At 43.6% G+C, this 115,787-nt stretch overlaps 2 protein-coding genes, 1 non-coding gene and 2 pseudogenes across 4 annotated transcripts; all 5 read left to right on the top strand.

Moving 5' to 3' along the window:
- Positions 1-218: 218 nt before the first annotated feature.
- Positions 219-12,151, top strand: KLRG1 (killer cell lectin like receptor G1). The gene is made up of 5 exons (XM_008259801.5): positions 219-419; positions 4,382-4,483; positions 6,922-7,091; positions 10,946-11,046; positions 11,386-12,151. Exons 1-5 carry the CDS (start codon positions 332-334, stop codon positions 11,495-11,497), a joined length of 573 nt encoding a protein of 190 aa, XP_008258023.4. The 5' UTR covers positions 219-331; the 3' UTR covers positions 11,498-12,151.
- A 9,631-nt stretch (positions 12,152-21,782) lies between these two features.
- LOC149124686 (Krueppel-like factor 4) lies at positions 21,783-68,212 on the top strand (annotated as a pseudogene). The gene is made up of 2 exons (XR_016212637.1): positions 21,783-23,304; positions 68,007-68,212. The product of XR_016212637.1 is annotated as a Krueppel-like factor 4 (transcript).
- A 146-nt stretch (positions 68,213-68,358) lies between these two features.
- LOC100348315 (early activation antigen CD69) lies at positions 68,359-79,621 on the top strand. The gene is made up of 6 exons (XM_089303747.1): positions 68,359-68,489; positions 71,407-71,800; positions 75,771-75,893; positions 76,848-77,047; positions 77,397-77,500; positions 78,523-79,621. Exons 2-6 carry the CDS (start codon positions 71,731-71,733, stop codon positions 78,629-78,631), a joined length of 606 nt encoding a protein of 201 aa, XP_089159873.1. The 5' UTR covers positions 68,359-68,489; positions 71,407-71,730; the 3' UTR covers positions 78,632-79,621.
- A 17,075-nt stretch (positions 79,622-96,696) lies between these two features.
- LOC127492211 (small nucleolar RNA SNORA70) lies at positions 96,697-96,830 on the top strand. The gene has a single exon (XR_007921371.1). It is a non-coding gene; the product is annotated as a small nucleolar RNA SNORA70 (small nucleolar RNA).
- Positions 96,749-97,191, top strand: LOC149124685 (large ribosomal subunit protein uL16-like; annotated as a pseudogene).
- Positions 97,192-115,787: the final 18,596 nt, after the last annotated feature.

The following is a 115,787-nucleotide window of genomic DNA, read 5'->3' as shown; positions in this document are numbered from 1 at the left end:
ACAATGGACAGAGGATTAATAGTCAGGAACCACTTTCATTTTTATTTAGTTTTCTTAATGAAAATTGCAGAACTTGAGAGCAATTTTTGTTTGCTAAATACAATTAGATGGGGGTGAGGATTCAGTTTAATATCAATTGCGTGAGTAGCTAGAGACTCTGGTGGAACCAAAAAAAATTAACAATATAGAATATGGACAGCCCCACAATTTGAATCATTTCCGGAAAAATGACTTCTGCCTTTGTCAAGTTTCCTGCTAGCAGTTCAGTGATGGGACTGTTTCTTCACACTTCTGTAATTTAACTCTGTCCACTGAATGTGAAAGAGGCTGCATGGAGATGGCTGACAGTGTCATTTATTCCATATTAGAGCTGTCTACTGGAACTCAAGCCCAGAGTGGCGACAGACCGCAGCAAAAAGGTGAGTCAACCAAGTTATTATGGAAAACTAGGGTTACGGATGAATGGGGAGCTGAGTAAGTTTGGGATAGAGGGTACAGAAGCAGTGAGGATGATTTGAAGAAATATTTTTTGTCAAGTTTGAAGTCAAGAATTACAATATGAAAACCAGGTGTATGGTACAGGATCTGATCAGAGGTCTCGGGGAAATTCTTTCCTAAACGTTGCTTTCTTTGATCTCACTTAAGAAAGCCAAGCTAGAGCAATGCTGTTGTTTATTGTTACTGAACTGATATAAGAACTTGCTTGGGATGACTTTATTAATCTCTTTAGTCATGTTCGCAGTAATCTTTGGCTGTTTAAATTCAAGTTATTTACTTTTTTCTGACTATGAAGTGAGGGGAATGCCAACAATTTTGCTAATGGATAATGGTAGGCTTTTGTCAGGAAAGAGACTAATTCACATATCTGGGAGTTTTAACCTCCAGTGTTGAGTCGAGGAAGAAAATACATGAAGAACACTACACATAAGTTGTCCCTGAGGCTCTTTTGAGATTTGAAGACAAAAAAACAAAAACAAAAACAAAAGCTATTTTTACACAGAGCCTTGAGAGAATGCTATCTCAGAGAGGTACATAATAGTGTAAATGGGAAAATTAATACTTGATTTTGTATTTGAGACAGTAAACTCCCAGAAGGTCCCTCCATAAGCCTTCCCCCCCCCCCCCTCTCTCTTTTTCTTTTTTTGCTACGTAGTCTTATTATAGTTTCTAATGGTTTTATGGCTACATAGTCTATTAATATAGTTTCTAATGGTTTCTTTTTTGGCTACATAGTCTATTAATATAGTTTCTAATGGTTTCTTTTTCTTTTTGGCTACATAGTCTTATTAATATGGTTTCTAATTTCCATAGTTGGCTAAATCATTCCAGTATACTTGAGCATTTAGATTTATTTTTGTTACTATAAATTATAAAGCATTGAAAATCTTTACTTGTATAATTTTTTTTCTTTTCTATTGAATCTGTGCTAATTTCTAAGGAATAGAAACATTACATCAACAGCAATGTACGTCTTAAAGCATCAAGTGAGAGTCACACAACGGGTGATAAGTCGGAACTTGATAGTTCAAGTGCAAAAATAACTTTACTCACTTTCTTGAACTGGGTAGTGGTTAAACAGATATCATTATATTTTGATACCATTCTTTCCTTTAGCATAATATTGGAAATAACATACCTATTTAATTAAATGGTCTTTCACAGTGCAATTATATTTTTTTATGTCACTAGAAATCTTTTTATATTCATTAGTTCAAATATTTGTCATGCAGAACTCTCTTCTCATAAAGACATCTCTCATGATAAATTTCTTTTTTTTTTAAAGATTTATTTATTTTACTTGAAAGTCAGAGTTACACAAAGCGACGAGAGGCAGAGAGAGAGAGAGATAGAGAGAGAGAGAGAGAGGTCCTCCATCCGCTGGTTCACTCCCCAATTGGCCGCAATGGCCAGAGCTGCGCCGATCTGAAGCCAGGAGCCAGGAGCTTCCTTTGGGCCTCCCACGTAGGGGCAGAGGCCCAAGGACCTGGGCCATCCTCCACTGCTTTCCCAGGCCACAGCAGAGAGCTGGATCAGAAGAGGAACAGCTGGATCTCGAACCGGTGCCCATATGGGATGCTGGCGCTTCAGGCCAGGGCATTAACCTGCTGTGCCACAGTGCCGGCTCCAGTATAAATTTCTTTTAAGAAGTTCAGACTATGTCACAAATACACACATATTTACAGAATAATTTATCTAAAATTTAAATAGGAAAATGAGGCCCAAGTAGGCAAAATTAATTTCCTAGCTAAAGTGTGCCAAACAAAGGAATCAAAATCTGGATTTAAATCTTATTTTATAGGTTTTTTTGTTTGTTTTATTATTTCTATATTATCAGATTGTGAGACATCTATGATTTTGAAATAAAAGTTTGGGGAAAATACTACCATTTTCAACTGTAAAAATCAGCATTCTTAGATATAGGTTGTATACAACATAGTTAAGTTGAAGATTCATGTATTTATTTGAAAGGCAGAGTTACAGAGAGGCAGAGGCAGCAAAAGAGAGAGAGAGGTCTTCCATCCACTGGTTCACGCCCCAATTGACTGCAATGGCCGGAGCTGAGTCGATCTGAAGTCGGGAGCTAGGAGCTGCTTCTGGGTCTCCCACATGGGTGCAGGGGCCCGGACACTTTGGCCATCTCCTGCTGCTTTCCCAGGCGCATCACAGGGAGCTGGATTGGAAATGGAGCAGCCGGGACTCAAACTGGTGCCCATTGTTGGCTTTACCTGCTATGCCACAGTGCAGGCCCCACAACATAGTTAATTTGAAATAACATTCCATCCATAAACATGACCTTAACCTAAACTCATTCTTCTTCCAAAAACAAAGCAAAAAGAATCTTCTAATCTATTTAAGATATAGGCTACTTTATTTTCATTTAAATTTTATTATCTACTTTAAGTAGGTAATATATTCCCATCACTCAAATTCTAAATGTAGAGAAAAAAACACAAACAGTAAAATTATCCCCCTTCGGGGCCAGTGCTGTGGCGTAGCGGTTAAAGCCTACGCCTGATCCAGCTCTCTGGTATGGCCTGGGAAAGCAGTAGAAGATGGCCCATGTCCTTGGGCTCCTGCACCTGCGTGGGAGACTTGGAAGAAGCTTCTTGCTCCTGGCTTTGGATCGGCCCAGCTGCAGCCATAGTGGCTATTTGGGGAGTGAACCAGCAGATGGAAGACCTCTCTCTCTCTCTGCAACTCTGCCTTTCAAATAAACAAATAAATCTTTAAAAAAAAAAAAGAATCCCCCCCCATCCCTGTCTCCAGTGACTCATTTCCCCACTCCAGAGGCAAAAACATCACGAGATTCTTGAGTGTGCTTAGAGAGATATTGATACACCCGTTCTGCAGGGTGTTTTCATTCCCTTAACTATATATTTTAAAAATCACTCCATATCAATAAATAAAAGCATGTCTCTATTTTTCTGTTAGACATTGAATATTCACTTTATGGATATATCAGAATGACTGATATAATTGACTGATCTTTTACTGACAGTTATTTGGGTTGTAATTCAATCTTTTCTTTCTACAAATATTTCTGCCATAAATAGCCATATATATTTATATATATAACATTCTGCACATGTGTGCCTATCTGTAGGAAAAATTTCTTAAAAAAGCAATTGCTGGGCCAAAGAATTAAATGCCTTTGCAATTTTGGCAGACATTGCTACAAAGTTACCTTCCAAGGAAGCTGTCCCAATTTATGTTTTTCTGCCAAAGTGTGAGACCACGCAGCTGCAATTTCAAAGGAAAAAATATTCTTTTTTTTAAAGACCTATTTTTTTTATTTGAAAGGCAGAGTTACATGGAGGCAGAGGCAGAGAGAGAGAGAGGGAGAGAGAGAGGGAGCAAGCGAGTGAGCGAGAGAGCTCCATCCACTGGTTCACCCCCCTGAGCAAGAGAGCTCCATCCACTGGTTCACCCCCCTGATGGCTGCAATAGCTTGGGCTGGGCCAGGCTGAAGCCAGGAACCAGGTTCATCCAAGTCTCTCACGTGAGTGCAGGTGCACAACCACTTGGGCCATCCTCTGCTGCTTTCCCAGGCGTGTTAGCAGGAAGCTAGATAGGAAATAGAGCAGCCAGAACTTGAACCTGTGCTCATTTGGGAAGCCGGCACTGCAGATGGCAGCTTTACCTGCTACACCACAGTGCCGGCCCCAGAAAAAAGTATTCTTTAACTTGATAAATATTTCATGCTTCTTGATGTAAATTTCAGTGGTTATCTTGGACCTTAGGGCAATATCCTGGCAGATCTCGGAAAGAATTTGTGGTCTAAGTTCAGTTCCCACCAGGCCAAACTGGCATACTTTCCTGACCCTCTCTGCTCCTTTGACCTTTTTTCTGACTTGAGATTTTGCTTTGGATTCTGTTGCAGCTTCTTCCAGGCCTTCTCTTTCTTCCCTTGTGGCAATAGCTTTGGGGCTTCTGGCAGCAGTTCTTGCAAGTGTGCTGCTGTACCAGTGGATTTCGTGCCAAGGTAAGCGCTACCTAAAGCAAGTTTAATCTTTTATGTATCCATTTTAGATTATGCAATCAATATGACATAGGAGAAAATTTGAAAAATATAAAATAATCAAACAAAATAAATTACCAGCTGTATGCAGTTCTTTCGTAAGAAAAGTCTTTTCATCTTCAACTGCTTGGATTTGCATAAGGATTTATTTCCCATACAGAATTGTAATCAAGTTCTCTTAAAATCTCTCCCATCCTTTTTTACCCAAGCAAGATGGGAAGGAATTCTGATCACAGTATTCTTATAATTTTGCATATTGCTTTTTAATTTTATATTGTTTTATAAGCAGTTCCTACTTGCTACCATATTTATTGTGATAATTAAATTATAAAATAATGAGTTTTGACTTTTCACATAATATGTCATAATTTAATTAAGCATATTCTGACTTTTTAAATTGCCGTTTAGATGCATTGACGTTTTCTAGAACTCACTTTTCTAGGTTTAGCTTCTGCAAGTTCTTAAATCTGGTGATCTGGAGGACTCTTAAGTTTGTTTCTCAATCTAGGGTCCTAATTTAGGTTTACTTTATTGAGGGAGGATCGTTAGTGACAGGTTACACAGAAATGTTTTCTTAAGATTCTGAGGGTTCAGCCTCAGAACCGACAATAGAGCCAAGTTGTACCCTGGGCAGAAGGAGATTCACAGGGAAGTTGGGAATTGCTGACATAAGGTGGGTATGGAAAAATTACAAAGCTATAAGGTGCTAACCCAATCCAGCCTCCAGAAGCCTACACTGGTGCCACAGCAGGTCTCCCACGGAAGGTTATCTTATCTTTACATTAAGAGTATTGCTTGGCTGGCGCCGCAGCTCACTTGGCTAATCCTCTGCCTGTGGTGCTGGCACCCTGGATTCTAGTCCCAGTTGGGGTGCCAGATCTGTCCTGGTTGCTCCTCTTCCCGTCCAGCTCTCTGCTGTGGCCTGGGAATGCAGTGGAGGATGGCCCAAGCGCATGGGCCTTGCACCCGCATGGGAGATCAGGAGGAAGTACCTGGCTCCTGGCTTCAGATCGGCGCAGCGCTGGCCATAGCGGCCATTTGGGGGGTGAACCAATGGAAGGAAGACCTTACTCTCTGTCTCTCTCTCACTGTCTAATTCTGCCTGTCAAAAAAAAAAAAAAAAAAAAAAAAAAGGATTGCTTTCCCCACCTTCCAACTCCCAAATCTACGGTAGATATGTAATCTCTCCTGCAGTTGTATATCTGCACATGCGCTGGCATGGTGTAATGGCTCTTAGTTGCTCCTATAAAACTGTGCTCACTGGGGAAGTTTCTGCAAATGTGTTTCATTGAAGTAGGAAATCAATAGAGTTGTGGAATCTTGGGTAGAAATGACCTCAAAAGCTAATTGATTCCCCTTCATTTTGACAGAACGGTAATGCAGAATTTTTAGAAAAAGTCAATTCGTATGAGTTACATTATTTATTTGTTTATTTTAAAGATTTTATTTATGAGAGAGAGAAAGAGGGAGAGATAGAGAGATAGCTCTCTTTCATCTGCTGTTTCATTCCCCAGATTCCATTTGGGTCTTCCACATGGGTGCAGGGGCCCAAGCACTTGGGCCATCTTCTGCTGCTTTCCAAGGCACATGAGCAAGGGGCTGCATGAGAAGTGAAGCAGCCAGGACTTGAACTGGCACCTGTAGGGGATGCCGGTGTCACAGGCTCTACTTGCTACATCACAATGCCAGCCCCGTAATACAACCACTTTAAAGAAAAGAGGTTCTTTTCTGTTTAAAAGAGCTTAGTAAGGAGAATTCTATCACTTTGCATGTAGCATCTGATATATTTGTCTTTCAGATTAAAAAAAAATCTAAACTAAATTCTTTTTGTTGAAATATAAGTATTTTTATTCAATGCCCATGTGATAATCACATCTGTGATAACAAAAAGGTATAAGCTTCCACTCTAGTGAAGTTTGTTCTTTCTAGTTTTCTTCCTTTTCTTGTCCACCATTGAGGGGTATGAGGCTGAGGTTGGCATTCTGAATGATTCTGCCTGATTTAAGCAGTGTACGTCATGAAGCTACACATTGTATGTGCTGAACGTATATGGACAGGACACGGGTATGTATCCTGCGAAGGCAGTTACTTTATCTGGTATGTATATGCCGCATGGGCATAGAAGTCTCTAGCACAGTGATGTGCTCCATAGCCTGCAGGCAGATTGTACATTGTTTTCCTGGCTCCCTTGGTCATGGTCACATCCTTGCTTTGTGGAATGCACATTAGTTGGGATGGAGTTGGATGTTATGAGGAATTCAGTTTGCATTACTCTGAGCCTTAATCTGAAAGGTGATGGAGCAGGGAAGATGCTGGGACTACCATATTCCCTTTCATGTGCCGTATAACTTCCAAGACCAAGTTGTGCATAAAGATGTGAACCAAGTCCTCTTCCTTTCTAGGCTCCAATCCCTCCACTTGTGTCAGCTGCTCTGGCTGCCCAGACCTCTGGATGGGATATGGGAACCACTGTTACTATTTCTCGGTGGAGAAAAAAGACTGGAATTCTAGTCTGAGATTCTGCTTGGCTGAAGACTCACATCTCATTATGTTTGCAGACGACCAGGAAATGGTAAATGCAAGCATTGAGAAATTGTAGCTGTGTGTGTGTGTGTGTGTGTGTGTGTGTGTGTGTGTGAATGCTGTTCAAACCTATCATGTGGCCTCCTTTGAGGAACAAAAAGGATCCTGGGGGAAGCTGTCCCCCTCCCTCTCTTCTTTCCTCTTTTTTCCCCTCATCATCCACCCTGCCTTCTTCTCCTTTCTCCACTATTTACTCTTACACTGACCAACCTAAGAATTCTCAGTTAGAGCAAGCCAGAAGCTTGCACAGCTCTGTGTGTGTGTGTGTGTGTGTGTGCCCATGTACATGCGCACATGTGTATATTGGAGGTGGGAGAATGACGAGTATAACAGGGAGGACTTAGACCTAAAATACAGATCTAACTAAATGAAGCCTTGAGTCCAGAAACATCCAGGTTCAACGAGGAGGAAGCAGATTTCTATACATGAGCCATAGAACTTGAGAAAGAGAGGAAAATGATCATAGGGACAGAGACTGTGATCATTCATTGGAATTAAATAAGTTCCAGATTGAGAAACAATGTGCAGAAAGTTGGGATGGAAGGAAGGAGACTGTGTGTGTGTGTTCTTAAATATCACACAAATCTCACCGGGTGGGGTTTCACCTCCTGCAGGCTCTCAGATCCCTGCCCACAGTGGGCTCTTGGAGAACTCTGTTAGTTCTAGGGCATCTCAAGGTCATACAAGGAATTGATATTCTGGGGACACTTAGAACAAAAGTCAATCAGATTTTCATTTGTCAAAGTAAATAACACATATGAAGAAAGCAAGAAATTCTAGTTTGGTTTTTAGTGCAAATTTCATACATTTGGTGTTTTGATATCGGTATTTCTATTGGGTGGAATCAGCTCATGGAGAAGAGTTGATTAAGAATTCAGCCCTACAAACATCCCTTGGGAAAATGCAGAGAGGTAATTACTCTAAAGCAGTTGGTGAGAATATATAATCCTTAAGTGCTAAAACTTCTTATTTTAAGAAAAGATTAAAGCATCTAGATTCTTGTTTTCTGGCAAAACAACACTCATCATTTGAAATTATGGGTAGAATCTAAACTCCAAATATTTCCACCTCTGTGACTTCTTTTCTTTTATGCTCTTCCTCAGCTGGGTGGCAGCATGCCATGGGGCCTATTGCTTAGACACAAAATCGTAGTGTTATGGCCTGCGGTAGTAATCGCCTGCTTTCTGCACCTTCTTGTGGAAACTATATTCATTCTGACATAGCTGCTTTGGAGGACTTGAGCTGACTGAAGTCAATAGCAGAAGTGGGCAACATTGCTTGGCAAGTACTGACACCCCGGAGTAGCGAGTCATTATGCGAGACATTGCCACAGTAGACTGTGTAACGAGTCGAGTGTGGAAAGGATTAAGGTGCGGATTTTCTGGGGATTGCAGTATTTCTGCTTCTCTGAGGTACCCAGAGGCAGTGAAGGGTGTTAGAGGAGTTTTGTCCTTTTCTCTCCTTCTGTTTCCTGGCTTTTGCATCTACTGTTGTGTAAACTGAACAGAGTTAGATTGGTTGAATTTCCACAGTGGGTTCATTTTCTCTTAAGACTCCTTGGTTTAAGTCAGTACTGGAGAAAGCAGAATAATCAGATAGTTTTTTTTTTTTTTTTTTTTTTTTTTTTTTTTTTTTTTTTGACAGGCAGAGTGGGCAGTGAGAGAGAGAGACAGAGAGAAAGGTCTTCCTTTGCCATTGGTTCACCCTCCAATGGCCGCCGCGGCCGGCGCACTGCGCTGATCCGATGGCAGGAGCCAGGTGCTTCTCCTGGTCTCCCATGGGGTGCAGGGCCCAAGCACTTGGGCCATCCTCCACTGCACTCCCTGGCCACAGCAGAGAGCTGGCCTGGAAGAGGGGCAACTGGGACAGAATCTGGCGCCCTGACCGGAACTAGAACCCTGTGTGCCGGCGCCGCTAGGTGGAGGATTAGCCTATTGAGCCATGGCGCCGGCCAATCAGAGAGTTTTAATAGCATCCACAAGTAAGTTTATTTCTTTTAAAAAATCTTTCTTTATTTGCATTTTATCTGAAAAGAGGTAGGGAGGGAGGCAGGGAGGGGGAGAGAGAGAGAGAGAGAATGAGAATGAGGCAGAGAGATCATCCGTTCACTTATTCACTCTCCAAATGCATACAACAACCAGGGATGGGTCAGGCTACAGCTAGGAGCCCAGGACTTCATCTGGTCTCCCATGTGTGTGGCAGGGACCCAAGTACTTAAGCCATAACTGCTGCCTTCCAGAGTGCACATTAGTAGGAAACTACATGGGAAGTGGAGGAGCCGAGTTGAACAGGCACTCCCATGTGAGATGTGGGTGTCCCAAGTGGCAGTTTAATCACTGAACCAAATATTTACCTCAGGTTTTACCACGCATATTCCTGTGAGATTGTGCTTGTTTCTCTCGTTTTATTTTTTTTTCCTTGCTCCAGCTTTTGTCAACTTCTATAGAAGCAAATTGACTTATATCTGATCTGCTGAGTCTCTTGACCTAGTATTGTTATTCTTTTGTTCCCAAGGTAAATTTTATACAATATTTTGATTTATGTGTGATATTCTCGGTATCATGCTTGAGTCTGAATGAAAAGAGGATATAAAAAATTTAAGTGTTAAATGGACCTAAATAACTGGAGTTATTAAAACTGGTATTCTATTATTGGAAAATATCACTAGAGAATTAGGTTATTAATTCTCTAGCAGTTCATGGAAAAATGGAATTAAAAGATAAATTTTGGTCTAAAAAATTAGAAATCCATGCAATTTTTTTTATAATATGCATTTTCCATGAAATTTCTGAAGACCTCTAGTAAATGCTAGAGGCTACAAGCCTATAAAATATTAATTATAGGGACTGGTGCTGTGGCGCAGGGGGTTAAAACCGTGGCCTGCAGCACTGGCATCCCATATGGGCACTGGTTCAAGTCCCAGCTACTCCACTTCCAATCCAGCTCTCTGCTATGGCCTGGGAAAGCAGTGGAAGATGGCCAAGTCCTTGGGCCCCTACACCCACGTGGGAGACCAGGAAGAAGCTTCACTCCTGGCTTCGGATCGGCTCAGCTCTGGCCATTGCGGTCATTTGGAGAGTGAACCATTGGATGGAAGACCTCTCTCTGCCTCTCCTTCTTTGTGTAACTCTGACTTTCAAATAAATAAAATAAATCTTAAAAAATTAATTTATTTTCAAGTAATGTGTGCTTTTATTCAATTTCTAGACATGTTTTCAGTTGAAATACCTCTAAATTGAAATCAGGAGATCAAATTGTTTTTAGACTTATGAATACTCTGTATTGTACTTTTTTTTTTTCATTTGACAGGTAGAATTAGACAGTGAGAGAGAGAGACAGAGAGAAAGGTCTTCCTTCCGTTCCCAGTTTGTGTGTGTGTGTGCTAACTGTTGAAATCTTTACTTAGTATAGAGTCTTCTGTGTATAAAGTTAATTGAAAATGAATCTTAAAAGAGAATGGGACTGGGAATGAGAGGGAGGGAAGCGGTGAGGTGGCAATGAGGATGGAAGGGTGGATATGATGGAAAGAATCACTATATTCCTAAAGTTGTACTTATGAAATTTGTACTCATTAAATAAACGGTTTCTTTGGGGGAAAAAACCCTAATTTCTTCTTTGTGACTTAATCTAAACTGGATTGTCTCCTTGAGGATTCCTCCAGATACCATCACACTGGGGGTTAGGGCTTCAACTTACACATTCTGAGGAGGAGACACAACCTTTCAGTCCTTAACCTTGGTGATCAGAGAGGGAGTAAGGAACCATTGTTTGGCTATGACACTGGAACTCGTTGGTTTTCTCATCTTCCTTACCCTTCTTCGTCATGTTCAATCTCTCCCTTAGCAACTACTCAACAGGTTCCTCAATCAGGACTTCCATTGGATTGGTCTGCGGAAAAATGACAGCTGGAGGTGGGAAGATGGGTCAGTTCTAAACTTTTCAAGGTGAGGGGCTTCAAAGGGATGCACACAAAAATGAGAAATAAGGAAAAGGGAAGAAAAATCATGTGGCTTGGGAAATAAGTTGAGGAGAATACATGGGGAGGAAAGAGGGATAAGGAGAAGAAGGAGGAAAGAAGGGGAGGAATGCACAGTGGGCGGGGAAAATAAAAGAAATGGTGGCATTTTCAAGAGAGCTAATGGGCAATTTTGGTTTTGCTGCTGCTTTGGGAGTGGAAAGGCCTGGAAAGGGAGAAAGATTTTCTCAACTTTTATCCCTTCATGCCTTTGACTCCTTTCCAGTGCATGTCACCTCTGATGACTGACTTTTCTGATTTCTTGCAGGATTATTTCTAGTAGCTCAGTACAGAAATGTGGTTCTGTCAACATGTATGGTCTCCAAGCCTCTAGCTGTGAAGTTCTCTTACGGTGGATCTGTAGGAAGGTCAGACTTTGATGACAACCACCCTGCCCTGACCCTCAGATCCACCACATCTCCCTGCGAAGAGAGAACTGGCTGCTGCCATAATGTGTCCTCTGGGAGTGCTGAAGCTACTCAGATACGGTATTAGATGCAAGGTTAATGCAGCTTCTGGGGATCGGTGATTTACTGCTGAGTTTCCTTTGAGATTCCTTAGATATGAGCAAGTTAAAGACCAGATCTAGGCAAATTTGTGAAATAGATTGACATTTGTATTAGTAATTCTTGTGCTAGAGATGGATGCTGTTTCCCTCATCACTGCCCCCACTATCTCTGTAAAAAATATACCTTTTTCTGTTATGTTCTAAGCCAAGCCAATGCAGCATGTGAAAGTATTCACTCTTGCTAATGAACTAGAGGAATTTTATGTGTACTGATGCGTTGGCATGTTACTTCTTGATCTTGTATTTTTATTCTAACCATGACCCTTTCCAGTTAATGCTTTATTCCAAAGAATAGTGCTCATGTGGAGAACATAGATTGCTGAGAGCGTGAGAAGACAGTGGCGCTTCTGCTTCTCAGAGCTTCACACTTACATGAAGACTTGCTTCACTGATTTTGGCTTTTCTGAGCATGCAAAGGTGTGGCTGAATAAACCAATGTGTGATGGCATCTTTGCTATGCTCTGAATGTGTGATTTGTGTATTAATTTCGCGACAGTGGTCAATCTGTTAAGGCATTTTCATAGATGAAGTTTATAGAACTAGATTATGTGGTTGAGTCCCCCAAATTCTTTTAGACACTAATGCCTCAAAACAAGATAAATTTTATTACTTCTTCTTTGTAGAATTTGGACAGATGTAAGGAGATAAAGTGCAGTTTAACTTTTTTTTTATTATTATTTGAAGGCAGAAATATATATAGAGAGAAAGAGAGAAAGAGAGAGAGAGAGAGAGAGTGCAAATGCTCTCATCTCCTTGTTCACTCCCTCAAATGTCAGAAAGGGCCAGGCTGGGTCAGGCCAAAACTGAGAGCTGGGAACTCAATATAGATCTTCCACATGGGTATCAGGGACCCAACCACTTGAGCCATCACTGCTGCTTCTGTGACTGCATTTGCAAGAAGCTGGAATCAGGAGTGGAGCTGAGAGTCAAAGTCACACCCTCTGATGTGGGACACGGTGTCATTTTTTTTTTTTTTAATCAGAACTACAGAAAGAATGGGAGAGACACACAGAGAGATTTTCCACCCACTGGTTCACTCCCAAGATGGCCACAATTTTTGGAGCTGGGCCAGGCTGAACCCAGGAAGCAAGGGCTTCCTCTGGGTCTCCCACATGGGTAGCTGGGACCCCAGCACTTGGGCCGACTTCCTTTACTTTTCCCAGGCCATTAGCAGAGACTGGATTAGAAGTGGAGCAGCTGGTACATGAATCAGTGCCCATATGGGGTGCCAGAAATGCAGGTGGTGGCTTTACCTGCTATGCCACAATGCCAGCCCTAGGACACAATGTCTTAATGGCTATGCCAAATGCCCACCCCAGGAAGTTTTGTTCAAAGGTATAACAGGCATATTGAAGGAGACCATAATTCTGTAGATTTGATGACACTGGATAGTAATCTATTTACCCTTGTCTTTCAAGTTTTTTCTTTTTAAATTTATTTGAAAGGCAGAGTTATAGAGAGAGGAGAGAAGAGGGAGAAGGAGAGAGAGGGAGATCTTCCATCTGCTGATTCATTCCCCAAACAACCACAGCAGCCAGGCTGGGCCAGGCCAGAGCCAGGATCCAGGAGCTTCTTTGGGGTCTCCCATGTGAGTGCAGAACCCAGGCACTTGAGTCATCTTCTGCTCTTTTCCCAGGCGCATTAGTAGGGAGCTGGATTGGAAATGGAGCATCAAGGTATTGAACTGGTACCCATATGGGATGCCGGGGTCACAGGCAGAGGCTTAATCTGCTACGCCACAATGCCGGCCCCTCAGATGTTTTTAAGACATAGACTACTATGTCTATCTACCACTGTAACCCAAACACTTAAGACAGTACTTACCTTAGTGGAAATTAGATAAATGTATGAATACAAAACAAGAATTTACAAAGATTTGTTCTAGTTTTTCCTATTAGCTCATAAATTAGAGGGATTAAAACAGGAAAAAGTTTATCCTAATTCTCTCTAATCCACTCATAAGAGCACTTAAGAGTTGACTATAAAATGCAAAGGCCCAGTTTAATCTGAAATTAGGCTCACAGAAGGAAGTGGTGGAAACAAAATCTCTGCTCATGTTCTCTCTCTCCCTCTCTCTTAAACATTTATTTATTTATTTATTTGAAAGGCAAAGTTAGAGAGAGAGAGGGAGAGAGAGAAAGAGAGAGAGAGAGAACGAGCCTCAACAACTGGGGGCTGAGGCAGGCTGAAGCCAGGAACCCAGAACTTCATGTAGGTCTTCCATGTGGGTGGCAGGAGCCCAAGTACTTGGGTCACCCTCAACTACCTTCCCAGGTGCATTAGCAGGGAGCTGGGTCAGAAGTGGAGTAGCTGGGACTGGAACTATTGCTCAGATGGGACGTCAGCATTGCAGGCAATGGCTTAATCTGCTGTGCCCCTCTTGTTCTGGGGCAGGAATATTCCTTAGTTATGGATATGATGCTAGTGACTCCCAGTTTGTTAGGAATGAAATAATAGTGACTCCGGGTCTCCCTCCCTTGGGACCCACCTCTTTGGCCCTTGGGCAGGAGGTTTCCAACTTGAATAAATCCCATTTTTCTTTAAAACAAAAAATAATAGTGACTCCACTTGGGCAATGGCTTGGTTTCTGTGGGGTAAATGATTTCATTTATTTATTCAAAGACAGATGGAGTGGGCCCTTTAATTCTCGCCCAAGCAGGCAAGGTGTGCTCAGCTGTCCTCTGTGGACAGAGTTCAGTTCTCCTGACTTGATTTATTTTTCTGTCATCAGAATTGGATCTAGTTCACTGCTTTGTCTCCCATAAGGATGTTAGAACAGAAGTAACTGCTTATTTCTCATTTATTTATTCCTCTGGTTTATTTACTAGTGGTTAGGACTAGTTGACGCAAATTTTCTATCTTGCCTGGTGAAGTAGAGTTTGAATAAGCAGTTAATTTTTTTCCTTGAGCTTTGCTGATTCCTTTGATGAGCATTATAAAAAATAAAAGACATTAAAGATAAAAGCTTGACAAAACAAAAATAAAAAAATTCAGAGAGGGAAAATCCTCTGTCAAGGTCACAGCTTGCTTTCTGTCTCTAAATATATATATCTGAGGGCTCAGTAAGAAAAGTAAAAATGAGATTGCATAATCTTTTTAAAAAAATATATTTGTTTGGAGTTGGCACTATGGCGTAGTGGGTAGGACCGTCGTCTGCAGTGCCGGTGTCCCATATGGGCACCGGTTCGAGTCCTGGCTGCTCCACTTCTGATCCGGCTCCTTGCTATGGCCTGGGAAAGCAGTGGAGGATGTGGTCCAGGTACTTGGGCCCCTGCATTCCCGTGGAAGACCTGGAAGAAGCTTCTGGCTCCTGGCTTTGGATCAGCACAGCTCCGGCCATTGCAGCCATTTGGGGAGTGAACCAGTGAATGGAAGGCCTCTCCTTCTCTCTCTGTGTAACTCTGACTTTAAAGTAAATAAATAAATCTTTGAAAAGCAGAGTGAGAGAGAGAGAAAGAGGGAGAGACAGAAAGATAGACACAGATTTCCATGTGCTGATTCACTCCCCGAATGGCTGCAAAAGCCAGGGCTGGGCCAGGCTGAAGCCAGAAGCCAGGAACTCTGTCGTAGGTAGCAGAGGCCCAAACCACCCAGACCATGCTTTGATGCCTTCCAAGGCACATTAGCAGGAAGCAGAGCAGAAGCAGAGCAGCCAAGACTTGAACATGCTCTAATATGACATGCCAGCATCACGAGCAGCATCTTTTTTTTTTTTTTTTTTTTTTTTTGACAGGCAGAGTGGACAGTGAGAGAGAGAGACAGAGAGAAAGGTCTTCCTTTGCCGTTGGTTCACCCTCCAATGGCCGCCGCGGCCGGCGCGCTGCGGCCAGCACACCGCGCTGATCCGATGGCAGGAGCCAGGAGCCAGGTGCTTTTCCTGGTCTCCCATGGGGTGCAGGGCCCAAGCACTTGGGCCATCCTCCACTGCACTCCCTGGCCACAGCAGAGAGCTGGCCTGGAAGGGGGGCAACCGGGACAGAATCCGGCGCCCCGACCGGGACTAGAACCCGGTGTGCCGGCGCCGCTAGGCGGAGGATTAGCCTAGTGAGCCGCGGCGCCGGCCTACGAGCAGCATCTTAACCTGCTGTGACACAGTGCTGGCCCCAATCTTCGAAATGTAGCAAAAACTTAAACTCTTATCCATTTTGTGTTTAATTATCTCCTCGTACTTTAAAAAGCACTTTTTTGGAGGTTAGGTATAAAGATTAATCAAATGCCTCAGTTTGTGGAGTCAACATCTGGAACAGTCCATTATGTCTGTCTCACATTTTGTTTACTTGTGTTCTCCTTCCTGTATGCCCCCTTATCTTCCTCTTTCCTTCACAGGAACATACTTGTTTGCATTCCTATAAAACTTGTAGCTTTCTTATTTGCCTCACATTTAATGAAATAGTTTAAAAACAGTTCTTACTGTTCTGCTTTTTTTTCCACTAGCATCATCTTCTTGAGGTCTAGACATGTGGTTCTCTGCCACGTGTGTAAGTCATACTTTCTGCTGCCGCAGTCTCCGCTTTATGTACTCGCTCTCTCTCTCTTTTTTTTTTTTTTAATATTTATTTATTTATTTGAAAGTCAGTTACACACAGAGAGAGAGGTAGAGAGAGAGAGGGGTCTTCCAACCGATGGTTCACTCCCCAATTGGCAGCAATGGCCGGAGCTGGGCTGATCCAAAGCCAGGAGCCAGGAGCCTCCTCTAGGTCTCTCTTGTGGGTGCAGGAGCCCAAGGACTTGGGCCATCTTCCACTGCTTTCCCAGGTCATAGCAGAGAGCTGGATTGGAAGAGGAGCAGCCGGGACTAGAACCGGTACCCATATGGGATGCCAGTGCTTCAGGCCAGGGCGTTAACCTGCTGTGCCACAGCGCCGGCCCCTGTACCCATTCTCTTAATGATGGACACCTAGCTGGCTTCTGAATCCCCAGATCCACAAGCAATACTAGGATAAATATTCTCTGCACATTCCTGTTTCCAAGTCTTCTTCATTTCTGGACACAGCACTACTCTGCTCCACTTGTTTAAGACTCCAACCAAAGAGCTTTCTGATTTCTTTCTTTCTTTTTCCCTCTTGATTGTGGCACAATGGATGTCCAACAACTGGGAAGAATTTACAGAGTAAAGTTTGATACATTTTGATGTGCATGCAGCTGTGAAACCATCACCATAACCAAGACAGAGAGTGTGCCAAAGGCTCCTATGCTCTACTTCCTGTCACTGCAGATTAGACTGCATCTTCAACAGTTCTAGAGTACATAGAGGTTTTTTTTTTTTTTTTTAGATTCATTTTATTTATTTGAAAGGCAGAGTTAGAGGAGAGAGAGAGAGAGAGAGAGAGAGAGAGAGAGAGAGAGATCCTCCATTTGCAGGTTCACTCCCCAAATGGCCACAACACTCATGGCTGGGCCAGGCCAAAGCTGGGAGCCTGTAACTCCACCTGGGTCTCCCACATGGGTCACAGGAGCCCAAGGACTTGGGCCATCTTCCCCTATCTTCCCAGGAGCATTAGCAGGGAGCTGGATGGGAAAGTGGAGCATTTGGGACCCAACCTGATGTGCTGCAAGTCAAAGCCCTCGTACATAGAGTTTTACAGAATCTTAAAGTGTGCACACTTCCTCTCGCCAAGGCCTGGCTCCTTTCACTGAGATTCTTCCATGTTGTGGTATCAACACTCCTTTTTGTTGCTAAAATTCCACTATATGACTTTATCACCTTGTGTTTAGCCATTCATTTTTTGATGGACATTGAGATTGTTTCTAGTTTTTGGTTATTAAAAATAAAGCTGTCGTGATTTTCAAGGTGAAGCGAGCACTCGTTAGCATGAAATACCACAGAGCTGGAAAGCCAGTAAAGAAAGAGGGGAGCAGGCCGGCACCGCGGCTCACTAGGCTAATCCTCCGCCTTGCGGCGCCAGCACACCGGGTTCTAGTCCTGGTCGGGGCGCTGGATTCTGTCCCGGTTGCCCCTCTTCCAGGCCAGCTCTCTGCTGTGGCCAGGGAGTGCAGTGGAGGATGGCCCAAGTGCTTGGGCCCTGCACCCCATGGGAGACCAGGATAAGTACCTGGCTCCTGCCATCGGATCAGCGCGGTGCGCCGGCCGCAGCGGCCATTGGAGGGTGAACCAACGGCAAAGGAAGACCTTTCTTTCTGTCTCTCTCTCTCACTGTCCACTCTGCCTGTCAGGAAAAAAAAAAAAAAAAAAAAAAAAAAAAAAAAAAAAAAAGAGGGGAGCATTCAATCAAAATGACAATATAGAGATCATTGTTCATCATTCTTCACTGGTATGATGTTGGTAGGTGAAATTTCAGTGAGCTGACAAATGAATAGAAGATAAGGAAGTGGAAACATTGAGTTTAGAAAATTCTTTTGAGAAGTTTGGTTATGGCAGGAAGTAACGAGATAATATCTCAACAAGGAGTTCTATGTTGGGTCACCATATTTTAAAATGTAGGTGGGAAAGAGTGTCACATATTTATAACTAGAAGTAAAAGGGAGAGTTGAAAGGGAGAGACTCAAAATCACGCAAGAGACAGGATGTTTAATAGACAGTAAATGCATGTGAGACCCAGTGTGCATCTGGAAGGAGTGAACTTGAATGCAGAGGACCCCCTTCCCCCTGGAAGGAGGAAGGCTGGGTGAGGATTGGTGAGCTTCATTGTCTCAGTGAAATGAAAGACAAGATCATGTGCTAAGAATGAGGGAGGAAACGAGGGGTTTGAGGTCATGTGACAGCTGAATTTTGGGATAATCATCAAAAGAAAAGAGGACCCTCTGCCTTGAGACACAACATTGCTGGGAGCCACCTAGCGCCCAGGAGAGGAAGGAGGCTGCACATTGCTAGCAATTTTGATATTGGACTGTGCTTTTCTCAGGTCTGATGGTCCCTTTATTCCCCCTGGCGCTCTAAACTCAAACACCTCTTGCTGTGTTTACTCACTCTTTTCTTACAGGTTTCCTCACACTGTGCGTTAACAATGGATCTAATCATACACATATTTTTAAGTTCCTGCCTTCTTAGGAGAGCTACGACAAACACCATTGCACTGTGCTGGCTGATACCAAGTCCTTCCAATGAGAAATTGCCATGCCCAGATTTTGCCTACCAGCTGCCCCTTGCCTAATCCATGGCAATTTTCCCCAGACCCCTGCTCAGGGAGTCAGATCTGAGCATCACTCCTGACTTTGTACTTGGCGACCTTGTAATAACCTTGCTCTCTGCAAAAGATCATGGCTTCTGTATTTTGGCCTTTTGATGCATGTGGGCAAACGGATTCATCTGGGTTTGGTAACAGCTGCGGTCTGTTGCTATGGCGTGATTCTTGGCCACAGCCTGTATCCAATTAGCTGTAGTTACTTCTACGAGGTCAAAAGGTAAGAACAATGAGGAGTGGGGATTTGGTAGGACTTTTCAGGGAAAGGAAACACATGTAAGAAATAGACGTAGCCAGAAGTAGACAAGAAACCCAAATAGTAGGCGCCCTGAAATGAGGAACATGTTGGATAGGAAAAGATTTGGGAGTCATTGTGTAGGAGATGAAATAAAATGCTTTAGTTAACATTTTTGTACATGTGCCTGATTTCTCTAAGATTCCTAAAAGTAGAATGGATGCCAAATTAAGAATTTTTAAAAGCACTGCCAAGTTATTATTATTATTTTTTGGCAGGTAGAGTTAGACAGTGAGAGAGGGAGAGAGAGAGACAGAGAGAAAGGTCTTCCTTTTTCCGTTGGTCCACCCCCCAAATGAGTGCAATGGCTGGCACACTGCGCCAATCTGAAGCCAGGAGCCAGGTGCTTCCTCCTGGTCTCCCATGTGGGTGCAGGGCCCAAGCACTTGGGCCATCCTCCATTGCCTTCCTGGCCCACAGCAGAGAGCTGGACTGGAAGAGGAGCAACCGGGACAGAATCTGGCGCCCCAACTGGGACTAGAACCCAGAGTTCCGGCGCCGCAGGCAGAGGATTAGCCTAGTGAGCTGCAGTGCCAGCTTGCCAAGTTATTTTTTAAAAAAGCTGAAGTGATTTTACTTCCAGTAGCAATGGAGGAGGGTACAGGCGGTCCTCCCCCTTCTCAGCGCCTCAAGCTCCGAATGGCCTACATTTTGGGTTTTTATCGTTTGCAGGGAGGAGGAGTGACATATTTTCGTTCTAGTTTCTGCTTTTCTGGCTTCTGTTATCTTTGAGCATCTTCTCAAGTGAGTTATTTGTATTTCCTCTGAGTCACGTATTCTTATCTTGTGGCCATTTATTGTCAGGTTTTTAACTGTTTTTTTTTTTCTTTTTCTTATCAATCTGTAGGCACTTTTTGCACATCAGTGATAATAACTCCTTGTTAATATGTGTTACAAATGTTTTCTGTTATTTTTTCATTTAAACCTTATGAAAGGTTTTTTGTTTATATTCATATACTTTAAATAAAGAGTTATGTATTTTTAAATTGACAGGTAAGAATTGGATATACCTATTGTGTACATGTTTTGAAATATGTGTATGTTGTGGAATAACTAAATTGGACTAATTAACATGCATCATCTCACATATTTATCATTTCTTTGTGATGAGAACACTTAAAAATCCACTCATTTAGCAATAGTTATAAGTAGTTTTTAAAAAAGATTTATTTATCTATTTGAAAGTCAGAGTTACACAGAAAGGGACAGAGAGATCTTCCATTGGCCTGGTTCACTCCCCCAGATGTCTGCTATGGCTGGGGCTGAGCCAGGCCAAAGCCAGGAGCCAGGAACTCCAACCCAATCTCCCATGTGGGTGGCAGGGATCCAAACACCTGGGCCGTTTTCTGCTGCTTTCCCAGGTTCATTAGCAGGGAGCTAGATCAGAAGTGGAGCAGCCAGGACTGGAACCAGCAGCCATATCAGAGGTGGGGTGGCAGGTGGTGCCTTTACCTGCTATGCCAGGATGCCAGCCCCTGTTCAGCACTTTTTAAGAATACTATTCACTGTTATTCGTTATAGCCACCATGTTGTCCAGAAGCCTCTTAAACTTATTTTTCTTATCTAACTGAAGATTTCTATTCATTGACCAATTTCTCCTCCAGACATTGCCCTACCCTACTACTTTGAAGTCAGAACTCATTTCCCCTACCCCCATGGTTAGATTCTAGAGTTCCACCCAAAATCGCTTGCCTGGAAGTATACATAAATTATTCCAAAATGCTTTCGTGTAAGTTTATATATTTTATTTTACTTAAAAAAAAATTTTTTACTTTTATTTTACTTTCAACCCTTAACTCATTCTTGCTGTTGTGAGTACTGTTACAACTCAAGGGTGGAGAATCTGGTGACTACGTGGTGGGCGGAAGTGCTGGATCCCTGTTAGGGAGAAGACTGAGACAAGGAGGAGGAAGAGAAGGTGGGTGGCCAGATGGCAGATGCTGGGATGAAGCCATTCCCCCCACCCCCAACTTGAGATGAAATGCAGTCCTGTGCCTCTTACTAGTGTCCCTGTCCACTAGGACCTCATGGGTGACAGCGGCCTCAGGCGGAAGCTGAAAAATCCCTATTGACTGGTGACGTTTCCAACACATTACTTACCTGTGTATAATGGCGCTGGCGTGAACATAACTGCTGCTCTGCCAGTTGTACCCGAGTGTAGCAGTCGGGCAGCTCCAGGGCCTTGAGAGGAGCCGCCGAGTCGCCCCTTGCCCACCCTCCGGCCCTCACTCACCCCGACCCGCGGCCGTGGCCCCGCGCAGCCCCCAGGACTCCGCACCGCCGCCGCCGCCCTCTCCGCGCCGCGCCGCCCGCCACCGCCTCTCCGGCCACAGAGACCGCGATCGCGGCCGGGGACGCCGCCCAGAGGGCAGCGTGGCCACCGGACCTACGTACCCGCCTTGCTCACTATTTTTATGAGTGTATAACTAATAACTTTTTGTCTATAAAAGAATTTTAAAGAGACGTCTTCAATTTGTATTTAATCGAAAGCAGCCGCATCTCGGGCCACTAAGGTTGTGACTTCGTTTCTAAGCCCCGCCCCCCTCCTTCGCTGACTTTGGGGTTTTCGGGGTCCCTGGCTGCTTCGGGCTCCTGAGGACCGCCCGGGCCCCCACATTCGTGAGGCGGCCCCCGGGCGAGTGTGACGTGGCTGTCCGCGGTGCTCCGCTCCCGCGCTTCCCCGCGTTCACGTGCGGCGCGGCGAGAGGGCGGAAGACACTGCGCCCCGCGGGAGCCCCATAACAGCTGGCGGGAGGAGCTCTCCCGCACGAAGCGACCTCCCCCGGCCGCCCCTACGCCCTGGCGGCGGAAGACTCGGGCCGCCGCCTCCGCGTCCTCCTCGGCGTCTGCCTCTGCATCGTCCTCCCCGCCATGCAGCGGTCTCGCTGGTGCGCGCTCCGCCTTGCCAGCTTCAGCCACCGGATCCGCGCGACCCGGGGGCGACCCGGGCGGCGGCCAAGCTCCCTGGCCTGGAGCCTGCGCCCCCTCCCACGGCTCCCTTCCAAGCTGGCGGACAGCCACGACTTGAGCCCGCCGGGCGGATTCCTGCGGCCGGGATTGGACCCCGTGTCCGTCCCGCTGCAGAGACCGCTACCGCCAGGTGTAAGGCTGAAGGCAGTGAGCGCCCCCGGCCGCGAGTACGGCAACCCCGCGTGTTCGTCCGTGTTAGCAGGGGCGGCTCTGGGGGCAACCGCCGGGCGTTGGCGGCGCCCCACAGCTCCCTAAAGCTAGCCGGAGGCCGTCAGTCGGCCCCTAGAGGCCCACTTGCGCAGTGGGCCCCTGGATCTCAGCCACGGCCAGCGGCCGACTGCACACGACTTCCCCCTGGGGCGACAGCTCTCCAGGAGGACTACCCCGGGCCCCCGGTCCCCGAGGAACTGCGGAGCAGCGGGCACTGTCACCCCGCCCTGTCGCTTCCTCCGGGCTTCCAGCCCCACCTCGGGCTCAACCATTCGCCCTTCCTGCCCGACCAGATGCAGCCGCAGGGACAGCCGCTCCGTCACCAAGAGCTCGTGGCATCCGGTTCCTGCCTGGCGGAGGAGTCCAAGCCAAAGAGGTGAAGGAGGTGGTGGCCGCGAAAAGGGATGGCCACCCACACTTCCGATTGCGCGGGCCAAAGTCCACGCAAAAACGTTCTCGTCTTCAGGCACACCTGCGAACCCACACAGGTGGGGGACAGTGCCGCTGTCACCGGCATGGCTTGTAGGTGGAAGTTGCTCCGATGACCCCACCGGGCATCGGCCGTTCCAGTGCCAGAGGTGCGCTCCGGCGTTTTTCGGGTCGGAGTGCTTCGCCTTACTCAAGAAGAGGCACTTTGAAATCCCAGCCAGTGGCCAGGACCCACGCTGCTGGAAGAGAATTCAGTATTTTTAGCCTTTGACACTGTTTTCCTGACGCGAGGGAAGCGCAGCCAGAAAGCACTACACTTTCAAGTTCCCAAGGAGTCAACTCCTGAATGGATAATCAGGAGAAAGGAGGAATCCAGAAGACAAAAATCTAAGGGCACGTGGGGTCTGCGGCCGGATCTTCTATCATTCCAATTCTAATTCAACTTGAGTATTTCTGGACTTAGACGGACTGCCTAGGGACTGACTGGAAGTTGTGGATATTAGGGTATCAAGAAGAGCCAAGCCTTGGGGCGAGGGAAGACCAGAATTGTCATGAATTGAGCTTTGGTGCAATGTAAGTACAAAGATCACCTTGTGTTCTCTTTGCCTTCTAAAAGCCATTGTTCCCATGTTAGACGAGGTAGAAATTCAGTTACAGAAAATGTGTGTGCATAGCAAGAATGAGGGTGCTTGGTGAGTCTTGGTGGTACAGGTGCCCAGTGAGGAAGCCTAAGTTCTTAAACTGCTGCCTGCTTTGACAAGGACAGTGTGTTGTCTTCTGATCTACATGTACGACCTAGCTCAGGTAAATACACCTACTTTAACTTCTTTAACATTTTGATGCACTGTAGCTTTAGATGTGCAATAATTTGTACAATGGTTTATTCCCAAGGATGACTTAAGCAGAACAAATGTTTTTATTATGTAGTTTCTTGCCTTGATAAATATGTAGTACAAAGTTAAGTAAACTTCTATTTTGTATGTTTGTAAGCTACGGTTAAAAAATGGAACATTTTGGATACACAAGGTGAGAATTAAGTTTTAAATAAACCTATAATATTTTGTCTGAAAAAAGTGCAGCAATGCAATGATAGCATATAATTCTTTATAATGATAATAAATGTGTCACTGGTTTATATATACTGTATTTTAATCATTGTTTTAGAGATGCTTTCTGCTTCTATAGAAATGACATGCTGTGAAACAGTATATCGTATGACACTGACAGCAGCCTCATACACCTTGTACTTGCCTTGTGTCATAGTTGAATCAAGGGGCCAGGTTGGGTACTGTACCATCCAGCTACACTCTGATGTGAAAACAGTGACAAAATTACCTCTGGTGTACTTCCTTGAACACATCTCTGTTCTTAAATGAAGTGTGACACTCTATAAAAATTTCTTTCTTTCTTTTTAAAAGTCTGTTTCCAAAGTGTCTTATCCCTACTTGAGAGCGATAGGAACACTGGGAAGAGCACCCATGAGTCAATAGACAAACTTGCATTTGAATTCTTTCTTCTAATACTTGCTGTGTGGCACCGGGCGAAATGCTTCCCAGCTCTGAGCCTGTGTTTAATCGTCCACTTGCTTGGTTCCTGGAAAGCTCTTTTCACAGTCTGTGACTGTTCCCTGTATGTTTATTTTGGAATAACCTGGTGTGTAAGAACTGGCCACCAAAGGCAGGTGTTGTGAGACCAAAGAAAGAGGACAGATCCAAGATGACATGGGCTTTCATTTACTGGGGGGACTCATGGACGGAAGTGTGGTCTTGGGCAACCACAAGACAATGGATCCTTGCAGTCTTGGTCAGTGTTAATGGGTTTGCATGTTAAGCTGGACAGAGACAGTCCCGGGCTCACCTAGGTGCTCCTGGACTTTCTCAAGAAATAGCAACAAACCAGGCATCAGATAAAGCCCTTTCTCAGGGCTTGGGATGACCTCTAGGGACACCTAAAGAGCAAGATGGTGATTATGTCCAAAGTGGCTGAAGTAATGTCAAGCAGAATCCCTACAGTGCTGCGTCCTTACAATCATTACCATGTTTTGAACATAGGCGTGCTCACAGTAGGAAATGAAAACGTTACAGAGGGTTCTATCAGGGAAAACAGAGTCTGCTCCCACCCCTGATGCCCCGCCCATCCACTTTCATTTCCTGGGGAAAAACACTGTTGACTTTTTGTGTGCCTTATCAGATATATTCTGCTTATATAGAATGATGTATAAGTACATTCTTATACAAATACACACATGTATTTAACTCAAGTCATAGTATAGAATAACGTTATTCCTAATATAACTTTTCCTCTGTTAACTATGTTTTGAATTTTCTATTTTTATCCTCATTAAAACTGCCTTTTTTTAAAAAAAAAAAAAAGATTTATTTATTTATTTGAAAGTCAGAGTTACAGAGATTAGAGGCAGAGAGAGAGAATGATCTTCCATTTGTTGGTTCACTTCCCAGACGGCCACAACTGGAGCTGCGCCAATCTGAAGCCAGGAGCCAGGAGCTTCTTCCGGATCTCCCACAAGGGTGCAGGAACCCAAGGGCCGGGGCCATCTTCTACTGCTTTCCCAGGCCTTAGCAGAGAGCTGGATCAGAAGTGGAGCAGCCAGGACTCGAACCGGCACCCATATGGGATGCTAACATTGCAGGTGGTGGCTTTATCCACTATGACACATGCCAGCCCCCATTTTTCATTTCTATATAAGATTTCATTGGATCAAATATTCCAGAGTTTCAAAAGAGTATGACAACCATTTATTTAGGAGCCCAGCTCCCATTTTACAGATGAGGTAATGGGATTCTAGTAGTGACTGCTGTATGACAGTTTGTGACAAAGCCAAGACAGAGGCCAAGCAGCCTGATTCCAAGGAGACAGTCTGACCCTGAATCTCTTCAGGCATACCATTATGGACATGCAAATGAGCTGGGTGTGAGTCAGGCAATGAGGGCATACAAACAAAAATGGATGGGAAATGGGAAACAGAATATTCTAGTGCATATCACTGCAACATCCACACCCGTGTTCCACCTTCCCTCTTATTGCCCTCTTACTGTCCACTTCCTTGGAGTCCAAGGGCATCAGGAATCGACTGCTTTCTAACTGTCCAGGGCGCTCAGGAGTTGACGCCTTTAATTTCTCCATCAGGCTTACCTAGTAGGGTCACAGTTCTCCTTACTGCCCCAGTCCCCTCTGCTCTGTAAATCACCATCTACATGGGAACTTTCTGTGCCATCACCCAGGATAGGTGACACAGCAAAGCCAGCAGCAGACACCGGAAGAGCTCCCTGTATGGCCTCTTGGCACAGGGGCTCAGATGACATTTCTTTTTTTTTTTTTTTTTTTTTTTTTTACAGGCAGAGTGGACAGTGAGAGAGAGAGACAGAGAGAAAGGTCTTCCTTTGCCCTTTGCCGTTGGTTCACCCTCCAATGGCCGCCGCGGCCGGCGTGCTGCGGCCGGCGCACCGCGCTGATCCGATGGCAGGAGCCAGGAGCCAGGTGCTTTTCCTGGTCTCCCATGGGGTGCAGGGCCCAAGCACCTGGGCCATCCTCCACTGCACTCCCTGGCCACAGCAGAGAGCTGGCCTGGAAGAGGGGCAACCGGGACAGAATCCGGCGCCCCGACCGGGACTAGAACCCGGTGTGCCGGCGCCACAAGGTGGAGGATTAGCCTAGTGAGCCGCGGCGCCGGCCAGATGACATTTCTTATAAGACATGTGTGACCTGGAAGATAGGGAAGCAGAGGTGACCAGGCCTAGGTCACAAACTTTTACCCCAAAAAATCTGGGCTAGAATCTGAGCCTGTTTCCCCTGACCCTGCCCTGTAGGCATAGCTCACTTTGACTCAGGCTTGTAAAACACATCAAAGGGGCTGCCACTGTGGTGCAGAGGGTAAACCCGTCACCTGCAATGCCGCCATCCTATATGGGTGCCAGTTGAGTCCTGGCTGCTCCACTTCCAATACAGCTTCCTCCTAATGTGCCTGTGAAAGCAGTGGAGGATGGCCCAAGCGCTTGGGCCCCTATACCCACATGGGAGACCTGAAAGAAGCTTCTGGCTCCTGGCTTTGGCCTGGCCCAGCCCTCGTCATTTTGGTCATTTGGGTAGTGAACTGGTCAATAAAATTTCTCTCTCTGTCTCTCTCTCTGTAACTCTGACTTTCAAATGAATAAATAAATCTTAAAAAAAATCCAAACCAAGTGCTTGGGCCCTGCACCCCATGGGAGACCAGGAAAAGCACCTGGCTCCTGGCTCCTGCCATCGGATCAGCGCGGTGCGCCGGCCGCAGCGCGCCGGCCTTGGCGGCCATTGGAGGGTGAACCAACGGCAAAGGGCAAAGGAAGACCTTTCTCTCTGTCTCTCTCTCTCACTGTCCACTCTGCCTGTCAAAAATAAATAAATAAATAAATAAATAAATAAATAAATAAATAAATAAATAAATAAATCCAAAGACTGAAAACCCACATCTTAGCTGAGAGGTGTGTCGGGAGGCACATATGCAGTCTGCTTTCTCTTCTCCCATGTGCCATTACAATTAGAAGTGGGGCAGTGGGGAGGGGTGTTTGTTCTGGCAGATGCTTACATCCCATTTCTGACAGAGTACCTGAGTTCAAGTCCCTGGCTCCTGATAACAGCTTTCTGTAAAGTGCATCCTGGGAGGCAGCAGGAGATGGCTCAAACAATTGGGTCCCTGCCACTCACATGAGAGACATGGATCAAGTTCCCAACTCCTGGCTTTGGCCTGGCCTGCCCTGGCCATTGCAGGGCATTTGGTGAGTGAACCAGTGGATGGGCATTATTCCTCTGCCCTGTTCTCTGTCTCTGTCTCAAATAAGCTGCAATGTTGCTGGGGAAAAAAAAATGAAAGGGGAACTGACGCAGCAGAAGATGGCCTTTGGTACAGGCTGTCCACCCCAATCCTCCATGCCACCCCCACCCCCACCACCAGGGGCTGTAGCAAAATCATGCCATCCCCGGAATCAGGAGATCCTGCATGTCAATGGCCATGCCCATCAAAGGGATTGATGCTTGTTCCTTCTCCACCTTGTACTTCTTAGAAAAGTACAAAAATGAGGCCAAAGTGCTCATCTTAGGCCCATTTGATCCCCCTGGCCAAACCCTTTGATCTTTATCTCAACCTTCATGTTCCACAAACAGCAGGTCCTAGGCCTCCTTTTGTACTGTGTACTGACCGCCACAGCTCGAAGTCCATCTCCTGAGAGTCCCTTCTGGAATAACTGTTTCCGGGATGTCCATGTGCACCTTCAGGAAGCTGACTGTCCTCTGTCACTGGGTGCCAGATTAGTTTTGCTGGACCTAGGGAGAGCTATGTCACAGACCCTGATGACCATCATCCTAGACTAGTCTGGTCTCAGACCCATGAAGAGCTACTTGTCAGGGGTCAGAGGAAGCAAGACCAAGGAGGAATTGACCAGAGAGCATGGAGATGAGGCTTCACTAGGACCAAAGAGAAAGGAGTGCAAGAGAAAGCCTTGTTAGGCAGTGATTTCATTCTGGATGTGCGATTGGGCAGGGGTGGGTTGCCTGAGCTGCAGAGAGAGTCCCTGGCCATGGGAGAGGCACCAGTCCCAAGGCAGGGGCATGTTGAGCAGCAGAGGCAGCCAGTATGGGTGCAGTTGCCTGGCAGTCAGCACATAGCCTGCATTGTCTCACTCGTGCTGGGCTGCAGCTGTGAGTTGAGCTGTTTGAGGATGCTCTGCCCAAATTTAAAGGGCCTGGCAGCAATCCTGCCAGTGACTTTCAACTCAAGGCAGAGTTCTGGCATGCCTGAGGTCAGACAGTTCAGCAGGGACCATAGAATGAATTCCATAAACTGGGGCCAAGGCCTTCTGTAGCAAGTGCCTGCCTATATCCCCAAAGGCCACTGAGGGCTTCACAGATAACTCAGGAGGGGCAAGACTCTCTGAGGAAGAAGCACCACAGGGTGCTGCCTCCTCCCTTAGATTCCTGGTATGTGGCTCCTAGGAAGCCCATTCCAGTGCAGTACCTCAGAGATGTCACATACATAGGTGGAGTCACTGGGTGTCAGAGGAATCATACAGAGTAAGAGGGCCTGAGAGAGTCCATGTCCCACATAAAATGCACAGTGGGCACTTAGAAACTTCCCCTATGTGACTCCATTTTCAAGTTTTTTTTTTCTGATGAAGTAGGAAATGAAGATTTTTATGTGAAATCTTCCCATTTTTTTATGTTAGCCTAAAAAATGTATACATATTTAAAGGTTAGCGTCTTCTCATGAACTTGTCAGTTTGTAATACAGTCTAAAGCCCTGAAGCCCCAGGCACTGGGATGAATCCCTCCCAATAATGCTTCCTTGTGTTCTGGCAGTTAGGCCCCTGCTGCCTATAGTCCTGCACAAGTTTGTCATTAACTGAGGAACTGGCTCTGAGACAGGAAGCCATTACAAGCTCAGGATTACAAACACAAAGCTCAGGGGGCCCAGAGAAAACTTAGTCCAAGTCTACATAGTACAGGTGAGCCAGTTCAAGCCAGGACAAGGGACTTACCCAAGACCCTCTAGCTGGTTAGTAATAGAGCTGGGTGAGAATGCAAGCCTCCTAATTGCAAGGCAGGTCCCTTGTCACGATTGTCACACAACTATCACCATGTCTCTGCCATGCTGTCTCATGACTGTATTCATCAGCTGGGCTGCGGCCAGGGACACCTCAGCCTGGTTATCCATCTGCCTCTCCATGGCCACAAGCACCAGTTGATGGCGGTGAATCTGGCAATGCCTACAACCAGGGAAATCAGTCTGGGCATGCAGGGGCCTCCTGCTTGAGATGACCTGGGCTGGCCCTCCTGGTTACAGGATGAGGGATCAAGATGCACTTTTGTCCTAGGCCTGTGTTGCCTACTGAGTTTTTAGAGGACACTTTCACTAGGGACAGTATTTGGGGATGGGAGGTGAAAACAGCAACCTCAGGTGCAATCTGTGACTCTGAGGACTGAGGCTGTTGTGGGAGAGGTGGAGTCTAAATTCCTATTCCATGTCCTTGCCTCCTACCTAGATAAGCATTCTAAGTACAGGCACATATATGGTGCATGAAGTGGTAACATTTATTTATAAACATTTATTTATAAAAGGTGAGGAAGTAAACACACACATTACAACATACACACATGTGGGCATGGTTCAGGAGTGGACCAGGAAGGGAAAGGGAGGGAAGTAGAGAGATATTGAGTGCCTCAGCACTCTGTCTCATCCTCTTCTGCAGAGAGGAGATAAAGGAAATGAGAGAGAGAGAGAGAGAGAGAGAGAGAGAGAGAGAGAGACCCTTCCCAGTTGCTGGCCTCTTTTTATGAAGTTGGAAGGACAGTGGTTACATGGCACCTACCTCAGGTCCCAGGTGAAGGAAGATACATCCTGGAAAAGGGGTTGTTTGCTGACAGCTAGGTAGATGGAAGGGGGAGGTGTGTCTTTCAACCTGTGGCCTGAATCTAGCTAGCTACCTTATCTCACAGCAAGGCCACAGAGGCACAGCAGTGGGCAGGAGCTGGTGCTAAGACCCTTAGTGACATCTCTCTGAGGTGTGAGTTGGGTCTATATGTCACTCACAGAGCATCATTAACATGAACCAAATTCTTCTGTGGGACAGTAAAGAAGGACCAAGACCCGTGTGGCTCAAGAGAGAGCCCCTGGAGCATGACTTCCATGGCCTAGGACAGTCTTCCACAAAGACAAAGCCAGGGAGGTGGAAGGCAGATGGGAGGAGAGTCCTTCGCCAGAGATCTGAAACAGTAGGTAAATGAGAGTCCCAGGTGCTCCAACTTTGTCTCTGGCCCTGCCCCCCACTTGGCAATCTCAAAATTGTTTTAGAACAGGATGGCACGGTGGTCTTCATTCTTACTCTCTCCCTGCCGCAGGCCTTGTTTCCTCTTGTCATTTCTGAGCTGAAGAGACACAAGGCCACCCCCTAAATGCTCAGGAGGCTTCTTAGGTTCCCTTTTCCCACTTTTCAGGGTCCCCAGTCAGTCCAAAACACCTACTTGCCGCTCCTCCGCACGCGGAGGAGCCGCACCGGACCAGACGCTTGTTGTTCCCTTTTTTACAAGTCCTTTCTATAGTAAAGTAAGAATAAGTAAACAGCAAACTCCCAAAGCAAGAATGAGTAGAGAGAAATGAGAAAGAACGAAGTAACGAACTTCCCCGTGAACTCTCCAACGCACTCTCCAACCAACCCACACCACCATGCCATCTCTCTCCTCCTATATAGTCCTCTCCACCAATCCGTGCTCTGCTACCCACACGCCAAGCGCGCCGCTCTCCTCCAATCAGGAGCGGCTCTTGCAGCTTGTCAAGTTGGTGAGAGGCAGCTGGGTAGAAGCTGTACGCTCCTCTCCCAGCGCCACATTGTGGGAGAGCAGATGCATAGAATAAGTCTTAATTCCAGTAACAGTATAGTCCGAGTTGCTCCCCACACCTACTGAACAGAGACACTTGTGGGAGATGTAAATCGCAGGGAGCCGGGAGTGCCAGAATGGCATTAAGATAAAGATGCTGAGAGCCAATGTCAAAAGAACCCTCTCTGTGTCTGCTTCAGAGCAGAGACAGATTTGGGTAAGAGCATGAGGTCCAGCCAGGTAGGAAGAAACTGATTTAAAACAACTGATTCCTGAGCAAGTGTTTTGTTCCAAGAATACAGACATCTGTAGTCTGCGGGTAGGGTCCACACTGGGAGAGTGGAACTGGGGTAACATCTCTGCTCTGACCCTTCTGGAATGGAGTGTGTGGGGAGGGCCAGGCCTACGTGGGAGGTTGTGTGGGGGAGTGGTTGGTGACAGAGGTCACTCCATACTCTTCAATACCATTTCACACCTTTTCCCCGGGATGGGTTGGACACTTTCTTTTGCTGCAACATCTTTCAGACCTCAAACCCGATGTCATTCTCTGCTTTCTCCCAAATCTTCTCTTCTAGTCCCAAGCATGTCACCTCTTCCCTCCCCAATACCCTCCCTTCACACCCCTAGGTACACCGTACACCCCGCCTCCTCCTCTTCATATACATTTGCTTCCCTTTCTCCCTCCACAACTACCCCCTCTCTACTACCCCACCCCCTCAGGTCTCCTGCCGGGGACGTTCTTGTCCAGGGCGGCGGGGAATTTGTGCCGAAAGAGGCTTCTTTGTCCTAGTTGGCGCCGGCTGCGAGCTTTCCCGCGGGCTGCCCGGGCGACTGAGGTGCCCGAGCCTTGCTGCTGGTGCCTGACCCGGGCTGCGCTGTGAGCTGTCCGCGGTGCTGAACGCGGGCGGCATCGGACACGATTGGAGCTGTCCGTGGCTCCGAGGCCAGCGACAGAGCCGGCGGAGGGCGGGCTTGCTGCCGCTGCTGTTGCTCTCCCAGGCTAGGGCTCTCCGCGCTCAGCTCGTCCGGTCGCTGCTCCTGCTTGTCAGTTCGCTGACGCTGCGGGTGGGTGAGACTCTGCTGGTTCTGCACGATAGCCGTGAGCTCCTCGAGGCAAAGCAAGACCCGCACAGGGTTCTCCAGCAGGTTCTCCCTGCCGCCTGCAGCCGCCTGCGCCCTGCCTGCCTTCGTCTGCCTGGTCGGGCGGCGGGCAGCGCCGGGTTACTGGGGAGCCTCCTACCCGCCTCAGGCGCCGCGTTGGCGCCACAGAGACTCACACCCGCCGTGAAGGCGAGAACAGGGCGCTGGGGCCTCCCCGTCCTGGCTGCGGGTGGTGGCTCCGCTTCCTGCCGGCAGAGAGAGGGGGCCACAGCCAGGGCACTGTGGCCGAGGCCCTGGCGGAGCAGGGCGTGCGGGCTGACACCGCTAAGTGGGACTGGAGGGGAGGGAGAGCGGCCAAAGGAAGCAGTGGCGCTGGGAAAGGGGAGAAGAAATGCTCAGGAGAGAGGAGAGGGAGAGGCTGGGAGGAAGAAGGAAGATGGAGACTGACAGGGAGAGGAGAGGCAGGCTCTCGGGTCCTGAGTTCTGTTTCCTATGCCCGCACTCCCAAGGGCTGAGGGTCTCTCTCTCTCCCCCTCCCCCTCTCCCTCTCCCTCTCCCTCTCCCTCTCCCTCTCTCTCTCTCTTTTATTTACCCTAGAATCTTTTATTTAATGAATGCAAGCGTCATACATTTCATCATTACAACTTTAGGAACATGGTGATTCGTCCCATCGTGCCCACCGCCCCACCCACACTCCCATCCCCTTCCTCCTCCCTCTCTTATTCTCTTACTTTTGACTAAAATCGATTTTTTTTAAAGATTTATGTATTTATTTGAAAGTCAGAGTTACACACAGAGAGAGAGGAGAGGCAGAGAGAGAGAGAGAGAGGTCTTCCGTCCGATGGTTCATTCCCCAATTGGCTGCAACGGCCGGAGCTGCACCGATCCAAAACCAGGAGCCAGGAGCTTCTTCCGGGTCTCCCACGCGGGTGCAGGGGTCCAAGGACTTGGACCATCTTCTACTGCTTTCCCAGGCCTTAGCAGAGTGTTGCCCAGCCACTTAATGCTCTGTCTCTGATAAAGTGGGGGCTACAGGCTGTACCCTCCATTCCTAGCTCCAGGTCTTACACTACAGCCACTGGCTTAATGCCTGCCCACTGTTGCCACCAGTGCTGCATTCAGGCATCCCATCTCAGTGGGCTGTTATGTGCTCATGTGCAGGCTCCTCTGGTTGTAGTCCTGATTTAAAATGGTATCCACCCATTCTTGGTTGGGTGGTGGGTTTTGTTTTATAGAAATTGGTTTGAATCGGTCGACTCTCTCCACTTCCACTTGGACCTCAGGTGTCCGCCAGCAGCCACCAGTTCCCTGGGTTCATGACCCACGGATTGCTGCCATCCATACTACTCCCTCCCTCTTGTCTCAAAAATGCTGCCAGCTCTGGCTGTCCAAGACTTCGGTTTTCTGAGCTCTTTGGGTTCAGGCAAACACTCACCAAGCTGGTTCAAGCTGATTCTCCTCCACCCATGGGGCTTCCTGGCAGGTTTTCTTTCTCAATCTCTGTAGAGTGTATATTTCCTGTGCTTCTTCTCGCTGTTTCTCCCTAGCCCTGAGAAGCCTGCAGCTCCCTAATTCACCATCTTTACCCCCTCCACATTTTCTTTATCCATTCATCTGATGAAGAACACCTTAGTTGATTCCAAATTTTGGCTATTGTGAACAGTGCTGTTGTAAACATGGTGGTGCAGGCATCTCTTATACAATGTGTTCAAGTCTTTTGGGTGTAGACCCAGTAGTAGGATTACTGGATCATATGGCAAAGCTATTTCTAGTTTTCAAAGAAATCTCCACACTGTTTTCTATAGTGGCTGCAATGATATACATTCCCACCAACAGTGTGTAAGTGTTCCCCTTTCAACCACATCTTCTCCGGCATTTGTTACTCTGTGCATTTTTGATTTTAGCCATTCTGACAGGGATGAGGTGATATCTCAATGTGGTTTTGACTTGAATGTTCTTGATAGCTAGTGATGCTGAGCATTTTTTCATGTTTGTTGGCCATTTGTGTTTCTTCTCTTGAGAACTGTCTATCGAAGTCCTTTGTCCAGTTCTTGACTGGATTGGCTGTTTTTTGTTGTTTAGTTTTTTTGAAGTTGCTGATATATTTGAGATATTAGTCCTTTGTTAGATACATGGTTTACAATTTTTTTCTCCATTCTGTTAGTGTCTCTTTACTCTATTGAGCATTTCCTTTGCTGTGCAAAGCTTCTGAATTTGATATATTCCCGTTTGTTCAGTTTGCTTTTGTTGCCTATGCTTTGTGGGTCTTGTCCAAGAAGTCAGTCCCTACACCAAAGTCTTAGAATGTTTCCCCCATGTTTTCATCCAGCAACTTCATAGCCTCTGGCCTTAAATTTAGGTTTTGATCCATCTTGAGTTGATTTTTGTATATGGTGAGAGGTATGGATCTAATTTAATTATTCTGCGTATATGCAACCAGTTTGCAAGCACCATTTGTTGAAGAGACTATCCTTACTCCACTCTGTGGTCTTAGCACTTTTGTCAAAAATCAGTTGGCTGTATGTATGTGGGTTAATTTCTGGGCTCTCTATTCTGTTCCTTTGATCTATATATCAGTTTTATGCCAGTACCAAGCTATTTGTTTACTGTAGCTTTTTAGTATGCTTTGAAGTAAGGTATTGTGATACTTCCAACTGGATTTTTCCTGTTCAGGATTGCTTTGGATAGTCTGGGTCTTTTGTGATTTTTTGTGAATTTTAGGATTGCTTTTCTAATTCTATAAGGAATGCCATTGGTATTTTGATAGGGATTGTATAGAATCTGTAGATTGCTTTAGGTAGTGTAGGCATTTTTGTTGATATTGATTTTTCTGATCCATGAATGAGGATCATCTTTCTATTTTTTATGTTCATGATGATTTCTTTCATCAGTGTTTGATAATTTTAATTGTAGAGACCTTTCACTTCTTTGGTTAAATTTATTCCCAATATTTGATTTTTAAATGGCTACTGTGAATGGGATTTCTTTTTTGATTTTTCTTTGAGTTCATCATTAGCATAGAAAAAAGCTACTGTTTTTTATATATTTATTTTGTAACCTGCAACTTTACTAAATTGGTTTATCAATTCTGACAGCTTTTTGGTGGAGTGTGTAGGTTTTTCCATATACAACATCATGTTGTCAGCAAACATGGATAATTTGACTTCCTCTTTTCTAATTTTGATGCCCTTTATTTATTTCTCTTCCCTAATTGCTCTTCCTAAAACTTCCAGTACTATATTGAATAAGAATGGTGAAAGTGGATATCCTTGTCTTGTTCTAGATCTGCGGGGAAATGCTCTCAGTTTTTCCCTGTTCAGTATGATATTTGCTATTGGTTTGTGATATATAGCCTTTATAATTTTCGGGAATATTCCTTCTCTACCTACTTTGTGGAAGATTTTTATTGTGAAGGGGTGTTGAATTTATCAAATGCTTTCTCTACATCTATTGAGATGACCATATGGTTTTTGTTCTTCATTCTATTGATATGACTTATGACATTTGTTGATTTGCAAATGTTGAATCACATTTGCATTTCTGGGATAAATCCCACTTGATCATGATGTATGATCTTTTTGATATGGTTTTGTATTCTATTTGCTAGTATTTTATTGAGAATTTTTGCATCTAAGTTCATTATAGGTCTGTAGTTATCTTTTTGTGTCGTGTCTTAATTTGTTTTATTTTATTTTTATTTTTGACAGGCAGAGTTAGACAGAGAGAGAGAGAGAGAGAGAGGTCTTCCTTTTTCCATTGGTTCACCCAAGTGGCCGCTACGGCTGGTGCTCTGTGGCCAGCACACTGTGCCAATCCGAAGCCAGGAGCCATATGCTTCCTCCTGGTCTCCCATGCGGGTGCAGGGCCCAAGGACCTGGGCCATCCTCCACTGCACTCCTGGGCCACAGCAGAGAGCTGGACTGGAAGAGGAGCAACCGGGACAGAACCGGTGCCCCAACTGGGACTAGAACCCGGGGTGCCAGCGCCACAGGTGAGGGATTAACCTAGTGAGCCACAGCGCCGGCCTAATTTGGTTTTGATATCAAAGTGATGCTGGCCTCATAAAAAGAGTTTGACATAGTTCCATCCTACTCAATATTTTGGAATAGTTTGAAGAGTATTGGAGTTACTTCATCTTTGAATGTTTTGTAGAATTCAGTAGTAAAGCCATCAGGTTCCAGACTTTTCCTTGATGGAAGACTTTTGATTACTGCTACAATCTTGTTGCTTGTTATTGGTCTGTCTAGGTTGTCTAATCTTACTGATTTAATCTTAGTTATCTGAATCCAGGAATTTATCCATTTCTTTGAAGCTCTCCAGTTTTTTAGATGGTTCTTCTTAGTAGTTTATGATCCTTTGTATTTCAGTGGTGATGGTTGTAATATCTCCTTTTTCATCTCTAATTTTATTTCTTTGAGTTTTTTCCTTTGTTAGTCTGGTTAGAGGTTTATCTATTTTGTTCATCTTCTCAAAAAACCTACTTTTTGTTTTGTTGATCTTTTGTATTTTTTTCAGTTTCAATTTCATTTGTTTCTTCTCTGAGCCTTATTATTTCTTACCTCCTGCTGATTTTGGGTTTGGTTTGTTCTTGCTTTTCTATGTCTTCAAGATGCATCATTAGATCTTGAAGACATTTCCCTTTTTTAATGTAAGCACTTAATGCTATAAATGTCCCTCTTAATAATGCTACTGCTGTATCCCACAAGTTTTGATATGTTTTGATATGCCGTGTTGTCCTTTTCATTTATCTCAAGAAATTTTTCGATTTCCTTTTTAATTTCTTCAATGACCCCATTGATCATTCAGTAGCATATTGTTTAATTTACAAGTATTTTATGAGTATTCTATTGTTCTTCTTCTTGTTGATTTCTAGTTTTATTCCTTTATGTTTTGAGAAGATACATGGTACAATTTCAATCTTTTTAAATTTGCTGAGACTTGATTTGTGGGCCAGTATGTGGTCTATCCTAGAAAATATTCCATGTGTTGATGAGAAGATCTCTGTGGCATAATAGATAAAGCCACTGCCTGTTGCTCCAGTCCTGACTACTCCACTTCTGATCTGAGTCTCTGTTAATGTATCTAGGAAAACAGTGGAAGATTGCTCAAGTACTTGGGCCTCTGCACCCATGTATGAGACCCACAGGAAGCTCCTAGCTCCTGGCTTTGGATCAATCTAGCTCCTACTGCAATTTAGGGAATGAATTAGTGGATGGAAGATCTCATTCTCTTTCTCTCTGTAATTCTGCTTTTCAAATAAATAAATTAATTAAAAAAGAAGAATTTGTGTTTTGTAGCTGCTGGGTGAAGTGTCTTGTAAATGTCTGTTAGGTCCATTTTCTGTATAGTATGTTTCAACTCTGATGTATCTTTTATTGATTTTTTATCTGAATGATCTATCTATTGATGGCAGTGGGGTGTTGAAGTCACCCAGTATTATTGCATTGGAGTCTCTCACTCCCTTAAGGTCTAATAATATTTTCTGTATCTGGGTGATCTTGTGTTGGATGCATAAATATCTATGATTGTTATGTGTGTATTCTGGCTGAATTGAACCTCTTATCAAAATATAATGTCCTTCTTTGTTTTTACAGTTTTTGATTGAAGTTTATTTTATCTGATACCAGGATAGCTATCCCTACTTGCTTTTGGTTTCCATTTACCTGGTATGTCTTTTTTCATTTTCAACCCTTCACTTTCTTTTCTTTTTTAAAAACTTATTTATTTACTTGAAAGTCAGAGTTACAGAGAGAGAGAGAAAGAGAGAGAGAGATTTTATATCTGCTGGTTCATGCCCCAAATGACCTCAATGGCCCAAACTGGGCTGATCCAAAGCCAGCAGCCAGGAGCTTCTTCCAGGTCTCCCACGTGGGTGCAGGGGCCCAAAGACTTGGGCCATCTTCCAGTGCTTTCTTGGGTGCATTGGCGGGGAGATAGATGAAAAGTGGGGCAGCCGAGACTTGAACTGTCGCCCGTAAGGGATGCTGGTGCTGCAGGCAGTGGCTTTATGCACTATGCTACAGCATCAGCCTCTCAACCTTTCACCTTCAATGTGTATCTTTGTGAAGTGAGTTCCTTATAGGCAGCATATAGTGGGATTTTTAAAATCCATTTAGCCAACCAAAGTCTTTTGGTTGGTGAATTTAATCCTATTACATTCAAGGTTAATACTGATAGGTAAGAACTAAGACTTGTAATTTTGTTGATTGGATAATGATTCTATGTGTTCTTCAGTGAATTTGATGGTGTCATGTGTTTTCAAGTTTACTTTTAATGTAGGGGTGCCCTTCAGAATTTCTTGTAAGGCTGGTCTGATGGTGATGAATTATCTGTTTTTGCTTATCTGGAAAATACTTTATTTCTCCTTCACTTTTAAAGGGTAGCTTTGCTGGATTTAATATTTTTGGCTGGAAGGTTTTTTTTTTTTAAGACTTTGAATATATCATCCCAATGTCTTCTGGCCTGTTGGGTTTCTGCTGAGAAGTCTGATGTTAATCTAATTGGTTTTCCTTTATACGTAACTTGACATTGTTCTCTCACTGTCTTTAGGTTTTTCTCTTTGTCTTTAACTTTTGACAATTTGATTAAGATCTTCTAATTTATCTAACAGGTGCAGTGATAGCAAAATTGAAGTCTGAATACCCTTTGCTGTTCCAGATATTCCCAACAGGATTTATACCAGTTCAGCATCATTGAACAATCTAAGAAATTAGTCATTTGATTAGAAAAGTACAATTTTGAGCAGTATTAGCAACTGTGATGGTAGGATTTTATAGGATCTTTGTTCTGTATTCCAAAGGTTAATGGAAATCAAAAGCCTAAGGGCTAATAGAACAGTATGTACGTTTATTTAATTTAGCAATGATAATACTCTTGGATTGTTGAAAGCTACAATACATATATCAAAACTTGAGAACATGGTAATTTTTGACAGTAGTAACCAGTGGAATATAAAATTTTAATTAACATGAAGGAATTTCATAAAGTTAATGGACATGGAATTAAAAGATAAGCTTGTTTTGGCATGTTCAGGTGGGGAGATTTCACCATTGGCAAAATGATTTTTCTTTTCCAACTCCCATCAGTGTCTGCTCCACTTGTTTGTTCTATGAGTTTTTGGGTAACGATTGTATGGAAAGATAGAATTTGATGTAGGTATCAGATGGGGAAAGCAAAGTGTTTGCAAGTAAGCAATAGGAGAGCCTCGTCCTTCATTGTCCACGTGGACAAGTGTATCCCAGTACAGTAGAAGCAACCTCTTCTTTAAATCATCTTACAACCACTAGAGGGCACCAATTCAACAAATTGGACTGAGTGCAAGCAAGCATTCCACTAAGAAAGTAGAACATGCCCCTTATCTCAAATTAAATAATGAAGTTATCATTACAACTGATCATTTAAAATATTTATTTGAAGGGCCAAGTGACAGAGAGACAGAGAGAGAGAAAGGGAGAAAGGGGGCTACAAAAGGTTAATGGAAAAGGCATATTATAGAAAAACTATGCATGGATTTTTAGATTTTTGCACCCAAGTAAACTAATGCTATTACATGTCTGATTGGGATCTTGCTTGAAATTCTAAGATAGATAAGACATCAATTTAAAAAAAGTCTTAATCAGAACAACATGAATTTTGGTAAAACTGAAGCAAAAACTAATAAATTTATGGTGAAACTTGCATGGAAAACTGGTGAAATCATGATGCTTTATGAAAAGCTCATGAGTGTAATGCACCAAAGAAATCAGTTTACAAATAGATAATTCACTTTAAGCTGAGACAAAACGGTGTTGAAGCTGAAGCTCACAGTGGCACACTAGTCACATTGATTTTTAAGGAAAAAGTTAATTTCATTCATGTTCTAATTGAAATGGACCAATGATTAATAACAGAAAGAATAGCCAACACCATGGAAATAACTGGTTCCATTTAAACAACCCAGAATGAAGAACTGAAGTGGAGAAAACTTTTTGCTCAATGGCTGCAAAAGCTGTTGTGCTCAGATCAACTGCATGCTTGAGCAGAGATTAAAATGGAAAATTTAAATGAATGGGATCAAGAACCTGCCACATTTCTTTGAAAAGTAGCAGGAGCTGAGACCTGGTTTTACCAACATGATCCTGAAGAAAAAGCACAGTCAAAGCACAGGCTACCAAGATGTGGAAGAGATCTAATCAAAGCAAAAATGGAGTAGTTAAGAGCAAAGGTCTTGTGGCGCAGTGGGTTAATGCCCTGGCCTGAAGCGCCAGCATCCCATATGGACGCTGGTTCTAGTCCCGGCTGCTCCTCTTCCAGTCCAACTCTCTGCTGTGGCCTGGGAAAGCAGTGGAGGATGGCCCAAGTCCTTGGGCCCCTACACCCATGTGGGAGATCTGGAGGAAGCTCCTGGATCCTGTCTTCGGATCAGTGCAGCTCCATCCATTGTGGCCATCTAGGGAGTAACCATTGGATGGAGGATCTCTCTCTCTCCCTCTCTCTCTCTCTCTCTGTCTCTCTCTCTCTCTCTCTGTGTAACTGACTTTCAAATAAATAAATAAATCTTTAAAAAAAGGAGCAAAGGTCATGGCAGCAGACTTTTTGGATGGCTCAAGTCATTCCGTTTGTTGATTTTCTGGAGGACCGAGGAAAGATCATTTCTGCTTGTTGTGATGGTGTTTTGAGAAAGTTATCCAAAGCTTTATTGGAAAAAGGCCCTGAAAAGCTTCACTACAGGGTCCTTCTCCACCATACCAATAATCCTATTTATTTCTCACACCAAATGATGACGATTTTATGAGTTTCAATGAGAAATCACAGTACTGATTTGGCTCCTCCTCATTTCTTTCTGTTTTCTAATCTTAAATTCTTTAAACATTTTTCTTCATTTAATAATGTACAAAAAGACTGCCTTGGCAGAGTTAAATTCTCAGAACCCTCTGTTCCCTAGGTGGATGATATGGCTGATAGTCTGGCTTCCAAGAGTGTCTTGAACTTGATGGAGCTTATGTTGAGAAATAACATTTATTTTTATATTTTAATTCCATCTTTTCATGAACTTTTTTTAAAAAAGATTTATTTTATTTATTTGAAAGACAGAGTTACAGAGAGAGGTAGAGACAGAGAGAAAGGTGTTCCATCGCTGGTTCACTCCCCAGATGGCCTCAATGGCTGGAGCTGCGCCAATCCAAAGCCAGGAGCCAGGCACTTCTTCTGGGTCTCCCATGCAGGTGCAGGAGCCCAAGGACTTGGGCCATCTTCTACTGCTATCCCAGGCCATAGCAGAGAGCTGGATGGGAAGAGGAGCAGCCGGGGCTAGAACCAGCGCCCATATGGGATGCCGGCGCTACAGGCCAGGGCATTAACCCACTGTGCCACAGTGCTGGCCCCCTCATGAACTTTTTGAGATCTCTCAAACACAAACATGTACACATACACACTCATAGGAAGAAGTGATCAAAACATACCTAACAAGTGAAGGTAGAATTTCAGCACAGGCTCATGAAAATAATATTCCACATCAGTCCTCCACTGTCAAATCAGATCACATAATGAGCTACATATTGTACTTTCAAATATAACTAATTTAAAGAAATACCCAAGAAAGCTAATAGAAGACAATGAACAAGATTTATGCAAAATCACATGAGAAGAATGATAGTGGTGCCGTCAGTGGGTGTGCTAACAATGGTGAAGCTGGTGATTTTGATATTAATGTTGTTAACAACAGTATTTTTCTATAATTCAAAGGAAGGAAGTATGTAAAGAAAGGGAAGGATAAACTGTGTGAAATTGTTCTGAGATATTCGATGAGAAAAGAGACTCAGACTTGAATGGAAATAAATAGATCAATAATGATCATGACAAAGAGAGAAAAAAAAGATCCTATCATTATTCCAGAAGAATAAGTTATTTCTTTTCCCCCTTAAGAACAACATGGTGGAGTTTTCAACCATCAAATATTAAATAATAGCAACAATAATAATCACAGTGCCCTCCCAAGTGTAAATATAATCACCACCCAGATCTTAGCTTGTTCTTTAATTTTTGAATTGTCAGATTGAATGTGAAGACTGACACTATCAATATGTTGGTCTTGCCTAGAACCTTGCAAAAGCCAATGTGTTTGTCACTACAATTATCCCAGTAGTTTATGTACTGCTTCTTGTTATATTCCTACTGTGCTCCAATGGAGAAGACAGGCAAAGTCTTGAGAACTTAAATCATGATAACTGTTTGGTGGATAACACAATACAAACTGTATGAAAAACTCATTGCTCAGGCAGGCCTCCATGCCAGGATGCAAAATCACCTGCCTGGGGAAAAAAAAGGAAAAATTTCAACAAGGTCAAGCTGGGTATATGTTGGACCATTAGAAATAAAAATTAAAGGCCTACATAGAGTCCTGTACCCTTCCAAGCAGGCCACAACTACAGAGGATGTATGCACTCCAACTTAGACGGTTTCTGCGTCTTAATTCTTGCATTTGCTCTGTTCACATCAGTTCTGCAATATCTGAATCTGTCAAGGGAAATGCTGATAAGGGCTGGACAGGGAGCTAGTTAGTGAACAAAGGAGCAAGGGGGCTGCTAGCTGTCTCCTTGCCAAAGGCCTGCACCACGAAAACATCAACCCCAACTGTGCCAAGTTGTTACAACCACTTTCCCTTGATGCACCTGAGACTCCTCCATCGTGCCGAAGATGCTGTGATGAACACGTGTGTGCTGATTTTCACGTGGAGGTGCCACAAACTCTTTCCAGAGATAACTCTGTGCACCACATCCTGCCCAAGCTCCATCCCCTTTGTGTATTCAGTTAGGGCACCACTCCTTACCTGATGAAAGGGATGAATAAACTGGGGTGGGGGAAATTCTCCCTCACGAAGTTGCCCACACTCCTGAGTGTGTACTATCTATATAATCTCTTTAAATAAACCCTGCTCCCATTCTTGCACTCTAGCTATGTCTCTGCTTTGAATTTTTCTCTCATGCTAAGGACTTGGAATAACTCCATCTGGGAAACTTCCAAACCCCGTCACGACACTATTGTAGCTGCAAAAGAGAAGATTTGAAGAAATGTCCTAAATTAGTCAGAGAAGTCCCCTGTGATCACCTTTACTAATGTGATCCCCTTTGATGTTTCGCTGTGTTGCTCACATTGATTTATTAATGAATCCAACAATTGAGCACTAAACATCCCTTATCTGCCTGGCAATGTTCTAGGCACTGGGGACACAGCAATGAATACAGCAGAATTGATGCCCCCATGCTGCTTTTATTCAGATGGAAGCAAATAAAAAAAATAAGCAACTAAATAATCATTCAGTTCATGGGGAAGTGCCTTGAAGAAAAATAAAGCAAGGTCTGGAATTAAAATGAGTAATATTCACTTTGTATAAGAGCAGAGGCATGAAGACCACAATTAGAACACTTAAATAGCAGACAAAAGCATTTGTTAAATTAAAACAGTGACAGCAGTGAAGGTGTTAGTTGTGTATATACTTTCTTTCTTTAAAGATTTATTTATTTATTTATTTTGACAGGCAGAGTGGACAGTGAGAGAGAGAGACAGAAAGGTCTTCCTTTTTGCCGTTGGTTCACCCCACAATGGCTGCCACGGCTGGCGCGCTGCGGCCGGCGCACTGTGCTGATCCGATGGCAGGAGCCAGGGGCTTATTCTGATCTCCCATGGGGTGCAGGGCCCAAGCACTTGGGCCATCCTCCACTGCACTCCCTGGCCACAGCAGAGAGCTGGCCTGGAAGAGGGGCAACCGGGACAGAATCTGGTGCCCCGACCGGGACTAGAACCCGGTGTGCCGGCGCCGCAAGGCAGAGGATTAGCCTATTGAACTGCGGCGCCAGCCTTAAAGATTTATTTATTTGACAGACAGTTACAGAGAGAGAGAGAGAGAGAGAGAGAGAGAGAGGTCTTCCATCTGCTGGTTCACTCTCCAAATGGCTGCAACGGCTGGAGTTGAGCTGCTCTGAAGCCAGGAGCCAGAAGCTTCTTCCGGGTCTCCCACACGAGTGCAGGGGCCCAAGGACTTGGGCCATCTTCTACTGCTTTCGCAGACCACAGCAGAGAGCTGGATTGGAAGTGGAGCAGCCGGAACTCCAACTGGTGCCCATATGGGATGCCGGCTCTGCAGGCTGGGGTTTTAACCTGCTGCTCCACAGTGCCGGCCCCATAGTTGTATATATACTTTTAAAGAAGAATCAAGGGGTTTTCTGATGAGTTAAATGTAGCATTTAAGAGGCTGGTGCTGTGGCACAGTGGGTTAAAACCCTGGCCTGAAGTGCTGGCATCCTATTTGGGCACCGATTCTATTCCTGGCTGCTCCTCTTCCGATCCAGCTTTCTGCTATGGCCTGGGAAAGCAGTAGAAGATGGCCCAAGTCCTTGGGCCCTTGCATTCACGTGGGAGGCCTGGAAGAAGCTCCTGGCTCCTGGCTTCAGATCGGCGCAGCTCTGGCCATTGAGGCCATCTTGGGAGTGAACCAGTGGGTGGAAGACCTTTGTCTGTCTTACCTCTCTCTGTAACTCTTTCAAATAAAAAAAATCTAAAAAAATATAGCATTTAAGATAAACCAAAATGACTCAGGAATTTTTGGCCTAAGTTATTGTGGTGAAACTACCATAATGGAGATACCAAAAATCGGAGAATAAGCTGATATAGAAAGAATTTTAAGTTTTGAACATTTTAATTTCAAGATGCCCATTTGATATGGACGTAGAGAGGTTAAGCAGTTGATGTTAAAGCCCCTTTCCCCTTAAGTCCTTTGATATTTACTTTACCAAGCCCCCACAACTCTTCCTTAGCTTGTATTTCCTCTGTAGAGATGAACTGATTAAATGATGTAAGGGCAAGAGGCTCTAAATTAAGACTTGAATTGCCCCTCTGGTAGCCTGCTAATATCTCAGTGCTAGCCTCTATTCTGAGATCTTTGTGGGAACTCACAAGACCCAATCAAAAAAACTAATTCCCAGTCTACACCTAGACCAAAAAAGGCTGGAGCCCACCTTTGCTATTCCAAAGGAAACGCGTTGGCCCCTATCACTGACCTTAGCTGAAGATTGGGATCTTCGGCCGGCGCTGCAGCTCACTAGGCTGCCTGCGGCACCGGCACACCAGGTTCTAGTCCTGGTCGGGGCGTGGGATTCTGTCCCGGCTGCCCCTCTTCCAGTCCAGCTCTCTACTGTGGCCCAGGAGTGCAGTGGAGGATGGCCCAAGTGCTTGGGCCCTGCACCGGCATGGGAGACCAGGAGAAGCACCTGGCTCCTGGCTTTGGATCAGTGCGGTGCACCGGCTGCAGCGCGCTGGCCGCAGCGGCCATTGTAGGGTGAACCAACGGCAAAGGAAGACCTTTCTCTCTGTCTCTCTCTCTCACTGTCCACTCTGCCTGTCAAAAAAAAAAAAAAAAAAAAAAAAAAAAAAAAAAAAAAAAAAAAGATTGGGATCTTCAACAGACAAGGAAATGGTAGGGCAATCTTAAAGCAGTGGCTATCTGCTGAGTTACTTCAGAGCATATTCACCTAGGAGAGACCCCAAGAGCCCAAAACATGGGATTATTTCCTATAGCAGGACTTCAAATACTTCTTGTACTTTTTCTGCTTGGGTTTGAAAAGCGTCAGTCTATCCTGCGAAATATCAATGAAGACTAATGGGTATCTGTGACCATTTGCTAGGGGGCATGCCTGTAGTCTATTTGCCAATCTTCACCAAGGTAGGTCCCTTTTCTTGGTAAACAAGTGGGTAAGGGAGGTTATCCGATGTGGCCACCATGGTTATGTTGTAGACAGAAGAGACAGGATGGGGTTACTTTCCCTGTAACAGCATATAGTCCATTCCTTGTAAAGACACAAGTAGCTATCTGCATTGGAGCCCTCCTTCAGATAGATAGAGCCATGCATTTCTTTGGTAATCTTTTCTTTTATTGAGAAGCCATTGGAGCATGAGGTTATGATTTGAAGTCCACCACTCACTGGAATCTTTAGGATAACCTCATTGCTGAGCCTACCTCAGGCATGGTATAGTAGAGCTTTCTAGTTCCCTCTATAGAGTATCATACCATTTCCAAAGCCTCCTGAGTGGAAGCCTTCTTTGCAGCCCTGTATGCTGGAGCAATTCCTTTGGCTCTTCTCCTTTTAGTGTCCCCTGCCATGGACAACAGCCACTTCTAGAGGCTCTAACACTGCCTAGAAGAGGCTAAAATCTCTTGCCCATGTTTAATAGGTGAGTTTTGTAGTCACTAGGCTTTTCTCTCTGCAAAGTGTTTTATGTGTGTATAGCACCAGAAAAACACATTTGGAGTCTGTAAATATTGACCCTGGCCCTTTCCCAGTCAAAGACTCTAGTCAAGGCAATAAGGCCAGCCTTTTGGGATGAAGTTGTTAGGTGCAGTACCTGGGTTTCCACCACTTGAGTAAGATCTATTATGAACTTATTTCATTAGTTCCTTTATGAAACTACTGCTGTCAGTGAACCATTTAACTTCTGGGTTTTCCAGAAGTTCATCTCAGTGATCAAGCCTAGTGGAGTAGAACGGCTCTGTGATTTCTGCAAGAGTGAGATCTCCTTTTCAGTACCTTCAGATGGTGGGAGAGTGTCTGGATTGAGGACTTGGCACACTCTCAGAGTTACTTCAGGTGAGTCCAAAAGAGGAGCCTGGTAGTTAGTGATGCTAATAACTTCTATTAACCGCTGGTGGTCTTTAACCTCTAGAGTGCCTTGTCCCTGGTGTGTGTAGGGTCAGTAGGCAGGCAGCTAGATAGGTCTGAGTGAGCTGGAAAGTCCCTGCAAGCCACCACTCCCCCCACCCCCCAAACCTGGGGTGTAATGCTATCCCTTTACCTGTCAATCAAGATGCCACCTTCCCAATATGTTCCTGCATCTCATCCGGGACCTAGAAGCAGAGTGATGCCATAAACATAGAAACTTAAGCTCCACATGGAACTTATGCAGGTATCATAAAATTCCCAGGTGGCTTCACATATGTAGAGGCACCACTCCTACCTCATAAAAGAGGCTAAAAATAGGAGAGAGCTCTCTCTTCTTCACCATGGACCATGGTTGGTGGTGCTCCTTAGGCGCTCTCTCTCTGTCCTTCCCACTTTGGGCAGAACTCAGGCCCACTCGTAACTGGTATTTCTCCATGAGGGGCAACCCACACTCATGCTAACGTGTATTCACTTTCTTGCCTTTTAAATAAATCTTACCACTTTGTACACCTTCTACATGTCCCAACTTGAAATGCTTATCTTTGGACACTGGCATTGTTCACAGTGGGTTAAGCCATTACCTCATGCTGATATCCTATATGGTCACTGGTTCAAGTCTCCTGCTCTACTTCCAATCCAGCTCCCTGCTAATGCCCCTGGGAAAGCAGTGGAAGCTAGTCCAAGTCCTTGAGTACTTGGGCCTCTGCACGCATGTGAAAGACCCAGATGGAGTTTCAGGCTTTGGCCTGGCCCAGCCCTGGCCATTGCCGCCATTTGGGGAGTGAACCAGCAGATGGGAAATCTCTCTCTCTCTCTCTCTCTCTCTCTCTCTGTAATGATGCCTTTCAAATAAATGAAATCTTAAAAAAAAAAACATGCTTATCTTGGTTGAGAAAAAGACCTGGGAAAACATTAGAACAAATCCATGCCCATACATGGACTCTGAATATCAGAGGACTGGCCCAAAGACAACTTAGTAGTTTTCTTCCACACAAAGTACAGTAGCAACAGCTTCTGTCAAGCATAAAGGCCATCCTGTGGCCACTAAATTCAGTGTTTGGGAAAGTAGTCCACTGGGGAAACACCCAGGACTATTTCTTGCTTTTCTGCTACAGAGTGAAGGGCTTATCTAGATTTAGGGATTCCTAGTGCAGGGGCCTTTGTCAGTATATCCATAATCTTTTGAAAGGCCTCGTTTGTTCTCCTGTCCATTCAGGTGGGTTAGTGTCAGGGCCCTTCAATGTCTCACACAAGGATTTGACCACCAGCCCAAATCCTGGAATCTAGATCCTGCAGAAGCCCGTTATTCTCTGGAATGTCCTTAGCTGTTTCTTTGTGGTGGTCCTATACACAGTATAGCTTCCTTTTCTTTAACTGAGAGAACATGCTTATCTGGGGTCAGATTATATCTTTTTTTTATTTTTATTATTATTTTTTTTGACAGGCAGAGTGGACAGTGAGAGAGAGACAGAGAGAAAGGTCTTCCTTTTACCGTTGGTTCACCCTCCAATGGCCGCTGCGGCCGGCGTGCTGCGGCCGGCGCACCGCGCTGATCCGATGGCAGGAGCCAGGTACTTATCCTGGTCTCCCATGGGGTGCAGGGCCCAAGGCAGATTATATCTTAAGTCACGCTCAGGTGTACATCTTTTTTAAAAGATTTGTTTATTTATTTGAAAGGCAAAATTACTGATAGGGAGAGACAGAGAGAGATCTTTTGTCTGCTGGTTCACTCTGCAAGTGGCCACAATGGCCTGGGCTGGACCAAGTCAAAGCCAGGAGCTAGGAGCTTCTTTCAGGTCTCCCAAGTTGGAGAGCCTGAAAGGCAGGGGTCCAAGCACTCAGGCCATCCTCTGCCCCCTTTCCCAGGCCATTAGCAGGGAGCTGGATGGGAAGTGGAACAGCTGGGACATGAACCAGCGCCAATATGGGATGCTGGCTTTGCAGGAGGAAGGCTTTACCAGCTATGCCACAATACTGGGCCCTAACAATTCTTTTCTTAAACCCTGAATAAAACTTTAAAATTCTACTACTTGCGCCCCAATACCCTTGAAATCTGTAACTTCTTGTTTCTAAGAAGCCAAATTGACTTCCTATAAATGATGTAGCTTTTGTGGTGACAAGGGGATCCGTGTTCAGCAGGCAGATAAATAGGAGTTTCACACTCATTTAGTTGCAAATAAATCTGACATTTTAATGAAAAGGGAAAGGTGAGTTTTTCTGAAAGCAGGATGCCAGGAAAGCCATTCCAACCTTGAAAATGAGATTATCTAGCGTATCACCTACAATTTATCATGCAACCCCTTAGCAAGGTTTTCTATTAACTTTTCCCTTTTACCACTTTGTGTAGTTATATCATTTCATAATTGTTTTTTTATAAGTCAAATGATTTATTTATGAGATTATATCTAAAATTAGACTGCAGACAGAGAGCAGGAAGTATGCTATTCATCAGTTACCTCTCATAGTGTTGTGGGCTAGGTGGGGTCTGAATTCCTGCTTCAGGCTTTTGCATCTTACTTGGAGAAGTAGTCTGAGTACAGGCACAAATACAACATATAAAGTGATAAAGTTTATTTAAAAGGTGAGAAACACACACACACTCACACATACACACACACATATACGTGGGCTTGTTCAGGAAGAATGGGCCAGGAAAGGAAAGATGGGAGATTTCAGTACCCTGCTTCCTCTGGGTCCATGGGTAGAGGGAGAGCCCATCCCTGTTGCTGGGCTTCTTTTGAGCTTGGAAAGGGGGCGTGGTTACATTTGATTGATAGGTGGGTGGATAGGATTGCATGGGGCAGGAGAGATGTGGCTTCCAGCTTGTGGCCCTAATTTAGCTACCTGCCTTATCCCATTTCAATAGTTCTTATTTTGGGCCTTTGTGGTGCTGTATCAGATAAAGCCGCCACCTGCAGTGCCAGCATTCCATATGGGCTCTGGTTCGAGTCCCGGCTGCTCCACTTCTGATCCAGCTCTCTGCTGTGGCCTGGGAAAGGAGTGGAAGCTGGACCAAGTGTTTGGGCCCCTGCACCTGCATGGGAGATCAGGAAGATACTCCCGGCTCCAGGCTTTGGATCAGCTCAGCTCTGGCCATTGTGGCCGATTGGGGAGTGAACCAGCTGATGGAAGATCTCTCTTTCTCTCTCTCTTGCTCTCTGCCTCTCCTTCTCTCTCTAACTCTGACGTTCAAATAAATAAATATTTAAAAAATAGTTCTTATTTTTCCAGTATTCATTGTGAAGCTTGAGAAAATTGTGCATTTTGTGTTAAAGTTTGGGTAAAAATATTTCCCATTTTATTCATAACTTTAATTCTGCATATCTAGTTCTGGATACTAGACACATTGACTTTGCCACTCAACCACATTCACCTCAGTGTTACTATCCTTTTGTTAGACATTTTTTTTTCATTTGAAAGATGGAGTGGTGAGGAGGTAGAGGGACTAATAGGCAGTTAGGTTGATCCCAGTTGGAATGAGGAAAGGGCAAATCTCTTTAAGAACGCTTGCTTCTCCCCAAAAGCTTTTATCACAAAAACAACAAGGAAGTACTGATTTTATCTTTAAGAGTTTGTGTTTATCATGAAAACGGCCTCTGATGGCCTTTTGTTTTATCATGAGCAAGCTAGACTGGATAAACAGGACTACAGATTCAGCCTTTTGATGGGTTTTGTCCCACCCCCTGATTGATTGTTAGCTGTTATATTTTTTTCCCCAGAAATTGTGCTTCAAAGACTCCACTTCCACTGGTTTCTTGGGTTTCTCTCTCTTGAAGCCCCCTCCTGGCTGCTGTAGCAGATTTCGGACTTAAATAAATCGTGCTTTGCTCTCTGCCTTGCCCATGTGGAAATTCTTCTTTCATGTGAGACAAGAACTGGGGTTGCCTTTCTTCATTACCATTTTACCCAAAACAGAGTGAGAGCGGAGAGACAGAGAGGAAGCGGGGCGGGGGGGAGATCTCTTCAGTCTGCTGGTTCAATCCCCAAATGGTTGCAAGAATCAGGACCAGGGCAGGTTGAATCCAGGGTAAAGAACTTGTGGCACCTTTCCCCTCTTCCCTTTCTTCCTCCTTCCCCACTCTCTGCCCCACATCCTCCTTTTTGTTGAGACCCTTGGTGCCAAACCAGACCCTTCCATTACTACTTGCAGTGCAAATGGCAAAGCAGATAAGCTGCACAGGGAATCAAGTGAAACAGACAGTGGGAAAGTTCCCTGAGTCTTCAAAGAGCCCCCTACTCCAGGTTCCTTCTGTCCCCCACTCCTGCCTCATGGCAAATTCCCTCCTTAACCAAGAACAGATGGTCACCAATATCTTTGCTTCAAATAAAACAACCTGTCTCTGTTGAGGTCGGTCTCTCTCTCCTTTCTTGGGGTATGAATAGTTCAGAACCCTGAGCTATTCCAAACCAAATCAGGGGCCAGGAACCCTATCTGGGCCTTCCACGTGGGACCCAAGTACTTGAGTCATCACCTGCTGCCTTCTTTGTGCATTAGCCAGAAGCTGGATCAGAAGCAGAACAGCTGGGACTCTAACTGGTGCTCTCATATGAGATGCCAACATTGCAAGAGGCGGCTTAACCTGCTGAGCCATGATGCTGGCCCCAGTACTCCTATCCTTTAAACCAATCTTTTAATCAATTGATACTGCTGCCTTGAACCCCAGGAGCTTGTTCTATCAACAGTGGAGAATGTGGTGGATGAAATGCCAGATGTAAGCTATTTGGCACAGTGGTTAAGATGCTGCTTGTGATGCGCACATTCCGTATCACAGTATGTAGGTTTGAGTCTCCACTCTTCTCCCAGTTCCTGTTATTTATCACTCTGGGGACTGAAGATGATGGCTTGAGCAGCTGAGGTTCTGCTACCTGAGTGGGAAACCTAGATTGAGTTTCTGGCTTCTGACTTTAGACTGGCCCAACTCCAGCTGGTGTCAAAATTTGTGGAGTGAACCAGTGGATGGAAAAGCTCTCGGTTTCTCTCCCTGTCTCTCTGCCTTTCAAATAAATAAAAATTAATGGATTAATTAACCAAAATTTCAAATGCAAGGAATTGTAGAAGCAGATATTTTTGAGATATAGACTGCTGAGAAATTTTACTTTGACTCCTTCCTTTGTAGGACTGACTGATATTGATACAGGTAGATATTACACGTGTCATCCAGAGTACAGAGATCAAGGATGATATTACACTTTTTCCTAGGATGTGTTCCCAGCATTTCATCTGATTGTGTTGTAGATCAGGTTTCTCAGAAAACAGATCTTCAGATGTATGTTCGCATATAGTGTGTTATTTAGGAAGGGAATCTCAAAATTAACACCTATGGGTAAGAAAGAAAGGATTAGACAGAGAAAAATGTTGGACTGTGATGCAGACCCAGCAATGGCTTTAAAAGATGCCACAAGGGGCTCTAGAACTGAGTGGCCCTTCACATTTATCCTAATAGAAGGCAAGAAGTCCAGGCATTGATGGTCCTACACGATGAAGTCATTTGATGTAGCTGGTGCCTGGAAGAGAGTGTGGTTCTGAGATGCAGAACTGCAACAATCCAGCTGAAAAGTTTTTAGTGGTTAAGTGGGTGGGTGCTTCAGTCCAGACTGGGGACATTGCATCCACTGCAAATGGAAAATCACTTTCTACATTAAATGATGAAGAAAACAGGCCAAAGTATGTATAAGGGTACCTCACAAAGTTTGTGGGAAAATGGAATTAAAACAGAAATTTATTTTGGTACATAAATTTTGAAATCCATGCATAGTTTTTTCATGCAATGTATTTCCATAGACTTTTTGAAGATTCTTCATATGTAATGTTCTCTTTATCAGACTCCTTTCCTGAGGGCTGGAACTATATATCCAAATGTCTATTAATAATGCCCAATCGAATCCCCAATGAGTTTCATAAATTGAACTCATCATATGATTTTCTCATAAAGCCAATTATGTACCCTCTTGATTATCATTTAAAGGGCTATCATCCACAGATGTCTGAATCAAAACATGAGAACCATTCCTGACTCTCTCTGCATCATCTCTCCTCAAAGGCCCTCATTCAGTCAATCATAGACTATACTTCCTAATCACGCCTTTATTCCAACCACAGTCCTTCACTGATACAGAGTGTGAAAACCAGCTTCCTCAGAACATGATAAATTAAACAAACACTTGAAAGAATTTGATAAACATTTACAAAAAAAGCCAAAACAGCAACACCAACAAAAACAATACACACACACACACACACACACACACATACGAAATCAAGCCATTTGAACCTGATTAAGAACAGGGAACTTTGTGGAGTTTCTCTTGTTCTGTTCCTATTCCCTTCTTAGCTTCATCACCTTGAAAACCGAAGATCTGACTCTAGCAGCTGTGGGAAACAGCAGATAGGCACTGGAATGGACAGAAATGTTTGAATAGTCTCAGAAGCAGCTGGCATTTTTCTGGAAATTCCCACCCATAGAGTGTGACTTTCTTTGATCTGAAACAGAGCTTGTTCAGTGCAGACAGCTTTCTCTCCTGGGGCATTTGTGACAAAGTACCACCAATTTCTGCTTAAGGTGGCAATAACAGTTGGGGAAAAGGAAAAGCTGAGCAGACAAATTAGGAGGGAAACATAGGGGATGAGCTGCCATTACAGGGAATTTGAAAAGATGCCATGCATCTCTAGGAAGAAAGGATATTATGTGAGTGTGCAGGGCTGTGCACCTGCTCATTCCTCAGACTGCTTAAATTCTCCTTTCTGACTAACCATAAGGCTCTGCCTAAAGCAGGGATGAAGGCAAAGATTTTAAATCAGCTGTTTTAGATCTTTACAAGGAGTAAAGCAAATTATGTATAAAAAAGAGATGTATGATAATGATGTCTCACCAAGTAGAAAATATTATTAAACACCAATTATGAGATAAAAACAAATGAAGATTATGGTGCTGAGAAGTTAAAAAATCACATGGGAAATTAGAAAACACTTTGAGATACATGAGTATAAACAAACATTATACCAAAACTCATGGGATCTAGTGAAAGCAGTACTAAGGGGAAAATGTATTGTTATAAATACCTATATTAAAAGAAAGGAGAGGGAGTGGGGGTTATGGCATAGCAGGTTAAGCCGCTGCTTGTAACACCTGCCTGTACCTGAGTTCCTGGGGTTGAGTCCTGCCTCTGCTTCTAATCTAGGTTTCTGCTAATGCACCTGAGAAGCAGAAGGTGATGGCACAAGTATCTGGGTACCTGCCACTCACATGGGAGACCTGGCTGGAGTTTCAGATCCTGGCTTTAGCCTAGCCCAGCCCTGGCTGTTGAAGGCTTTTGGGGGAGTGAGTCAGTTCAGTCTTGTCTCTGAATTTCAAATAAATAATTGAATAGAGCTTCAAAAAATTAAAAAAAGAGGGAGCAGGCATTTGGTCTAACAGTTAAGATGCTGATTAAGACTTCATGTCTCAAATTAGAGTCCCTGAGTTTGAATCCCAGCTTCACTCCTTGTTCCAGCTTTCCGCTAGTGCAGACCCTGGGAGGTAGCAGGTTAGGACTCAAGTGATTGGGTCCCTGTCACCCATGTGGGAGTTCTGGGTGGTTTTCTCTACTTACTGCAGGCAACTGGGACATGAACCAGCAGATAAGAGCTTTGTTTCTCTCACTTTCTCTCAAATAAAATAATGGTAATAAAGCAAAAAGAAATCTAAAATCAATAAACTAAACTTCCACCTTCAGGAGCCAGAAAAAAAAAAAAAAACAACAACTAAACTCAAAGCAAAAAGAAAGAAAATAATGAAAATTAGAGAGAAAATAAACAAAATGGAGATTAGAAAAGTAATAGAGAAAAACAGAAGTCTAAAAAGTTAATTTTAGCTCATAAATAAGTAAAATCATTATTAATACAAAATTTTAAAAGAGGTTAAAATTACAAAAGAGTTTTTTAAATGTCACTAACACTGATAGGCCTTTGGTTAGAGAGACCAAGAACTTAAGAATGGACTAAATTACTAATTATGTGGCTTACCTGCTAGATGGCAGGCTCCCTAAAAGCAATGGTGTTGGCTTGTACTGGGTCTCCAGAATACGTTTCAGTGTTTAGCACATAGCAGGTGTTCATGAAACACTTGTCCAATGAATGGATGCATAACAGAATAAATGGGTGGGTATGGCTCAGTAAGCTATAGCCACTACATTCTGGCACTAGTAGCTGTCAGTCTTCAAATTGTATTGCTTTGTGGTGTCCAAGCCAGGGCTCAGCCACTTGTATTGTGAGATTGTCTGTTGGCCCTTCTCCACTTCAAGCTTTTACTACTTGTGTTACACAAGTTCTGCTTTGTTCCCTCTTTATCTGATCCTGTTATTCCCCACCCACTTCTTTAAATTGTATACCACAGAAAACATCTTCATGGGGTTTGGACAAGAGCATTTAAAAAAATCAAGTTTCCTGTGGTTTTAAATTTCCTGTTAGAAGATTAAGACAAGTACAAGTTAAGGACAAAAAGTTCCAGAACTTGAATATAAAGATCAGTAAAAAGATTATTCTTTCTTTCTTTCTTTTTTTTTAAATTATTTGAAAGGGAGGGAGGGAGGGAGGGAGAGAGAGAGAAAGAGAAAGAGAGAGAGAGAGAGAGAGAGAGAGTTCATACATCCACTGCTTCACTCCCAAATATCCATGACAACCAGGACTGGATCAGGTCAAACTCATGAACCAGAACTCCATCCATGTCTCCCATTTGAGTGGTAGGTCCCCAAGTACTTGAACTGTTATCTGCTGCTTCCCAGGTGAGCATTAGCAGGAAGCTGGATTGAAAGCTGGGAATTGACCCTAAGCACTGCAATGGAGAATGCAGGATTCCCACACAGCAACTTAACCTGGTGCACCACAACACCACTCCCAAAAGTACATTTTGTCAAATATTTTTCAATAAACAGGGAGCTGGATTGAAAGTAGAGTACCCAGGGCTTGAACTGGCACCCAGGACACCAGCCCTGCAATTGACTCCTTGAGCGTGGTGATTAGAACCTTGTTGGGTCAGCTTTATCACTTTCTCATTTTGATATCCTTTTAATAAAGGACAGGCAAGGACATCCTGGGGTAAAGGAGACAGATGAGAGGCTGGGTCCTGCCTTTACGTTGTAAGTGTTCACTCTCAGTTTGACCATGGTTTGAGTATGTTTCCCAAAGGTCTAGTGTTGGAGGCTTGGTTCTCAGTTTGGTGATATTGGGAAGTGGTGTGGACCTTTAAGAGGTGGGGCTTAGTGGGAGGCCCTTACATAATTAGGGGAGTTGTCCTTGGAAGAGGTGAAGATTGCCATCCTGGGACCCCTGAACATGCAAGGGAATCAGTTTTTTTTTTTTTAAAGACAGAGTTACAGAGAGAGGTAGAGACAGAGAGAGAGGTATTCCATCTGCTGGTTCACTCCCCAGATGGCCGCAACGGCCGGAGCTGTGCCGATCCAAACCCAGGAGCCAGGAGTCTCCTCCGGGCCTCCTATGTGGGTGCAGGGGTCCAAGCACTTGGGCCATCCTTTACTGCTTTCCCAGGCCACAGCAGAGAGCCGGATAGGAAGCGGAGCAGCCGGGACTAGAACCGGTGCCCATATGGGATGCCGGTGCTTCAGGCCGGGGCTTTAACCCGCTGCACTACAGCGCCAGCCCTGGGAATCAGTTGTTTTAAGAGTGAACCTTGAATTATTCTCCAATGACTTCTTGTTTCAAAATGTGATCTGTGTGTGCCACATATTCCAGTCACTGTGACACCATACATTTCATGAGATTCTCACCAGAGCTGAACCAATGCCGGCACCTTGACCGTGAGTCTATAGGACTGTGAGCTAAATAAAACTCTTTATAAAGTTGCCCCAGCTACAACAACAGCAGACTATAAATATATATATATATATATATATATATATATATATATATAACATATTCTCTTAACTGGTTGTTCTTGTAGCTGCGTGTGTTCATTGGAACAAATACAGCTGTTTTGTGACCATTATTGGAAATAATGATAACTAAGAAGCAACAGAAATATGGAAATTTAGATGACTCTTGAACTCCCAAACTGCTGAAATTACCGCCTTGCACCTATGGCTAGAAAGTAATGCTTAAGCCACGTTGAGTCAAATCTGCTGTGTATATCCATGCACATCGTATTGATACAGATGCTTTACTTCTGATTTTCTCTTTTCAAGAGAAAGTGATTCCTTACTGTTTTAGTCAGTTCACACCTCTTCTTTGACATACAGTTTTTAATGAGAGAGAGAGGGAAAGAAAGTGCTTCTATCTGCTAGTTCACTCCCCAAATGTGCCCAGTGACTGTACCTGGGCCAGGGCCAAAGTTGGGAGCTGGGAGCTGAATCCAGGTCTTCTATTTAAGAGTCAAGAACCCAATTGCTTGAGCCGTCACTGCTGCCTCCCAGGGTTTGCATTAGCTGGAAGCTGGAATCAGGATCTGGAATCAGGAGCTGAAGCTGGGTATGAAAGCCAGGTACTCGTATGTGGAATGTGAGGATCTTAACTGCTAGGCCAGATGTCCACCCCTGCACAGGGTTTTCAACTTACTGCCCCTGAAGCAGTTATCGGGAAGCAAGACAAGTTCAAAGATATTAGAGGTGATGAGTAAACACACATGGATCCAGCCTGAAGACACATATCGGTGTGTAGGGAGTAACAGAACATTAAGAAACAATGGAGTAACAGAACATTAAGAAACAATGAATCAATCTTTCTTTCTTTCTTTCTTTCTTTCTTTCTTTCTTTCTTTCTTTCTAGATTTATTTATTTATTTGAAAGAGTAACAGGGGGAAGAGAGAGAGAGAGAGAGAGAGAGAGAGAGAGAGAGAGAGAGATCCTCCATCTGCTGGTTCACTCCTCAAGTGGCTGCAACGGCCTGGACTGGGCCAGGTCAAAGCCAGGAGCTTAACCAGGGTCTCTTAGGTGGATGGCAGGGACCTGAGCACTTGGGCCGTCCCTTCCTAGGCCATTAGCAGGGAGCTGGATTGGAAGTGGGACTTGAACAGGTGCCCATATGGGATAATGGCGCTGTAGACATGCAGCTTAAGCCACTATGCCACAGCACCAGCCTCGATGAATCTGTTTCTACTTCCATTATGTTGGCGTTCCCTACTTCACTGCTACCAGAACATATATACCCTGACTCACACGTGCATTGATTAAAACTGTACAGACTAGATAAAACAGTAATGTAAGCTTCAATAAGAACAATTCATAGCAATCATATTGCAGAAGAGAACTGATATGGGAGACTAAGCAGGAAGATTAGGTAGGAATAAGTGAGCTGGAATTTCTGCCAGTCCTATGCTGTAGTTCTGCCCCTTATCTGTTGATTTTATACGCCCACCTTCCCAGGATGTACCTGTGTTTCAACCAGGACCAGGAAGGAGGAGACACCAAGATGACCATGCCGTTGTTAGACTTCATGGGTCTGGCCCACTCATCATGGGAATCTCCATGTGAGGCAGCCCACACTCATGCATGAATGTACATTCATTCTCTCTCTCTCTCTCTTATTAAATAAATCTTGTCCTCATTTATGCGCCGTATTGAATTCTTACCTCTGGGAGTGAGAACCTGGAATGGGTTACAGAGGCCCATACCAGAACCACAACTTGGAGAAACTACTGGTTTGAAGGTGCATTTTTCATTGTTTTTAAGGGTTTGCTTTGGGACAGACCACAGAGTGGTTGTAAGTGAAATTTTTAATTAGAATCTCTGTAATTTTTTGGATTAGAGAAACCAAGGAAAATGTGTTAGTTTGGGTCTTGTAAGGGGCAGACACCATTAAAGCATTGAATATATAACATATTTTTTAGGACTAGCACGGTCAGGAAGAATCAGGGCAGATGCAGGAAAAGATGACAGAGTCAGTATATGATAGTGTGTGAAAAGAAGGGAGGGTGGAAGATTGGGTGTAGAAACGTTAGAACGTAGTGCAGTTACAAAAATATTTATCAGGCCGGTGCTGCGGCTCACTAGGCTAATCCTCTGCCTTGCGGCGCTGGCACCCTGGGTTCTAGTCCCGGTCGGGGCGCCGGATTCTGTCCCGGTTGCCCCTCTTCCAGGCCAGCTCTCTGCTGTGGCCAGGGAGTGCAGTGGAGGATGGCCCAAGTGCTTGGGCCCTGCACCCCATGGGAAACCAGGAGAAGCACCTGGCTCCTGCCATCGGATCAGCACGGTGCGCCGGCCGCAGCGGCCATTGGAGGGTGAACCAACGGCAAAAGAAGACCTTTCTCTCTGTCTCTCTCTCTTACTGTCCACTCTGCCTGTCAAAAAAATTTTTTTATCAAGGCGGTGATATTAGATATTAAAAACAAAGTTGTCTTTCAAGGGAATCCCACATTTCCTAAGGAACAGACTGACTCAGAGTCCTCCAGAAAAGTCTGAATGCATTGCGGTTGTGTAGCCCCTTCTTTCTGGGAAGTGATTGATTAGGGGTCTCTGATGCATACATCTTCAATGTTTCTGTAAATCGTTCATGTGTGGACCCTCAGTATGTCCTTAACTACTGGAAAGAGAGTCATTAGTGTCTTTCAGTTTTAGCACCTTATCTGGAGCCAACTCTAGAAACCCCATAACCCATTCTTTAAAATTCAATTCTGTGCATGCAATCTTGGTGACAAAATTGGTATTGGACAGTGTTCTTTAGAGAAGTAGTGAGTGCAAGATCCTGACAGGAATGCAAGAAGCAGGTCTATTGAAGCTCATTATGAATCCAGTAAGCATTGCAAATGATTGCAATTTTTTTTTTTTGTTTTGCTTGAAAGTCTGAGTTACACAGAGAGAGGAGAGGCAGAGAGAGAGAGAGAGAGAGAGAGAGAGAGAAAGAGAGAGAGAGAGATCTTCCATCTGCTGGTTCACTCCCCAGAGTGGCTGGAGCTGTGCCAGGAGCCAGGAGCTTCTTCCGGGTCTCCCACACAGGTGCAGGGGCCCAAGGACTTGGGCCATCTTCTACTGCTTCCCCAGGCCATAGCAAAGAGCTGGATTGCAAGTGGAGCAGCCAGGACTTGAACTGGCAACCACATGGGATGCCGGCACTACAGGCGGTGGCTTTACCTGCTACACCACAGCGCTGGCCCCAATTGGTTGCATTTTATAATCACGTAGTAACCTTGGCCCTGTTCTGCTTGAGTCCTACATGTTCCAGTTGGCATTTCCACAGCAGTTTCTTTGAGAGCAGCCTCAAAAATATTACACATTACACCTCATTTTTGGCTTAGTTCTTTTATCTGTAGTGTTTTCAAAACAGTCCATTTTCTTTTCAGATTATACGTTTGTGTATTCATGAATGCCGTATTTCATCTCCACCATCTCAGGGCCAGAAGAAACGCACCAGCTCACACTTTCCAATCTCGTTTTTGTGTTTCAGGAGATGTTCCACTGAAGAGGAAAATAAGAAAGTTCAGAGTTCACTCAAAGAGGAGGTCAGGGTGGAAAGTGTTTAGAAGTGGAAATCCCCCACTTACTCATGCTCACTTTATTGACGCTTTACGGTAACCAATCTGAAACACGCACACACCTGTGATTTAAAAATAAATCTCACTTATTTGCATAATTGTTGTGAATTTAACAGAGGGTGATGGCTTATTTTTTTAAGCTTTGATTGACAAGAAGATTAAGAGCCATTCAGAAACCTGAATCACCCATTGAAAGGAAAAAAAAAAGAGGTGATTTAAAGAAGTGACGAGCAGTTTGTCTCTCCGGAAATTGTCTCGGGTCGGAAGTTTGTGGTTGCTGCGCACATGCAAGGCTACAGCATCCTGCTGCCGCTGCTGTCTGATGTCCTGCCCTTCCTGCCTGCCCTGCTCTGCTCGCATCTCACTCGCATGACTTCATTTCCTTGCTGACACCTTCCCCCGGATTCTTCATATAAGGTCACACATGAAGGACAGATGCATCGCGTTTTGGTGCCTGAGTTGCTTCTTACAAATTTGTCCAGCTGCTGATTTCTTTAAGTCTCAACGTTCTCAACTGAACTATGGAATGTTGATAAACTCTGCCCCACGGATACCAGTTAGTTTTTCAACATACTATTTATGAACTCACCTAAAAAATCTCTAAAAAATAGAAAGCTGTCTAAGATTGTATGTGTATTTGATGTGCAAAGAGTTTCTTTGCACAGGTGTGGTTTCTTTCTGTTTCTTTGCTGTAGAAAATGAAACCCATCAGGGCTGACCACAAAGGAAATCTGCTTCCAAATTTGGATGAATGAGGGGCAAATGCAAAACCCTCTGAGCCCAAAATCTCCTCCACAGTGCCTCTCCTCTCCCATCTTTGCTTTGTCCTAGTTCTTGGAATTTCATAAGCAGGGAGACTTTCCTTTAACAAACATTGACTAGCTCTATGAGCATAATTTATGGGACCTCAGAGGGCACTTTCGCAAGTGACATGATGGTGCTTTTCACCAATGGCACCAGATAACAGGCGTCAGCCAGGACAATGTTGGGCAAACCCTGTTCTTTGTGAATTGAAATTTATTGCTTTATCAAATCAAAGGGAGGTTTCTTACCCTTAAAAGGAAGAGAGTTATGAAAGATTAATGAAAGAAGAATTAATTTAGTAGGAAAGTTTAGGTTCTTGTGGACGGTTCGGAGGCTTGTCGATCACAAGGTTTTAGTCATTTGGCTGCTTTTTCATTTCTCCCATTCACACAAGTGTTGATTTTATCAAGATGGCTTGGCTGTCTGTAGATACGCAGAGAAAAATGACTTCAGAACAGAGGTCATAGATTTTGATCTATGTCACACTGTCATAATGATTAAAGATATTTTCTTTATTATTTTAAAATGAGCCTTTAAAATATTTTTGCATTTACTAATTTTATTTATTTGAAAAGGAGAGGGAGAGGGAGAGGAGAAATTGGATGGGGGAAGCAGAGAGAATCTCCCATTCTTTGGTTTAGTCCCCAAATGTCTAAACAGCTGGGTCTGGAGCAGGCCAAAGACAGGAGTCTGGAACTCAATTCAGGTTTCCCATGTGGGTGGCAGAGACTCAAGCATTGGAGCCATCACTTGCTACCTCCTAGGATGTGCATTAACAGGAAGCTGGAGTCAGGAGTGAAACTGGGACTCCAATCCAAGCACTCTAATGTGGAATGTGAATGTATCAAGCGGCATCTTAACTGACAACCCAAGTGCCCGCCCCAGGACATTTACTTTCTTTGTGTGTGTGTGTGTGTGTGTGTGTGTGTAAAGATTTGTTTATTTACTTGAGAGGCAGAGTTAGACACAGAAGAGGGAGAGAGAGAGAGAGAGGTCTTCCATCTGATGGTTCACTCCCCAAATGGCTGCAATAGCTGGAGCTGGGCTGATCTGAAGTCAGGAGCCAGAAGCTTCTTCTAGGTCTCCCATGTGGATGCAGAACCCCAAGCACTTGGGCCATATTCCATACTTTCCCAGTCCATCAGCTGGGAGCAGGATTGGGAAGTGGAGCAGCTGGGACTGAAACCTGCGCCCATATGGGTTGTTAGCACCACAGGCAGATGATTAACCTACTAAGCCACAGCACTGGCCCCAGGATATTTACTTTCTTAAAATAAGATTTCTAGGTAACATTTATTAATTTGGTCAATGATATATATGTAAAATATATGCTATACATATATTAATTAAGCCAGTGAATTAAGTGAATTAAGCCAGTCCCAAAGGGACAAATATCATATGTTCTCCCTGATTGGCGATAACTAACTGAGCAGCAAAGGGGAAACCTGTTGAAGTGAAATGGACACTATGAGAAACAGTGACTTGATCAGCTCTTGTCCTGACTGTTGATGTACAATGTAATACTTTATCCATTTTAGTATTTTCTCTTTGTTTTGTTCTAGTACTATTGGTTGAACTCTGTGATTAATACACAATTATTCTTAGGTGTTTAAAACTGAAAAGTGATCCCTGTTAAATTTAAGAGTGGGAATAAGAGAGGGAGGAGATGTACAATTTGGGACATGCTCAATCGGACTTGCCCCAAATGGTGGAGTTAGAATCGTGCCAGGGGATTCCAATACAATCCCATCAAGGTGGCATGTACCAATGCCATCTCACTAGTCCAAGTGATCAATTTCAGTTCACAATTGATCATACTGATAGGTCTAAGAGTCAAAGGGATCACACAAACAAGTCTAGTGTCTGCTAATACTAGCTGATAGAATCAAAAAGGGAGAGAACAATCCATCATGGGAAGCGGGATATACAGTAAACTCATAGAATGGCAGATGTCCTAAATAGCACTCTGGCCTCAGAATCAGCCCTTAAGGCATTCGGATATGGCTGAAGAGCCCATGAGAGTATTTTAGGCATGGAAAGCCAGGACACCCTGGGGAAAAAAAAAAAAAAAAAGGAAGACCTAAATGAAAGATCTCTATGAGTGAGATCCCAGTGGAAAGAATGGGGCCGTCAAAGAAGGAGGTACCTTTCTCTGAAGGGAGGAGAGAACTTCCACTTTGACTACGACCCTGTCAGAATAAGATTGAAGTCGGCGAACTCAAAAGGCTTCCATAGCCTTGGCAACTCATGAGTAGAGCCTAGGGAGATTACTGACGCCATAAACAAGAGTGTCAAATTGTTAAGTCAACAACAGAAGTCACTGTGTACTTACTTCTCATGTGGGATCTGTCCTTAGTGTGTTGTCCAATGTGAAGTAATGCTGTAACTAGTACTCAAACAGTATTTTACACTTTGTGTTTCTGTGTGGGTGCAAACTGATGAAATCTTTACTTAATATATACTGAACTGATCTTCTGTATATAAAGATAATTGAAAATGAATCTTGATGAAGAATGGAATGGGAGAGGGAGCGGGAGATGGGAGGGGTGTGAGTGGGAGGGAAATTATGGGGGGGAGCCATTGTAATCCATTAACTGTACTTTGAAAATTTATATTTACTAAATAAAAATTAAAAAATGCTATACATATCATGTATGACGTATAAAATATTTTTATATATACATGCACATTTATAACTACATGTATAATATCTGTTCACCTGATTGTAACTGAAGGAGCAAGAAACTGTAAGCACGTAGCAGGAGTCTTAGTGCTGTAAAACCTGTCAGAAGAGGTTGAGGTGGAGAACAGTTTCCTCTATCTTCTCTGGTCCCATACAGACGAGACACTTCACACTGCGTCAGCAGTTACACTATGACTCCTGCTATCATCTCTTAGTGTGTAACATCAGATGAAGAACTTTCTCTTTTCATGACATGTATCAAACTCCGCTCTCTTACACTGCATTAAATGCCTGTTCGATACCAATACTATTGTAAAAAATTAATTTTCTTTCTTTTTTAACATAAAGGTAATTGATCTTCTAAACCTTTTTTTTTTTTAAAGATTTGTTTTTTTGAAAGTCACAGTTAGAGAAGGAGAGAAACAGAGAGACCTCTTCCATCCACTGGTTCAATTCATAGATGGTTGCAATGGTCAGGGCCTGGGCCAAGCCAAAGCCAGGAGTCAGGAGCTTCTTTGAGATTTCCCATGTGGGTGGCAGGGGTCCATCTCCTACTGCATTCCCAGGCCATTAATAGGGAGCTGGATTGGAAGTGGAGCAGCCAGGACTTGAACAGGCATCGTAGGTGGTGATTTAACCCACTAAACTACCAGCCTGGAAAATTGATGTTCTAGTTCATAATTTTTCTTTATAAAAATACAGATTGAGTGTTGATATTTTCAGTTTACAGGTAACAAAGCCAAAGATCAGTGGAGTTAAATAGTGTTCCTAAAACTACACAGTTAACAAATGTTTGAGTCACTGTTCATAACAGACTCTTTTAGGTATCATCCAGCAAATACTTACAGGGATAAGCCTATGTTCTAGTCTCCCACACGGGTGCAGGGGCCCAAGGACTTGGACCATCCTCTGCGGCTTTCCCAGGCACATTAACAGGGAGCTGGATTGGAAGTGGAGAACCCAGGGCTTGAACTGGTGCCCATATGAGATGCCAGCACTGCAGGTGGCAGCAAGCCATTACATCACAATGCTGGCCCCAGATCCCTAGTCTTAAAGACTTTCTTTTAATGTTTATTTGTTCATTTGACAGGCCAAGAGATAGGGAGAGCAAGAGAAAGAGTGAAAGAAAGAGAATCTTCCATCTGCTGGTTCACTCCCCAAAAGACCACAATGGCCAGGGCTGGTCCAGGCTGAAGCTAGGAGCCAGGAACTCCATCCAGGTCTCCCATGTGGATGGCAGGGGCCTAAGTAGTTGAATCATCTTCTTCTGCCTTCCCAGGCACGTTAGCAGGAACCTGGATCAGAGGCAGAGCAGTTGGGATTCAAACCATTGCTCCAAGATGGGATAGCTACTTTAACCCACTGTGCCGCAATGCTGGTCCCTAAAGACTTTGCTTTCTAGTAGTAGAAGATAGATAAAAAGGTTTTTTAAAGTTTATATAAATAGATTAACTACAAGATTTTAGATAGTGATATATTCTGCAAACTAAAACATGGGAGTGAGGTAGTAGTTAGGAACTAATGGGAGGTAATTTATACAGTGGTCAGGGAAGGGTTTGATAAGTGGGTGATATGTGAGATGAATGTGAGTGAGAGGAAAGAGTCATGAAAATCTGAGCAGGAAACAGCACGCCCTGTACAAGGAAGACAGGTTTAGCATCTTTGAGGAATGGAATGAAGGTCGGTGTAATTGGCTCATAGAGAGGAGGAGAGAAGCTGATGAAAGATGATCTGCCTATAAAACTCACATTTTCTCGGGGCCGGCGCTGTGGCACAGTGCATTAAAGCCCTGGCCTGAAGCGCCGGCGTCCCATATGGGTGCCGGTTCTAGTGGCTGCTCCACTTCTGACCCAGCTCCCTGCTATGGCCTGGGAAAGCAGTAGAAGATGGCCCAAGTCTTTGGGCCCCTGAACCTGCGTGGGAGACCTAGAGGAAGCTCCAGGCCCCTGGATTCAGATGGGCTCGGCTCTAGCCATTGCAGCCATTTGGAGAGTGAACCAGCAGGTGGAAGACCTCTCCCTCTCTCTCCTTCTCTTTCTCTCTTTCTCTCTTTTTTTCTCTCTCTCTTTCTGTGTCTGCCTCTCTGTAACTCTGCCCTTCAAATAAATAAATAAATAAATCTTTTTAAACTTTTATTTAATAAATATAAATTTCCAAAGTACAACTTTTGGATTATAGTGGCTTTTCCCCCTCATAACCACCCTCCCACCCACAACCATCCCATCTTGTACTCCCTCTCCCATCCCATTCTTCATCAAGATTCATTTTCAATTATCTTTATATACAGAAGATCAATTTAGTATATACTAAGTAAAGATTTCAACAGTTTGCACCCACACTGAAACACAAAGTATAAAGTACTGTTTGAGTGAGTACTAGTTATACCGTTAATTCACATAGTACAACACATTAAGGACAGAGATCCTACATGGGGAGTAAGTGCACAATGATTCCTGTTGTTGACTTAACAAATTGACACTCTTGTTTATGGCGTCAGTAATCACCTGAGGCTCTTGTCATGAGCTGCCAAGGCTATGGAAGCCTCTTGAGTTTGCCAACTCTGATCTTATTTAGACAAGGTCATAGTCAAAGTGGAAGTTCTCTCTTCCCTTCAGAGAAAGGTACCTCTTTCTTTGATGGCCCCATTCTTTTCGCTGGGATCTCACTCACGGAAATCTTTCATTTAGCTTTTTTTTTTTTTTTTTTTTTTTTTTTTTTTTTTTTTTTTTTGTCAGAGTGTCTTGGCTTTCCATACCTGAAATACTCTCCTAAACTTTTTAGCCAGATCCGAATGCCTTAAGGGTTGATTCTGAGGCCAGAGTGCTGTTTTGGACATCTGCCATTCTATGAGTCTGCTGTGCATCCCGCTTCCCATGATGGATCATTCTCTCCTTTTTAATTATATCAGTTAGTATTAGCAGACACTAGTCTTATTTGACACTTAATCCTATCATTATGATCAATTATGAACTGAAACTGATCACTTTGACTAGTGAGATGGCATTGGTACATGCCACCTTGATGGGATTGAATTGGAATCCCCTGGCACGTTTCTAACTCTACCATTAGGAGTAAATCTGATTGAGCATGTGCCGAACTGTACATCTCCCTCTCTCTCTTATTCCCACTCTTATATTTAACAGGGATCACTTTTCAGTTAAATTTAAACACCTAAGAATAGTTGTGTGTTAATTAAAGAGTTCAACCAATGGTATTAAGTAGAACAAAAAAAAAATACTAAAAGGAATAAAGTAGTAAGTTGTTCCTCGACAGTCAGGACAAGGGCTGGTCAAGTCATTGTTTCTCACAGTGTCCATTTCACTTCAATAGGTTTCCTTTTTGGTGCTCGGTTAGTTGTCACTGATCAGGGAGAACATATGATATTTGTCCCTTTGGGACTGGCTTATTTCACTCAGCATGATGTGTTCCAGATTCCTCCATTTTGTTGCAAATGACCAGATTTCATTTTTTTTACTCTTGTATAGTATTCTACAGAGTACACATCCCATAATTTCTGTATCCAGTCTACTGTTAATGGGCATTTAGGTTGATTCCAGGTCTTAGCTATTGTGAATTGAGCTGCAATAAACGTTGACATGCAGACAGCTCTTTTATTTGCCAATTTCATTTCCTTTGGGTAAATTCCAAGGAGTGAGGTGGCTGGGTTGTATGGTAGGGTTATATTCAGGTTTCTGAGGAATTTCCAAACTGACTTCCATAGTGGCTTTACCAGTTTGCATTCCCACCAACAAATAAATAAATAAATAAATCTTAAAAAAAAAGTGCTTATTCCGGTCTCCCATGGGTTGCAGGGCCCAAGCACTTGGGCCATCCTCCACTGGACTCCCGGGCCACAGCAGAGAGCTGGCCTGGAAGAGGGGCAACCAGGACAGAATCCAGCACCCCAACTGGGACTAGAACCTGGTGTGCCAGCGCCGCTAGGCAGAGGATTAGTCTACTGAGCCACAGCGCCGGCCACACAGAGGCATCTTTTGTGAACTTGCTGACCCTGCTACTCTCCTCCACGTTATCGGGACAGTGCCACCCATGCAACACCAAGGGAGCCCACACAGTGGGTCTGATGTGGCGGATGCTGGCCTGGGGGGTTCTGTGCATGCGTGGTGCCATCTCCCATGAGCATCCATGGGAGGTCACGCCTGATCTCTCCTCTGCAGATCCTGGGGTGATGGAAAAGGAAGAGCAGGCTGCCGCTGACAAAGCCGTGACTGAGGAGGGATTTTGGGGTGAGTGGACGGCAGCCCAGCTCCTGAGTTTACTGCTATCAGCATGAGACTGCATACTGGTCTGCGGCCGGCAGGTGCCCTTTGTGCTTCTTCAGCGATTCTCTCTGAAGACCGGAGCTCCGAGCCACCGCTGAAGACTGGTGTGCAGCTCCCACGGCTCAGGTCTCTGAACAGGGAGGAGCAACCACCGAGTGATCTTAAGCAAAATGAGGCAGACAGAAAGCAAACACCAGTTTCTAAAAGAAACAAAGCAGTGCTGAAAAGTCCTTTGCTTGTGGAAAGACGCATGGCAAAAGCCACCAGTGTGTGTGTGAGATTTTCTTTGTCTTTCTGCTCACTCCACAGGCTTGGAGAAACTCAAGTGAGGTTGCAGATCGAGAACGGTGGTATTATCTCACAGGTTCATTGCAACAGGTGTGTGTAAATCAGTGGCGGGGAGTGGGTGTTAGCTTGGGTCTCCCAATTCCAGGAAGAGAAATAAGCATCTAAAAGATATAAACCGCTTTCACTCAGATCTGCAAAAGTGTTAGCAATAAGTTCTTACTCTTGAAGCATCAAACTTAACTCTTCTTTGGTTGCTCACCAGCACCATCCAAGGAGCCTGACTGTCTGCCAACAGCCTCAAGTCATGTATGTCTCAAACGCTCTCCCTGAGTAGCACCCTGCTTTAGAAGTTTCAGAGGGGGCCGGTGCTGTGGTGTAGCAGGTGGAGCCACTGCCTGCAGTGCCGGCATCCTATGTGGGCACAGGTTCAAGTCCCAGCTGCTCCACTTCTGATCCAGCTCTTTGCTATGGCCTGGGGAAGCAGTAGAAGATGGCCCAAGTCCTTGGGCCGCTGCACCCGAATGGGAGACCCAGAAGAAGCTCCTGGCTCCTGCCGTAGGATCGGTGTAGCTCTGGCCTTTGCAGCCAATTGGGGAGTGAACCAGCAAGTGGAAGACCTCTCTCTCTCTCTGCCTCTGCCTCTCTGTAACTCTGACTTTCAAATAAGATAAATAAATCTTTAAAGAAAAGTTTCAGAATTCTATACTATTTATTTTTTTATTTTTTGACAGGCAGAGTGGACAGTGAGAGAGAGAGACAGAGAGAGAAAGGTCTTCCTTTGCCGTTGGTTCACCCTCCAATGGCCGCCGCGGCCGGCGCGCTGCGGCCGGCGCACTGCGCTGATCCGATGGCAGGAGCCAGGAGCCAGGTGCTTCTCCTGGTCTCCCATGGGGTGCAGGGCCCAAGCACCTGGGCCATCCTCCACTGCACTCCCTGGCCACAGCAGAGAGCTGGCCTGGAAGAGGGGCAACCGGGACAGAATCTGGCGCCCCAACTCGGACTAGAACCCGGTGTGCCGGTGCCGCAAGGCGGAGGATTAGCCTAGTGAGCCGCGGCGCCGGCCCCAGAATTCTATACTATTGTTTATTCATTCATTCTTGTATTTGATAAGTACACATTGAATACATGCTAGTTTCCAGTTTCTGTGACAGGTGTTAGAGACACGGAGGGCATTAGTCAGACAAAGTCCTTGCCTCCCAAGAAGGAAAGTAGATGAGAGACAACCAGATACTGACAGTGACGTAGAAGTATGCAGAGGCATGGAGTGTGGGGTTCTGCCTTACATACCTTGATGAAGATCTCCCTGGGCAAGTCGAACAGTGAGTGAACTGAGTTAAAGGGAGAACATGAGACTCAGTGAGATGGGGGAAGAAACTTTGAGAGGAAATGTAGAGACGCTATAGTGATGTTGGGCTTGGCATTTCTGTGGGACAGTAAGGAGGTTAGTATCAGAGAGGGTGATGATAGGGAAAGTCATAGCATGGTGCCAGGTGCCGTGTCACATGCACACACTTCTGAACTCCGAGAAGATCTTTGGATTTTATGGTACTTCTTGTAGGAAGCCTTCAAGGGTGGAAGGAGGAATAATTGAACATCTCACCAAAATGATATGACTTACGTATTGAATACACCCGGTAGCTACTATGTAGATGAAGGACAAAGAAATTGACCTGAAAACAGAATGGAAGCAAAGAGGACCTTTAGAACCCATGCTGGCCTCTTTGTGTCTTAGCTGGAGTAGTGTCTTTGATGATTCAGTTTACTGCTGTAGATAATGTCCATCCCACCTAGGCATATCATTTTCTGTCTGTCTCTTTCCCCTCCCTCCCACCCTTTCTTCCTTTCTTCTTACCTTCCTCTTTTCCAACTACTCAATTTGAATTTTAAAATATTTGTTTATTTTAATTTTATTTGAAAGGCAGAAAGACTGACACACACAGAGAGATCTTCCATCCATTAGTTCACTCTTTAAGGGCTCACAACAACCAGGGCTGGGGAGACCAAAGCCAGGAGCCCAGAACTCCATGTGGGTTTCCTGTGTGAGTGGTAGGGACTCAAGTATTGGAGCCATTATTTTCCGCCTCCCAAGATGTGCCTTGGCAGGAAATTAGATTTGAAGCAGAAGAGCCTGAACTCAAACTAGGCACTGTAATATGGGATGCGGGCATTCCAAGAAGGGGCTTAAGTTGCTGTGGCAAACGCCTATGGCCTAGTACAACATTTTCATTAAAGCTTTATTTTGAAAACAGAATGTCTTTAAAGAAGTGATGTTGATGATAAAATTTTTGATACCAAAATTATCATCCAAAGTGGTGTTTCAGTTCTTCTCTTAAATCACCATGCAAAGACCTTCTGCAGTCCTGGGTTGACCTAAATAACTTATCTGGATGAAGTTGATACCACGGCAATGTCATTTTAGTAGCAACCAGACTGAAAATCCCTGAAGCCTCAGAGGTATATGAACAGAATAACCTGGAAGACAGGGAAAAAATGAAATAAGATCTTCCTGAGCTGTGCTAAAGGCAGCCTGAATGGCAGTATAATACAATGAGAAAATGAGCAGGAGATAAATGAAACAGATAGTGTAAGAGACACTGTTTTAGAACCTAGCAAGGAAGTTTCAGACCGCAAGATTTCTGTTTCCTGCATTACCGCAACAACTTACCAAATGGCACCTTCAAAGAACGAGTCCTCAGGGAGGAGGAGATGGATGCGTTTCTGAAGGCCAGTTCATGGCATCCCAGCTAGAACTTGCCCAGACTGTAGAGCTGTGAGGCTAAAGACTTCAGCCTTCTGACTCAGTGATAAACCTTCAATGGCAGAAGCATAGCCGATGCTCAACAAATATTAGCTGTTAAATATGTAAATAAATGAGTGAATAGGATTCCAGGAAGATACTAAGGCTCTTTCTCCCCAAATTATTTCCATGTAAAACATAGGACTCTTGTATCTTTCAAGCCTTTACTGAGAGCATGCCGTCTCCTAACATATTTGTGTTTTCTAAAAGCTTCAGGAGACACGCGTGAGCTTCTGGGAAAATCCCCCTGTCTCTTTATGTGACACCTACGGTTGTGAGAAAGCACATTTCAGACAGCAGGGAAAACCCAGACCTCACCACCACAACACACTGTAAATTGTCTGGGCCATTGGAGCATAAATTAAAGAGAACTGACACAGTTGAGCACGTTAGGAGGTAAGAGGAAGGGGGTGGAGACACCGTAACGGAATATAAACCCGGAGACGCCTCAGAGAGTCGCAGACTGGCCAAGAGCCCAGCCAAGGCTCTCCCTGTGGATTCACTTGGCCCGCGATTACCTGGGGAACCTTGATAATGAAGATGGATTCTGAAGATTGTTCCATAACAGAAAACAGCTCTTTGCATCTGGAGAGTGATCAAAAAGGTAAGTCAAACCTGATTTCTTTTATGTTAGTAATCTGTGTCTGTATACAGGAATTAAAGGGTGTGTAATGGTTGTTGGGGAAGAAAATGAAGCTTGTGCTTTCGAGAACTTAGGTTTTATTTTAGTCAACATAAAAGATCAACTGGGAAGAGGTCAGTTTCTCCTGATCTGTGGGAAGGTAGGAGGGCATGGAGATGAAAGGACGCCAGAGTGAATTTCAGCTCTTTGCTCTTTCAAGATTTTTTCTTTGTTTCAGTTTACATCATCTTGAATTTTAGACTTAATTAGAAAGTTCCCTACCCCAGCCCAGTCCTATCATTGTTCCTTGTTCACCTGCATGCACTCCATGCCTCTGTTTATGGAAAATTCTGCTTTTCCCATGCGCAATTGCTTCCTTGGTTTCTTTCTCTTGTATCTTTGCTTTCTGTGGGCCTTATTCTGTGTTCATAGGATGGCATCCTCAAGTTACTGGAAACATGCAGGTTTCTGGTCTTTAAAAGAATAGCTGTGTGAGTGTCTGAACATTTACAATACCCAGTGCTAATTTATTAGGAAAAGGGAATAAAGGAATTCTTCTGCGTTGGTATTCTTTTCTTGAAATATTATTAGTCTGTTTATTTATTGGAGAGAGAGAGAGAGAGAGAGAGAGAGCGCAAGCGAGCTCCCACCTGCTGGGTCACGCCCCCAAATGCCTGCAATGGCAAGGGCAGAAGCCAGGAGCCAGGAATTCAACCCAGGTCGCCCGCATGGATGGCAGGAACTGATCACTTGAATCCTCCGGGCTTGGCCTGGGGCCCATCTTGGCAGGAAGCTGGAGTCAGGACAGAGCTTCAGTGGGGTGTTGCTGTCTTAACCACTAGGCTGGACACAGGCCCCGCTCTGACAGCCTTTATGAGACTCTTTCCCGCCATTCGTCCTTCTGTTTCACCTTTCAATCACTGGCCTCAAATTCTATACAACTCAGACCTTTCTTCTCTCTCTCTTTTTTTTTTTTTCATCAAAATGTAATTATCTTATCAATATTCCTCTTTACTCCACCCACACACTTACTCTATTTCCTATTACCAAGGTTTTTCCCAGTGCTTTTTCAAAACCTTGATTCTATAAGGCTTTTTTTTTTTTTTTTTTTTTTTGTAATATCTCTTTTTTCCCCCCTAGTTAATCAGGTGCCTTTCTAAAGTGCTAGTGTTTAGGAAGTAGGAATTAGAGTTTTTTTTTTTTTTTTTTTTTTTTTTTTTTTTTTTTTTTTTTTTTTTTTAAGCAAGACTACCCAGTAAAAAGATGGAGAATTAAAGCAATCTTTCAGTCAGGTATTATTTTCTGAGTGCATGTGTACTAGGTTGGTTTACTTTAGAGAAGCGTCAATCACTTTGATAACCCAATCCTTTGTTTAAAAGCATAAGATCAAGTGCAGATGAAAGATAGACGACACATAAATTTTGGGGTAATCAAGTCTGTGACTTTATTTGCCCATTTGAACTCTGAAAAATAAAGGGGGAGGGAATAATAAAATGAAATAAAAGAAAAAAAGAGTGGTAATAATAAGAGTACTCAGCAGTTGAAAGGACCTAATACAGAAATTGACTTTTTCAGAGATCATCCCAATTTTGTTGAATGGTTAGTCTATGCTGACCTTGCAGTTGCTTTCTGAGTATGAATAATCATTTTGTGTCACCCTTGGGTGGTCAAATAGATAATAAATTTGTAGATTTATTTTCAGCTTCTTCATTAATGGACAAGACTTGTGATCAGAACAGAAGTGTGCTATTGGGGGCATGTTTTGTTACCTAGGTGACAAATTGTGGTTAACTGTACCCTCACTAATGGAAATAAAGTGTTATCTGAGAAACATCTCCCCAGATGGGCTGGCTGGGCTGGGCTCTGGAGACCAGCAGCTGTTTGGATGTGTTAGGTCTTGTTGAGGAACCAGGGCTGTCCATTGCTGAGTTGACTCCACGCAGCACGATGGACTCCCACATGGTGAGAAGGAAACTAGACAGAGCTCTGAACTTGCCACCCTTCCTATCAAAGGCTGCTTCCGGGGATAACTGCATGAAGGAAAAAAGGAAGATTTGCTCTGAGAAGCTGAGAGACATAGAACCAGAAAGGAGTGAAGTAAAGGCTTCTGTTGCAAAACCCAAGTGTAGCTCTGTGCTGGGAAAAACATTCTGGGAAAAAAGTAAAAGTGGATGTTGACACCCACTGCATGGCTAATTACCACAAGGAAAAGCAACATCCCTTCACCTAGTTTAACTTTAGAAAAATGTAAGGAGAATAAAACACATGGATTTCAAGATATGTCCTATATAGATGCAATTTTAGTAGTGAAAATCATCCATGTTAAACAAACAATACTTTTACACTTGAGACTATTTTTCAATGTCAATTATAATATCATTAAACTAGACATTTTGCAGTTTAGTTGTTGAGAATGTAATAGGGAATTGTAACAGGGAATTTGAGAACAAAATAGGAAATTGCAAGAGCCTTTTTAAAATCCAGTTAGCTCATCCTGAAAAAAACAAAATCCAAAATCTGAATCACAAAATTACTTTGTTTTTTCAATTATTTCCTTATATTCTAGAACAGACATCCTTCTCAGACACTCTTCTAGTTTGTTTCTTAATAGCGAAGAATTGTTATTCACATTATATCCCTATTCTAAATATTTCCACAGAAATGTTTCCTATTGGTTAAAGAAAAATTTGACTTTGTTTCACTTTCATGCAGAAGGGCAAAGGGAAAAAAACTCCTATTATTCTTTCCTCTGTTATTTTAATTTCTTTTGGAAAATTCAGTTATTTTAATCTTCATTCACATGTCCTTTTAACTAAAGTATAATTTACAATGAATGTATAGATCATTGGTATATAGTTTAATGAGTTATGGCAATTGTATAACCACAACTCCAGTCAACATTTGAATATCCATCACCTGAGAAATTTCCCCTATATCCCATTCCAGTTAAATTACCTCTCCCAAACATGTACAGAGAAATACTTTTCTGATCTCTGTCAACATAACCAAGCTTAGCTATTTTTGAATGCCATATAAATGCAAATATCCATTATATTATATTTTGTGGTCTGATTTTTTTACTCACCATTTCTTTTCCTGAGATTGAATCATTTCACTGTGTGTATCAGGCTTTTAAATTGCTGAGTAGATTTCCCTTGTACCATAATTTGTTACCTATTCCACTGTTGATGGATATTTGGGTTACAGGTAGGATTTGGCTCTAAAGAATAAAGTTGCTATGAACATTCTCATGCAAGGCATTTTGAGAACATATTTTTCCTTTCCTTTGTGGATACACATAGGAATAAAAGGCTGGGTCATAAGTAGTTATATATTTAGTTTTATAAGAAAGTTTCCAAAATATTTTTCCAACTCACTATCCTACTTGTAATGAATGAAAATTCTAATTGTTACACATCTGCACCAATTTCACCAAAAAGTACTATCAGGTTTTTAAAATTTTTAATCTTTCTAGTCTTAGATATTAAATATCAGTTCTAGATTTTTCTTTACTGCATTACTCAGATTTATGCTATTCACATATTAAACAGTAAGGCAGATTAAGGAATTGTGCCTGGGATGGATGTTCTTCTCATATTTCTTCCAGGGCATTTGGGAGTTTAGTAAATGTTCTTATTCTGATTAAAACAACCAGTGGTGTTTGCTTAGAATTTTCACAGCCACAGAATGTGTATGTTGTATGTTGTAAGTACAAGTACCGAAGTCATATAATTAGAAACTATTTTGTGATCTCAGTATTATGCCTGAATTGTTTTGTTTCTAGTCACCAAGGGACTATCTGTATTCACTCACAGTTTGGGGAAACTCACTCACAGACGTCATACAAAGAAATAGGAAAATGTTGCTATTTTTAAAATGTAAATGCCTCCAAGAATGGTAAATATCCGGTCTGAAATCCAAGTGAGTTCACTTTCAGTTTCCTCCCTTCCAGATGTTGCCGCCAGCTACCGTTTTGCAGCAAGTCACGAAGGGTCTCTCCAGGTTCCTGTCCCGTGTGCTGTAATGTACGTGGTCTTTACCACCATTCTGGTTATAGCTCTCATCGCCTTATCAGGTGAGTCTGTGCTTCCGGCTGTCAGCACCAGGCCGAGCTGAAAGCAGTAGGCATCCACTTTAGTCAGAAACTCCTGCTACTTCAGGGCCATCCCAGTGACCATACATGAGCAACTTGCTAATCAAAGTTGAGTAAAAGTACGTGTTCCTTGCATGATTGCTGCCATATTTTCATGAATGTCAAAAGTGACTATGATTTATGTATTATTTAGGAGAAAATTACATTTAGGCACATGCTTCCAACTGGAATGAAAGGGGCTAATTTGAATTCCAAATAACTAGACAGCTAGCTAGAAGAAATATAGACTTCATATTCAGTGTTTGTGGAAAAAATTAATATCAAAACCATAGATTAATCAGGAAGTAGTCAATCTTATCTTTTATCTCCAAGACCACAGAATGGTAGTTGGGAATTCTTAAAATTATATCTAGAAAGCCCTCATCAGTAGTGACCTATCTAATAATCCCGCTATACTAAGATTCATTGGTCTTTTACAAATATGAAATTCTGTGATTTTCTGAAAGGTCCTTAGTCCCAGATCTTTGTGTGTTTTAATTGGTTTCCTGAAGGACACTCTCTTTTTTGTCTCCCGATCTAATGTCATAGCTATTACTTCTTCAAATACCTTCACCTTGCATTCTGATTCAGAATTTTAGTTAGAATTTATAATGCACTTTATCTTTTCTAGTCCAATGACTATTTTTAGGATTAAAAAAATTTTTTTTCCCCACACTTTCTGATCTTATGGCCCAAGGGCTTCCCTTCCCCGTATCTCACCTGGTCATGGGCACCATGGAAGATCAGATAAGGTGGGCTCTCTTACTCTTTCCAGAATTCTCCCCATGACTTTTGTGCTTTATTTTATTACCCAGCACAGTACAGTATCCCTAGTTTTGCATGCTGTGGGTGTTTAGTTTCTATTTTTACTAAAACAAATCATTTTCCTGTTCACAGTGGGCCGATACAATTGTCCGAGCCAGTGTGAGTTCTCAGCACCCGCAGAGAGCCATGTCTCTTCATGCTCAGATGACTGGATTGGTTACCAGAGGAAATGCTACTATATTTCCACTACAACATACAACTGGACTCTGGCCCAAAACTTTTGTTCTAAACTTGGTGCTACTCTTGCAGTCATTGATCCTGCAAAGGACATGGTAAGAGTCAAACAATCTCATGAAATACTGCTGTTTGATCTAATGTATCTAATCTGTGCCTTCTTTCTGTTTCTGCTTGGGAACTTTGTAGCTAATTTGTATGCAGGAAACCTTAGCCACAGAGTGGTATCATCAATCTGCGATCAAAATGAGAGTTCAGTTTGGCCTTTCAAATTTGATTCTATTGCTTAGCTTCAAAGATCAGAAATCCAAATGAATTGGTCCTCCCTAGAACTAAAACAAAACAAAACAAAACAAAACAAAAACTCAAATTGCGACTTTTGAGAAATCCCATTTATTATATAACTACCCAGGTGTTTGTTAACAACTCCCTTGTGCTCTCTTTAAGAGCTTTCTACAGCGATATGCAGGTGGAGCTGGACACTGGATTGGGCTGAGAAACGAGGCTGGCCAGACATGGAAATGGTCTAATGGCAAAGATCTTAGCAACAGGTACGTCTCAGGGAGTCGGATTTCCTCTGAGGCTGGCTTTCCTTCCTTCATTTAAAAACATCTTGTTCTCCTCCTTTTCTTCTTCCAACGTGAAGGCTGAGCTCTTTATGAACAAACAGTTTCTTTTGCACGTTTAAATTCTAGACTTCTTTAGAGACAGACTTTATTATCATTTTTATTGTATCCACTTAGAATTCATACAATAAATGCTTATAGTAATTTTCTTAGTGAAGTCTACTATGAGTAATAGACTTAGCTTGGAAATATTCCAAGAATAACTATGGTGATGCAAAATAGCCCAACACTCCCAATCTCAGTTCTGTTTTAGTGATGATGTGGTTGTTGGAAAATAATTCCTTCTCACTGTTTCCTAATTTTATATTTATATGAATAAATAAATAAGGATAAAGAACATTTTCAATGCCTGTTTATGAATTTCTGTGGAAAACTTTCTCCAGAACTAAAAACACTGGCTCACTTTTATTACATGTAGTTAAACCACATTTTAAAGTTTGAGGGATTTTTAATATATTTGATCTTGGTCTTTGTCATTTGAAAACCATAGTTGAATAAATTGCTCACTCTTAATAATGTTATGATAACTACTTAAACAGTAACAAAAATGAAACTTCAGGTCTTTAGTACAGGGATTTTTAATTCTCATGGTTCCATTCTCACAGATGGTATCGGGGGCATAAAGTCCGTACATCTCTACACACTGCTATGCATGATGTTGGATGTATATAATTTTGGGGAAGGATTTTTTGAAGAACTTATGAACTCATAAAGGATTGTGAATCATTGCCATGCCAACCAATTGAATGGAATCCTTTACTCTTATTTACTTTTGATTCTTGTCTATTGGACACCTTGTCTTGTCTATCGTCCACCTCCTCCTACTGTTCCACATAGACACACACACACAAGGAAAACAGAGCCCACCACCATTGCAAAGTTTATTCTCACATAACAGTGCAGATGATGAACTGAAAATAATTCTAGGTTTCTTTATTATTTGACAGATTCAACATTACAGAGTCGGAGAGCTGTGCGTATCTGAATAGCACAGGCATCGGCCGTACAGGATGTGACAAGAGCTTACACTGGATCTGTAGCAAACCCTCCAAATAACAAGGAGATTTATTTAACTATAAACCATTATGCCATGGAATTAAAGGAAATGTGTGTGAAGGGAATGCTACTCTATGACCAGGAGTTTTCTAGAAAGACTTTGTGAAAAAACTTGGCAGCATCTTGGAAATCTTCATCCAAGCAGGACCGTGGGGAAAAGGACAGACATTTCGGGAAGGTCTGCATCGCGCCCCCTTGCTGCCATGAGATGCGAACGTCACAGGTTGACTGATCATCACGTACAAGAATGAGAATGACTGTATACTTTTCAGATGCACTTTACGTATATTTTAAATCCAGAGACAATTAAACATCTGGGTTCTGAGTTATTATTTATTGCTGAATGACCACCAGTGCACGTGCACTGGTTGAAGGAGTTAGAGGCTTGTATTGCAAACTGAATGTAAACAGAGGGACTTCTGAGTGGTAGGACAGGTGTTCAGTTCCGATGAATTTTTTAAACGCAGAGAGTATCGTAAGTGGACAAATGCTGATGGAATTAGCTTTGTAATGTTTCTCTCTTTTTAAAGAAACTTGGCAGTTCATCACCCCCTCGCTCTACCCTCCTCCCCAAGAAAAAGAACAGGGTTGATTATGTACATACATATTTTACTTTCTTAATTGCAGAATATTTTTCAATGGTTTATATTTCTCTGCCTTTAAAACCTTCTATGCAATATTTTGCAGAGAAGTGTTAAAAGCAAAGAATATGAGGAACATTTGTGAAACAGATAAAAGTAGTTGGAGAATGTGCAATATGTGACACGGCAAGTCTCTGTCAGGAAATACGCCTCGCTGTTCAAGCCTGGAGTAATTCCAGTCTTATCATAAGGATGTGTCTTTCCTGATAAATTTGATCATGTGCAATACTTCATGTGAAATATTTTTTCGTGCAATAAAGTTTGTCTATTTGTTTGTTCACATTTTGAATTCAGTACCGTTATAAGCTGCTTTTATATTTGTGGAAATAAAAGTGGAATCAACCCAATGGTTTCCAAGAAGCATTTATTCTTAAACATACATTAAAAACTATTCTCATATTAAAACAGAGAACAGAATGCTGTGACTTTTTAACAGAATTGTATCTGTGGAAGAGCTTCGGTTTTATAATATGCTTTCTATATTTTGTAGTTTTCATTCATGTGTATCCTAAAGGATACATTTTTCTGTGTATAGCAGATGCTCAGTAATAATTGGTCCTCATGATATTCCCTGTGAAAACATCTTGTTCAATTTTTAAGTAGTTTATTTCTTACATATTTTAGTTTTTTGCATAAAATAATTCACTAAACAGAAATGAGGCAGTATATTGTGTTTCAATCAAGAAAACTGATTACTTTCAAAATTGTTTTATACATAAATTTCAATATTGTCCTTTTCTAAAAGTTGGAAATGTATGATACATATGATATTTTTAATCTGTAAGCAACATGGCCTGCGTGTGCATATATACATATATACATATGAAGTTTCACTTGTTAGTGAAAAACAATATGTGAAATTCTTTTTAAAAGATTTATTTATTCATATTTATTTGAGAGGCAGAGACAGTTACACACACACACACGACAGAGAGCTCCCATCAGCTAACTAGTTCAATGCTGAACACTTGCAAAGGCCAGGGCTGGGCCAAGCCAAAGCCAAGAGCCAGGAACTGAATTCAAGTCTTTCATGTGGGTGACAGGAATCCAAGTACTTGAACAATCAGCTGCTGCCTCGCAGGTTGCACACTAGCAGGAAGCTGGAGTGAGGAGCAGGACCAGGACTGGAACCCAGGCACTCTAACATGGCATGCAGCTGTCCTAGAGGGTGATTTAACCCCTGCACCAAACGCCTGTCCCTAGAAGAGTCTTACCTTTGTTAAGAATTCTTAATCTCCAGTCTCTAAAGTTATAGAATGGAACAGGCCGGCCTCTTAGCCCTAATATTCTAGGATTAATAATAACATTCTACTCCTGAGTCACCTTAGAAAACAGTCTTGTGATTTGTGTGGTCTGAACTGTGTCAGCGGAAAGTAGAGCTGTTCAGAGCCCGAGTTCCTCTGCAGGCAGTCACTGCCTATCTAGTTATGTTGTTTAGAATCGGTTAAAAATGAGCTCAGAACAGTGTCTGGGTCAGAGTAAACCCCAGAGATTCTTAAATATTAGCAATGATTATTACCAGTGGGAACACTGTGCCATCAAACTTCTAGTATTGGCATAAAGCAGCATTTCTATGGAATATATCAATTTATTTTTGGTCAAGTTTTTTTTTTTTTAAATATTTATTTATTTATTTATTTGACAGGCAGAGTGGACAGTGAGAGAGAGAGAGACAGAGAGAAAGGTCTTCCTTTGCTGTTGGTTCACCCTCCAATGGCCGCCGTGGCCGATGGCAGGAGCCAGGTACTTCTCCTGGTCTCCCATGGGGTGCAGGGCCCAAGCACTTGGGCCATCCTCCACTGCACTCCTGGGCCACAGCAGAGAGCTGGCCTGGAAGAGGGGCAACCGGGACAGAATCCGGCACCCCGACCGGGACTAGAACCCGGTGTGCCAGTGCCACAAGGCGGAATATTAGCCTAGTGAGCCGTGGCGCCCGCTTTTGGTGAAGTTTTTTAACAAACGTATTCTTGGAGTGGATATTTGGTGCAGTGGTTAAGATGCTACTTGGGACACCTGCATCCCATCCCCTAGAGCTTGGGTTTGAGTCTCAGTTCCACTTTTTTTTTTTTTTTTAGATTTGTTTATTTATTTTAAAGAGTTACACAGAGAGAGAAGGAGAGGCAGAGAGAGAGAGAGGTCTCCCATCGCTAGTTTATTCCCCAGTTGGCAGCAATACCTGGAGCTGCACTGATCTGAAGCCAGGAGCCAGGAGCTTCTTCCGGGTCTCCCACACAGGTGCAGGGGCCCAAGCACTTGGACCATCTTCCACTGCTTTCCCAGGCCATAGCAGAGAGCTGGATCAGAAGTGGAGCAGCTGGGTCTCGAACTGGCACCTCTATGGGATTCTGGCATTGCAGGAGGTGGCTTTACCTGCTAGACCACAGCGTAGGCCCCACAGGTTCCACTCTGATCCTACTTTTCTGGAAAGATGCACTCTTGTAGGCAGCAGGCAATGGCCCAAGTACTTGGCTTCCTGCCACCCACATGGGAGACCTGAATGGAGTTCTTGACCCCTGCATTCCACCTGGCCCAGTCCTGGCCATTGTGGGCGTTGGGGGAGTGATGGAAAATCTCTCAGTGTCTGTCTGTGCCTCTCTGGCTTTCAAATGCAAAATAAATTAATTAAAAATAAATGAAAATATTCAATATGTGATTATTCAGCACCTACTATTGTAGTGGACACAAGAGTTAAAATGCTGAGCAAATTTGGCCCCCACAGTTGGCCTTGTGGAATTCGTGGTCTATCTGTAGAACACACAAGAAGGTAAATGATAACCAATAACCATCAGGTAGAGAAAAATGTAGGGTGCTGTGGGAGCCATTACAGATATGTTACCCTTATTTACTTATGTTTTCAAACCTTGAGCTTCTTTTCACAAGGCTCAATCCGAGGACTACGTTCACCTCGGGGAGCGACGTGAACACACAGGGACTGCAGATATCAGTTATCTGCGTCTTAACTGTGCTTTCCCACATAATTTCATTTTTTATCTTCGTCTACTTATTTCACATAATTATAGGGATTCAATGGAATTATTATGTTTTAGGATTTATTTACTTATTTGAAAAGCAGAGAGACAGAGTTCTCTCATCCGCCGGTTCCCTCCCCAAATGGCTGCAACAGCTGAGGTTGGGCCAGGCAGAAGCCAAGACCCAGGAACTCCATTTGGGTCTCCCATATGGGTGCAGGGGCCTGAGGACTTGGGCCATCTTCCGCTGCTTTCCAAGATGCATTAGCAGGGAACAGAATCAGAAGTCGAGCAGCCGGGACCCAAACTGGCACTCTAATACGGGGTGCCAGCGTCTCAAGGAGCTGAACTTGCTGTCCACACTGGCCCCTCAAGGAAATTATTTTTTAGAAAAATAAAATGCCATTTAAATGTTAGTCACCATACTAAGTATTCAGTGATTCAAAAAATTTTACGACACTAATGCAAAAATGACACTTTTAACCTTATTATCAATTTTCATAATTTTGATTAGCTTTCACACATGAAACTATATTGTAACAAGTTAAAATGCTAATGAATTCCTGGAGAAAATATTGGAAAAACATATGACAAGAAATTTTGCTGCCCGTAAATTGGTTTAGTTGAACATTTAGGAAGCCGTTTGGAAATATTTATAAATGATTAATTAATTATTTATTTAATTTATAAAAATGATTCATACCTTTCCTTTCAGGTGGCAGCTTTGGGGAAAGGAGGAAGAATTGTAAAAGAAAAATCTCAGACGTGTCAAACGTAGCCCCAACAATGTTTATCAAAGGGCTACTTACAATTGGAAAAATGAGAAGCCATTTATTTTCCCCAGACTAAGGACTTATTTAAATACGATTCTACAACACGATGAAAGGCTCTGGGAACACTAAAATATGCAGTGATGGAGAACATTTACGTATGTGAAAGAATGCACGAACTATCATTGCTGCCAGTGAAAATAATATACACAAAACTACTGCCTGATAATATATAAAAGCGTTTTATGTTTCTATATGTTGAAAGAGCAAAATTAGTAAACGATTCTTTTTCCCTACGTGGTAGATATACAGGTAATATTTATTTTTTCTGCTTTTCTACAACTTAACACTTTTCTACAGTGAATAAGTTTTTTACTCTAAATAAAACCGTTTTTTCTTTACACAAATATACTAGGAGTACTTCTGACAATTTGTTTAAAGAATAAAGTCCAAAGTTAAATCTGGTCTTGTTAACCTAGGAACACAAATATAGAATTCTTGGAACAACCTTCAAGAATTCCTCTGACTTGGTCTGTCGGTCCCTAGGGTGCTGCGCCATCCACGATGCACCCAGGTTGCAATGCCACCTAGTGGCTGAGTGAGACTACTACACTTTTCTTTGTCTCGGTGACTAGTTAACATTGATGTACTGTGCAATGCAAAAATTAACAGTAAATTTCAAATATCATATTATCACCACAGACAATAATTTCTTGAAGTGGCTTATGTCTTAATTCACTTCATTTAATCATTCTTACATTATATACATACATCATATTGCATTATACCCTATACATACATACATGTTTGAAAAGATATCCTGGTTATTTGCACTGTGGATTGTCGCTCCCCCTCTTCGTGGAGGAACGACACAGGACCCTGCACTGTTCTTTTGTCTGCTCAGCCCTCCCCGGGTTTGCTGCTGGTTCTTCCCGGGTTGGCTACCGTCCCTTCCACCTCCGTGGAAGTGCGGTTCCCCCTGCCACTTTCCCCACTTCCGCGGGGGAGCGGCACACCGCCGGCCGGCTCTCTCGGGGGCTGCACAGGTGTTCCTTCAGATAGATGTTCCTGGTGCATGTTGTCTCTCTCCTCCTTTATAGTCCTCTTCCACCAATCCCAACTCTGCTACCCACATGCCAAGTACGCTGCTCTCCTCCAATCAGGAGCAGGTCCTGCTGTTTATTGGTTGAACTGGAGGCAGCTGTGTAGAAGCTGTTTCCTCCTCTCCCAGCGCCATATTGTGGGAGAGCAGATGCATAGAATAAGTCTTAATTCCAGTAACAGTCTAGTCAGAGTTGCTCCCCACAGTGGATGACGACTTTTTATTTCAGTAGTGCCTCATTCAGAAGATGTGCCATTCATCAATCTCAGCGACACCATTTGTATTTTTCTAGTTACAAAAAAAATGGTTGTAATCTAGAAAAAATAACTTAAAATTGATAATATTTCACTCAGAGACCATTGTTGTGGAGGCATGGGCTAGGATGCCACCTCTGACATCAGCATCTCATATTGGAGCAACTGTTTTAAGTCCTGGCTGCTCCACTTTCTGATCCAGCTCCCTGCTAATGCACCTGGGAAAGCAGTGGAAGGTGGTCCAAGCACTTGGGTCTCTGCCACTCATGTAGGAGACTTGGAAGAAGCTCCTGGCATCAGCCTGGATTAGTCCTGGCCCTTGTAGCCATTTGAGGAATGAACTAGCAGATGGAATATTTCTCTCTCTCTCTCTCTGCCTTTCAAATAAGTAAAGGAACAAATCTTTAAATTTTTTTTCACTCCAATCATCTTTCCTTTTTTTTAAGATTTATTTTATTTATGTGAAAGGCAGAATTACAAAGAGAGGTAGAGACAGAGAGAGAAGTCTTCCATCCACTGGTTCACTCCCCAGATGGCTGCAATGGCTGGAGCGGCGTCGATCCAAAGCCAGGAGCCAGGAGCTTCTTCCGGGTCTCCCATGTGGGTGCAGGGGCCCAAGGACTTGGCCCATCTTTCACTGCTTTCCCAGGCCATAACAGAGAGCTGGAAGAGGAGCAGCCGGGACTAGAACCGGTGTGTATATGGGATGCTGGTGCTTCAGGCCAGGGCTTTAATCTGCTGTGCCACAGCGCCAGCCCCTCTCAACATCTTTCATGCTAAGCATGATATAATTTTTTTAAAAAAGATTTATTTATTTATTTGAAAGTCAGAGTTACACACAGAGAGAAGGAGAGGCAGAGAGAGTGAGAAAGGGAGGAATTCCATCCACTGGTTCACTCCCCAATTGGCTGCAACAGCTGGAGCTGCGCCAATCTAAAGCCAGGAGTCAGGAGCTTCTCCCAGGCCTCCCACGTGCTTACAGGGGCCCAAGGACTTGGGCCATCTTCTTCTGCTTTCCCAGGCCATAGCAGAGAGCTGGATCGGAAGTGGAGCAGTCAGGACTCGAACCAGTGTCCATTTGGGATGCCAGCACTGCAAGTGGTGGTTTTACCTGCTATGCCACAACCTTGGCCCCAGCATGACATATAATTGAAACAGTGCATGTAAAAATGCTTTGTATATGCTACACTGAATTACCACAAGCCAATACATTTTCATGATTTTGCTTACAACATTGAATAACTTGCAAGCAACATACAAAAAGTACCCAAGGCATACAGCTCAGTGATTTTCCACAGAGCAAACACCTGTGAGACCTCTGCTCTCATCAAGAAGCAGAACATCGTGGCCGTCAAAGCTCGGTCCCTTGCCTCTTCCCAGAGATACAGAGATTTCAGTTCTAGTAATTTCTAAAATTGATGTTTGAGGTTTGTGAGTCCTCTATGAATGAAGTCATGTGGTATGTAATCCTCTGTGTCTAAGTCCTTTCTTTCAACACACTATTTAAAAAAATAATTTATTTTAAAAGTAGAATTAGAGAGAGAGAGAGAGAGAGAGAGAGAACCATCTGCTGATTCCCTCCCAAGTGGCTATAACGGCCAAGGGTAGGACAGGCTGAAACCAGGAGCTTGGAACTTCGCCCAGGGCTCCCACATGGGTGGCAGGGACCCTAGCACTTGGGCCATCATCTGCTGCCTACCCAGGCACATTTGCAGGAATCTGGATAGGAAGTGGAACAGCAGGGACTTGAATGGCACCTGTATGGGCTACTGGTGTCACTGGTGGTGACTTAACCCCCTAATGCCACAACGCTGGCTCCCAATTTAGTGTTTGAATTGGAATCAGTGGTCAGCACCACATGGGTGACTATCATCTGTGTGCAGCTGCAGTTAGTTCCTAGGCATTGTTGCAGAAATTTCCCTTGTGCAAATAGGCAAGGCTGATAGAGATATGGGTTGCTTCCTGTTTTCCACTATTACAAATAATGCTGCTGTTGGGGTGGGCGTTTGACTCAGCGGTTAAGATGCCAGTCAGGAGGTCTGCACCCCATGTCTGAGGGCTTGGGTCTGCATCCTTGGCTTTGCTCCCGACTCCAGTTCCCTGCTAAGGTGCACCCTGGCAGGCAGCAGGTGAGGACTTAAGTAATTGGGTTTCTGTCACCCACAGGGGAGACTTGGCCTGAATTCCCTGGCTCTGACCTCAGCCTTGGCTCAGCCCCTGGCTGTTGCGGGCATTTGGGGAATGAGCCAGAAGATGGGAGATCTCTGTCTGCCTGTCTCTGTCTCTCTACCTCCTCAAATCAAGTAAATGATTTTAAAAATAATGCTGCTATTGATTTTGTACAGTGTGTGCACGTTCAACTATATTAATAATGCCAAATAGATTTCCAAAGTGGTGGTATACATTTATTCCCACCTGTCGTATATGATTTCCTGTAGAACACACGCTTTGCCAAAACTGAGTAGTTTGGTATTTTCATTTGTAGAGGTTGGGGGTACAGTTGTAGTTTATTTGTATTTCCCTTATGAATCCTGAGGTTGAACACCTTTCATTCATTCATTTATTTATTTATTTTTTGACAGGCAGAGTGGACAATGAGAGAGAGAGACAGAGAGAAAGGTCTTCCTTTTGCCATTGGTTCACCCTCCAATGGCCGCCGCGGCCGCCGCACTGCGGCCGGTGCATCGCGCCGATCCGAAGCCAGGAGCCAGGTGCTTCTCCTGGTCTCCCATGGGGTGCAGGGACCAAGTACTTGGGCCATCCTCCACGGCACTCACTGGCCACAGCAGAGAGCTGGCCTGGAAGAGGGGCAACCGGGACAGAATCCGGCGCCCTGGCTGGGACTAGAACCCGGTGTGCCGGCGCCGCCAGGCGGAGGATTAGCCTAGTGAGCCATGGCGCCGGCCTTATTTTTTAAAGCTTTATTTATTTATTTATTGAAAGTCAGAGTTACACAAAGAGAGAAAGAAACTGACTGAGGGGTCATGGATCCCTAGTTTGGTGATTCAGGTTCTCGACTCTTCTACTCAAGGGAAAGCAACGCTAACTTCCACAGGTAGTGATGGAAGGGTTTCTTCTTTTTTTTTTTAAAGAATTATTTTTATTTATTTTCTTGAGAGGCAGAGTTACAGACAGAGCGAGGGAGAGAGAGAGAGAGAGAGAGAGAGAGAGATTGATCTTCCATCTGCTGGTTCATTCCGAATTGGTTGCAATGGCCAGAGCTGGGCCGATCAGGAACCAGGAGCTTCTTCCTGGTCTCCCACACAGGGGCAGGGGCCCAAGCATGTGGGCAATCTTCTGCTGCTTTTCCAGGCCGTCAGCAGATGAGCTGGATGGGAAGTGGAGCAGCTGAGACGCCAACTGGCACCCATATAGGGTGCTGGCACTGCAGGCGGAGGCTTAGCCTACTACACCACAGCGCCGGCCCTGGAAGGGTTACTTCTACTGGCAACAAGGACTCAATAGAATTTAGGGTTTCAATGCACCTAGCTTGATTAGGACTCTCATTCCCATTTTCAGGGCCCACTCCTTCCCAATCAATGCCTTCACTTCAACAAAAGATATCAGGCAACGTTGGGAATTTAACTTAGAATGAGAATACGAGTTTCTTTTTCAGAAACCCAAGCCCTGCAACTCCTGGAAATAAGAAATGTCAGGGTCCATACAGAGTCACTATGTTAGTTATGCAGAACTTGACCTGGAAATTTGAAGACAAAAAGCTCACCTGTTTCCTTCTCCACTTTCTCTAGTGCATTCAGAAACAGTCAGCCAATCTCAATGTAATGAAAATATTCTCAAGTAGCAAATACACGACAACCCAGAGTTGTCTTTTACAAGCGTCTGATTAGGAGTATCCATTGGTGATATTCTGCCTGTTTGTATCACTGCATCAGGCCATGGATCACCAGTGCTCTTTTTACCCTGGGATCAAAAGTCATTGCTGCATTTAAATCTAATCAGATTAGAGAACCAATTCCATAATGCTGATTATCAAATCAGAAAACTCACCTTTAAGATTCTGTTCTAGAACCACTCGCAGTATCAAAATGTGTTTTAGCCAGATCTGATTAACCATGATTAGAGCCAGCTGAGGTTTCAGAACCCACGGAATGGGGAGAGCCAATAAAGTGTGTTGTCCCACAGTTAGTGCAACTTTGAAACACCAGATTTTCTGGACTTAGATAAATCTGTTGCTAGAATTATCTTCTCCCTGTCAGCTTTGGGTGCACAGATCCATGAATCCAACCACAGAGGACTCACTGTGGCAGGGGAAAATGGGCTAACAAGATCTTTTAGCTGAGTGGGCCAGGGGCCCTGCAGCCACAGTGGGCGAAGGGGCACAGACATGGCTGAGTCACTGCTGCTTTTGACGGTCCTCAAGAATCCCAGATCAAGTATCCTCAGAGATAAAACAGCCTAGAGGAGGACTGCCATCTAGTCTCCTTGAGACTGCTCCCTGTAGTCCACGTCTCAGAATTCCATACGTCTTGGGAGTCATTCATACAGAGAAGAAGTCAAAGGAGCTCCATCCACCACTAGTAACAGGGAACCTGGATCAGCCTATAACATTAAAGTCCTTACAAGGGCTTTTGTGGAAAAGCCAGGATAGACAGGAAAACGGAAGCGTACGGAAAAGAACCACACTCCCTCCAAGTTCAGAGCCAAGCAGCCTGGCTGGTGGATTTCCATGAAGACAAATACATTCCACAGCTGAGCAAAACCAGATGGCAACAGACAATGCAGAAATTCTAACGCAGGATCTGCGCTGCTAAACGATGTGTTACATTAGGCCCATTGTCTGTGGAGCTAAAGGCATTTTCCAAATAATGAACTCTCTCTATGAGGGGCAGGAGTGGCCAGTGAAGGGCAACAAAGAAAGGAAACGCTCAGAGGGCCAGAACTTTCTCTCTCACAGCCCCCTCATAATGCAGCCAACAATGGTTTCACGTCTGGGCAAAATTCCCTGGAAAATTTCCAAGTGTCCCTGCACATAGTGTCTGGTAAAAAATGCAAGCAGTGCAGACTGTCTCCAGCAGATGGAGCCACTAACCAAAGGTCATTAGATACTTAACAGTGTCTCTCTGGTTTTCTAAGACAGTGAGAGGAACAATTGACATCAATAACTAAGCTACTCACTGTAGCATGCTGAAAAGGAAGGGGAAAATACCACAAATAGATACCATGCAAAAAGCTCAGGGATTGAGAGAAAGGAATTTAATTTTTACCTGTTGTGAAAATCATGACTGGGACCAGTGTTGTACCCAGCAGGTTAAGCTATATGCAATATGAGCATCCCATATCAGAGTGCCAATTGAGTGCTGCTGTGCTTCTGATCCAGCTTCCTGCTAATGTGCCTAGGAGGTAGCAGATGGTGGCCCAAGTGCTTGGATTCCTGCCACCCACATGAGAGACCAGATGGAGCTCTCTTGGCTTCTAGCTTTGGCCTGACCCAGCCCCACTGTTGTAGCTATCTGGAGCATGAACCAGTAAATGGAAGATCTCTATTTCTCTTGCTCTCGCTCTCAATCTCGCTCTCTGTGTGTGTGGATGTGTCTCTCCTTCTTTCTGTCACTTTGCCTTTCAAGTAAATAAATAAATACTTAAAAGACAAAGATATCTAATGGTCAGATAATCAAGTGTGGGGAATTCTCACTTAACCTGACAACCAGGATTCTTGTTCAGACTGGACTCTACAAGGACAGAGAGAGATGTCAAGGTTGGGCCCAGTGAGAAAGGACTCAGAAGTTGAACTGGAGTTTTGGTAAAAGGAGAGCCTTTGTCAGCCTCAGTCAAATTTTGAAAAAAAAAAAAACAAAACAAAACAATCACATGAAAAATCTGCACCTTAACCCCATCACCATTGGATCTTTATATTCCCCCAATGTGATTTTAGCTCTGTGGTCTCCAGCAGGTTTCAGAATCAGAGGAATGGCCATTACAGAGTCCCAGAGAGGTCCCATCTACTGCCACTTTGCCTGCACACATCCATGAGGTCTCCCCAGCCAGGGTCTGGCCCAGAGGACCTTGATCCCTCACTAGTGATCACCTTGATTAATCTGCCTACCCACAGCCTCCGGAGATTGTGGATAGGATTTCTCATTGTAATCTTGGTCTTCTAGCCTTTGAAATTGCTCCAAGCTGGAGTATACACAGAGGGCTTGTTTAGAGGACTTTAACATCAGGACCCTCAGGTGGTCCCCTTGGCCCACCCAGTCTGCAGCCACACTTCGCCCACATCTTTGTTTCAACACCATCAGGGTCTGCCATATTCATCCCGTTTTGCAATAATCATCCGAAACCTTCCAACTGATGGGGTGACTCACTCTTCCGTGTCTCCCCACTTGCTGGTTTCTTTACTGACCCTGATACATTAAGAACCATTAGTCAGCCTTCTCAGAGTGCTGTTTGATCTTGCAGCCATAAGATCACACTGAATGCCCTTACAGAAGAGGCTCCTCCCTTAATCACATTATTTACCTTAATTTGGGAGGTTGGCACAGTCAGCACTCGAATCGCATCAGCAGCTTCCTGTGGGTGTCCCACCTGGCAGTCTCAGGGGAAGTACACTTTACGGTGGTTTTGATCCAGTGCATTGGAGTTGTCCCCTCCTGTGTGTCTGGACCATGGAGAGTCATCTGTGATTACTTAGTAGGGGACTACAGGCCTTGCGTCAACCTAGACTTGTTATTCCACTCGGCAGCAGCATTTAAAGTCAAAGCACTGTCCCTGATTAGTCACTCGGACATCCCATTTTATTAGTTCCTTGGGAATACTGGTCTACAAAATGATGCAGCTCTTTCATACCAGGCCACTGAGTTTCAGTCACTTCTTGGTTTTTGACCTCCCCGGCGACTGCCTACTCAGAAGGCTGGGCAGTGCTTTCTGTTGTCCCACCATAACTTCTCCCTTTGTGGGTGGCTCTGAGGCTAGTGGTCAAAACTTGGAATAGTGGCACTCAGCCCGACAACAAAGTCTCATGCAGCACTTCCTTTTCCTTTCACATTAGCGATTAGAAATAGCAGTAATAAGGAATTGTACGTTTAGCAAGCATTTTCTTTTTCCTTCCTTGCATGGCCAACAAGCCAACTCCTTGGGAGACAGGGCTACCACCACTTATACATTCTGCTAGTAACTTACACCCTTACAGATCGGCCTCAGCAGGCTGCAGTTTCATACTACAGGTGACTAGGTAGCGATGTTTTTTAGCTGTCTCTCTTCCTTTGATTTTAACAAATGAATATTTCTATAAGAGTTTACGTCTGATTTGCAAATCAACTCAAATATATTTACAATAACTTTTGCTATCAGTAGATGTGGTTTTGTTTTTAATGCATCTTAAGATATTTCTTCTGTCAACAGCAGTCTAGATTTATATTCATACAAAAGTCTCTCCCAGAATTTTTTGAGAATAAGTTACTGGATGCCCAAGAGTCTTAACTTATTCTTCTTACTATTCCCTGAGCAAACGTGCATTTTGCACTTCCAGTAGCAGAAAGCACAATGCAGTGAACATGATAGGCATTCAAATGAATTAATAAACGAATGAGTTAATGAGATTGATTTCTTCATTCTCAAGGTTCTTGGAAGCATCAATTAAACTGCTGACTCTCTTTAGGGTCCAAATAGCGATTCCATAAATTCAGAAACTTCAGTTTTATTTTGAGTTTCTATCAGAAGAACATTAGGAGTCCATTTCAAGGGAACTAAGCAGTGTAGAAAGTGGGCCTGGGGCCAGTGTAGTGGGTAAAGCCACCACCTGCAGTGCCAGCATCCCAGGTGGGCACCGGTTCTAGTCCTGGCTGCTCTACTTCCTGTCCAGCTCTCTGCTATGGCCTGGGAAAGCAGGAGAAGATGGGCCAAGTCCTTGGGCCCCTGCACCCACATGGGAGAACTGGAGGAAGTTCCTGGCTCCTGGCTTCAGATTGGTGCAGCTCTGGCTGTTGTGGCCAAGTGGGGGAGTGAACCAGCAGATGGAAGCTCTCTCTCTCTCTCTCTCTCTCTGTCTTTCTGCCTTTCCTTCTCTCGCTGTGTACCTCTGACTTTAAAATAAATAAATAAATCTTTTTTAAAAAATTGGGCCTGTTAGCAATGTAGTATCTTAGCTTCACTGTCTGTCTTATTACAAGGGCAGTGGACTTGGTCAAAAATTTCTTCTCCATCTGCTGGCATGGCATGAAGATTTGTCAATTGAGGGTCCTAGATGCTAGAAGATGGAGAGGTTCTTTCCCAACTTGGTGAGCTTTGCTCATCTGTTTCCTGCACATTTTCAGTTTTCTTCAGAACCCAAAGGCCAGATCCATCTGGTGCCTTCCCCTGGGCCACTTCCTGAGGGCAGCTTCTCAGGTGCGCTCACAGTGGAGGGGCCAGCAGGGTGGCTTCAGTGACAAATGCCCCCCATTTCCTCTCAGGTGGTTCAGAGGAGGCTCCCCAGTTACAGCACTTTCCTGAGAGCACCTTCCCCAGCGCTCAGTAGGGCAGCTTTGCAGGTTCATGCAGAGGTCATGCCAGCTAACTTCTCCGCCGGAGCCATGCTTCCATTCTCTCTCTTGGAGTGTGGATCTCAGACCTTGGTTTGTTAGGGACAGAGGCCTCTGATATTACTTTTGAAGGTTTATTTGAAAGACAGAGAGATAGAGATAGATAGATAGAGAGAGAGAGAGAGAGAGAGAAAGATTTTCCATCCATTGGTTCACTCCCCCAATGCTTGCAACATCCAGAGTTAGGCCGGGCTGAAGCCAGGAGCCAGGAACTCCATCCAGGTCTCCCACATCCTCACGTGGGTGACAGAAACCCAAGTTCTTGGACCATCATACATTGCCTTTCCAGGCACGTTAGCAGGAAGCTGAATCAGAAGTGCAGAGTGGCCAGACTTCTAAGTGCAACAGCACTTTTTCAATTACAATTTTTTTTTATTTTATTTGACAGATAGAGTTAGACAGTGAGAGAAAGAGACAGAGAGAAAGGTCTTCCTTCTGTTGGTTCACTCCCCTAATGGCCGCCATGGCCGGTGCTGTGCTGATTCGAAGCCAGGAGCCAGGTGCTTCCTCCTGGTCTCCCATGCGGGTGCAGGGGCCCAAGCACCTGGGCCATCCTCCACTGCTCTCCTGGGCCATAGCAGAGAGCTGGACTGGAAGAGGAGCAGCGGGGACTAGAACCTGGCGCCCATATGGGATGCTGGCGCCGCAGGCGGAGGATTAACCAAGTGAGCCACAGTGCTGGCCCCTGCAACAGCACTTTTTAATAGCGCCTTCTGTAATAGCCCTTTAATATGGAACGTGGACAGCCTAGGCATTGGCTTCACCTGCTGCACCATGACAACATCCCTGGCAGACCTCTGTGTTGAGTGTCCTTTCTCAGCGCTAGATGTAGAACCTGCTCCATTTATTTGTTATTCTTGTATTTTAAGGAGGTATTTTTCTTTTTAACCTATTTTTAAAGAACTCTTAATTTCTCTTATTCTCTGTTAGTAATATTTACAGTAATTTTTTTCCAGTTCCAGTTATTGTGTGGGTTCAATGTCCTAAATAGATACTGATTAATGCAGAAATTCAGTTAATTCACTTGGAATTTCACTAGATCCATTTTTTTCTTACTCTAATTGTCTTCTAATTCAGTGGTATTCAAGCTTTTTTAAGTAATGAAATGCTGTTTTCAGACAAAATCCTTTGTGGAACCTCAACAGGTATAAAACATGAGATTCAGGGGTACTGTAAGTGAGGTGAACAGTAAGATTCCCTGAAGATGATTCCTCCTCCTCCTCCTCACCCCAGCCTTCTGCTCATGGGGATCTTTTTTTTTTTTTAAACTTTTATTTAATGAATATAAATTTCCAAAGTACGGCTTATGGATTACAATGGCTTCCCCCTCATACCGTCCCTCCCACCCGCAACCCTCCCCTTTCCCACTCCCTCTTCCCTTCCATTCACATCAAGATTCATTTTCGATTCTCTTAATATACAGAAGATCAGTTTAGTATACATTAAGTAAAGATTTCAACAGTTTGCTCCCACACAGAAACATAAAGTGAAAAATAATAGATGATTTTTTAAATGATGATGAAATCAGATCAGACCTATTGTCATGTTTAATCCCAGTGAGAGTCAAGTTGGCAATTGATAATTTTTTCTTTCTTTCTTTCTTTCTTTCTTTCTTTCTTTCTTTCTTTCTTTCTTTCTTTCTTTCTTTCTTCCTTCCTTCCTTCCTTCCTTCCTTCCTTCCTTCCTTCCTTCCTTCCTTCCTTCCTTCCTTTCTACAGAAGATCAGTTTAGTATACATTAAGTAAAGATTTCAACAGTTTGCACCCCCATAGAAACACAAAGTGAAATATACTGTTTGAGTACTTGTTATAGCATTAAATCTCAATGTACAGCACATTAAGGACAGAGATCCTACATGAGGAGTAAGTGCACAGTGACTCCTGTTGTTGACTTTACCAATTGACACTCCTGTGTATGGCATCAGTAATCTCCCTATGCTTCAGTCATGAGTTTCCAAGGCTATGGAAGCCTTTTGAGTTCTCCGACTCTTATCTTGTTTAGACAAGGTCATAGTCAAAGTGGAGGTTCTCTCCTCCCTTCAGAGAAAGGTACCTCCTTCTTTGAAGACCTGTTCTTTCCACTGGGATCTCAGGATCTCACTCACAGAGATCTTTCATTTAGTTTTTTTTTTTTTTGCCAGAGTGTCTTGGCTTTCCATGCCTGAAATACTCTCATGGGCTTTTCAGCCAGATCCGAATGCCTTTAGGGCTGATTCTGAGACCAGAGTGCTGTTTTGGACATCTGCCATTCTATGAGTCTGCTGAGTATCTCGCTTCTCATGGGGATCTTGAAACATCTCCCTGGAACACAGAACATTCTCAGATCAGAGCTAGAGAGATGGAGGTCTGTATCAATCTTATATATACTAGGATGAAGAATCTCCCCCAAGTGTTATACATTAGCTTGGCATATTCACCACAGCCAGTGTATACTAGCTGGATATCCAGTTCCTGCTTCAATCAAGAAATAAAATAATATTCTTTAAAAGTGACCCAGTGACCCAATTAGGAAGCAAGATGTTTGTTGTCTTAAAGGAAAGGCCTTGATTTTCTGCAAACCAGAGAGTTGAAACAAAATGAAGGAAGATGTTGAGATGGGATGTGCATGGCGGCCGATCTCTGACCTCAGTTCTCAAGACTGAGAAAAGCAAGTTTCTGGTGGCAGACTAGGACGCTGCCATTGTCTCTCTGGGAAGTCCCTCTTCTAAATGGAACAGAGAAGGAAACACAGAGGTGTTGCTTCTCCTTTCAGAGAGAACTATCAGCCAGCAGTGGACCTGCTGTCTCAGTGTGAAGTCTGCGTCCACCCCACACTGTGCATTTGCTTAATCTTAGCCTGCTTTTGAGTTCAGAGAATCTACAGATTTGTCACAATTCTGTGGAAAATCTCAGCAAACTTCTCCTTATTCTTTTGTTTCATTTTGGTAGACGCTGTTTCTAATAGTCACACAAAATTTAAATAAACTAGAAAAGCCAAAATAAGCTGAAAAAGAACTAAGCTGGAAGACAAACATTACCTAGTCTAAAGACTTAGTATAAAGCTAAAGTTATCAATATGGCACGTGTGGTATTGGTATAAAAATAGACAAATATAAGGTCCATCAAATCACTGGGAGTCGGTGCTGTGGCTCAATGGATTAAAGCCCCAGACTGCAGCACCCGCATCCCACATGTGCGGCGGTTTGAGTCCCGGCTGCTCCACTTCCAATCCAGCTCTCTGCTGTGGCCTGGGAAAGCAGTAGAAGATGGCCAAGTGCGGCCGGCGCCGCGGCTCACTAGGCTAATCCTCCGCCTGGCGGCGCCGGCACACCGGGTTCTAGTCCCGGTCAGGGCGCCGGATTCTGTCCCGGTTGCCCCTCTTCCAGGCCAGCTCTCTGCTGTGGCCAGGGAGTGCAGTGGAGGATGGCCCAGGTGCTTGGGCCCTGCACCCCATGGGAGACCAGGAAAAGCACCTGGCTCCTGGCTCCTGCCATCGGATCAGCTGGCCGCGGCGGCCATTGGAGGGTGAACCAACGGCAAAGGAAGACCTTTCTCTCTGTCTCTCTCTCTCTCACTGTCCACTCTGCCTGTCAAAAAAAAAAAAAAAAAAAAAAAGAAGATGGCCAAGTGCTTGGGCCCCCTGCACCTGTCTGGAAGACATGGCAGAAGCTCCCAGTTCCTGGCTCAGCTCTGGCTGTTGTGGTCATTTGGGGAGTGAACTAGCCCATGGAAGACCCCTCTCTCTCTCTGGCTCTACCTCTCTCTGTAACTCTGTCTTTCAAATAAATAAAATACATCTTAAAAAACAAACAACCTGCAGCTAATTAAGCCGACCAGCTCCCTTTCTTCATGGGGCCTGGTGTGCAATGGCTGCAAATAGCAGCCTCCTTGGTAGTGTATGCAACCTATTGTTTGTATGGGTTGCCCTAAGGGACCTTGGAGACAGCCCCTCATAGTGGACATTCATGCCTCTGACCTCATGCTGTTCTTAATCTAGGCTGCAGACAGGAATGAGGGGGTGCTTTTGGAAAGCCCCAAGGCACAGTAGACAGAGTTCACAATGGCCAAGTCATCATGTCCATACACACCAAGCTGCATAACAAGGAACATGTGGCTCCCTACACAGGGCCAAGTTCAAATTCCCTGGCCACCGAAGATCCACGTTTCAAAGAAGTGGGGCCTTACTAAGTTCAATGCGGATGAATTTAAAGACATGGTGTTGGAGAAGCGGCTCATCTCAGACAGCTGTGGGGTCAAATACATCCCCAGTCGTGGTCACCTGGACAGGTGGCGGGCCCTCCACTCATGAGGGCTTCACTCTCCTGTGCTCCTTAATCATCTATAATAAAGCTTGATTCCTATTAAAAAAAAAAAAACAAACAAAAACAAAAAAGAAATAAAAGAGCTCTATAATGAAAATCATAAAATATTTATGAAAGAAATAATTAAGACCACAAAAATTAGGAAGAAATTATTTGCTTATGGATTGCAAGAATTAATATCATAAAAATGTCTGCACTACCTAAAGCCATCTATAGATTCAATGAAATACAGATTCAATGAAATGATTATTTACAAAATTAGAAAAATCAAGCAATAAGCATCACAATGCCTGTCTTCAAAGCATACTACAAAGCTGTATTAATTAAAACAGCATTGTACTTGCATAAAAACCAACAAACTGATCAACACAAAAGAATACCGAGCCCAGAAACTAATCCACATACATACAGATGACTTATTTTTGAAAAAAAGATGCAAAACATGTATTGGAGAAAGGATAGTCTCTTCAATAAATGGTGCTGGCAGGGCAGGCATTGTGGGACAATGGGTTAGGCCAACACCTGAGATTGCCATCCCATCTGGGCAGCAGTGAGAGTGCTGGCTCCACTTCTTTTTTTTTTTTTTTTTTGACAGGCAGAGTGGACAGTGAGAGACAGAGACAGAGAGAAAGGTCTTCCTTTGCCGTTGGTTCACCCTCCAATGGCTGCCGCTGCACCGTGCTGATCCGCTGGCAGGAGCCAGGAGCCAGGTGCTTTTCCTGGTCTCCCATGGGGTGCAGGGCCCAAGCACCTGGGCCATCCTCCACTGCACTCCCTGGCCATAGCAGAGAGCTGGCCTGGAAGAGGGGCAACCGGGACAGAATCCGGCGCCCCGACCAGGACTAGAACCCGGTGTGCGGGCGCCGAAGGTGGAGGATTAGCTTATTGAGCCACGGCGCCGGCTTGGCTCTACTTCTGATCCAGCTCCCTGCTGATGCGCCTGGGGAAGTAGCAGATGGCCCAAGTGCTTGGGCCCCTGCTACCCATGTGGAAGAACCAGATGGATTTCCTGGGCTCCTGGCTGTAGTTCTGGGCTCCTGCTTTGGCCTGGCCCAGGCCTGGCCATTGTAGACATTTGGTGAGTGAATCAGCAGATGCAAGATCCCCATTACCCCTGATACACTGCAACTGCCTTTCAAATAAATAAACAAATCTTCAGAATAAATAAAAATAAATGGTGCTTGCAAAACTGGAGGTATGTATATAGAAGAATGAAATTAAATCCCTACTTCTCACCATTTACACAAATCAGATCAAGACAGATCAAAGGGTGCCACTGCTGTGGCTTACAAGATTAAGCCTCCATCTGCAGTGCCAGCATCCAATATGGGCACCATTTTGAGTCTCAGCTGCTCCACTTCTGATCCAGCTCCCTCCTAATGAGCCTAGGAAAGCATCAGAAGATGGCCCAAGTCCTTGGACCCCTGTATCTATGTGGGAGACCCAGAAGAAGCTCCTGGCTCCTGGCTTTGGCCTGGCTTAGCCCTGGCCATTAAAGCTATTTGGGGAGTGAACCAGTTGATGGAAGATCTCTCTCTCTCTCTCTCTCTCTGTATGTCTGCCAAATAAATAGACAAATAAATAAATCCTTAAAAACAGATAGATCAAAGAGGCTGGGTCATGATGCAGCAGGTTAAGCTGCTTCTTGCAATGCCAGCTCCCAAATGGAGCACTGGTTTGAGTTGTTGTTGTTGTTGTTGTTCTTCTTCTTTTTAAATATTTATTTATTTATTTGAAAGTCAGAGTTACACAAATAGAGGAGAGGCAGAGAGAGAGAGCGAGCGAGCGAGAGGTCTTTTTTAAAAAAATTTTTATTTGACAGGTAGAGTTAAAGATAGTGTGAGAGAGAGACAGAGAGAAAGGTCTTCCTTCCGTTGGTTCACTCCCCTAATGGCCACTACAACCGGTGCTGCACCGATCCAAAGCCAGGAGCCAGTTGCTTCCTCCCATTCTCCCATGTGGGTGTAGGGGCCCAAGGACTTGGGCCATCCTCCACTGCCCTCCCGGGCCACAGCAGAGAGCTGGACTGGAAGAGGAGCAAATGGGACTAGTACCTGGAGCCCCAACCATGACTAGAACCCGGGGTACCAGCGCTGCAGGCGGAGGATTAGTCAAGTGAGCCACGGCGCCGGCCGAGAGAGAGGTCTTCCATCTGTAGGTTCACTCTCCAGTTGTCAGCAATGGCTGGAGCTGTGCCAATCTGAAACCCGGAGCCAGCAGCTTCTTCCGGGTCTCCCATGTAGGTGCAGGGGCCCATGGACTTGGGCCATCTTCTACTGCTTTTTCTAGGCAGTGGATCAGAAGAGGAGCAGCTGGGACTTGAACCAACACCCATATGGGATGCCAGCACTGGAGGCAGTGGCTTTACCTGCAACACCATAGTGCCAGCCCCTGAGTTCTGCTTCTGATCCAACTCCCTCCTAATGAGAGCCTCTGAAAGCAGTAGAAGATGATCCAAGTGCTTGGGCTATTGCTCCCCGTGAGTGCTTTGGCAGGTCCAGTCTCGTTGTTACAGCTATTTGGGGAGTGCACAACAGATGGAAGATATTTCTCTCTGCCCCTTCCTCTCTCTCTCTGACATTCTGTCTTTCAAATAAATAAGTCTTTTTCTTCTTTTTTTTTAAGATTTAATTTATTTATTTTAAAGACAGAGTTACAGAGAAAGGTAGACACACACACACACACAGAGTTAGAGAGAGAGAGAGAGAGAGAGAGAGAGAGAGAGAGGTCTTCCATCCACTGGTTCACTCCCCAGATGGCCACAATGGCCAGAGCTGAGCTGATCCAAAGTCAGGAGCCAGGAGCTTCTTTCAGGTCTCCCACGCAAGTGCAGGGGCCCAAGAACTTGGGCCATCCTCCACTGCTATCCCAGGCCATAGCAGAGAGCTGGATTGGAAGAGGAGCAGCTGGGACTAGAATTGGCGTCATAAAGGATGCCAGTGCTTCAGTCCAGGGCTTTAACCTGCAGTGCCTCAGTGCCAGCCCCTAAAATAAGTCTTAAAAAAGATGGATTGATGATCTAACTTTAAGACCTGAGACTATGAAGCTCATGTAAGAAAACATAGGGGAAATACTGCAATATATTGGTGTAGGGGACAACTTCTTGGATAAGACCCTCACACCACAGGCAACAAAATCAGAGCTAGACAAGCGGGATTATATCCAACTCAGAAGCTTCTGCACAGCAAAGGAAACAGTCAGTTGAGTTAAGAGACATCCAACAGAATGGGAGAAAATATTTACAAGCTCCTTATCTGACAAAGGATTGATGTTCAGAAAATATTAGCAACTCAAACAACTCAAAACCAAAACAACCAGTCAAGTTAATAAATGAGCAAAGGATCTGAATAGATGGTTCTTAAAAGAAAGAAACACAAATGGTCAACAAATACAAGAAAAATGCTCAACATCACTAGCCATCAGGGAAATGCAAATCAAAACCACAATGAGATATTACCTCACCCCTGTCAGAATGGCTAAAATGTAAAAGACAGAGAGTAACAAATGCTGGTGAGGATGTGCACAAAAGGGAAGTTCTATACACTGTTTTTTTTTTTTTTTTTTTTTTGACAGGCAGAGTGGACAGTGAGAGACAGAGACAGAGAGAAAGGTCTTCCTTTGCCGTTGGTTCACCCTCCAATGGCCGCCACGGCCGGCGCGCTGCGGCCGGCGCACCGCGCTGATCCGATGGCAGGAGCCAGGTGCTTTTCCTGGTCTCCCATGGGGTGCAGGGTCCAAGCACCTGGGCCATCCTCCACCGCACTCCCGGGCCACAGCAGAGGGCCGGCCTGGAAGAGGGGCAACCGGGACAGAATCCGGTGCCCCGACCGGGACTAGAACCCGGTGTGCCGGCGCCGCTAGGCGGAGGATTAGCCTAGTGAGCCGCGGCGCCGGCCTCTATACACTGTTGATGGGTAGTGCAGCCACCGTGGAAAACAGTTTGGGGATTTCTTGAAAAATGAGTAATAGACTTGCTATATGATCCAGCAATCCACCACAGGGTATAAGCCCAAAGGACAGGAACACACTGTATTGGAGACCTGCACCACCATGTTTATAGCAAAACTGCTCACAATAGCCAAAATATGTATCAACCAGGTGTCCAGCATCAGATGAATGCAGACATGTAATATAATTCAACTATAAAAAGGAATGAAATGCTATCATTTGCAGCAAAGTGGTTGAAACCAGAGGACATCCTGTTGAGTGACCCAGAAAGATAAACACCACTTGTTTTCCCTTCTGTGCGAGAGCTACAATTTAACAACAATAAAATAAAGAAATAAAAAGGAAAGAAATGTCTGTGTCAGTTTTGGGGCAAATACAATGTTTTGTCAATCTTTGTTAAAAATTGATAGGAATTATATACTGCTATAATTTTAATGATTTTGTAACTACTTCAAAATTTATATGAGTGAAGTTGAACATCTTTTCATTTGATTATTGTTCATAATTATTACCTATTTTCCTGCCCAACTACGGTCTTTTTACATTTTATTTGTTGAATTCTTTATTTAGCAGAGTATTGAGCCTTTGATTATGCATAAATTAAAAGCATGTCATCTCAAAAAATAACAGGTTAAATACACGGTTTAAAAAAATAGAAAAACTGTAGTAGGAGGGGTTCTATAATTTCCAGAGTGTGCACTGATGATTTCCAAGTTGAGATGCCACATTTTAAAGGAAGGAAAAGGACACAGTTTTCTGATTACAGATCAAATTAAAACAAAATAAGCTTTAGATTGTTGAACACACAAGTCTAAAATTCAGGTAAATTTTGAGTTGAATATGTGATTAAATAGAGTTATCAGAGGACAGCTTTGTGGCATAGCAGTTAAAACTGCTGCCTGCAATGCTGGCATCCTATATGGGTACTGGTTCATATTCTGGCTGCTCCACTTCTGATCAGCTCCCTGATAATACTCCTGGAAAATCAGTAGCAGATGGCCCAAGTGCTTGGGTCCCTGCCACCCATGTGGAAGACCTGGAAGAAGCTCCTGGCTTCTGGCTTTAGCCTGGTACAGCCATGGCTGTTGTGGCCATCTGGGGAGTGAAACAGTAGATGGAAGATCTCTCGCCTTTTTTCTATCTCTCCCTCTCTCTCTGTAACTATGTCTTTAAATAAATAAATAAATCTTAAAAAAATAGAGTTAGCAAATTCTAGCATCTCAGAGGTCCAGAAATTTGTGAGAGGAGAGTGGCAAAGAGAAGATCACTGCCCTCCAACAGAGGTGGCACAGGTGAGGCACTGTCTGAGCCTCCATTCAGAGATTACAATGGAATTATTCTCAAAGGAGAGCCAAGGGTGAGTATGCTTTAAAACCAAAATGTTTCTTATGAGTTCCATTTGATGGGCCGCTACTTTCTTTTATAGCATCACTCAGATCTCATTAACTGCTGCTAGATTGGGGCCAGCGCCGTGGCTCATTTGGTTAATCCTCTGTCTGCGGTGCCGGCATCCCATATGGGCACCGGGTTCTAGTCCTGATTGCTCCTCTTCCAGTCCAGCTCTCTGCTGTGGCCCGGGAAGGCAGTGGAGGATGGCCCAAGTGCTTGGGCACCTGCACCCACGTGGGAGACCAGGAGGAAGTACCTGGCTCCTGGCTTCAGATTGGTGTAGCTCTGGCCGTTGAGGCCATTTAGGGGTGAACCAACAGAAGGAAGATTTTTCTCTCTGTCTCTCTCCCTCATTGTCTAACTCTATCTGTCAAATAAATAAAAACAAAAACAAAAACAAAAAAACCTGCTTCTAGAGTGGATTACAGACTTGATGATGACAGGCAAGAATTTAAAGAAATCTGGCATATTGTGTGACAGCTTTTGATTGTCAAATGTTGCAAAATGCTTTTAAAAATGCCACTGAGGTAATGTTCTAGGATGAATCCCATGTGTAGGTTACCAGTTCAGAATCTCTGCATTGAAGATTGCTTTCTTCAAGGAGGTATAAACTATTCAAAAGACATTTTGTCTTTTGAATTTGCTGAGACTTGCTTTATGGCCTAGTATGTGGTCAGTCCTAGAGTAGGTTCCATGTACTGCTGAGAAGAATGTAAATGTAGGATTAAGAGTTCTATAGATATCTGTTAGATCCATTTGGGCTATAGCGTCATTTAGATCTACTGTTTCCTTGTTGATCTTCTGTCCGGTTGATCTGTCTATTTCTGAGAGTGGAACATTAAAGTCCCCCAGTACTATTGTATTGGAGTCTAAGTCTCCCTTTAAGTCCCTTAACATATCTTTTAAATAAACTGGTGCCCTGTAATTAGGTGCATATACATTGATAATCATTATATCTTCCTGTTGAATTGATCCCTTAATCATTATATAGTGCCCCTCTTTGTCTCTCTTAACAGTTTTTGTGTTAAAGTTTATTTTGTCTGATATTAAGATGGCTACGCCCACTCTTTTTTAATTTCTGTTGGCATGGTATATCTTTTTCCAGCCTTTTACTTTCAGTCTGCATGCATCTTTGTTGGAAAGATGTGTTTCTTGTAAGCAGCAAATAGATGTCTTTTGAGGAGAATTGCAATAGAAAAAATATATGGTTTATGGGCCACTGTTGTGGTGTAGCGGGTTAAACTGCTGCCTGTGACACTTGAATCCCAGACGGGCACTGGTTCATGTCCCAGCTCCTCTATTTCCTTCCAGCTCCCTGGTAATGTCTGGGAAAGCAGTGGAAGATGACCCATGTGTTTAGGGCCCTGCCATCCACTTAGGAGACCCAGATGGAACTCCTTGCTTCTGGCTTCTGGCCTCAGTCCGGCCCAGCCCTGGCTGTTGTGGTCATCGGGAGACTGAATCAATGGACTCAAGATCTCCCTCTCTGTAATTCTGACTTTCAAAATAAATAAATAATTTAAAAAACTGTATGGTTTAGAATCAGAGAATCTAGCTAGGTTCAGCTGCTTGAAACTGATTATTTAGTTTCTTTTGGTTCCTGATCTTTAAAATGGATATACAAAAATATGACCTACCCATCAAATGCAATGTTCTGGATTATCAATAAAGCATATTCTGTTGGCTACAGTATAAGGCTGGATTCTAGGACTCCACTGGTTTCTTCTGAAATCTGTATTATCATCCTTTTATTCTCTTTTACTGTGAATCTGGCCTTCATTTGCAGGTTGCTTCCTCCAGGAGGCTGGAAAATTGCTTCAGTGTAGACTCTTGACAACTTCTGACCCTAGAGAAAGAGAAATCTCATCCTTCCCCCACTCCCCATATTACACTTAGGAAAGACTTAGTTCAGGACATTATCTACTAAAGTAATTTCTTTTTTAAACATTTAGCAAGAAGTTTATTAAGGAAAGTTTCAAGAGTAAACAAAGCAGAGAAAATAGAATGGAACCTCATGTACCCATAAGTCAGTTTGATTATCAACGGATTGCCCATTTGACCTGTGTTCCCACACCCTCTTCCATTACCAAATTGTTTTTTTGTGTTTGAGTAATGGACATTCTAACTGGTCAGTGTTTTCCACGTGCATGACTTTGGAACTATTTGGTAGGATGGCAGCACATCCTTGAGTCTCAGTGGGTCTTGATTAGGTTCCAGAGATATTTGTCTTAAAGGGAAGCGGAAATGCTGGGAGCTGTTGTCTGATAAGATGAAGCCGCGAACAAAGGAAGAGAAGCAGATATTCAGTACAGGTAAATAAAGAAACGGTATCCAATACCGTGGCATTGAAGGGTCATCGCAGCCCTTTGCTACACACTGTTTTTCAGTGTTGGATGCCCTTTCTTTGATTACCCTCTGTACTAAATATCTGTTCCCACCCCCCTTTTTTTTTCTTTTTTCGCAGGCAGCAGGAATTCATGTTAACTATAATTTTCAGAAATTTTCAGAAAGTTTTTTGGTTTTGGTTAATACACCCCAATTTTGACCTCAAACTTACTTTCCATTTTGGAAAAGAGGAAGATATAAACACAAACGTCGCACTTCCTAACTCCCTTTACCACTTTTCCTCACTCGAGCCAGGCCAGCCCTGTTGATGCTCACTAGGAAGGATGCAGCCTCGGATATTACAAGAGGGAGGGGCTGAGGCACCTGCCTAGGTCTGCAGCAGGAGAGCAAGTGTCTCAGACGAGGTACGAGAGTCAGGAGCAGCTGGCAGAAGCACTTACTCCCTTCAGGAAAAATAGACACTAGGTAGAGTGGCATCTCGAGACAAAGTCCTTGCTTCGAGGCCTTGTAGTAACTAGAATGTTTGCCTGGTCCCTGAATGCACAGGCAGTAGTGGATCCAAGTTTTGGGAGTGGAGAAGACCTTATGTCTTCACCTGTGACAGCACTAGCCCAGGCTCACGGCACGGGGAGACTCAGGGTGATGCAAATACCAAGGACAAAGGACAAAGTACTGGCTGACTTTTCACGAAGGACCCACACACTGTGACACTTCAAAACGTTCATGGGAAAGTGGAATTAAAAGATAAGTTAATTTTAGTGCAAAAAATTTTGAAATCCATGTTTTAAAATAATTTTTTTTAAAAAAAGATTTATTTATTTATCTGAGAGTCAGAGTTAGAGAGAGAAGGAGAAGTGGAGAGAGAGAGAGAGAGGTCGAGAGAGAGGTCTTCCATCTGCTGATTCACTCCCCATTTGGCCGCAATGGCCAGAGCTATGCCTATCTGAAGCCAGGAGCCAGGAGCTTCTTCCAGGTCTCCCACGCGGGTGCAGGGGCCCAAGGACTTGGCCCATCTTCTACTGCTTTCCCAGGCCATAGCAGAGAGCTGGATCAAAGGTGGAGCATCTGGGACTCGAACTGGTGCCTGTATGGGATGCTGGCACTGCAGGCGTTGGCATTACCCACTACGCCACAGTGCTGGCCCCTCAGAATTATAACTTTTGGACTGAAAGAAAAAGTAAGATTATTTTGGGGCAGGAGTTATGGTGCACTTCATTAAGCTCCGACTTCAGACACCTGCATCCTGTATCAGAGTGCTTGTTCCAGTCCTGACTCCTTTGCCTTCCAACCCAGCTTCCTGCTAACATATGTGGGAAATAAACAGATGATGGTCCATGTATTTGGGTCCCTGCCATCAGCACTGAAGACCCGGATGGAATGCCTGGCTCTCAGCTTTGGCCTTTCCTAGACTTGGCCATTGAGGGCATTTGGGGAGTAAATCAGCAGATGAAAGATCCCTTTCTCTCTCTCTTTCAAGTAAAAAAGTAAATTTTCTAAAAAGGAAAAAAATAAATTATTTCATGTTGATCTATGAAGCTTACAATTCAGTGTGGGTATGAGCAGATATGATGTTTAAAAATTGCACCTGAGCCGGCGCCGTGGCTCACTAGGCTAATCCTCCGCCTAGCAGCGCCGGCACACCGGGTTCTAGTCCCGGTCGGGGCGCCGGATTCTGTCCCGGTTGCCCCTCTTCCAGGCCAGCCCTCTGCTGTGGCCAGGGAGTGCAGTGGAGGATGGCCCAGATGCTTGGGCCCTGCACCCCATGGGAGACCAGGAGAAGCACCTGGCTCCTGGCTCCTGCCATCGGATCAGCGCGGTGCGCCGGCCGCAGCGTGCTGGCCGCGGCGGCCATTGGAGGGTGAACCAACGGCAAAGGAAGACCTTTCTCTCTGTCTCTCTCTCTCACTGTCCACTCTGCCTGTCAAAAAAAATAAAAAAAAAATAAATAAAAAAAAAATTGCACCTGAGACATTTAGTCTCAAATTTAGTTATTTACATGTTGACTCTTAAATGTATAAATTACCTAGAAAATCTGCTTATGTACAAAATGCTTGCTTCTGGGTTAATATTAAATAAATAATTAAAAAAATTTTAAACCCAAATCATTCTATCAAAATGGAAATATTGTATTTATTGTAGTGCATGCTGTTTATGAAATCATGATGATGAGGATTAAGCTTTTATTGCCTGCAGTTGCTCGGAAAGAATACACAGGGCTCATAAATATAAATATAAATATAAATGTAAATATAAATGAAGTGACAAGTTATTTGCTGTCCTTGGAGGTGGTGTAATTTATTTATGTGGAAAATAGGGCCACTCAGGTTTCACAAGAAAGAAAGCCATCCTGCTGGGGTAGGAGTTTGATCCAGCAGTTAAGACAACTGCATCCCACACCACAGCACAACTCTCAGCTCTGGTACTAGACTCCAACTTCCTGCTAACGCAGACCTTGGGAGACAGAGGCAATGACCAGATAATTGGGTTCTTGCCACACGTGTAGGAGATCTGGATTGAGTTCCCAGCTCCTAACTTCAGAAGTGACCCAGCCCTGGTTGTTGGGACATTTGGGGAATGAACCAGTGACTGGGCAATCTCACTCCCAGTCTTTGAAACCCACCACTGCCCAGCATAGCTAGGGAGGCCTGGCCTGCATATGGGTGGACTGCAAAAAGATGGAAATTCATAATTCAAAGTACAGCTTCTGGGATGGGTGTTTAGCAGGATAGTTAAGATCCCACATGTTACACACACATCCTTTAGAATGCCTGAGTTTGAGTCCTGGCTCCCTTCTACTTCTTGCTTTCTGCTAATGTATACCTAGGAAAGCATCAAGTGCTGCTTGGGTCAAGTACTTGGGTCCCTGCCTCCCACAGGGGTGACTTGGTTGAAGTTCTCAGGTTTTGGCTTTGGCCTGGCCCTGTCCAGCTGTTGTGAGCACTTAGGGAGTGAACCAGTAGATGGAAGATTTCTGTCTCTGTCTCCCTCTCAGTGTCTCCCAAATATTTCTTTGTGTCTGTCAAGTAAAGTATGGTTTTTACTGAATGTGAATTGCTTTTCCATCACTGTAAAGTTGTCCTAAGTCAAAACACCATAAATTGGGGAGCATCTACATATGGTTCATGAATCCCTTGAAGTTCAAGAACTTGGTTTGTAATGTATGTTTTAGTTTGGTTATATTTTCCTTTTGTCTTTCTTTCTTCTTTCCTCCTCCTCCTCCTCTTCCTCCTCCTTCTCTTCTTCCTTCTTCTATTTAGAATCACAGTCCTTAGTACAGTGTTAAGTAGTTTGGTCTGAAAAAACAATCTAGTCTTTTTTCTTTTAAAGATTTATTTATTTATTTGAAAATCAGAGTTACACAGAGAGAGGAGAGACAGAGAGAGAGAGAGAGAGAGAGAGAGAGAGGTCCTCCATCCAGTGGTTCACTCCCCAGTTGGCCACAATGGCCTGAGCTGCTCCAAAGCCAGGAGCCAGGAGCTTCTTCTGGGTCTCCCATGCGGGTGCAGGGGCCCAAGGACTTGGGCCATTTTCTACTGCTTTCCCAGGCTGTAGCAGAGAGCTGGATTGGAAGAGGAGCAGCTGTGACTCGAACCAGTGTCCATATAGGATGCCGGTGCTTCAGGCCAGGGCGTTAACCCGTTGCGCCACAGCACCCGCCCCACAATCTAGTCTTAAGTAGAATTTTCACATCCAATGTTATAAATTTAACTCTCAGGAATATTGAAAATATTAATATCATAAAAAACAAGTTTTGAAATAAAATGCCTTTTTTTCCCATACAAAAAAGAAGGATCTCAAAAAGCAATGATTGGGCATAGCAGGGAAAAAGTGTTTTTTCACTGAAAATATGAAAAGTGATTTAACCGAAGTGGTAAAACTACCTTTTAATATTTTCAGATCTATTTCTCACCTTCAGAGTTGGTGGGTTCTGTAGTCCCCACTAAGAGGAAGACGAGATGGGCAAGAGCTTGAGGAACAAAGCACTAAGCATCGTCAGCCTGGAAGATTTCATTTGCTCACCGTTTCCTATGCCTGTGAGACCATCAGCAATAGCAGGTGTATGTGTGAACAATTCTGAGTAACTCCCAGCACCACAATAGCTATTTTCTAGGCAGCGTTGAATGTTCGTGAAGAGAAGGGCGACTGACGCTGCAATCCTAACAGGATGTAAGAGTGAAGCTTTGTGCTTAGCTTCCAAGGGGACTTCCAGTTTGGCTGGCACATCATGCCTCCCTGGTCCCCACCCTTGCTTTAGACTTGCTTCCGTTAGATGATCATGTATTTTGCTTTTTTTCCCTCCCTCCTTACAGACACAGACTCATGGTTATTTTAGGACATTTCCATGTGCTCAGATTCTTGGATACAGTTATGGCCTCAGCCTCTCTCTTTCCACAATATGATTAAAAACATGAATCATTTGTTGTTGTTGTTGTTGTTTCTTTCAGGATAGATCCTGCAGAGGTCAGAAGATTGTACGGATTAGACCGATGACCTAAAGATGCCATGGTTATGCTAACACTAACCGATAGAATAAATAAAGGGGAGAGTGATCCAACATGGGAAGTGAGATACTCAGCAGACTCATAGAATGGCAGATGTCCTAAATAGCACTCTGGCCTCAGAATCAGCCCTAAAGGCACTCGGATCTGGCTGAAAAGCCCATGAGAGTATTTCAGGCATGGAAAGCCAAGACACTCTGGCAAAAAGATCTCTGTGAGTGAGATCCCAGTGGAAAGAACAGGTCTTCAAAGAGGGAGGTGCCTTTCTCTGAAGGGAGGAGAGAACCTCCACTTTGACTATGACCTTGTCTAAACAAGATAAGAGTCGGAGAACTCAAGGGGCTTCCATAGCCTTGGAAATTCATGACTGGTGCATAGGGAGATTACTGATGCCATAAACAGGAGTGTCAATTTGTAAAGTCAACAACAGGAGTCACTGTGCACTTACTCCTCATGTAGGATCTCTGTCCTTAATGTGCTGTACACTGAGGCTTAATGCTATAACGAGTACTCAAACTGTATATTTCACTTTGTGTTTCTATGGGGGTGCAAACTGTTGAAATCTTTACTTAATGTACACTAAACTGATCTTCTGTTAAAAAAAAAAAAAAAAAGAAAAGAAACTATCAATTCCCAACTTGGCTCTCACTGGGATTAAACATGACAATAGGTCTGATCTGATTTCATCATCATTTAAAAAAAAAATCATCTATTATTTTTCACTTTATGTTTCTGTGTGGGAACAAACTGTTGAAATCCTTACTTAAGGTATACTAAGCTGATCTTCTGTATACTAAGATAATCGAAAATGAATCTTGATGTGAATGGAAGGGGAGAGGGAGTGGGAAAGGGGAGGGTGGTGGGTGGGAGGGACGGTATGGGGGGGAAAGCCATTGTAACCCATGAGACGTACTTTGGAAATTTATATTCATTAAATAAAAGATAAAAAAAAAAAAAAAAAAAAAAGATGCCATGGTTAGCATCTTCGTTTTTATAGGAACAGTGCTCAGAGACTTCTGTGCTAAGTGTTGTATGCCTGATAAATATATCAATGAATTAGAGTTTAAGAAATGCTGGAAGGGCCAAGAGAGAACTGTGCTTACCTGGGCCACCAGGCAAGGAAGGGACTTGAAAGGAAAAATCCGTTAGATAATTTTCTGCTAAAGTTTCTGTGAGTAATTCTTGAAAGTCTGAGTTAGAGGAATGAATATAGAGATCATTTAACACACAGTTTCAAAGTAACAACATACAGGGATAATTTCACAAGGAGCATAACCAGATGGATGTTGGGGGTGGATTCCGTGATACCATGAAGTTTGTAATCTGGCAACTAGTAAGTGTTTCTGGTTATTATGGAGCAAGATGTAGTTTTCTGGTGGACTATTCATGAACAATTTTGAAGATTCAGGTACCCCTGTCAAAATTAAGGACAAGTGGAGAAAAGGAAAATAGTATTAGTTTGCTCAACGGCTTCTAAGGAGAGTTATACTTTTCTAGACTATGGGAAAATGTTCTCAGCAATTTATCCTGGGATGAGGGATGTAGCCAGAAACTGGCAGGTAGACAGGAATGCACCCCGACCTTATGATTAAACAGGATTTTAAGAGAAAGCGTGGATGAATTCAATAATGCTGAAGCAGTGTAAAAAGAACCTGGAACATTCACTTACTGATGCAAGAGATGTTGATTCTAATACTTTATTTAGGGTTGATCATTGCATGGAATTACAAAGATGCCAAGACAGAGTTCCTTTTATCTTGGATCCAACAGTTTCTAGGAGGAGACAGTTATGAAGAAATAAGCATGATTCATTATGGCATTCTGCAAAGTTCACTCTGGAAAAGAAAGAAGTGAAGAAAGAAGTGGAAGCTTGCATTGGGTTCCCTAAGAACCACTCTAAGATGTTGAGTTTTTATCTTGAGGATAAATAGAAAAGAACTGAGAAAAAAGCAATCAAGCTTATGAATAGACTTGTGCTCTAGAATAAAACAGTTCTGCTAGTAATGTGAAAATTGCATCAAAAGGGAAAAATGAAACTAGAAAATCATTCTGCTAAGAGGCTGTTATGAATGTCCAATTATGATAATAGAACAAAATATTTAGTAAAATTCCGGTAAGAGAGAAGGATAAAATTAGAGAGCTGTTCATTTATATTGCTGACCAATCGCAGGTTGAGAGTAAAAGACCTTAACAAGTTGAACGTGAGTCCCAAGTTTCTAGTCTGAATATTTTATAAGAGCAGTGAATAAGCTATGGAATCATACTCTGATTTATCTACTAAGGTGGACAAAGATGTTGGAAAGAAAATCAACTGGCAAACTGGGAATCTGAGTCCTGCACTGACTATCTCAGTGACTTTGTATAATTAGCTCATTTATGCTCAATTCATTCTCATCTTTAAAATACAGTGATTGGAATGGATGATTTCCAGGGACGTTTCATTCCTCATGGCTCTGACTACTTGTATAAGGAAACTTTACACTTTTAGTGGGAAAACAGAATTGAAAAAAATAAGTTTCTTTTGGATCCAAAGAATCTTAAAATCAATGCAAATTATTTTCATAATATTCATTTCTATGAACTTTTAGAAGAATTTTCATATTCACAGATTTAAAATATTTGGCACATAAATAAACTTATCTTTTGATTCTGTTTTTCCTTAGACTTTATTGTATTTGAAAGAGAAGAGAAGAGAGAGAGCAAGCAATCAAAAAGAGAGAGATCCCTTCCTGCTGGTTCAGATTCTTGGCCAGGACCAAAGCTTGGAATCAGGAACTCAATTGAAGGGTCCCATGTGGATGGCAGGGACCTCAGTACTCGAGTCATGACTTTCTTCCTCCTAGGGTGCCCATTAGCAGGAAGCTGGAAGCAGGAGCAGGGAGCTGGAAGTCAAACCCAAGTACCGGGATGTGGAGCATGGGTATCTTAATTGTTAAGCTACTTGCCTACTTCTCCACGGAATTTTTGAAGAACCTTTGTATTGTTACATAACTTTATCCCATGCAAAGCGTTGATGTGTTCTGTATCTCACCCTTTTTAAAAGCATAACAGGCCCTAAGCCAGAGAAAGATGCAGCACTGAAAGAAAATTACAGACCAATATCCCTGATGAACATAGATGCAAAAATCCTCAATAAAATTCTGGCCAATAGAATACAACAACACATCAGGAAAATCATCCACCCAGACCAAGTGGGATTCATCCCTGGTATGCAGGGATGGTTCAACATTCGCAAATCAATCAATGTGATTCACCACATTAACAGACTGCAGAAGAAAAACCATATGGTTATCTCAATTGATGCAGAGAAAGCATTTGATAAAATTCAACACCCTTTCATGATGAAAACTCTAAGCAAATTGGGTATAGAAGGAACATTCCTCAATATAATCAAAGCAATTTATAAAAAACCCACAGCCAGCATCCTATTGAATGGGGAAAAGTTGGAAGCATTTCCACTGAAATCTGGCACCAGGCAGGGATGTCCACTCTCACCACTGCTATTTAACATAGTTCTGGAAGTTTTAGCCAGAGCCATCAGACAAGAAAAAGAAATCAAAGGAATACAAATCAAGAAGGAAGAAGTCAAACTATCCCTCTTTGCAGACGATATGATTCTGTACTTAGAGGATCCAAAGAACTCTACTAAGAGACTATTGGAACTCATAGAGGAGTTTGGCAAAGTGGCAGGATATAAAATCAATGCACAAAAATCAATAGCCTTTGTATACACAAGCAATGCCACAGCTGAGAAAGAACTGCTAAGATCAATCCCATTCACAATAGCTACAAAAACAATCAAATACCTTGGAATAAACTTAACCAAGGACGTTAAAGATCTCTACGATGAAAATTACAAAACCTTAAAGAAAGAAATAGAAGAGGATACCAAAAAATGCAAAAATCTTCCATGCTCATGGATTGGAAGAATCAATATCATCAAAATGTCCATTCTCCCAAAAGCAATTTATAGATTCAATGCAATCCCAATCAAGATACCAAAGACATTCTTCGCAGATCTAGAAAAAATGATGCTGAAATTCATATGGAGGCACAAGATACCTCGAATAGCTAAAGCAATCTTGTACAACAAAAACAAAGCCGGAGGCATCACAATACCAGACTTCAGGACATACTACAGGGCAGTTGTAATCAAAACAGCATGGTACTGGTACAGAAACAGATGGATAGACCAATGGAACAGAATTGAAACACCAGAAATCAATCCAAACATCTACAGCCAACTTATATTTGATCAAGGATCTAAAACTAATTCCTGGAGCAAGGACAGTCTATTCAATAAATGGTGCTGGGAAAACTGGATTTCCACGTGCATAAGCATGAAGCAAGACCCCTACCTTACACCTTACACAAAAATCCACTCAACGTGGATTAAAGACCTAAATCTACGTCCTGACACCATTAAGTTATTAGAGAACATTGGAGAAACCCTTCAAGATATTGGCACAGGCAAAGAATTTCTGGAAAAGACCCGGGAGGCACAGACAGTCAAAGCCAAAATCAACTATTGGGATTGCATCAAATTGAGAAGTTTCTGTACTGCAAAAGAAACAGTCAGGAGAGTGAAGAGACAACCGTCAGAATGGGAAAAAATATTTGCAAACTATGCAACAGATAAAGGGTTAATAACCAGAATCTACAAAGAGATCAAGAAACTCCACAAAAACAAAACAAACAACCCACTTAAGAGATGGGCCAAGGACTTCAATAGACATTTTTCAAAAGAGGAAATCCAAATGGCCAACAGGCACATGAAAAAATGTTCAAGGTCACTAGCAATCAGGGAAATGCAAATCAAAAGCACAATGAGGTTTCACCTCACCCCGGTTAGAATGGCTCACATACAGAAATCTACCAACAACAGATGCTGGCGAGGATGTGGGGAAAAAGGGACACTAACCCACTGTTGGTGGGAATGCAAACTGGTCAAGCCACTATGGAAATCAGTCTGGAGATTCCTCAGAAACCTGAATATAACCCTACCGTTCGACCCAGCCATCCCACTCCTTGGAATTTACCCAAAGGAGTTTAAATTGATAAACAAAAAAGCGGTCTGCACCCTAATGTTTATTGCAGCACCATTCACAATAGCCAAGACCTGGAACCAACCTAAATGCCCATCAATGGTAGACTGGATAAAGAAATTATGGGATATGTATTCTTTAGAATACTATACCGCAGTAAGAAACAACGAAATCCAGTCATTTGCAATAAAATGGAGGAATCTGGAACACATCATGCTGAGTGAAGTAAGCCAGTCCCAAAGGGACAAATACCATATGTTCTCCCTGATCGGTGACAACTGACTGAACACCAAAAAGGAAACCTCCTGAAGTGAAATGGACACTATGAGAAATGGTGACTTGATCAGCATAGCCCTGACTGCTAATGGACAACTTAATACATTATCCCTCATAGTATTTTTTTTTGTCTGTTCTACTTAATATGACTGGTTTAATTCTGTAATTATCACACAGTTATTCTTAAGTGTTGAAAATTAACTGAAATGTGATCCCTGTTAAACATAAGAGTGGGAATAAGAGAGGGAAGAGATGTATAATTTGGGGCATGCTCGGGCTGACTTGCCCCAATTGGTAGAGTTGGAAACATACCAGGGGATTCCAATTCAATCCCATCAAGGTGGCATGTGCCAATGCCATCTCACTATTCCAAGTGATCAATTTCAGTTCACAATTGATCATAATGAAAGGACTAAGAGTCAAAGGGAGCACATAAACAAGTCTAGTATCTGCTAACACTAACCGATAGAATAAATAAAGGGGAGAGTGATCCAACATGGGAAGTGAGATACTCAGCAGACTCATAGAATGGCGGATGTCCTAAATAGCACTCTGGCCTCAGAATCAGCCCTAAAGGCACTCGGATCTGGCTGAAAAGCCCATGAGAGTATTTCAGGCATGGAAAGCCAAGACACTCTGGCAAAAAGATCTCTGTGAGTGAGATCCCAGTGGAAAGAACAGGTCTTCAAAGAGGGAGGTGCCTTTCTCTGAAGGGAGGAGAGAACCTCCACTTTGACTATGACCGTGTCTAAACAAGATAAGAGTCGGAGAACTCAAGGGGCTTCCATAGCCTTGGAAACTCATGACTGGTGCATAGGGAGATTACTGATGCCATAAACAGGAGTGTCAATTTGTAAAGTCAACAACAGGAGTCACTGTGCACTTACTCCTCATGTAGGATCTCTGTCCTTAATGTGCTGTACACTGAGGCTTAATGCTATAACGAGTACTCAAACAGTATATTTCACTTTGTGTTTCTATGGGGGTGCAAACGATTGAAATCTTTACTTAATGTACACTAAACTGATCTTCTGTAAAAAAAAAAAAAAAAAGAAATTATCAATTCCCAACTTGACTCTC

The sequence above is a fragment of the Oryctolagus cuniculus genome, chromosome 9, assembly GCF_051225735.1.
Source record: "Oryctolagus cuniculus isolate XC-2025 breed Fujian yellow rabbit chromosome 9, ASM5122573v1, whole genome shotgun sequence".
NCBI classification, from domain to species: Eukaryota; Metazoa; Chordata; class Mammalia; order Lagomorpha; family Leporidae; genus Oryctolagus; species Oryctolagus cuniculus.
The sequence above is the reverse complement of the archived record's forward strand: the minus strand, read 5'-3'. Positions and strand labels throughout refer to the sequence as shown.

What these genes read in the sequence shown, in the direction of transcription:
- KLRG1 (XM_008259801.5), top strand. Translation starts at nt 332, where the DNA reads ATGGAGATGGCTGACAGTGTCATTTATTCCATATTAGAGCTGTCTACT. An exon ending in CCAGTGGATTTCGTGCCAAG is followed by an intron (nt 4,484 to 6,921) that starts GTAAGCGCTACC and finishes CTTCCTTTCTAG; the next exon opens with GCTCCAATCCCTCCACTTGT. An exon ending in TTGCAGACGACCAGGAAATG is followed by an intron (nt 7,092 to 10,945) that starts GTAAATGCAAGC and finishes TCTCTCCCTTAG; the next exon opens with CAACTACTCAACAGGTTCCT.
- LOC100348315 (XM_089303747.1), top strand. Translation starts at nt 71,731, where the DNA reads ATGAAGATGGATTCTGAAGATTGTTCCATAACAGAAAACAGCTCTTTG. An exon ending in TCTGGAGAGTGATCAAAAAG is followed by an intron (nt 71,801 to 75,770) that starts GTAAGTCAAACC and finishes CCTCCCTTCCAG; the next exon opens with ATGTTGCCGCCAGCTACCGT. An exon ending in GGCAAAGATCTTAGCAACAG is followed by an intron (nt 77,501 to 78,522) that starts GTACGTCTCAGG and finishes ATTATTTGACAG; the next exon opens with ATTCAACATTACAGAGTCGG.